At 41.6% G+C, this 144,179-nt stretch overlaps 1 protein-coding gene across 1 annotated transcript; it reads right to left on the reverse strand.

Moving 5' to 3' along the window:
- Positions 1-395: 395 nt before the first annotated feature.
- On the reverse strand, positions 396-109,234 carry Stat4 (signal transducer and activator of transcription 4). The gene is given in 24 exon segments (NM_001012226.1): positions 396-684; positions 1,790-1,898; positions 2,282-2,348; positions 4,896-5,087; positions 5,318-5,454; positions 5,733-5,827; positions 6,034-6,083; positions 7,486-7,621; positions 9,340-9,438; positions 10,943-11,026; positions 21,469-21,513; positions 22,580-22,673; positions 22,778-22,795; positions 23,190-23,249; positions 26,038-26,130; positions 27,019-27,177; positions 29,131-29,282; positions 31,095-31,180; positions 33,692-33,770; positions 36,849-36,941; positions 40,150-40,248; positions 104,266-104,410; positions 105,922-106,050; positions 108,763-109,234. Coding segments are annotated over 23 exon segments (2,247 nt in total). The 5' UTR covers position 106,050; positions 108,763-109,234; the 3' UTR covers positions 396-657.
- Between the last annotated feature and the right edge of the window lie 34,945 nt (positions 109,235-144,179).

Raw genomic sequence — 144,179 nt, forward strand, 5'->3', positions numbered from 1 at the left:
TTTCATTTCCTAAGATTTTTACCCATCTGTCCACTTGCAGTGTTTTTAATGTTAGTGCATTTTCCCAGCACACGGGGATGACTCTGAATCCTTTTCCTACCGAGAAGCCCATCCCAGGAGCTGTGAGCATCACAGATGTAATGAGATCGGCCTGGCGATCTGGAGGCTTCATGATTCATCCCTGTGGCCCTGTGAATCACCGATGATCGTGCCCCATCCTTCTCTCATCTTAGATCTACTTTCAAGATTCTTATCTGGGTTTTCCACTAAATCTTCCTGTGGCTTCAAGTAATGCAGGCATGATTATGAATTGTGGACCCACCCTGAAATGTTAACATAGCTTTCAGAGCCAAAGTCATAAATAACACCTGAGAAATAAAACCAGAAACAAATGCTTTAGAAGGAGTCCTCTGTTATATTGTTACCAACACTGGTTTCTTAAAGCTGTCTTTTCTTGCAAGTTTATCTGGAGCTTGTTTCCTTTAGCATTTTAATCACAGCACTCCAGGCTGGGAGTGGCACCAAGTGAGAAGAGAGCTTCGAACTTCCTATCATTTTCTAGAAACCGGTATTTACAAAGCTGAAGAAATAAATTGTGATCTATGGTAAAGAACAGTCTCTAGTTTCCTCTGCTTCCTTCTTTGAAGAGTTGATTTATCATTCAGCAGAATACGGGGAATTCATCTAAAAATGAAAACGGAAATGATTGTTAAGGAAACTGTTTTGCAGATAAATTACTGTTTTGATAGAGTCAACACTCCTTTGTCTACTAAACAATCTGTAATATTTCTACCAATTAATTAAGGGTTCATTAAAATAATTAGGGTTGATAGCCTGAAAAAAGGCATGATTTAAGTAGATTAAAAGCTATGTTAAGAAGTCCACTCACAGGGCAGAAAAAATGGCTCAGTAAGAAAAAGCACAAGACACAAACACATACACTAATAAAAAAAAAGCATTCATCACACTAAAAATAATAATATGAAATATGGACGCAAAATGTAGCAAAAGTCCAGTTACATATAAATGACTTGGTGAATTAAAGATAGCCAGCATGGGTTAAGCCATCCAAGACAAGCATGGATTTTTCCATCCCCTGGAACCTTGAAGAACTGAAGATCATGTGACCTATAGCCAGGTGCCAGTCTCCTGGGCATCCAGATCCCTCTAAAGGATTCTGATATATGTCTACCTTATGCAAATTGGGGATGTTGAACTCTTTGACAGCATTGGGGGATGGAAACAAAGAGAACACATCCAAAGTAACATATATATTATAATGTTATAATGTATTATAATGTATGTATGATATATACCTATATATTAGATTGTGACTTGAATCTTAAAAGAACAAAAAAACACTGTGCTGCTATTGTTCTTCATGTTCTCAACGGAAAAGCCACAACAACTGGCCATATAACAATCAAGAAAAGTTGGAACTTGTAGAGCCTGAACTTAAAGTAGGCTTGTAAGTCTTGGCTGTGTGTGTCCTTGGCTAAAACGGAAAGAGTTAGGGAGTGGTGTGGCTCATGGCTGCACCAGGGAGAGAAGTATAGGGACCTTTGGCCCTCTGGATTGGGTAAGCACCCTAAAGCAGGTCTAACAAGCTAAGGTGTTTTGTCTCGGCATCTGCACACTCTGCAGCATGCGCTGCACAGGGCAGCTTTTGAGTTGGTGCTGGTGACCATGCTCTCTCCTTGCCTGGGCCATGCTGCTGCCCCTGTGATTTGAATGTCACCTTTGTTTCATTGCAAATACCCTACATCACCATTGATGGGGGAGGACATACTGCAGTCTCAATTGTCGTTGGGCTCAGGTTTTCTCTCAGCACAGCATATGCACTTGGTGACATGGGGAGAAGGTCTGAAGGAGACTGTGGCTCCGTGGAATCACTTCGGCTTAAAGAGATAACAGGAAAATAGTACAAGGATTATAACATTGTAGCTCATGCTAACTTGCTGTGTCCAGGACCTGTCTAGTGCATCGTGACACTGAGCTGTCTAATTCATCACTTGGTATCACTGCATTCAATCCGCTGTAGATTATATTGCATATAAAAGGGCAGCTTTGTAATTCCAGCCTTAATAGACTGAAGAGTGTGCCCTGAAGACTAGCTTTATGTGTTCAAAGAAATGAGACATAAAATGCTTTATTGGGCTTTTAAAATGCTTTATCCTCCATTAGATATACTCTAATCTGCCCTTAAATCTCTTTTAGGAAAGCTTTTTGGAAAAAAGGCAATTCAATAATAAATATTTTACATGTGACTACAGATACTCACATTGTTGAAATGGGTATAAAAACAGAGGGGACATAACCCTTGTCGCCCCGTTCTGTCGGTCTTGAAACTGAAAAAGAAAGGCACAGTTGGTGGGGGGGAGATGTCAATTGATTGATAAAATTGGAAATAAAACATCTAGGAAATATCCATAATGCTCAGAAGAAAACAAATAGCATGGTTGTCTTGGTATTCACAAAACCTTTTAGTTGAATGGACGAAATGACCACACAGGCAAACATGAGCAAACAAACAACAAAATTCTTGGCAGGCTGAGCTCACTTTGCCCATCAATGACTCTAAAATGTCTGATAATTGAGACTGTATTTCTTCATCTGCCCTTTATGTTGCATTTAAGTTTGGCATTAGTATCTGATTCATTTGTGTATTGGGGGAATTTATAGTGCTGTAGTGTCCCTCCTTTGTCTTAAGGGTTTGGTTGGTCTGTGGGCTCCTGGGGAGTAGTAGAACCTTTAAAACAGAGGACCTGGGGGTTGGGGATTTAGCTCAGTGGTAAAGTGCTTGACTAGCAAGCGTAAAGTCCTGGGTTCAGTCCCCAGGTCTGAAAAAAAACAAAAACAAAAACAAAAAACATAGGACCTGGAGGAAGGAAAGTCATCGGGTGTGTGATTTATTAAGAATATTGAGACAATGGGCTCTTTTTTTCTCTGCTTCTGGGTCACATAATCCCACGATGTCTCAGATGTCTCATTGAAGGCATAAAAGTGATGGGAGCATCCTCCATAGACTGAAGCCTTCCAAATTGTTAGCCTAGCAAAGCTTTGCTCTTTGACTGACACGCATAGGAACACGGCTCTTTTCATTGAAACAGCAGCCATAACCTTATTACTACAAGAGGTTTTGAGGCCTTCCTTGAAGTAGCATTACACCATGATCACCACAGGAACCATAGTCATCGTAATGGGTGAACCTTGACCTTCCCAAGTACACCATGCTGGTCTAGTGCATATACAATTTTAACATTCATGTTCTGTTCTATTAGACACAGAGCATCATTGAGAGGCCAGGTCTTTGTATTGTGTTTGTTTTCTATTGTATGTTATTTGTTTTGAAGTTAGGTGGCAACAAGTCACACTGTGATAGCTGTAGGATTATCCCACAGTACAGTTCCAAGAGATTATTCACTACAGACGAAGATCCTTAGAGACTGCTCTCCCCTAGTAGCCATTGGGGACTGACTTCTAGGAACCCTGGCAGAGAGTGAATCCACAATGCTCAAACCTTTTGTGAACAATAGTACGGCATTTGTTTTGAATCTAAGCATACTTCTTTGTATCTCTTAAATCATTTCCAGGTTACCTACAATACTTGCTTCAATGTAAATATTGTTTAAGTAGTTGCTATGCTGTATTGTTTATGGAAGAAAGAAAAGGTTTACATGTTCAACGCAGTTGCAATTTTAAAAACTATTTTTGATCTTTGTCTGAATAAGATACAAAAACTGTGGCAAGAGAGGCCAACTGTGCTTTCACGAGAGACTGATAAGCCCCCTTAACTCAGACAGCTAATTTTACAAATTTTCTTTTTTGTATTCCATGTTTACTGAACGCCTATTTGTACAGTTACTCTTCCTGGCCCTTAGGATAAACCTAGCAAAAGCAATGTCAAGGAGAAAGAAACACAGATCCCTATGTCTGTTCTTTGGCAGAGAACACATACCCTTGAGTTAAGATTACAGTAAGGCCAGATGGGGCATATGACTCAGTGTTACAGTACTTGCCTAGGCTAGCATTTTTTTCATCTTTATTAACTTGAGTATTTCTTATTTACATTTCGATTGTTATTCCCCTTCCCAGTTTCCAGGTCAACATCCCCCTAACCCCTCCCCCTCCCTTTCTTTATGGGTGTTCCCCTCCCCATCCTCCCCCCATTACCGCCCTCCCTCCAACAATCACATTCAGTGGGGGTTCAGTCTTGACAGGACCAAGGGCTTCCCCTTCCACTGGTGCTCTTACTAGGCTATTCATTGTTACCTATGAGGTTAGAGTCCAGGGTCAGTCCATGGATAGTCTTTGGGTAGTTAGCCTAGCATTTTTATCAAAGTCTGAGTTCCATCTCCAGTCTCTCTCTCTCTCTCTCTCTCTCTCTCTCTCTCTCTCTCTCTCTCTTTCCTCTCTTTCTCCCTCCCTCCCCCTTTCTCTCTCCTACACACACATACACACACACACACACACACACACACAGAGACAGACAGACAGACACATATATAGAAGAGATAGACAGACTTAACAGCTTTCAGCTCTCAAGTTACTCTATTAAATGCAGGTTACAGACCTGCTGTGAAAGTTTGCACTCGTCAGCTCTGCCTTCCTTTCCCTTGGCCATAGAAGAGCAGTGATGACCATCACTCCTGTTTTAAGGAATATGGGCTCTAGGCGCTAAAGAGCACTGATCTGGCTGTGGTGAAGTCTAGTTGCCCTGTGAATGTTACTCTACTAAGCACTGGCATAGCACTTGATGTGCTAAGGCTCTAACCTCCATATGACCCTGGGATATCACAAGGGTCAAAGTAATCAGGGAGGAAAGTCACTCATTTCCTCTGATGTGATATCATGTCCCAAAATCTCAAGAGGAAAGTAAATACAACTGGCATCACCTTCGCACGGCTGGGAGCTGTAGTGTTTGCCAAAGGCTTTGTCTTTGGGAATGTCAGGGTAGAGGTACTTCAGAGGGTTTTCGGGGATGTTTTCAGCCATGATAACCTTGTAGTCTCGAAGAATGTCAGCGAATGGCAGAGCTGATAGCCGCGCTTTGTTGTAGGGTTCCACGGAGTGGAATCTCACTTCTCCTGAAAGCACACAAAGTGGAATATGTAGGCTCCCAAAGACATTCTATGTAATCATTCTTCCTACTCAAGTTATCGCCATGACTAAAAAGTCTGGCCTTCTGGGGTCTGCTCAGTACAGACTGTGAGTGAGACAGAGGGTGGCAACATGGGCTTTCAGAATTCACGGTATCTGGTGATGGGCCACCAGCACCAACTCACATTCGAACCATTGAGTGAGTTGGACTACGCACCATTTTCAGATTGGTCCACCCAGGTGAAGGTTATCCCTCCAAGATGGCTCTCACTGAATCTTAACAAAAATGTCCCAGGCATTTTATCTTTGAGCAGAAGCCGTTCCTTCTCTTTGCTAACAAAGCCCATGATGTACCTAAAATTAGAACAAGGGGCAAGACTCAGTCTAAATTCATCATTATTTCACCTACATTTATTTCATTCATAAGGACCTAACAAGCAACTGTACCTGAAATTTTCTATTATTACATAAATATAATATACAGTGTGTATATATAACATATCACTACAGAATATCTCTGAAGAAACCGTGAATGTATTTTCTCATAAATATGCTTAAAAGAAAAAAAGTTGAAAAAGATAATTTAAGCAGAAAAAAAAACACTCAAATGAAAGATAGAGTCCACAGCTCACCCATCAATCCAGAGGGGAAGAATGTGTTTTTTAATTAGGTCCAATATTGCTTCAAGCCAGGTCCAGAAGGTAAACGTTTTGCCAGGCAAATGTTCCTGTCAGAAAGAAGGAGCACACATGGACAAGGACAGTGACTTAGGCAGCATCCCTGACAGAACTTACTCCAACTTTTACAAATGTGCCCTTTGAGCAGGACAGGACTTTTTTTTTTAAGTTATCCTCATCCAGCAAATCTTCCAACCCACCGAGAGGAGCTTTCTGCAGAAATAACACCCTAAATGACATCCCCGTTTCCCTGTACCTTACAGAACTTGGCCCAGGTGAGGTGACCATCACTGTAGTTAGACTGAACTAAAACAAAAGAAAAAAAACAACTAAACAAAAAAAGAATTTTAATGCAACAATGAGACCTTTCATTCTGTTTTTGATTTAATCTCTCCTCTCTTCTCTTGCAAGCATTTCTTACAGACTGCCAGTGGCGGCATGGTGTGTGAGTGCTTCATAAGGTCGAATGTGTCATCCTGTGCCTAAGAAGCTCAGTCTCTAATGGCTTTTATGATGGAGGAGCCAACGATGAGCTCAGGAAGCTCCATGAATGGTCAGACACCAGGTAATCGGGCAGAGGGAAAACAGAAGCTCCCCCAGAGAGGAAGCACAGCGAGGACAAGGTGCTGTGAAGGAACACCATACTTACTGGAGATGGTACGAGCAGCCCAAGGGTGGTGTCTAGACATCACACCAAAAAATCATGTAATTAAGTGGAGCTAGATTTTCAGGACTCTTGCCCATTAAAGTGAAGAAGATGGACTAGAAATCATGTAGGCAATAAGAAGCCACCAACTACCTTGATCTAGAACACTGAAGAGACTACTACTACTTAAATCTTAAGGAAACTGCATTCCTGTGAATAATTTGCTAAGGGTCCTAAGGATACAGCTGCAATCTATGCTGATCTATACTATTGCTAGTAACATGCTAATATATTTTTGTGTTAGTTGTTCATTAACAAAGATTTTTACAAATGTCTACTACTGTGTTTATGAATTCAAGACAAAGACTATATTGAGTTTTAAATTGTCAGAAGGGGCAGTTGTGTTTGACCACCTCCTGATGAGTCAACAGGAGCATGTAGCAAGCCAACCAGTATCGCACACACGAGACTGCAGCCCCAGATTCTGTGCAGAATGAGCTCTGGTACCATAACTGCAGATGCATACAGACTCAGCATGAACTCTCCCTGGAGTCTGGTGTGCTAGCTTGTCAAAATTCAGCTACTTTTAAGAAATGTAGGTAAAGCTTATAAAATGCTGATGGTGTCTGCTGAAGCTTCCTTAATGTGCAGAATTAAGTCATTCCTCGTGTTTTTAAACTTCTGGTACATTTCCTGTGCTTAGCCCATCCTGTTCTGATTGGTTAACATCACCATAAAGGCCACACAGCATATTCGGAGGAAGTGGCTTAAGAACACCTAGAAACCAGAGTGTGAACAGAAGGGCCACAGAGAAGCACGGGTCTGGCCACAACACGGCTCTGCTGCCTCAGAGCCAATAACCTTTGTTGTCCTCAAATCAATAGAATACTGTTGGCCCCATGAACATTGTGAGAAATAAAAGTAAAACACTTGACCCTCTGTTGGCACTACAATGTAGACATTTCATAAAGTGGGACATCGTAATTATTAATAGTCGTGACATAACTGCTTTAAAACTCTCAAGTGCCAAAACCAGAGGAAATCCCGTCTCCCAGCTCTCACCTGTGAGCTTCTCTGCCAGCATGTTGAGCTGGTCTGAATTAAGGCCACGACCGACGTAGGATGAAAACTGCCAGCTCATCACTTCCAGGAGTTGGCCCAAGGTAACAGATGGAGGGTTGTTAAAGAAAACCAAGTTCTGAAATAGAGTTATGGTGATTGTACCTCATAATCTCACAGGGACCACGACATTTAATGTATCACATTCTTGATTTAGATTCTGGATCGAGTGATGTCAATAATAAATTGTTTGTAAGACTTAGCTCCCCTCTAAAACACTTTTGCTCCTTGACTGTAACACAACTTGGGGATCCAACTTTCCTGAGAGAATCGCTTGACATCTCCTAGCTTTCTCTAAACTACCAAGCAACAAGCATCTCATACAAGTAGTTAACACCACCCAACAATTGCTGGACAGGTAACCTCCCTTGAAATGGTATCAATTGTAAACATGTTAATTGTCTTACCATGAAAGGGGGCTCTGCATTCAGCAAGGATCACAAGACAGGAAGAAGAGAAGTAAAAATTTCTAGGGCCGCAATTGTCTCCATGAGAAAGGAGTCTGGAAAATGGCTTGTGAGGACAGAGTTTAGTTAAGGTGTAAGAGCTCAGAGTTTGAAGAAAGATAGAGTTAAAAAGTCAAGCTTAGTTGTTTAGCATGGTTTTGTAAGGAGACTACAAGTCCAGTCTCTAGATCTTCATGAGGGGACTGAGTTGCTCTCTGGGAGGGTGGACATGGTGGCGTGTGGTGGCCTTAGAGAGTTCCTAGCAGAATTTTGCTAAGAAGATACCAGTGTGGTATTGTGTTAGGACAGAAGACCCTACTAAAGTCTTTCCTGCCACACCTTAAAGTTTGATGTACAGACATGTAGCTCTTAAAGAGAAGTGACATTTAGTGGTAGGGACTACTTCTGACCTTAAAGTGCTGAGAATTATCTAATGGATTCTCCAGCATGAGGGGAATCTCACGACTAGGCAGCCCTCTCTTTTGCAGTTGATCTGTCTCTGATGCCAGGGCGTCTGGGGATAGCGATGAACAGGGCTGTGCCATTGTCTGTGTGGTCTCCTTTTAAGGAACATTGCATTAAAGGGGAAAGGCAGTGAAGGTTGACCTATTTAGTCATCAGTTCTTATGCAGTCACCTAATGGAAAGAATTCTGGCAGAAACGGATTTGAGTAAGGAAGAAAAGTTATTCACATTTGAGCTGTTTCTTCTGTTACTTTGCAACACAACATACAGTTTTGAGTCTTGTTTCCTCTCTCAAGAATGGAGCAAGAGGGAGCACAGGTTTTTTTGTTTTTCTTAAATCTAAGTTCTTTCTTCATTGGTTTTCATGTAAAACCATCTATTAACCATTAGTGTAGTGACTTGAAGTCCATTTTTGGTATAGTGCCTCAAAGAACCACCAGATGGCACCAACACCCAGCCTAAACCTAGACGGGCTCAAGTCTATCAATTCAATTGCAAAATTTGTGCTGTCAGAAACCAGGCAAGATTGATGGACATCCTGGTTGGAAGCAAATGCTGTGTCTTTGTAGAAGAGACTGAGGAAAAGTGTGCCCAGAAGAAGTGAAGGTCGTCAGACAGGAAGTTATGACAGTACTTAGGAAATTTTGGAACAAGGTATTTCTAGTCAGCAGAGCAGAGGACAGCTTTAGAACTCATGGTTAGGCAGTCTTGGAGCTGACCAGAACTCAGAAGTAACCTGTGCCAGTCACTGTCCTTGACTAGAACTCAGATTGCCTCATCACCATTGCACAACTAGACATACCCGGATCGCCACCTTGTGCACATCGCTTGTTGAAAGACAAAGTCAAGCGCCATGAGACATGGAGAGATAGGAACAGGAACTTTACCTGGGAGTCGTTGGTTGACACATTGTACCAAATGATGGACGCCCATGCATTAGGGAGTTGGCTGACATTAGAAATCATCACCACAGGTAATGAGCTGGTCTAGTTTAAAAAAGAAAAGTTACAGGTGGTTCGAACATGCACTAATGTTATCCTTCACCTTCTCATCTAAAGGCCATCAAGCCACTCCCCCTCCTTCCAATCCTGGAATCTGGGTGCCACTCAAAAACCTTTCTGTGTTCATCCAAGCCGGAGAACAGTAAGAAAAGAAAGAGGAACCCTTTTTAGGGCACCTGATGAGTCAGTCTCCTCCATATCTTCCTCGGCACTGAGAAATGTCTATTCTTCCTTATGTCACGCGTTGCTTCAGATACAACCAAAGTGGCTTTAGTGAGGATTTAGTAGTTATCCGCGTGTAAGTTATGCTAAAGAACTTAATCTAGAATCTGGAGAGATGGCTCAGTGGTTAAGAGCACTGACTGCTCTTCCAGAGGTCCTGAGTTCAATTCCCAGCAACCACATGGTGGCTCACAACCATCTGTAATGGAATCTGATGCCTGAAGACAGCTATAGTGTACTCATATGCATTAAATAAATAAATAAATAAATAAATAATAAATCTTGATCTAAATTTACTTTGAGAATTAACCACTATAACCAATTATAGCCTAGAGCCTGATTAAAGTCTGCACAGGAAGTAGGGTTTTACTGTAAAAGCTGGAGAGGTGAACTATTGGAGTTGGATGTGCCAGGTCTGTTTCTGCAGGACAGTTTAGTAATTACTGTTGCAGTTTTCTACCTTATGAAGTAAACAGACTTTCACAGTCTAGCCCTGGGAGCCTAAGCCCTATAGAGAAGTCCCTTCCTAATAGGCATAAGATTCCCAAGGACAGACCCAGAAACTGAGGGCCTGGGCAGCTTACGGAAGGAGAGGTTTTGGGGGAAGAAGTGGAGGTTTTTATACACTTTCGAATGCATTGCATAAAAAGGAAAAGGCAGAGTCTAACACGGTACACTCTCGAGTAGAATCTTACTCAAGTTGCCTGAAACGGAGCTTGTTAATGGATGCACTAATTTGACCATTGAACATATGCTGGGCCTTTAGTGTGTTCTAGGAATCGTGAAAGGGCTTGTCATTAATGTGTTCAATTTAATCCCCCCCCAGTTCAGTTTTTTATTCTTATTGTTCAATGGTGGTGTTAGATGATCAAAACCACATATTGCCAACATTCTGACCATGGTCCTTTGTTCATTACATCAGAGAAACCCTCCGGAAGATTTTTAGATATAACTTAAGTTTTAGAAAATGTATCGCTACATTATATAGTCCAATGATAGTTATTTCCCTTTATGTTTTCCGTTGAATATTCCTGACTCAGAAAATAATAAAAAAGCAGAAAACCAATCATTCAACATCTATCGAATTTACAAGAGTCACAAGGTCTTTATCCTTCTTATGTTAAACCAGAATGGCATCTAACATTCACTGTGCTGCTTTTCTAAATCGTGTGTAGAACAGACAGAAATCCATAGGAGGGCTTTCGCTCCCACTGTTGCCAGTGGCTGTAAGTATCACCAGCGAGTAGCTGCTTCTTGGGACGCTCACCTCTAGGTTAATGGTGAGGCCATAGAGGCAGATCTGGGTCTCAAAGGTTATGGAGTGCAGCTCTTCCGTCACCATGTGGCAGCCCTGTGAGGAGACAGGGGGATCAGTTTCTTACAAAGGCAACTTTTCTGACCAAGACCTGGAAGTTAACAAAGTCGGTATTCCCCAAAGGTTCCCAGGATTTAAAAATAAGGCGAATAATGACTTTCACTTTCCAAAACATGAGTTCTTGCTTTTAAAAATTCTGGTGTATTTCCGGTGTCTGAAATGCAATGGTATTCTTTATTCTAACTTTCTAAAACTAGTCCTTTGGATTTGACAAATAACTTATAAGCCACATGTTTATGAATCTATAGAAAGAACTTATAATCTTATAATGAATTGTTGAGAAAAGAAGTCAAGGCCCCTCTGGCTAAACATAGGCGAGATGCATACGTTTTCTTCTGTTTGCTCCAAAAACTTTAATAAGATTTTAGTCAAACAAAATTGTCATCTAGATTCCCAGTGTAAGACAGGAAGGTGTGGAAAAGTTGGAAGAGGAGAAGGTCTTAACTGCTCTGAGGCGGAAAAAAAAAAAGAGGCTCAAACAGGCCAGTCCCAGCACGTGCAATAACTTTTATAGGACTCCTGACCTAGCCAGGCAACAAGGTTTTCTTTTTAGAGCAGATAAGTCAGTGGAAATAGGAAGACGTTGCATTCTAGGTAATCAACAACTTGTGGCCATGGGTGCAGTGTCAAGCTGAAGGGAGGATGATTCTCTGAAAGTCTGTGGTGATATCCAGGTCCTGTATGCATTTGACATCTGGCCTACTCATGATCAGGCTTTAAACCTCAGGACATACATCTTGGATGTGGACCAGAGCAGAGGTAAATCCACCAGTATTACCTCCGGGGAGCTGCTTGCTAAGAAACAGCCAACTCCGAGTAACTCGTCCTTGATTCAACAGTCTCAACCACATAGAGGAGCGGCCTGTAAATGGCTTCTATGGCCTTAGTTATGAAGTGTCAAGCTAATGCCCATCAGACATTTCATAAAGTCTCTCACATGAACTACAGGTGTGAAATTAAAAAAACCTTCGAGGAAAATACAAAAACAAAAGATTTTTTAAAAAGTAAACAATGTATACCAAGCTTAGTTTGTTCAGTGTAAATAACAAATCAACCAATTGTAATGAGTGGTTATTGCTACTGAGTTGTGCCCAGCAAATGTCTAAGGGTTGGAGAGATGCCAAACACAATGAATAAATGAAAAGCCACAGCCTTCATCGCTGTAAACTTCCAGAAAACCAGAGACTTAATGGGAAGTCTGAGGTTTCAGGAGTACAAGAGTGGAGGACCATTTGCAAATGACTTAGAATCAGAATATAAAATAACCAGAAGACAATGAGTCCTTTTCTTTTTAAACTTCTGAAGAAAAATTATTTCTAACTCCGAATTCTATACCCATCCAAACTACCATTCTATACCCATCCAAACTACCATTCTATACCCATCCAAACTACCATTCTATACCCATCCAAACTACCAGTCAAGAGTGACCATAAAACATGTTTCAGACATGCAAAGCCACAGGAAGCTACTTCCTGAAAATCTTCTTTCTGAAAGCTGTTGAAAGAGGTTCTGTAAATAGTAGTAGCAATTAATAATAATAATAATAATAATAATAATAATAATAAAAAATCGGCTAAGATAGAGGAAGACACAGACCTAACCAGAAGAACTGGGGAGAGATAACATAGAAAATAAAACCAAACAACCAAACAAAAACAGACTACATAATAATTATACAACAGATTTAGAAGGTGAATGGGAAAGATTGAAGGGAGAAATTATAGTCCAAATCAGATCAAAGTTGTGTTTTTAAATAGAAAATTCCACTAGCTACAGGAACTGGGGATATAGCCACGAAAGAAAAGAAAAAAAAACGCTCAGATTAAGATGCTTAAACATGTATAAGGGAGCTTCTCTTCCTGACGAAGTTTAGGGCTACAAGAGGAACAGGTTCTTAAATTAATTACATAAAAACTCAAGGAACCACTCTATCCAGAGAAAACTGAAAGCAACACAAGAATGGGATCATAATCACAGTATGCTGCTTGACTCAGATGTTAAATTGTATATAATTGTAATTTGTTTAATTTATGAAAGTAGAGGGAAAATTGTATGTATGGGTGCAGCTCATAAAAAAAGGCCATAACTTAATCTTGTGTTCAGGAAAGAATTTAAGAATTTTATATGCAAAATTAAAAACTTAAAAGATACCAGAATTACATTTACCTCTCAAAAAGTTAATTCAAGGGAGGGGTTAAGGGGTTAAGAAGAGAAATTGCCATTTATCTCTGATGACACCCCATAGTACTTTGCTATGCCTACAACCAGCAGAACTGTCACCATCTAGAAGCTTAGTAGAAAAATGGGATGTTGAGCCCAGGCTTACAGAATCAGATTTTGCATTTTAACAAGAACTACAGGTAGGATTTGGGAAGCAATTGTTCTTGATGTGGTCCATTAACATTTCATTTAGTCTCAAAAAAGGACGTGGGACATTTTGTGATAGAAAGCTTAACCCATTTATAAAACAAGCCCAGGAACAAGTGAACAGAAGTGGACTTGTTTAAATTAGAACAATCGGGTGAGTTCTGAGAGAACAGGGTCACCCTGGGAGGAACGGGAAATAACACTGTGTATCAGTAAAAATTCTGAACCCACTGTGCTCATTTTGAAATAATAAAAATTAGTCAAATATGATATGAGTAAGAATTTCATGGGAAGTTTGATAACGCAGAGGGTGTTAAGCTTAGGATTCAGAAGAAAAGTACAGACTGAAAAAGCCTTTCCTCTTGGGCTAGAAGATCATCTTATTTCGATTGCCTAAAAGTAGTGAAAGCAGCAGACTGGAGTCACTTTGCATCAGATTAGCAGGAAGTTATATATAATATAATGCTACTTGCAAATCCCTAGACAACCACTAAAATTCCTCTTAGTACACGAACATACCAAGTAAACAATTTCCCTTCCCTACACAGCCTTGACGTCTGTTTTCCTTTCGGTTGAGTGAAAGACTAAGTAACTGAATTCTATTAGGATATGAAACTATTTCTAACTAAGAAAACCTCACCATCTCCGAGGAAAGGTGCTTACACTGTGCCCATTACTAAGATGACCGAGGGACCTACATTTTCATTTTATGTTTATCAAGGAGTGTTCTTTACTTTTTAAATCCATTTCATCAGTGGATAAGCATGTGCAAATTTCTGAGAGGCTTCCAGCAGGCATGCAAATGTAAACCCAATATTTTAATGACCAAAAACCAAGTTGACGAATTGTTACAATGTGGTCTAGCCCCCTGCTTTGACATAGAGCCTTCAACCCACTTGGTACCTCAGAGTTCCACTTGAGCATGGTGGTGTGGCTAAGGCATGGCCTTTCTGGCTCATTGCCCATGGCTTCTCTTCTACTTCTATGAAGGGCCTCAAATGATAATCATGACTCCTAGGTCCTTCCTTGTGCCTAGCGATGACCTTGGCTCTATAAATCTATTGTAGAGAAGGCTATAGCTGGAAAAGGCCTTCCCGAATATGAGCTCCTATAATCTGTGACATAACTAGATATACATGTTAGTCTCTGTCTCTAGCTTTCGGGGCAGGATTTCTGTGGCTTGTATAGACAGGGTGATGGAACCCTTTATTGTTTTTTTGATATAGGTTCCTACTTGTATAGCTGAGGCTGATCTGGAAATCTCTATGTAAACAAAGTTGGCTTCTCGCTCTCAGAGATCTGCATGCCTCTACTTCCTAAGTGCTGTGTTAAAGGTGTGGGTCACCATGTTCCTTTGTTCAAATATTTGGTCTTTGACTTTGCTTCCTGACACAGATTTTGTGACTTCTTGGCAAAAGAATTTTTTGTTTCAGATGAAGTGACTCTGGTGGCTCCTGGATATACTTGCAGGATGAGGGCTGGATGCCAGGGTCTCTAACCATACGATTACAAATTGGAAGGTTCACACCATCCCCAAACTCTTGAGAAGAAGAAAGGAGCTAGAAACTTCATTATCCCCAGTGGCCTATGATAAAGTCAATCATGTCCACTTAATCCTTCCCTAAAACCTCCAAAGGACAAGACTTAAGACAGTTCTGTCTGAATAATATAGAGGTTCATAGAAGGTGGCATGCCACTGTCCTTGACATATGTTTTCTACATGTCTTACATATTACTGTTTCCTTTATAATAGCCTCTATGATACCCTGGGAAATAGAAGCAAGTTCTGTGGGCCTCTCCAGTAAATTAACTGTACCCAAAAAGTGGCTTGTGGGAACCCTGATGTACTGTGGTCAGGAGCACAGACCACAGATGTGATTTGTATTTGATGGAGTAGAAAAGCCCAGTTTCAAGTGCCATCTCCACCATTCTAGTCTGTAGCTTAAATTACATGATCAAGTATGCATACAAGACTTCATTAAAGATGTCTTCCTCAGATTTTTTAAAAGTTGTGGTACATCTGTTTACCATCCAAATGTAGGGTCTTGGAACACATACGTTTGGGAAGGAGCAAGGTTAGGGACATGAAGGGTAGGAGGGAGAGGGGAACTTATGTTCTTGTATTTTAACTTAAAAGAGTATGAAAAATGAAGCTTCTCCAGAGCAATTATTACAGTCAGGATTATCCATTAACCCTGAGGAAAATTTCAGACACTAGAGTTTTGTTTTGTTTTAATCTGGATAACAAGAAGTCTTCTGGGTGATTCTAGCCAGTTTCTGTTGTTTACATAAAATTGCCCGATCCTTTATGATGGACATTTACAACAAAACATGGCAGGGTGGCCAATGTCCAATAAACATGACTGACTAAAAGTCTGGCAGAGGGTACGTCATTAATTCCCAACGCATCCATGGCCATTATTCAAAGACTCCATTATTTTGCCAGTGCAATCCAAGCCAGATGCCATTCAATTTCACAGTCCTGACTAAGATACCACCCAAGATGATTACAGATTTAAAATAAATGTATTTAATAATAAGAAATTTGGCAATTGGCTAAACAACATGACTAAGGCTCCGTATAGCAAAAAAGTATGCAAACTAACGAGAGGCATGTCTAGATGCTCCTGTATTAGTTTTTCTCCTGACTAGTAGCATATCTTGGAATCCTAGACAATGTATGAGTCAATAATTAATTCCTTCAGTAAGAAAAAATTCTTGTCTGTTCCTTCATGTTTGCTTGATTGCTTAAGATCAGTGTGCTGTAGCCAAGGCTGGCTTCAAACTTGCTGTGAGCTAAAGAATACCTTGAACTCTCCTGCTTTCCCTCCTCCTTCCCCCTGTACAGAGGTCACAGGTAATGCACCACAGTGCCAGCCCTCTGCTTGTTATCAATCCATAACCTACGTAATACAGGGAAAACTGCAGCACTTAGGAACCAATTCTTTCAGCAAATATTTATCTAGCATGTTAAAAACAACAAAAACAAAGCAAAGAACTAGCTTAGGTACTGGGAAATACCAAGAAGAGAGGCTAGTGGTACAATTGTACCAGAGCCCATAGTCACAGACTCATAAGAAATTCATGGAAATGACAAGTATTCTTAGCATGTACAACAGGGATTCTGGATGGATGCTCCACTCTCAGAAGGCTGGGTTTATAGGAAGAGACGTATGCCATTTTCTCTCCTAAAGAAAACTTACAACAACTCCATTCAGATCAAAGAAAATCAGCTTGCTGTGACCTGTTGGGGCTGGTTGGGTCATGAGCAGTGTGTCTGTGTTTGAGAAGACTGAACCGTGAAAGAACATTGGTTTGGCTGTTTAGTGAAGGGAAACTTGTCACTCAGGCTTCACTGATAGCTTCTTTGTACTTCACACCTTTCCGCTACCTAGAATAACCAACACTTGAGTCTGTGGCTAAAGTCACTAATCAGTCAAGCCTGCTGACACAGAGTGATCTGGAGAGACACAGTGCCAGCAATCCTGAAAGGGCCTGGGGATGCTTGTTTTACACTAGAGACTGCTAGCTTCAAATTCTTGTCACTTGAGAAATGACAGAATAACTTCATTTACTTATTTATTTTTTTATTTTTATTGTGACTCTCCCTGGGAAGGGACAAAGACGGGACAAGAAGGCAGTTACTATCCTTAAGGTATGCTGAAGTATTCCAAAACAAAAATTTAAAATTCATTTAAAACAATCTAAAGCTCCTTTCCTACTTCTGAGGAAAAATTGTAAAATTTCAGACAGAGAAGCATCAGAAACATGTGCAGAGAATGGAATTTGGGGTGTGTGCCAACTCGAGTAGGGAAGTCAGAGAAAAACTTGTGGGAGTTGCGTCTCTTCTCTCACCACACGGCTTACAGGAATTGAACGTGGGTCTCCTCATGGCTGATGGCAAGCTTCTTTACCCATGGAGCCCTCTCACTGACTGGAGCTTCCTTGTTTTGTTAAACATCAAAGCATATTTTTAAATTTTCCTATCCATGCTCTCAACTGTATAAAAGATTAAGCAATGGGGACCCAAAGTGACACGGTTTAATCTCCAGTCCAAGGCAGGGGTGGGGAGACTGGGGGACTTGGGGGTGGGGGTTGGGGGGAGGAGTTGTAGAGGGAATTATTTGTGCAATGTGAGGCAGTTTCACCTATCAATAAAAAAGTCTATGGCCAATAACCAGGGGCAGAATTAGAAGGTGGGCCATCCAGCAGAGATAGATAGATAGATAGATAGATTGATGGATAGAGACAGAGAGACACAGAGAAAGAGACAGAGAGACACAGAGAGACACAGAGAAAGATGGGGGGGGTGGATTTTGGAAGATAATCAGGCATGAGTGATTCGTCCCAGACACAGAAGACAGTCCCATGAAACTGAGGGTCAGGTAACCAGCCACATGGCATGACTTAGAATAATCAGTTAATTGAGTTATGAAGTAGTCAGGGAACAAGCAAATCTGTTGGCCTAGGTATTTATTCATATAGAGGAAGTCTTAGAGTCATAATTTTGTTAACCTGCCCGTGGGTGGAAAGGTCCAAAGTTAGAGATAGCTTTAACTACAGGAGGGAATTCCTGAAGCTCCTGTTTGGTTCCCTGGACCTTTGAGAAAAGAATAAGTGTCAGGCAACTTCCTCCCTTTGCCTAAGCTTAAAGCTAGTTACAAGTGCTTTAAATCTAGGGGAGAATGGAGACATCCCCATCACTTTGTCAGCTAACAGTCATCCAATGTGAGTCTCACAATCACAAAAGCACAACTTAAAAACCCAAGGGTGTGTGTGTGTGTGTGTGTGTGTGTGTGTGTGTGTGTGTGTGTAGCAGAGTCAGTGTAGGGGACTTTAGGGTGAAAATTAACAAACTCAAAGCAAGACGTTTCCCAAAGGGGGTGTTTAGAAATGTAGTCTGAGGTTTCAGAGTCAGGTTGCATGCAGATTGGGGTTGTGGCCTGAGTCCCGTGAAAGAGGCCATCTCTCCAGCCAAGCATGTGTATGGCACATATAAACAGAGAACTAGGAGGATAGTGTTTCCAGTCACTGAATGTGAGCTTCCATTAATGTAATACCTGGCCTCCATCAAGCAGGCAGCACAAATTCCTGATCTGTAAGAACCACAGCCAACCTATGCTCACACACCACCAATAATTCACACATCATTCTTCTTTGGTTCTGTCAACAACCCTGGAAATGTAGGGCTAACATTAACCATGTTCTATAGATAGGAATACTGAGAGGAGGACAGTGGCTTGAAAAGCAGAGTTCAATCACATGCTGTTTTCCTATTCCCCCAGAGGCATAGCAGGGAAGCAAAGGGGGAGAGGGTAGAGCCCAGGAGAGAAAAGGCATTCATGTTTCCTAAAGAAACGTTATGTTAATTTCCTTCTAGGCTTGGCAAGGAGTCTATGGTGAAATAGCTCCCACTTCTGAGCTGGTATAGCAGGCCTGGTGTGAGGTGAGTTGCTCCACCCTCCCAGAGATTGTAAAATCATAAAGGGTGTGTCCCAGAAGGATGAGCAGTACAGGCAGTCAAGGGTCATTCACTGCCTGGTGCAAGCTTGAGTGAGGTCAGCTCCCCCAATTTGAATATGTATGCTACCCACTTAGTGGTGTTCTCACCAGAACTATCTACCAGGAGCAACTGTTAAATGAATTCTCAGCAGGGTAGACCCACTTGCTGCAGGTGCTCCTAGAAAGCAATAGCAGCCTTTGAAGCTTGGAAATAAGGTCGTGGTATCCTTGTTTCCTACCTTCTTAAACTGTGTTACCACCATCATTGGCCCTGTGGGTTTATGAACACCACCACCTTATATACCAATATTCTTTTCCTCTCTTTCCTTTGGTCACTTCTACTGCCCAAACCCCTGATGACTGGATCATCTTCCTCCACATGTTTCATACCAGTCAACCGTGTCTTAAGCACACAAAACAGTGTTTGAGCCTGTGGCTTGTTCTAAATGTACCTTGACACCATACTAAGATTCTATCAATAGGGGGAGCTCAAAGAATGTCTTAAACACAATAGCCCTTGCTTTAACAAACTTGAAAAAATAAAAAAATAAACAAAGTCATTGTATGCTGTATGATTTTGTTATCAACTGGAAAATAAGAGGACATAAATTCAAAGCAATATAAGTAGACATTACTAATAAGACAGTGCTTGAGTTTTCTATAAGGAGGATGATTTACTTAGAGCTCCGTCTCTAAGGAAATCCCGGGACAGATTTTTATTTCATGTTGGTAAAGATGACAATGTTCTGCAAGAGTTGAGCTATTTGGATGTATTCCCATTGGATATGCTTTGCTTAAGAAAAGTTCAGGATTATTGTGCCTGTTTTTGTTCAGACTTGTAAATAACAACATTCAGGGATGTCAAGCTGAATGAAATATTACAACTGTGTTCAAAATTCCGCCGAGATGTGTGTAATGGGCTTTTGTTTATGACTTTTTTTTTATAAGAATGGTTCGGGAAACTTAGAGAAACCTTCACAGGAAAGAATTCCTCTTATTTATTTTGCTAGAACCCTCAAGCTCAAAAGCTCCACTCTGTGCGCAGTGGTTGGGAGGAAAGACTCTCTCGAGGCCTCTGCCTTCAGCAGCAACTCCAGTCAGGAAGAACCACAGCTCAACTTCCATAGATGGGAGGTGCAACTGAGACAATGAGGAGTTCACAGAAGGGAACAGGACTTGAAACCTTTGTGGTGAGTCATGTGGTCTGTGCAAGGGAGAGGGGCGAGACAGAGAGAAAGAGACAGAGACAGAGAGACAGGGACAGAAAGAGAGACAGAGACAGAGAGACAGAGACAGTGAGATAGAGACAGAGAGACACAGAGACAGAGACACAAAGACAGAGAGACAGGGACAGAGAGACAGAGACAGAGAGACAGAGCGACCACTGACATTAGAAGCTGGGTTTACAAAGTTCTTCCACATGATCTAACCATCTTAGATCTTTGTCTTAAGAGCTGTGATGATAAAGTCAGGGGACTGGCTCTGTAGAGACTGGATTGTAACACGCCTTTACTGCTGGCAACTGCCTTGAGTACTCAGGGTCACCTCAACAGGCTTCGAGCAAGGCATGCATGGTGTCACCTCTCATCACTTAGGACATAAAAAGTACAACATCTTTTTATCATGTGATTTTCCAAAGGTAACATTTTCAGTCACTGTTGGGAATTTAGACTTCCTATATTCAAACTTGAAGGACAAAACTATAATGACTAATTTTCTAGGCTAACTCAGAAAGATGGCTTTCATGGTCATGTCTAGCCCAGGATTCCACCAGGCTACTGACTGGGATGTGATTGCTCAGGAAGCTTCCGTTTGTCCAGTTCACTTGGTGAACTACCAACCTTAGAGATCAAAGTAACTGATGCCACACAATCAAATAATCATTTTCTCAGTATGAATTTTCTGTAATATGCCATAATTCTGTAAATTTACTTCCCATGTGTGGGAAAGGGGGTGGTTTTAAGATAGTTTGCAATAAAGGAGAGCTAATTAAAGAAACATAGCATCTCTATGAAATATAATATAATTAAACTTTTGGGGGGCTTTAAAGACAAGCTTTCTCTGTATAGCCCCAACTGTGCTGGAACTTGCTTTCAAAACCAGGCTGGCCTTGAACGCACAAAGATCCACCTGCCTCTGCCTCCCTACTGCTGTGATAAAGGCCTGGACCACCACTGCCTGGCTTTAATGAAACAGTTTGAATCACATTCTCCAATGGCACTGGACGAGATGGACAGCTGTTAGCCATGTGCAGTTATGTCCACCAAAAGTTAGGAAACAGAGCATGTGGCATATGTTTAAGGCTTAGATCTATAAACAGAAGATTCGGATGATAAACCAGAAGGTCAATGTTTTCTCTTCAGGGTAATATGGTGTATTATTTTCCTTTTCCTCTTTAAACATTTCCATACTATCTGCAACGAGCAAGCTTTAGGCTTATAATCAGGGAAATGTAGATTTGATTTTATGTACAATTAAGCGATTTAAGAGAAACTTCAATGTTAAGGACTGTTTCCTAGGATAACCCCAGAGTCAGCGTTTCCTACCTCGTTTCCTTTACTCCCAGTGCTGCACTTCATCTCCTTCGGTTGCTTTGAGAAAGAAAATAATAGTGTTTAGACGGAAGGTTATTATCAGTAACCCATTCACTTTCACAGTCGAAGGTGGAAAGTGACTTCTTTAACAACTCCTGTTGTCCCAGTCACTGAAACTTCGCTTACCTGCTGAGATCCAACACAAGTTACTACTGAAAACCAAACTAAACCCCAAATGATTATATATATTACAGGTATAAGTCTTTGTGCTAACCAGCTTGATGTTTCAGAAAGTGAACCCTTAAGGCTGATTCAGTGGTGTCAAACACCCAGGTAGGCACTGGGTAAGCGTTAATTAATAAACCAGAGAAATAGCATGTTTCTGGCAAGAATAGCAATAGGGCCTTTGGAAATCTAAGAACTCTCTCTCCTCTCTCTCTCTCTCTCTCTCTCTCTCTCTCTCTCTCTCTCTCTCTCTCTCTGGGGGGAGGCGGGTGCACAGAAAGAGAGCTCTAGTTCAAGAGGAAGTGGTAAACAGGAGAAGCCCAGGATGAAGCAGGGACCAGAGCTTTCTAGTCAACTCCAAGGTAGACTGTACAACATACAATGCTGTGTTGGGACATCCCAAGAACAGCCCAAGTTGTTATGAATTGAAAGTGCTTTCTGCTCCACGTTCTTGGGCGTCACTTCCTGGGGGACTTTAAAAATGAAACCAGAACGGCTCTGCATTTTAACACAGATTTCGGACGCTTTTCTGATGAACACTGGCCAGTCACCATGAACCATGCAGCTCTGCGGTGTTACCGGTGCTACCCTTAAGAACTCACTGAGTGGGCTGGGGATTTAGCTCAGTGGTAGAGCGCTTACCTAGGAAGTGCAAGGCCCTGGGTTCGGTCCCCAGCTCCGGGGGAAAAAAAAAGAACCAAAAAAAAAAAAAAAAAAAAAAAGAACTCACTGAGTTCTTGCTCCATGTCCTTTCTACTGTGTTAATTTTCTGATGGGGGCATGATTTGTTTCTCACTTTGGTACTTGATCTCATGAAGGAAACAACACAATACTCTGAATTTTACAGCCGGTTAACTGGGGGAGGAGCATCGGCAGCGTGGTCTCATTCGCTTCTTACCAAATGTCTAAACTCCACTGAGAGGCTCCCATTGGAAGATTCCTCACTGGACATAGCTTTGATGTGAGTTCCACAGAGCACAAATCTTCTATTGCTAGGGAGAAAAATCTTTGCTTTTAAAATGGTTTTGGGTCAACATATACTTAAGATAACAGCAAAAACAAAAAACAAAATAAAACCGCAAAGTAAATATTTTACCTTAGAGTTGAGACATTCCTGTAAAACCAAGGAGAGACATTAAAATGAGATACTAGATCGAGGGAGCCATTGTTAGACCACTTCAAATTGTACCCATTGGAGCACCATCCAAACTTCATAGTAAAAGCTTAAAAATGAAATCTTTAAGAGTTCAGTTAAGGGGTTGAGGATTTAGCTCAGTGGTAGAGTGCTTGCCTAGCGAGCACAAGGCCCTGAGTTCAGTCCCCAGCTCCGAAAAAAAAAAAAAAAAAAAGAGTCTGGAAGAGTTCAGTTAAATCTTTGAACTTGAAGTCAAATATTTAAAGTAGAGTAATATATATATAAAGTAAAAGAAATAAAATACAAAATTATTGAGTAAGAATTTTTAAAAAATCTTTCCTTGCCATGTTTGAAATTAAATTAGGAAGCTTACTTGTCAATGGATGCCTTCACTTTCACCTGATAGTTCAGTTCTGGCAATTTTATTAGTAATCTGGAAAGAAACAGGAATGAAAAGACAGAATCAAAGATAAAATATTGGAAGTGTTAAAAGTCTTTTCTACATTTAAAGAATTAAAATATATTTCTAGCATAGTACCTATAAATAAAACCACATTATCTCCACTACATGTCAATGTGCTTTAAAATGTGAAGAAAACCTCTCTAGTTTGCACTGTGACTTTAGAGGTTCCAGTCTCCATGTGTGTATTAACAAACACACTTGCTGTGTGCACATTGTCTCAGTTAATAGGTACTAGACAGTACATTGGCCCACTCTGAAAAACAGCCGTTTGGGTTGAGATCTGGATGGCGTATGTGTAAAAGAGTTTCCTTACAAGTCTATTAGCCTGGCTCCAGCTTCTCATTCCGTAGACACAAATACTGTGTAAACACAGCAAAATAAGTATTTTGAGAATTCTTATAGTGAAAATGTTGAGAGAGGCCAAACTTCTAAAACGAATATAGAAAATTCCAATTTTATTATATTTGTAGCTTCAAGCATAGTAATATATTTTCATAGGAGTAAATATGCTCATAAATAAAAAAAAAAGAAAAAGAAAAAGGCCTAACTTGAAAGGAACAATTCAAGTACAGTTAAGAATTCCTCAAACTCCTCCTTTTGATGTCAGCCTTTATATATTTTGGCCTTTCGCCTTCCCAATCCCCAAGGTAACCCACAATGTGCTTATGTCTGTAGGTTCCCTGCAGCTGCTGACATTCACTTACCTATTCGTCCATCCCAAGCCTTCTACACTCATTCAATACATAATGACCTCCTCGTGTACATTGCATATAAACTCAGATATCTGAAAATTCATGTCGCAAAGATTGGGAAAGGAAGAAAGCGGGGCACGGCTATGTGTAAACGGAAAGAATCCAGCCCAGCAGATGAGATGTATGTAGTGTGGAGGAAACCACAGATCATCAACGGCCCAGGCAAAGCTGTGCATGCAGTGAAGCCAAGGGTCCTTAAATGTCTTGCATGCAACACAGAGTTGGCTCCAGAGCAGTGTGTGTTAGGTGTAAGATTGGTCGTAGAAGATGCTGAAGAAGGTGGTCTCAGAATATGGACAGACTCTTTTTCTCATCTTCCTCCTAATTCAGCTCCAGAAAGGATTTGATCTATTATAAGGCACTCAGCCTAGAGCCAGGAGCTTGAGATCCCTTTGGGCGGTGGCTTATCAGATATTTACATTATAATTTATAACAGTAGCAAAGTTATGGTTATGGTAGCAACAAAATAATTTTATGGTTTGGGCTCATCGCAGCATGAGGAGCTGTATCAAAGGATCACCATGAGGAAGGCTGAGAACCTAGGACCTTCGTATCACCTTCCCTGTGAAACGGGAGAGCACAATACTGTGGCAGACAGAAGCTTCAGGGGGAAAACCTTGCACGATCTAGCAAAAAAGTGGGTCCAAAATTCAGGAAAGAAAGATGAGGACCCCACAGTCAAGTTGAAGAGGAAGACAGGATGCCCAGGCCAGGATAGGGATCTGTCTTCTGGCATCATTTCCAGCAAGTGCAAAGTACACCCAGCTCTGGCGCCTCTTCTGCTCAGAACGTTTTGCTAGGCGATCCTTATCACCTCCCCTTTTTCTCATAAAGTATTTTCAACATCCTCTCATCTACATGGATGGACACCCATTACCCCTCACCCTACTTTCTATGTACTGTCTCCTGGGTTCTACAGAGGCACTGAGGTGGGGAATGAACAAGTTTTGAGAATGAAATTTTTAAAAGGAACCTAGCTAAGCCCTCTGCTTCTGTCCTTGTATCTTGGTGCAAAATTCACATAAAGAAATTGACTGAGAGGTTTAATTCGGGTTTCGAAATGCAAATTGAAAAGCGCCACCCCTTTAACCACTGGGTTCCAATGCTGCTATGAGATGGAGAATCCTGCGGAGAGAACCTTTGGCTGCTCTCTCCCATGCAATCAATAAAGATTTGAATTTGCTCGCACTTCCAGAGGTGACCTAGTGGTTAGGAATGTTCAGCTTCGGGATGGATTTTAAGACACACTAAAAATCTTCGGAAGTGTAGAGCGCTTGCCTAGCAAGTGCAAGACCCTGGGTTCGGTCCCCAGTTCTGAAAAAAAAAAAAAAAGAAAAAAAGAAAAAAAAGAAAGAAAAAGGAAAAATCTTCAGAAGTAAGACTGACGTCTTAAGTTTACTAGAGAAAACCCGAGTTTTGGTGGCTCATCATGATCCAAGAGTACCAAACAGACAAGAAACCACTGAAAATCCTACAGACTCCACTTGTCTCTAAATAAGGTTTTCTGCAAGGATATGCTGAAAGCCGTGGTGATTGGAATCTTTGTGGGAACCCCAATAAGCCCTTTACCAGGTACTCCCAGGGAAAGAAAGCGCTACTGCATTGTCTGTATATTCAAAGCCTTTCACAGCCTGCCCCCGTCTAACTTTTTGATTCTATCTCTCCCTGCTCCACTCTGTTGAAAACAGACTGGGAGCCATTATTTCTCTCCTGCAATCCTCTCTCCCTTCTGTCTTTCCAGTCTCTCTTCACACTAACCTTTTCAGCAATTAATCCCAGAGTGCCTGGTATTATGATCGAATGCTTTCATGCTAATGTCCCTCACGTCTTCATTAATTTCCCACGTTGTCATGCTCTTGACAAGCAAGTTCACATCATACCATTTCTGCAGGGATTTGCCAAAGTTCAGCACTGGGCTCCCAGCAGGGGCTCTATGAGGAACAGCTGCACGTAAGGCGCCTTAATTAGCGGCGGCTATGCAAAACGACAGAGTGTGGTTTGCCTACCTCAATTTTACAGTGAACTGAATGAGGGTTTTAAGTACCATCGGCCTCTGAGGGTGTGTTGGCATGCATGGCTGTCGCTCGACCACAAATGAACTAGATAAAAAGGAAATATTAAAACATTAAAAAATATTGACAGAGAAATAACATACTATTTTCCCTTAGAGTCCAAACATTTTACACCTAGGAGATGCTGAAATCCCCATTCCACTCCAATCTTCCCAGCAACTTCTCAGTATAATATATAAAAAATGCTCAAAGATCATCCCTAATTAATAATTTTTTCTTTTTCTCTTTCCTTCCTTCCTTCTTTCCTTTCTTCCTTCCTTCTGTGTGTGAGTGTGTGTGTGTGTGTGTGTGTGTGTGTGTGTGTGTGTGTGTTACCCCGGCTGTCTCCTCCTCAGCCTCTCTGCCCATCTCTGCCCATCTCCCTGACCTTCTCCCCGCCCCTTTCCCCGCCCAGTCCCCGCCCCCGCCCCACCCCGCCCCGCCCCTGCCTCTGCCTCAAGTTTCAGGATTAAAGGCGAGCACCACCACCGCACAGCTAACAATAGTAATTCTTAATTGCTCTAATGGACTCAATACAGGCTCATGTTCATCCTATACAACAAAAGAGAGGTTTAATTTATGTCACTTTGGACTGAACACTGGGACTCCTGGTTTGTATTAGAATTTTTTCTTCAGTGCACTCACACAAAGAGCTTCCCACCCTCATTTTTTGGATACACACTCAAGAAGAAAGAAGTCTTCTTTAAAATGAGAAAAGTGCATGGGAGGTGGATAATATGGCTTATTACCATATGGAGAACTGAGTCAGCTGCTGGGGGAAGAGGTGGTGATTAAGAGTGGAAATGTGGATCTGGAACTCTCTGGGGTGCTAGCATGGCTTCCTGGGGGCAGTACTCTCCACTGTCCCTCCGCTTCAGGGCATCCATACAGCTCCATGCTGTAGAGGGAGGTCTACAATACTAGTGACTCACTTACTTCTTAAAAAGGTTGTAGATGAGGAAGGTCGCTCTCTCCAGCAGGTGAACTCTTTGAGCAGGGATGGGATCCCCTTCGTACGTCATTTTGGTAGATTGCTCCTGTAATTTCTCCAGTTGCTGTCTAAGTTGGAAAAGACTCTCTGCCAGTAGGGTAAAGCTATTGAACAGCAAATGAGAGGATTTTTCCTTCCCCACTTAGTGATCATATTTCATAAATAATAAATGATTAAGTGATTGTTACATTAATTAAAATTATGATTACTGACAATTCTTCATTTTTTCCCAACCCTTTTCTTCCTGAATGAAAATTCCTTTATGAATTATGTTCAACATTTTCTAATTTGTGCTTTCAATTTACAGGCATCCTTTATGAAATACTGTCAACATCTGGAACCAAATCCCTTTTAATTGGCCTTTAGATCCTGTTAAGTATGCATATTAAGAATATGACTCCCACTAGAAAGTCAGAGACAGACCAATTTAAAATACAGAGTACAGAACATGAAGAATGTTAATGTGTAAAACTCATCTCCCTCCCCTCTATATACATTTGCAACTCCTGAGTGTTAGTAGAAAATGATGACTCAGTCCTTTTTGCACAAGTTAGTGTTTGGGAAGCCTTGCTTTGATACTCAAGTGCAACTCTGGTCATTATGTGCTGATCTTGGCTTAGAAATGGAGGTGTGGATTAGGTCAGAACAGAGAAGGATTAGAAAGACTGAAAGAGAGGAAGAAAAAGGGGGAAGAGGAGGGCTTCTATGGCAGATCACCTCTCAGCAATCTCCCCAGGTACTCTTCTGTCAAGTACACAAAGGACCAGGGAGGGAGCCGTGCCCCGCCCCCCGCCGCCCGCCCCTATTCCCCGCCCCCGTCCCCCTGCCCCGGGCAGCTTTCACTGTAGGTCCCATTAATTTGTGGTTCTCATTACCCCCTGTGTTATCTCGATTTCATAGTAGAGTACTCTGGGTTTAGAGAATTGAGGAAAATCCGGTGTGTTTGAAAGCAAGCCCACACCTTTATTTCTGAGAAGGAAGCCCCGGAGGAACAGCAAATTTCCATTTTCTTGAATTATCTCTTAAAAAGCAACTTTGGAAATGGTAACTGAATGATTTTTGTTTCTCCTTATGTTTTTCAATGATCTTATTTTGCAGCTATGAGTCAGAAAACCTTATCAACATTTTTATCCTTTAATGTAAAAAGATAGTATCTACATTTAACAGCCTATCTGCATGTTTGGTAGCAATGCCTTGTTGTACTAACTCTTGGAAAATTTTATGTCTCTTGTTATTGTGTCAATAGTTTTGTATAGGGTCTTGCTCTGTAGACCAAGGTGGCTTGGAACTTGCACGACTCCCCTGAGATGGCGGGTGTGTGTTACCATACCTGGCTTGATTTATTTTTCAACTGGTCAATAAACATTGTGTGTATTTGTAGTTTTATACATGATGTTTTGATACATTTATATACTGAAGCGTGGACAAATCTAAACTAAAAAGATATGTACTGTGTCCCGCGACCTTCTTCTTGTAAGAACAGAAACTCTATGGGGTAATTTTCAAGTACATAACATATTGGTAACCACAGTCATCATGGTGTATGATAGATTCCCTAAGCTTATTCTTCTTTCCTACTGAAATTTTGAATTTTCGACCAACACCTTTCACAAAGTAAATGCATTTGAAAATATGAAACTAAAGGTTGAGCTTGAGGCTCACGCTTTAAGATGTTTTTCAGATTTCTGAAGCTAATGTTTGTTCCACCCTTAAAGACGTGCTTCAAAACAAAGTCATTTGAGTCTTTTAAGATACCATGTTTGCTTATTGAGCGCCACACCCCCCCCCCCCCCCAGCTGGTGACCGAACCCAGGGCTTTGCACTTGCTAGGCAAGCGCTCTACCACTGAGCTAAATCCCCAACCCCCATTGAGCGCTTCTTATGTATGAAAAAAACGCTTCTGTTTTCTTCCCAAAGGAGGCAAGCTAAGAACACGGAGCAGTGGCTCCTTCCTGCTCCGTAGTTCCCAGCTGTGGTATAGAACGGATTCTCACTGAGCAAGTGCAGCCTGTGTGCTTCCTGTGGTTTTCAATAGAAACTAAAGTCAGTCGCTTTACCAGTTCTGAAGCTGGTCCAACCCGTTGTGGAGCGGGCCACCGATGCAGGCGATCTGTTGCCGCTTCTTCCAGTCCTGCAGCTCTTCTAGCAGCATGCTGTTCATGAGCAGGTCTGTCTCATTCACTATCTGTGTCATCTTACTGAGTGCTTCCTAGAAACGGACAGCATGCAAAGAGGTCCACAAAACACCAGGTTACAGCTCTGCTTACAAAACACACTGGTCCGAGAGACAAAGAGTCGAGTAAAATGGGGTTGGGGATTTGGCTCAGTGGTAGAGCGCTTGCCTACGAAGCGCAAGGCCCTGGGTTCTGTCCCCAGCTCCGGAAAAAAAAAAGTGGAGTAAAATGAACCAAATATTTGATAGTGCCTTCTCGAACAAGAAAGTCATTACAACAGTATCACAAGAACCGTGGCCACAGCTTGTCGTTTTCATGCATCAGTCTCAAGTGTCTGATGGGAACTTCTGTGTCAATATGGAATAATGCTGTCCTAAACCTGCATTTGAAGGCCAGTTCAAACAAACAGTTGTTTGTTGTTTGTTTATTTGCATGTGTACTGGTGCTGTGCCTGCATGTTTGTCTAGCTGATGTGTGTGTGTGCAGTGCCTCCCGAAGGCAGAAGAGGTGTTGGATCCCCTAGGAGCAGAGTTTCAGTTGCTTGGGAGCCACCATGTGGGTCCTGGGAATGGAACCTGGGTCCTCTGGAAGATCAGCCTTTGTTGCTCTTAACCCCTAAGCCATTGCTCCAGTGTCTGCTTCTATTTTTTTTAAACGCATGTGGTTATCCATCTATTTGCAAAAATACTAATTAAAACTTGGGTCTTGAGTCTTTTCTTCAGACTTTATCTGTGCTTAGGGAGGCATAGTAAAATATGAAGCATAGAAAGTAGGAGATGGGAGTTTCTCTTCAGACTTTGTGAGTTTGGAGAAAACATTTAACCTTGTTATAATTTAGTTCTCTCATATATATGTGTGTGTGTGTGTGTGTGTGTGTGTGTGTGTGTGTGTGTGTGAGAGAGAGAGAGAGAGAGAGAGAGAGAGAGAGAGAGAGAGAATGGACTACATTATTTTCAGAGTTCCTTCTCTCTAATTTTGTTTCGCAAGCAAAATGAGAGGTGCATATGAAGCGGGAATGGATCATCCTGAAAGGCTATGTGTTAGCCTGGACTGTCTGCTCGGGCACACTGCTGGGGTGCTTGCAGTCTTACGTATGTCTGATTATATTTATAATCAATTTAAAGTGAAAATAAACTGAATGGATGCATATAAGTTTATTCACTAAAAATGATCTTTTAGAAATGAACTACTGATTTAACAGTCATTGGTTAAACACCAATTGCATTTACTTTTACAGACAGGGAGAAAATTGAAACAGAAATATTTACTGTCTTGAAAATATTTCACCGAGCCAAGAAAAGTTTGTTGCTCACAAGCCATTCTTAAGTCTTGAGAGATTTCACAAATAGGACACTGTTTAACAAGGCCATTCTCAGAATGGAATATAGAACACCAATTTTCCCAGTGGAGTTTTACGTCATCTGGTAATTTTTAACTAACTTCAAGTATAACCCACTTCAGAGTCTTAACAACCTATGTCTTGGGTTGGGGATTTAGCTCAGTGGTAGAGCGCTTGCCTAGCATGCGCAAGGTCCTGGGTTCGGTCCCCAGTTCCAAAAAAACAAAACAAACAAACAAACAAAAAAACAAAAAAAACCAACCTATGTCTGAAACAGTGAGCCGAGAAGCCTGGGTGCAGCTTCCAGTGAGTTAATAATCCCTGCAGCCATTGAATCACACAAGTAAGATTGGGAGGGCACGAGGCTGAGGTGGCCATACAAGTATGGGACATTCTGCCGTTTTCCATTCAGTGTAAATGAACTGATAAAATCTGAGGCCTTGGTTATGTAGGATGAGGTTTAGGAAAAGAAACTCAGACAAATGGCAAAGTAAAATTCTTCACCAACCTTTCTTTTAAAGTCCAGGTTATTAAGCATTTCTTGCAATGTCAAAACTTCCTGGTTCACCAGGATACTGTTCTTGTCACCCTGATCTGCAAAGCAAAGGAAATGCAATTTAGAATTATCTTTGGGGCAGAGCTTTTTAATTCCTGAAAGGCAAGTCCACTCAATCCATCTCCAGACCAGCCCTGGACAGAACCAGGGGCTTAGGTTGTAAGAGACAAAAAGATGTCTTGTGTTGAGGATGGTAGCCCAATCCAAGAATGTTTTTATTCTGCCAGAAAGAGGTCCAGACAGGCATGCACAAGAGACCTTTTATCTATCTACAGGTAGATGCGAGAGCAATGTCATGTGTAGTTTTATGCTCTACCTGCTTAACTCTGGGAGGGGGCTGTGGATAAAGGAAGCTTTTGTAATGGATTTATTTTACTGGTCCAGCCTGCACCAAGGATAACTTTGTTTGATATAAGGAATGGGGGACTTCTTTGTGCTCAAGATTAAATTGTTTGACTCATTCTCGTGTCTGTCTGTGTGTGCTAGGCACACAACTGGACTGACTTCATACTGGCTGCATAGCTGCCGATGCTCTTGAACCCCAGGTCTTCTCCCTGCCTCCGCCTCTGAAGTATACAGGTGTACAGGTGTAAGCCACCACAACTGGTTTTCAACTCTTTATAATGCATATAAAAGCTAAAAGTACTGAGAAAACTTAGATAATAAAATGCTATATTCAAAATAGTTTTATTGTTTACTATAGCTTGTTATATTGTTATCTTTAAACTTCATGGTTTACATGGAAATTGGAATAAATCTGTTTTCAAAGATGCTTGATGAAATAGTGTTTTTTCCCTAGGACCCTGCTTCCTTTAATAAGGGATTAAACCCAAGTTGTGTTATTTCTTCTAAAGAGAAAATTGTACATTTAATAATCATGAGCATTTTGAATATTCCATGGCGGTTATGACACCCTGAATACAACAGGAGACTGAAAGACACCTTCTTTGGAAAAATTAAACATTTAAACATTCTATAACAATCACCCATACTGTCTTCAAGGCATGTGCTAACATTTTACTAAAAGAAGTTCTGTAAAAGATGTTTATATTTGCCTTGTTCTTAAAAACATATTTCAAAATGAAAATTTGAAGTAAGTAAAATTGTGAAAATATTTCAGTGTTCCCATCTTTCCCTGTTGTGAAGATTTGAATAGGAATGGCCCCACAGGCTCGTATGTTTCAATGCCTGATCCTCAGTGGAACTGTTTGGAAAGGATTAGAGCGGGTGAGACCTTGTTAAAAGAAGGCGTGTCACTGGCGGGGGCTTTGAAGTTTCAAAAGTCTATGCCATCCCCAGTGTCTTTTTCTCTGCCTAAAAATCAGGATGTAGCTTTCAACTACTGGTCCAGCGCCTGCCTGCATTCCACCATCCTCCCCACCATGATGATAGTGCACTGAACCTCTGAAACTATAATCAAACCACCAATTATATGCTTTCTTCTAATAGTTGTCTTTCCAACAGTGGAAAAGTAAGTAAGGCACCTATCTAATGTTTTCTATTATCTAATACAAGAGGAGTGCCATGATCTAAACTAATAAGTCTGTACTGGCACAGTTCCGTCAACAATATAAATAGGACTAATTAGAGTCTTAATGATTATCCCAGTAATTGAAGTAAAGTTAGACTACCAATTCACTATTGCTTATACATCTAGGATCTTATAAACATTCTCATTTTCTCCATCCATTTATTAAAAGTCATCTAACTATAAACAGTGTTTAAGTACACAGAGTCAAACTAATTCAGAATCTTTTTATTTAGACATTTATTCAATTATTTAATTTAAGTTTTAGAATATTTACAAATAAAAATTTAATATAAAATTCTATACACAAGAACATACACAAAATGTCTAATTCTTTGGAATATAAATTTATAGATACATATGCTTATGACAAGGTAGAGAAAATACAAGAAATTTTAATCAGGCTTATCATGAGATATCATGTGATTTTTATTTTTAATGTTTTTGCCTGTTTTCCAAATTCTCTTCTATGAAGCTTATTTCTACTTTATTATTTTTTGAAAATTTTAAGACCTCATATCAGACTTCCTGACTGCATTAAGTGATTATTTTTATTCTCATTAGTTGTGTTTGGTTTTTCTTTTGAGGAAGCTTCTTGCTATGTCTCTCCACGTCACAAGTGTTGCACGCACGTGCCAGCATGCCCAGCCCTGAGATCTTAAAGTGTTACAATTACACGCATTGCCTCCACACCCAACACTGAGCTCTTAGCTCTTAGATTCTCTTACTGGTGGTGTTTGGGGGGGCAGGTTGCGTGTTGCAGTGGGCATTGTTTCTTATGTAACTTGTAACGTTCTTTGAATTGGTTGGTAAATATATGTGTTTAAACTTTACATGGAGAAATGGAAAATGCGAAACTGGAAATATTATTTGCCAATATTCCGCAGAAGCATGTCGGTGGGGGACTCACATATGCAAGAGGGTCAAATTTGCTCGCCATTTGACTCTTACCAGTGAAGAACCCTAATAATTAACACTGTTTTTATGTCTATTGAGAGTTACAGACAAAGCAATGACTTACCCATTGTCTGAATTGTTTTATACCTGTAGTCAAACTCATCTTGCAGATCTTCTAAGTATTTGGTGTCTTGTTCTGTCATCTTTATACAAGAGGAAAATATTAAACTATGTTGCGATGCTTAAGCATGCCATACAAACATCATATAAACAATACACTGGGGAAGCCAATCTCCAACAGCTTCCTTGACTAAGGAGCCTACACCTCTAAATGGCTAATCTACATGTATGCAGTGTCCAACGAGGCCGAGCTAGAGTGACAGTTGTGTGGGTGCTGCAAACCAACTGCTCCTAGGCATCTCTCCTAACTTTTTTCTTTCTGCTTAAGGAATCTTTCAGCATATTCATTCTCATTTCTGAACTAATTGCAAGAACTGCTATTATATCATTTCATTTACAGGGCCCTTCTGACCTTTCAGTCTGTTCTGCTGCCCTCTGCACTTAGTGAACAGGAACCAGAGATATACAGTGTATAACAATTCTGCCAAAATAGTTTTCTTTCTACTTTTTAAATTTGCCTGTAATTTTATTTAATTAATAATCGATTACTGACTTTTTGACTTTTCTTTCCCTCAAACCCCTTAGTGTTGTTCTCTGTTCAGCCTTAGAAATCAATAGGCGTTGAGATTTTGCACATTGTCTTTCCAGGTATTCTCTCGTCTAGTTGTGTCATTACTCATGAAGTAGATTCACTCTTGGTTTTTGAAGATAAGAAAACAGAAGTTTAAGAATGTGGAGTGGGTGATGTTTTGTGGGGAGGGGCTAAGCAGCACAGCTTTGACCACCCCTAAACCGGACTGCTGCATCCTGCATTTCAGACTGCATTCCGCATTCCGAGAGGTCTTCTCTAAGAAAGTGCATTCTTTGCTTTCTGCATAAATTCTCAATCTTACCATTTAAATTACTGACTGAAAAAATTATCAAATCTGGGGTCGGTATGTATGTATGCTTCAACCGTGTGGCTTTTAAAGTTGGTTGGACTTGAGCATGGATCTGTGTGCTTCACCCTCTGTTTTTGTTCGGCTTTGTCTGTTTTTGAGACAGAGACTAAGTAGCCCTGGCTAGCCTGGAGCTTGCTATGAAGACCATAATGGCCTCAATCTCATGGAGATCCTTCTGCCTCTGCCTCCTGAGTGCTGGATTAAAGGTGAGCACCATAAAATGTACACACCTCTGTTTATAAAATAGAAGGGGACCTGAACCTTACAAGCATTTCCTCTTAGTAATATGCCATGAAAGTGATTTCCATTTTTCATTTAAGAAAATCGAGAGTCCTAAACACGTGGCAGTAAGTGCTCTGGTAAGAACGCAAAGCCACCGAGATCTAATTTGGCTTTGAATTCCATCCCCCTTTACTCTACGTCAGTGCACTTGCAGTATTCACTTGAATGGTAATTTTCTCAAGAGCAAAGATTGATAAAAGGCTATGGGCTACTAAAAGACAGGGAGCTCACACACCTGGGAGAAATGTAAGAAAATTAGGTACAGTTTTAAAGCAGACATGTATTGTTTTGACCTCAGAATTAAAAGATGTTTTCAGAGCATTCTAACCAAAATTTCAGTAAAAATATTATATTAAATCATTTCTTAGAAAAATCAATGATAAATCAATTAAAGGCTCCAGACTGTCTGTCATCAGTTGTAGTAAATTTTTACAAACAATATTTTTGCAAAAGATTTGTGGTAATAATTTGCAAAAGTTCTCATGGTGGTCAGAAATCCTTTTGTGAATGCTATCTTCCAGTACATGCTAGAGAGATGGAGGTTATAGTCCAATTGTCAAAGTGCATTGATGAACAGCTACTGATCTGCTTACCGGTCAGGTCCAGCATTCTAGAATCAGAACCTCTACCCTAGACTGGGTACAGAGAGCTAGTAAGGGTGTGTTCTCACAAAGGACCTACTGAGTAGGGACTGGGTAGGAAAGGAGCTGAGGGAACATGTGATCTGTCTCGGGGTTTAGCTATGATCCCCTAAGGAACTCAGGAGCATGAGCTACAGATTTAACATCAGCTTGAGCGCAGGGTCTAGCGTCTCCTGACAGCCTATGTCATTCACACTGTGTCTGAAGACAGCCTAGTGTTCCCTGGACAGGCTATTTCAATGAAGCCCTTAGCAACCAACATTCACAGATGCTGGGATGATCTATGGGCTTGAGGGAAGGATGAGGGCAGAGCTACAAATGGTGAACTTTAGTTCACCAAGCTTCTCAGGCGTTAACAATCTGAGGACTATGGAGGAGCTCAGTGCTGGAGAACTGACTTAACATGTACCAGGTCATTGATAGAATTGTACCACTGTCAACCAAATATACTGCATACATACATCTGTGTACTTAATGTGCTTAAATACCCTTATTATAATCCAATATTATAGTGGAAAGTACACAACCACTGTCTACTTTCACATATTCGTGGGGTCAGTTTAACATGATAGTATGCTCCAGCCTTTGCTGTAGGTCCACCTTGAGAGTCTGATTCTTTTTTGTAACAATGGGAAAAGAAGCATGTCTGCTAATTTAGTTGTTATGGAAGATCATTAAACTCCAGGTCTAGAAGTAAAATCTTAAAAGCTCATTTTGCATACAACTCAGGCCGTGTATAGAAAGATTTGTCTTAGTGGTTGATTTAGCTTTAGGGAATCATTATTCCATAAAATAAAATAAGTAAATGGATGCTATATAGGTTCTGGAAAGGGAAATTTGTATTATCTTTATATATGACACAGTGGAAAGTCTGTCCAACTTAAAATTATCTTTTCTACATCAATGAAAGTAACAAATCTATAATAAGACCAATGGGAGGAGAAACTGAAGTGTACTAATAGCAAAGGAAATGAGTAACATAATGGGTTCTATGAATAAAGAATAATAAAAGGATATATTGAGTACAATTAGGGGAAATATATACACTTTTTAGAAACTGTAAGTTAACAAATTTATTCCAGAATATTCCAGATAATGTGACAGCTTTGATATCAGAAGCAAGTTGAGTTTAAAATTTTCCTCAAGGAAGTCTTTCCTGTATAACACAGCATGAGAGTAACACATGTCCTCTTGAGATCTGTCTGCACTGGCCTTCAGCACACATGCCAGGCTGGCCTTTCTAGACAACTATGTAAGACAGACCACTTACCCAGTGCATCTGTGTGAGGCCACTCACCTGCACACTGTTTTTAATGGCAGCCACTTTGTGTTCCACATTTCTCTGTCTTTCTGAAACTGAAGAGCTCTGTAAAGATTTCTCCAGAGGTCCCTGGAAAAAGAATATCTTGCAATTTCACCGTTGTTGACAACACATGTTTATGGTTATTGTAAAGAACACCGCACTTACATTGACCTGAGCTTTAGATCAATGTTATACATAGTATGATATGAGCATTAAAACTCATGCTGAGAGAGTTGGGCATATAACCCACCAGCAGAAAATGCACAAAGGCTCCAGGGTCCCACCCCAGAACTAAACCTTATGCTTGTAGAGTCCAGAGCCAACTAACTTAAGACTTTCTCAGAGGCCCCATGAAAGAGCCCCCAGAGTGGGCTTGACAAGACAGTCTAGATTTGGAGCCAGTGCTTCAGAGGAATCAAGGTTGAGGTTTCTGGGAGACAGATCCTTCCCCCTGGACTGTGGCAGCTGAGTCTGAGGTGTCCCACATTCTCTTTACCAACATTATCTGACTTAGCTCTGTGCTAACCTCGGCCATTTGCCTCCTGCAAATAATACATATATGACGCTGTACTTCTTAGTAAACTTGCGTGTCGTAAGTCATTAGCTTACACAAGACTGCCTGCTCTTAATTGTTGCTTTTGTCTTTTAATTCCCATCTTGTTTTAACATTTTTCATCCCCACTCCTTCCATTCAATTTCTTACTATTATGGACCTTTATTCCTGTTGATTCCGGACAAGCAGTACCCCATCTTGGGTGCCACTTGTCTCCAACAAGCAAAAGAAATAAAGAAGAAACAGCAATATCTGGGACCAGGAGGTCTGGCACAAACCAATCACTTACGCCAAGCAATGCACGTCTCTAAGAAGTACAACATCACATATGCTCTTGGGGAAGGGCAGCCCAGTCACAGAGATCTAAGTCAGATGATGTCAGCAAAGAGAACACAAGTCGCCTCACAGACAGCTGCCTAAAGACCACAGCTAACCACAGTTGAGAGGGAAGAGTTGGGTCCCAGGAGCCATAACCTTGGTTCCTATGAAGCATTGACTCCAACCCTAGCCATCCTTGCCAAGTCCTGGGCAAAGACAGAACTAAAGATCTCTTTGTCCTTTCATTGGGACCTCTGAGAGAGACTTGGGCCAGTCTGGCTCTGAACACTGTAAGAAGTGCTAAATGAGGAGATAGAGACAATGTTACAGTCTAAGCAACTAAGCAACTAAGCAGATTATAGGACGTCAGATAAAATTTTTACTTAGATATTGATGGAAGTATATTCTTGTATGAATATGAATACATGCAAAGATATTCAGAATTAAGTAGATATGTCCGAAACAACACATATACCAAAACGTAATGTTGCTGAATGTTACTATAGTAATTAAATAGTAAAATTATGGGTCGTTTATGATTTCTAAAAGATTTTATTTTTATTTGTGTGTGTGTGTATGTGTGTGTGTGTGTATGTGTGTGTGTGTGTGTGTGTGTGTGTACATATACGCATGCACCGGCCATATGTATACAGATGACATCAGAGGCTAGAAGTCTGATGCCCTGCAGCTGGAATTACAGGCAGCTGTGAACTATCCAATATGGGTACAAGGAACAGAACTGGGGTCCCCTGGAAGTACAGCAAGCACTCTTAACCATGAGTCATCTTTCCAGCTCCTAACTGCATGATTTGAGCAATGCTCACAGTTTCCTACAGTATACCTGCATTACTCCTGAACTGCATGCAATTTTAAATTAGTATTGTAGGAGCACATTAAGTTAGGCTTACACTGGTAATTGAGGGTATTGAACCTGCTGTGATGTGGTTTATTTCTAGTTTAAAGCAAAGGGAATGGAAAAATAATTTGGTTCCACAAAAAGGCCGAGTAGCTCCTCCAAGCACTGTATCTTGGCCACTCTAATAATCTGACACTGAGGATGGCCCTTAAACACAAAGTCCTACAGCTGTCTGGAGGTGAGAAAAAGATGACTAAGCACCACACAGTTAAGCAGCACCAAGGGTTAAAACAGTTGATAACTTGACAATCTGCATCAGAGCACCGGTGGGACCTCCACCATACCCTTTAAATTAGTGAAACCGTTTAAACACATCCCATTATCACATCCTTCTCCATTATTCCGTTATTTGTCTACCCACTTGAAATTTTTAAAAAAAATGCCCAGTCCTTTGTTTAGGGCAGTATGCAGTATCATTGCCAGAAATGTTTTGGTTTGAGTAATATTTGACATTTGGAGAGAGTAGAGGGCTCTCATGAGAGGGCACATATGAGATAGAGTGAGAGAATCAGAGAGAGATGGAGAGAGACCGGAGTGGGGAGGAGAGGAGAGTGTAATGACTCTCTATATGACAGGTACAAAACGGACAGCCTGCAATTTAGAAACCACAGTATTTAAGGAAAAACAATGCCATCTTATCATCCAAGAGCAATTGGAGTTGTCAAAAGTTCAAGTTCTCCCAAAAACATTCATAACCTGATAGTGACTAAGCCTCAGAAGTTCTAACAGTTTATACACACACACACACACACACACACACACACACACACACACAAACACACACACATAATAGTTTATACATATAGTTTATATATTTATATATATAAAGTATATATATATACACACTTTTGTAGATCTTCATAAGTTGTATTGTTTACTAGAGTGTGGAGAATGTCATTTAGAAAATACATTGTTTTATAAACTTTTCTCTTGATGTAGGATTAACAGAAAACCTCTACTTAGAGATGGATGGTTCTTCCACTTTCCTAGGTTCTTATTGCATTCAGAAGGATAAGATAAATTACAATGTAAACTACACTGGGGCCAAGAACAGCCAAACAAGTATTTAAGGAGCTTTTGTAAGTAAAATCTCCTTAGACTTGAGAGTCCAGAGGCCTTGAAGGGTTCGTAAGACCAGTCTGTGAAGATGATCACACTAGCGAAGCAGAGTCAAAGCCACAACTGGGAATCTAACTTAGATGCGCTCACTGCACTCCCAGATCAATGCTGTAAGATCTTACAGAACTTAGCCATGAAAACAAAAGGAGTCTAGAGTAGCCAGTCTGGTGCACAGACTTGGAAGAAGGATGGAAAGATCTCCAGTTTAAGGCCAGCCTGCTCTACATGAGACCCCATCCTTAAACGATGGGGCGCAGTGGTGGTGGGGGGAGTTGGAAATACTTGATAATTATCTCACTGTGAAATAAAGACATGGAACGCCTCAAAGATGAGCCTAAGAGCCAGCAATGTGATGGTTAGTGCATATGACTACAAATCAGAAAACGTACCTGGATAGGCATGTTGGCCGCAGCCAGTATTCTCCTCTCTTCCCTTAAGCAATTTGAAATGACCACAGCTACATGCATTGGATTTCCGTGAAACTTTCCCTGAAAGACAGTAAGCAAAAGCAGCATGAAAGCTTTGAAAAAGAAACGCATACAAGTCATAAGGAAATGTCATACTTGAAAACAACCATGATCTTCCTATAAACCTATAACTTGGGATGTTCTAATTGTCGATCCTTGCACAATACCGTGGAAACATAGACTCTTAATGAAAGAATGCTGCTTTCTTTGCTTTCAAAACTCTTGATAGTTGGTCTTTGAACACTTCTTTATGAACACATCAGAGGGTCAATTTTATGTTAGGCACCGGGTAGGTTTTAGATATAGTAGTTATTTTCTTGTCAGCCCTGAAGACTCAAGACAGCACTAGCTGTACTCATGGTAGCTCCAGATTCAGGTTCATAGTGTCTGCCATGATCCCCATTTGATGATATTCATGTCAACTACCTCAGAACTGCATTATATTCAAGCAAAACTATACTCACTTTTCAGCAATGATATTTTTGACATTGAAGCATAGATTTATTTTATTGACAGGGCTAATGATGTGCATTTGCTAACTGGCAGCCTGGGGTCCTATTTGAACCATCTGATATATTGTCGTAAGTGAAAATCCCAAATCTCTTCAGAGAAATCATCTATGGTTGCCATAGCACCCAGCAATGAGTGTGGACTTATTTTTCTTACAAGAACTGTGTTCTCTAGCCTTGATTTACAGTACTATCTGGAACACCGTAATTTTAGTCAGTCATATTAAAACTTCTTTACTATTCTGAGGCAAGAGTAGAAAGAAGCACTGAACACAAGCACACTAATTGAATCTCTGCCCCTTTTTCTTGAGGTAAATGGTACTGACATCTGTGAAATGGCCAAAAGGTCAATAGAAAAGATTAACAGTCCACAAAGTAGAAAATTAACACCAATCAAAAGTATATTATACAGACAGCTAAACCAAAAGATCTTTCTGGGGAGAAACAAAGAGGGTTGTTGGATGTAAACCTTATCATGGCTGTGACTTCTGAGAAGTATATGAGATTCTGTCAATTAACATTTCCCTGTGTGAAACTGGGGTAAAAAAAAAAAACTATTTGGATTCTTGTTCTCCCATATTCACTCCTTAAAATATTTTCCTCTTTTAGGCCAGAAATTTCCAGAAGAAAACAAGTGAATTGCCTGAAACTCAGAAAACAGAGCTCTGAAAGTGACCTCGCTCAGTATGAAGGAGTGCCATGTTTCTAACATATCTACATTTCAGTCTATGTAAATTTATTCCTGTTAATTTTGACATCTCTTGGTTCTTACCATATAACTTGCCTTTAAGTCCCCTACCACCTTCCCTCAACAAACCTATTTTCTCCCTTTTTTACCTTAATGGCACTAAACACGTTTCCTTGTTAAGAAGTGTTTCTTTTAGGGCTAATTTGCAAGCTCTGTTATTAATATGGACTGCAAATTTGTCTTTCTGGGATGAAGGGCTCCTCTAATGTCACAGACAAACTGGTGTCACCTGTGATCTGGTTGCTGCTTATAACACAGCTGTGTGGAGCTGACCTTCATCTTCCTGTCAACACTCAACTTTCTTCCCCTTGCTTTGCCTTGCTTTCCTCCATATCTGTAAAGAAAGTCACATACTCTTCTGCTTTAAGGGCCAGACATCAACACTTTTTCATTAAATAATTCATGTTCATTTTCTTCTTTAACATCCTCTAATGTAATGCCTCACTTTAATATTTGAGACAAAGTGTCTTATGAATTTAGCACTGTTTATTCAGTACCAAACTACTATTTCACTTTCCAAAGTATTAACGATGTGTTCAGGCTCACCTGTGAGTAGTGACTGTGTATATAGCTCACAGAACAGCAATAAAATGAATCCTGACTTGTATGGCATTCTGCTCCTTGCTATGCTAAGGCCTTACAAAGGTCCCACTCTCTGCAGTGGCTTGTCAAGGTCTTTCAAAGGTCCCCACTCTCTGCATGGGTCTTTCAGAGTCTTTTTTTTAATTGAATATTTTTTATTTTCATTTCAAATGTTATCCCCTTTCCCGGTTCCTGTCAATAAACCCCCATCCCATCCCCCCTCTTCCTTCTTCTGTGAGGGTGTTTCCCTTCCCCAACCACCTACCCCTTCCGGCCTCTCAGCCCTGGAATTCCCCTATACTGGGGGAGTCCAGTCTTGGCAGGACCAAGGGCTTCTTCTCCCATTGGTGCCCAACAAGGCCATACTCTGCTACATATGCATCTGGAGCCATGGGTCTGTCCATATATATAGTCTTTGGATGGTGGTTTAGTCCCTGGGAGCTCTGGTTGGATAGTACTGTTGTTCTTATGGGGTTGCAAGCTCCTTCAGCTCCTTCACTTCTTTCTCTAACTCCTCCAATGGGGACCCCGGTTTGCTGCAAGCATTTGCCTCTGTATTTATCATGCTCTAGCAGAGCCTCTCAGGAGACAGTTATATCAGGCTCCTGTCAGCATGCACTTCTTGGCATCAGTGATATTGTCTGGGTTTTGTGGCTGTATGTATATGGGCTGGATCTCCAGGTAGGGCAGTCTCTGAATGATCATTCCTCCAGTCTCTGCTCCAAACTTTGTCTCCATATCTCCTCCTATGAATATTTTTGTTCCCCTATTAAGAAGGACTGAAGCATACACACTTTGGTTGTCTTTCTTCTTGAGCTTCATGTGGTCTGTGAATTGTACCTTGGGTAATTCATACTTTTGGGCTAATGTCCACTTATCAGCGAGTTCATAGCCTACAAAAGTCCCCACTCTGCAGTGGCCTTTCAGAATCTTATGAAGGTCCCTGCTCTCTGAGGTGCCCTTTCACTGTCCTACTGTCAATCAACAGGTATTTTAAATTGCAGCAAAGTCAGATTTACTGGTCTTTCCCCCAGTGATTGGAATTTTTAATGATGCTTAATAAACCTTTCACTGTTTCTGTCATGGGGATTTTTTTTTCTCTATCTTTTTGAATTTAGAAATACATCAGGGTTGTGGGTTGTATTTTTTTTTATGGCTATGGCTGCTGCCTCAATTTTTTTGTGGTACACACTAGCCTGAACTTCTATTGGTAAAACGAGGGTAACTTTGTGATATTAAGAATAAGAACAAGGAGCCCTGCGGTCTAGACTGTGCCCAGATTTGAAGGAACCCAGTCAACAGCTCCCTGCACCCAAATCCCATGGGAGGGAGAGCTAGACATTCAGAGGGGCAGACATGCCTGGGAAGCTGGAGGAGACTACTCTCTGCCCACATTTCTGACTCGAGAGAAAACACCTAGCACTATCTGGGCCGCCTGTGCACAGGGACCCCGGAGGAGGAGTGGCAGGCCCTTCTGGTTGCTGCCCTCACGGAGAGCTGAAACCAGCCCCAAGGAGCAACTTCAGGCCGGAGACCAGAGGTAAGACCAACTTTTCTGTTCCAAGTGACCTGCCTGGTGGACTCAGGACACACGCCCACAGGAACAGCTGAAAGCCAGTAGACAGGAACGACTACACTCCTAAAAGCAGAACATTCTGTTCCCATAACTGGCTGAAAGAAAACAGGAAAACAGGTCTATAGCACTCCTGACACACAGGCCTATAGGACAGTCAAGCCACTGCCAGAAATAGCAGAACAAGGTAACACCAGAGACATCCTGATGGCGAGAGGCAAACACAGGAACCCAAGCAACAGAAACCAAGACTACATGGCATCATCGGAGCCCAATTCTCCCACCAGAGCAAACACTGAATGTCCAAACACACCAGAAAAGCAAGATCTAGATTTAAAATCACATTTGATCATGATGACGGAGGACTTTAAGAAAGACATAAAGAACTCCTTTGGGAAATGCAGGAAAACACAAGTAAACAAGTAGAAGCCCTTAGAGTGGAACCACAAAAGTCCCTGAAAGAATTACAGGAAAACACAATCAAACAAGTGAAGGAATTGAAAATGGAAATAGAAATAATAAAGAAAGCACAAAGGGAGACAACCCTGGTTAAAGAAAACCAAAGGAGACAAGGAGCCGTAGATGCAAGGATCACCAACAGAATACAAGAGATAGAAGAGAGAATCTCAGGAGCAGAAGGCTCCATAGAAATCATCGACTCAACTGTCAAAGATAATATAAAGCGGAAAAAGCTACTGGTCCAAAACATGCAGGAAATCCAGGACTCAATGAAAAGATCAAACCTAAGGATAATAGGTATAGAAGAGAGTGAAGACTCCCAGCTCAAAGGACCAGTAAATATCTTCAACAAAATCATAGAAGAAAACTTCCCTAACCCAAAGAAAGAGATACCCGTAAGCATACAAGAAGCACACAGAACTCCAAATAGATTGGACCAGAAAAGAAATTCCTCCCGTCACAAAATAGTCAAAACACCAAATGCACAAAATAAAGAAAGAATATTAAAAGCAGTAAGGGAAAAAGGTCAAGTAACATATAAAGGCAGACCTATCAGAATCACACCAGACTTTTCACCAGAGATTATGAAAGCCAGAAGATCCTGGACATATGTCATACAGACCCTAAGAGAACACAAATGCCAGCCCAGGTTACTGTATCCAGCAAAACTCTCAATTAACATAGATGGAGAAACCAAGATATTCCATGACAAAACCACATTTACACAATATCTTTCTATAAATCCAGCCCTACAAAGGATAATAAGTGGTAAAGCCCAACACAAGCTACACCCAAGAAAAAGCAAGAAACTAATCGTTTCACAACAAAACAAAGAGAAGACAAGCACACAAACATAATCTTACCTCTAAATACAAAGATAACAGGAAAGAACAATCACTATTCCTTAATGTCTTTCAACATCAATGGACTCACTTCCCCAATAAAAAGACACAGATTAGCAAACAGGATATGTAATGAGGACCCAGCATTTTGCTGCCCACAAGAAACACACATTAGAGACAAAGAGAGACAGTACCTCAGAGTAAAAGGCTGGAAATCAACTTTCCAAGCAAATGGTCTGAAGAAGCAAGCTGGAATAGCCATTCTAATATGGAATAAAATCTATTTTCAACCAAAAGTCATCAAAAAAGATAAGGAAGGACGCTTCATATTCATCAAAGGAAAAATCCCCCAAGATGAACTCTCAATCCTAAATATCTATGCTCCAATACAAGGGTACCTACATACGTAAAAGAAACCTTACTAAATAAAGCTCAAAGTACACAATGCACCTCACACAATAATAGTAGGAGATTTAAACACCCCACTCTCATCAATGGACAGATCATGGAAACAGAAATTAAGCAGAGACATAGACAGACTACAGAAGATATAAAACAAATGGACTTAACAGATATTGATAGAACATTTTATACTAAAACAAAAGGATATACCTCTTCTCACCACCTCATGGTACTTTCTCTAAAATTCACCATATAATCGGTCACAAAACAGGCCTCAACAGATAAAGAAAGATAGAAATAATCCCATGCGTCCTATCAGACAACCACGGGCTAAAGCTGGTCTTCAATAACAATAAGAAAAGAACGCCCACATATACATGGAAGTTGAGCAATGCTCTACTCAGTGATAACCTGGTCAAGGAAGAAATAAAGAAAGAAATTAAAGACTTCTTAGAATTTAATGAAAATGAAGGTACAACATACCCAAACTTATGGGACACAATGAAAGCTGTGCTAAGAGGAAAACTCATATCTCCGAGTGCCTGCAGAAAGAAACAGGAGAGAGCATACATCAGCAGCTTGACAGCACACCTAAAAGCTCTAGAACAAAAGGAAGAAAATACACCCAGGAGGAGTAGAAGGCAGGAAATAATCAAACTCAGAGCTGAAATCAAACAAGTAGAAACAAAAAAGGACCATAGAATCAACAGAACCAAAAGTTGGTTCTTTGAGAAAATCAACAAGATAGATAAACCCTTAGCCGGACTAACGAGAGGACACAGAGAGTATGTCCAAATTAACAAAATCAGAAATGAAAAGGGAGACTTAACTACAGAATCAGAAGAAATTCAAAAAATCATCAGATCCTACTACAAAAGCCTACATTCAGCAAAACTTGAAAATCTGGAGGAAATGGACAATTTCCTAGACATATACGAGGTACCGAAGTTAAATCAGGAACAGATAAACTATTTAAATAACCCCATAACTCCTAAAGAAGTAGAAGCAGTCATTAAAAGTCTCCCAACCAAAAAGAGTCCAGGTCCAGATGGGTTCAGTGCAGAATTCTATCAGACCTTCATAGAAGACCTCATAACAACACTGTCCAAACTATTCCACAAAATTGAAACAGACGGAGCGCTACAGAATTCCTTCTATGAAGACACAATTACTCTTATACCTAAACCACAAAAAGACCCAATAAAGAAAGAGAACTTCAGACCAATTTCCCTTATGAATATTGACCCAAAATACTCAATAAAATTCTTGCAAACCGAATACAAGAACACATCAAAACAATCATCTATCATGATCAAGAAGGCTACATCCCAGGCATGCAGGGATGGTTTAATATATGGAAAACCATCAATGTAATCCACTATATAAACAAACTGAAAGATAAAAACCACATGATCATTTCATTAGATGCTGAGAAAGCATTTGACAAAATTCAACACCCCTTCATGATAAAAGTCCTGGAAAGAACAGGAATTCAAGTCCCATTTCTAAACATAGTAAAAGCCATATACAGCAAACCAGTAGCTAACATTAAACTAAATGGAGAGAAACTTGAAGCAATCCCACTAAAATCAGGGACTAGCCAAGGCTGCTCACTCTCTCCTTACTTATTCAGTATAGTTCTTAAAGTTCTAGCCAGAGCAATCAGACAACAAAAGGAGATCAAAGGGATACAGATTGGAAAAGAAGAAGTCAAAATATCACTATTTGCAGATGATATGATAGTATATTTAAGTGATTCCCAAAAGTTCCACCGGAGAACTACTAAACCTGATAAACACCTTCAGCAAAGTGGCTGGATATAAAATTAACTCAAATAAATCAGTAGCCTTCCTCTACACAAAAGAGAAACAAGCCAAGAAAGAAATTAGGGTGAGAAAGAAATTAGGGAACCAACACCCTTTATAACAGTCCTAAATAATATAAAATACCTCGGTGTGACTTTAACCAAGCAAGTGAAAGATCTGTATAATAAGAACTTCAAGCCTCTAAAGAAAGAAATTGAAGATCTCAGAAAATGAAAAGATCTCCCATGCTCATGGATTGGCAGGATTAATATGGTAAACATGGCCATATTACCAAAAGCGATCTACAGATTCAATGCAATCCCCATTAAAATTCCAATCCAATTCTTCATAGAGCTAGACAGAAAAATTTGCAAATTCATCTGGAATAGCAAAAAACCCAGGATAGCTAAAACCATCCTCAACAATAAAAGGACTTCCGGGGGAATCTCTATCCCTGAACTCAAGCAGTATTATAGAGCAAAAGTGATAAAAAAAAACTGTATGGTATTGGTACAGAGACAGGCAGATAGACTAATGGAACAGAATTGAAGACCCAGAAATGAACCCACACACCTATGGTCACTTGATTTTTGACAAAGGAGCCAAAACCATCCAATGGAAAAAAGATAGCATTTTCAGCAAATGGTGCTGGTTCAACTGGAGGTCAGTGTGTAGAAGAATGCAAATTGATCCATGCTTATCACCCTGTACAAAGCTTAAGTCCAAATGGATCAAGGACCTCCCCATCAAACCAGATACACTCAAACTAATAAAAGAAAAAGTGGAGAAGAACCTTGAACACATGGCACTGGAGAAAATTTCCTGAACAAAACACCAATGGCTCATGCTCTAAGATCAAGAATCCACAAATGGGATCTCATAAAACTACAAAGCTTCTGTAAGGCAAAGGACACTGTCGTTAGGACAAAATGTCAACCAACAGATTGGGAAAAGATCTTTACCAATCCTACAACTGATAGAGGGCTTATATCCAAAATATACAAAGAACTCACGAAGTTAGACTGCAGGGAGACAAATAACCCTATTAAAAAATGGGATTCAGAGCTAAACAAAGAATTCACAGCCGAGGAATGACGAATGGCTGAGAAGCACCTAAAGAAATGTTCAACATCTTTAGTCATAAGGGAAATGCAAATCAAAACAACCCTGAGATTTCACCTCACACCAGTCAGAGTTGCTAAGATCAAAAACTTCAGGGACAGCAAATGCTGGCGAGGATGTGGAGAAAGAGGAACACTCCTCCATTGTCGGTGGGACTGCAGACTGGTACAGCCATTCTGGAAATCAGTCTGGAGGTTCCTCAGAAAATTGAACATTGCACTACCTGAGGACCCAGCTATACCTCTCTTGAGCATCTTGGGTATCCAAAAGATGCTCCACTATGTTCATAGCAGCCTTATTTTTAATAGCCAGAAGCTGGAAAGAACCCAGATGCCCTTCAACAGAGGAATGGATACAGAAAATGTGGTACATGTACACAATGGAATACTACTCAGCTATCAAAAACAAGGACTTTATGAAATTCATAGGCAAATGGATGGAACTGGAAAATATCATCCTGAGTGAGGTAACCCAATCCACAGAAAAAGACACATAGTATGCACTCATTGATAAGTAGATATTAGCCCAAATGCTCAAATTACCTTAGATATACAGAACACATGAAACTCAAGAAGAATGACCAAAATGCGGATGCTTCATTTCTTCTTTAAAAGGGGAACAAGAATACCCTTGGCAGGGGATAGGGGGGCAAAGTTTAGAACAGAGACTGAAGGAACACCCATTCAGAGCCTACCCCACATGTGGCCCATACATATATTACCACCAAACTAGATAAGATGGATGAAGCAAAGAAGTCTGACAGGCACCGGATGTAGATCTCTCCTGAGAGACACAGCCAGAATACAGCAAATTCATAGGCGAATGCCAGCAGCAAACCACTGAACTGAGAATAGGACCCCCGTTGAAGGAATCAGAGAAAGAACTGGAAGAGCTTGAAGGGGCTCGAGACCCCATATGAACAACAATGCCAAGCAACCAGAGCTTCCAGGGACTAAGCCACTACCTAAAGACTATACATGGACTGACCCTGGACTCTGACCTCATAGGTAGCAATGAATATCCTAGTAAGAGCACCAGTGGAAGGGGAAGCCCTGGGTCCTGCTAAGACTGAACCCCCAGTGAACTAGACTGTTGGGGGGAGGGCGGCAATGGGGGGGAGGATGGGGAGGGGAACACCCGTATATAGGGGGAGGGGGAGAGTTTAGGGGGATGTTGGCCTGGAAACTGGGAAAGGGAATAACATCTGAAATGTAATATAAAGATGGAAAACACAAAACAAACAATCAAAAATAACAAAAAAAAACCCCTCTCCAAACCAGAAAAAAAAGAATAAGAATAAGAACACTAGTAACCCTGATAAACTAGTATTGCTCTTAATTTCAGTTCTGTTGGAGCTTGCTAGTGAGGAGCATTTCTCCCTACCCCCTTGGATGCACAGTTCCAACATCATTCATTGAGAGCTCTGTTTTTGCCTTGCTGACCCAGTTCTGCTATAAAACCCATGTTCCCACCGACATGGGAGGTCTCTTTCTACACTCAGTTCTGTCTTAGAACTCTGTCTCATCTCTGTGTCATCAGTGGGATCATTGGAGCTTTTTGGGAAGCCCTGATCACAAGCAGAATGGTGTTCTTTGCACCTCCATGCAAATTTCACAATCAGCCTGTAATATTCCCCTACACTCTCTCTGTCTCTCTCCCTCTCTTTTTTCTCTTTTTTCCTCTGTCTCTGTCTTTTGTCTGTCTCTCTCTCTCTCCATTGAGTTTCAATATTACTAGATCTTTAGAAAAATTAAAGATTTGGCATGCATATAGTTTTGTTCTAATCCTGTCTTTCTCATGCTTGTCAAAACGCCTCTCTACTAAACATTTTTAATTTTCCATGAGAGATCCGTAACATCTTTTGTTAGGGTTATTTCTGGTTACTTGGTATTGTTTTGATACAAGGATTATTGATAAAGCTGATATATGGGAATATAGTTAAATTTGTTTATTGATTTTGAATCTAACAAAGTTGCTGACTCATATAGAGTCTAATGATATGTTTTTTTAAAATAATTCTAAATTTTCACTTGTAGATTCTTCTAGATTTTATATATCCATGAATCAGCCCCCTTCGGTCATTTCACTTCCATCTACGTTTGGAAGTGTAATGGTTAATTTCCAAACAGGTAATTTTCTTCTAATTTTCCTACAAAATGATTTCTAATATAGTTTAATTTTGATCACAAAGAGACTCCCTATGATGTGAGTCCCTAAGTTTGCTGATATTTGCTTTGTGGCCCTTCATATAGATAACTTGTATGACTTGTAATAATTTCATGCTAACTTGCAGGGAATGAGCTCTCTGTAGTTGTTGCTAGAAGTAACTTATTCTAATTTATTAAGTCAGGTCTTGCTTTGTATAAATTTCCGCCTTCTTGCAAGTTTGTTTTAACTATTGATTTTATAAGTAAATGGAAGAATTATGTCAAAAGCTACTTTGTAAGTTGCTCTGTTTCTGATAGAAATATTTAGATCCATATTTCTTGGGATGCCCCCCATGGCTATGAGCTGAACTCCAGTAACAATTTTCACTCTAAAGCAATATGATTAACTCTGGTATAATGCTTTTTAGTCACTTATAAATTTTATCTTACTTGAAGAACTCTGTTTCAAAGTCAATGTAGATAATTGAGTACCAGTATTAGACATATATAAGAGGGTAAATACACAATAAACATGGTTAACACAATCTTAAAACTTCTTTTCTTATTTAGAATTAACTTCTTATAAAGATGTAGACAACAACAAAAAAGAACTAACTTCTTTGAACCTCATACTCAGATTCATGGCCTGATGTGTTTCCATAAATTGTTGTCCTGTGGGCCATGGGGATGTCAGTGATGAATCTCTCAAGAGCACAGCTACTCTCTTCTTTCTGTAAGGCTTCATACTGGACCTTTTACCAGAAGTTCTCAGTAGCGGGTCTTCAGACATGAACCGGTCTTCATAATCTTTCTGGAACGGCCAGCTGGTTTGTTGGCGGACACACAAAGGGTGTGTCTGGTGGTCAAGTCACACTGTCATGACTAGCAACCACTACACAGTGAGGGCGATTCACTACTTAAGTGCTCAGACAAACGTCCTACCCGTCTACTACTGTGGTCTACCTTGGGTGATAACACCAGGGATGTTTTTACTTTTTGTGTATGAATGTTTCACCTAAATGTATATTTGTGTGCCTTGTGCATGCCTGGTGACAGCAGAAGTCACAAGAGAGCATCAGATCCTGAAACTGGAATTGCAAATTGCTGTGAGCCACCATGTGGCTGGATGCAAGGAATTCGACCTGGGTTCTTTGCAAGAGCAGCAAATGGTCTTAACCTTTTAGCCACCTCTCCATCTCTATTGTTCTTAGATATTGTACAGCTTTAAATTAAAACTAGGGCAACTGTATTAATCAACTGATACTGAGAGACTGTGATATGGTGCTTTTTATGATCTGAATCCTACAACCTTTAAAGATTTTCTTTTTCTATTTTTCAAATCCCCAAAAGTGCAAATGATGTTATGTCTTGCAAACCAGCCTCCCGCCTTCTAGAATGGCCTATTTGGTTGAACGCGGATTTCCACTTCTCTGCAGCAGCACTGTACCGGAAGTGCAGTGCAGTCTCCTCAGCCAGCAGGGCTTTTCTGATGCAGAGATTTTTATTTTTATGCCGATGCTGTGCAAGGCAGGATTCATTTGGCTCAACTTCTAACCGTGCTGCGAACTCTTTCATATCTTCTAAGGAATTTGGTCATGTCTCTTACTGCTGTTCCTCTGTGTGATAGGCAATATTTACACCACGAATTTAGCCACAGACTACAACAGATCTCCTTGGGGGTAAATTCCTTTCATACACCCTGTAAAACACATATTGTTGCTTTCTGAGAAAATATAAAGCTAGATCACTTAACCAATAACAAATGTGTATAAGACACATGTGTTCTTGATTCATTCTGTATACACAACTATTTGTTTGAACTATGAATTGTAGTGTTGAATTTTGATGACACTTTAAACAGCAATTAAACAACGTGTTATTGCAACAGAGTGTATAATTCAAGAGAAGTGACAACCACATGCATGGCTATGACCTGATTTCACATCATACATAATGACAATGACATAGGGACAGCCACATGGTAACAGCAATTAAGAAGTGTCAAAATAAGATGCATTCTGATTAAGAGGGAGGGTTTTCAGCCACTGCTGGTGGGAGTGCAAAACACCCAGGGATTTTTGGAACATGACTTCAGGTGGAGAATTGGTCAAGTAAACTATTGTACATATAGACAAGACAATATTATTTAGTGTTAAGAAGAAATGAGTCATCAAACTATGAAGACAATTAAATGTATACACTGCTAAGAAATACATCAGCCTGTAGGGGTATAATATATTCCAGTTTTATAATTTCAAGGAAACTTAAAACTAGGGGCAAGGACAGGCTGCTCAGTTTAGTGCTTGTCATGTGAGCTTGAGTCCGGTACCATTAGAAACGCTCGGCATGGTAGAATGCATTTGAAATGCCTTCACTGTAGGGCATATAGGTGGGTCCTGATGCTCACCAGCTTGACAACCTCACTGATTGGAAAGTTCCAAGTTCAGAAAAAGCCCTGTCTTAAAAAAAAAAAAGGCAGAGAGCAACTGAGGAAGACACCCAGTACTGACCTCTGACCTTTATGTGCACCCACATAAACACATATACACAAGTTCCCACACACATACCACACCCTACACACAGCAGGAAGATAGTAAGAGTCAGTGGTTGTCACAGGTTTGGAGGGGAGAAACACAGAGGATATGGGGGAGCCATGAAACTGTCTTGTGTAACATTACGTGTCGGATACGTGACATCATTCCATAGACCTCTAGAACTCTAATGTACATTAGAGACCTTAGTTAACAATACTTTATCAGTTCATCAGCTGTGGTAAATGTACCATATTAATACAATACTTAAGAGACTGTCTGGTAAGAGAGAAGGTGGGAGTCTGGAGATATATGTGAGAACTCTGTACTTTCCTCTCTATTTTTGAGGAAATGTAAGACTTTCTTAAAACTTGTTTTATTTATAAGACATTTCTTACCCAGATCTCCTAAAGCTATCCTTTTGCTAAAAATCAGTGAAGTAGAATGAAGTGGTCTGCTTGTCTGTCTGTCTGTCTGTCTGTCTGTCTGTCTGTCTGTTGTTCTACAAGACACAGTATCAACACAGCATAGGATGGTTTTGCATGCATTGTGCAGCTGTGAATGATCTGGAACACTAGTTCCGCTGGCTTCTGGGGTGCTAGGGTTTCAGGTGCACACTACCATGCCCAGCTGTGAAAACAGAAGGAGAAAGTGTAGGTTCTCAAAGGCTTTTGCTTTGTTTTGCTTTGTTTTGCTTTCAGATAATCTCATTATGTGCCTCGGTTGGCTTGAGACTCACTATTAGACCAGGCTAGCCTCAAACTCATAAAGAGCCCACCTGCCTCTGACTTCCATGTGTTGGAACTCAAAGCTTTTGCTATTACATGCAGCTTCCAAAATGTATACATTTTAATGCCTTGCATTCATGCCAATACTAACGTACTTTAACCAAACCTCAGCTGCGTGTGTGTGTGTCTGTGTGTGTATGTCTGTGTGTGTGTCTGTGTGTGTTTGTGTGTCTGTGTATGTGTCTGTGTGTGCCTGTGTGTCTGTGTGTGTGTCTGTGTCTGTGTGTATGTGTCTGTGTGTGTGTGTCTGTGTCTGTGTGTATGTGTCTGTGTGTGTCTGTGTCTGTGTGTGTGTCTGTGTGTATGTCTGTGTGTGTCTGTGTCTGTGTGTGTCTGTGTCTGTGTGTGTATGTCTGTGTGTGTATGTCTGTGTGTGTATGTCTGTGTGTGTATGTCTGTGTGTATGTCTGTGTGTGTCTGTGTTTGTGTGTATGTCTGTGTGTGTTTGTTGTGTATTTTTGAAGAGAATGCTTTTTAAAGGCACTAAATATGCCTTCTTTAAGTTCTGAGTACATTCTAGGCACAATGTTCTATACTTGTTTTGTTTACTGTTGATTGCCAACTTGACATACTTATAATAGAATCGCCAGGAGACATAACTCTGGGTGCATCTGTGACGGTGTTTCTAGGTTAGGTTGCCTGGGGAGGAATAAGCACTGTGAGTGTGAGTGTGGCTGCCCCATTTGCTGGGGTCCTGGGCTGTGTAATAGAGGGGAGGGAAGCCAAGCACCATTGTCTGTCTCTGCCTCCTTTCCAGCTGCAGATATCATAACCGGCTGCCCGCCACACCAAGCTGGGAAGTAAAATAACCTCTCTGCCTCAAGTGGCTTTGTCAGGGACTTAGTCTCAGGCATGAAACAAGGAACCAAGGCATCCTTGAAGACAATCCACTTGTGACAATTATTCTATCCAGATCTGCACAGCCACGGGACCTGATTTTGTGCCTCAGATGATAACTTTGTGACCTTAGGTGAATTGCTTGTTAATCTTCATTTCATCTATTGTCCCGTTAGTTGAGAGAATAATACTTGTGTAGTCACTGTGAGGAACATGCCAGACAACTGGGAGTGACCTTTGTAACTTGTAAAGCATTCTAAACAGCAGAGTTTCTATGTTGCTTCAAGGCTAGGTTAGGAGTTTTGGACCTCATACACATAAATCGTCAAAAAAAAAGCAAAAGCAAAAAAAAATTATACTTAATTTAACAGAAATGATCAAAACTGATTATGTAACCAATGAAATATGAATGATTTGTATTCTGGTAAGTATATAAAGGCTAAAATATAAAACTATCAACATAAAAGAAGCTTCAGAAAACTCGAGACTGTGCTTTTTAAATAACAACAGTGGAACTTTCCTGGCATCTTGAGGATTCACAAGAAAGGCACCAAAAGCCACTCTGAATAAAATAATTAGTGCTCAGCTTTATAGCCGTTAGCAAAGCCGTCATTAAGGGCTACATTTTCCTGGCATAGAAAGGCCAGAAAAACGAGTGCCAAGCCCTCATCTACGATGACCTTTGACAATAGAATCCAGATGGATATTTGCACTTTTACTTCAGCTCTTTGCTTTTAGAATGTCTTTTAAATATTTAAGCATATCTTAGTTTTATGATTGAAACTAAAGAAAAGTGATAAAGTATATACATTATACATATGCATAAGGTATACATATAATATATATGGCAGATCATTCACTTTGGTTTCTGTAGGTTTTTTTTGTAAAAAAAAGAAATGATTTTTTTAGAGAATACTTTATTAGTTTTTGTAATCAAACCCACGTATATAAAACCTTACATATTTAATACAGTGTATTACCCCTGTACAGATGGAAAAAACTTAAGTTCAACATTTCTAGACCAATATGGCTGTTAATAAGAAATGAATTTTGATCATGAAAATTGTCAGTCCAATCAAAAGAGAAGGTGAAAACCATTCTGCTGACTCAAATTCTGTGCCCACAGGGAATTCACAGCTTGCAGTGGAGGAACTGTTTAATTTTAATGGTAGGAAGAGAGGAAAGATGGATGTTAACCTTATCATTCATGTCTAGACTCACACAAATATAGTCCCTACATTTACTGAGTACCTACGTATAAAGGGTACTTCATAGGCAGCTTTAATCCCAGGTAGATCTGGCCAGGTATGCACCACAAGCACGGGTTTTATGTCCTCTGTGGACGTTCTATCATTTATGAAGAGTCATAGAACCAGAAAATGAAGGAAAAACAACATCCTAAACTTAGGTCTTTTCATTCTACTACTTTGGACTTTCCAAATCACTACTACCTTAAAACAACAACCTGATTCCTGTTTGGTTAATAGACCTGTGAACCATAAATCACATTTAATTTCACTTTGCCAGGTATTCTATTATTTTCTATATGGATTATGTTCAAGGTAGTCATTATTTATGAACCTGTAGATGGGTGTGGTGCTTAAACAAATAGTAGAAGGATGTCACATTTGATTTTGAAGTAGGTAGTTTTGGTCAAGTCACTTAGAGGTCTTAGAACTTCTGGTAGTTCCACTTGTTGGTAAAAGCAATTCACCACACTGAGTGGCCCTAGGTGCCCTTGTGTAGCAAAACCCTAATCTGTCCCAATCCTACTTCCTGTTAGAAGATTCCAAGTAGGCAGCCTGAATGACTGGTCTTCTAGCTAAAGACTTTGCTAACTTTTCCAGCCATAAAAACAGTGAGTTACTTAAGTTTAGCATTCCCCTCCCTGTAAAGCAGCCCACTGAGTTTGCAGACACCCAGAGTGAGCCCACAAGCGACCTCTATACTAGATGAAAGCAAAACTTAAAATCGTATTGTATCAAATTGGTTGTTGCAAATACGTCTGTATAAATCCTCCTGAATTAACATAAATAAACAAAACTGGTTTTGAGATTATTGTGAGAGGACAACAGCTAACGACCCTTTTGGAGATGGTGTTTTAGCTTCGGAAAGGCTAGATGGGATCCTCCAACAATGTCCTGAGCTTCCCAGAGAGAATTTCACCATGAGTTTTGCTCATTATACACAAAAATGGATTCCTTGGCCCATTGTAAAGGTATCTCTCTCTTATAGAATCATTCAATCACCCTTTCTCCTTCACTGTCAGGACAATAATGCAGATATTATTGTCATTATTAGAAAGTATTCAGATAAAGGGATAGACTGTTAAATGTAAATATTGGTAAAGAAAGGATATACTATATATCTGCCTTGTTGATTTATAACGGCGTATCTAGGAGATAAAAGGACTCACAATTACATAATGAACAAAGGAAACGACATGATGCTGTCTTCATTGGCAGTAATAGTCTACAAGTGGAAATAGGGGGAAGTTACATTTAAAATAGTAAGAAAATTGATGAAAAGAAAAGTGTTAGGAAAGCAAAGCTTGTTCAAATTGATGTAAATTATCATACAATGTATCCAAGTGTCGAAGTGTCACATGGTACTACAATAATTGCATAATTTTTATATACCTATAAATCATTTGAAAACATTGACAAGTATAAGACAATATAGGTCTTCTATGAATTAAGCTAGGGTTCTACTGAAAAATATTAAAGTTTGGGGTTGGGGGTTTAGCTCAGTGGTAGAGCGCTTGCCTAGGAAGCTCAAGGCCCTGGGTTCGGTCCCCAGCTCTGAAAAAAAAAGAACCAAAAAAAATATTAAAGTTTGAGAAGGAATAAATTATACAACATGAATTCCCAAATGTAAGACAGCGTCATCAAAGTGAGAGAGAGAGAGAGAGAGAGAGAGAGAGAGAGAGAGAGAGAGAGAGAGATTGATTTGTAATTGAGGCTATAGTCCCAAGAGTTGTTTTAGAGTATTTGAAGTTTTAATGAAGTGATCCTAAAATTTACCCAGAAGAAATGCATAATAATAGCCAAGACAACTATTAAAACTACTGAACTTTCAGTGCTCAAAACAGACCCCAAAATTTTCTTTGTTTTGTTTCTTTAACTCTTACAGCTGTCTGTTGCCATCCAGGTTCCTAGAGATGCAGGGCACCATTAGACCAGGATTCAGATGGATCCCAGTACTGCACCGCTCTAACAATATGGTCCTAAGTTCACTGTTTCCATGCTGAGGGGAAATGTCTGCTATGAGATACTAAAATGCACCATAAATACATTATACTATATTGACCAAAATCAGTTATACTGGTTAGCAGAACATAAAAAAAAAAGAGTCAGATGTGACAGCACACACAGTCCTGCAATCCCAGAATTAGGAGGGCTGAGGCAGGTCACAGCCAACCTGACTTACACAGGAAGACCTTGTTTCTAAACAAAACAGAGAGACAAAATTTGAAACTTGCTTGTTAAATGTATATCAGTCCAGAGGAAATGCTAGGCTTCTATATGTGCAGAGTTCCATATCAATTAAGAAGCTTTTTTAAAAGTATTATAATTCACAGGCATGTGTATAATCTAGAGATTGGAGAGGCCTTTGTAAACAAAGATGCTTCAGAGATGGTGTAAAAAGACTTTTCATTAGGTTGAAGAGGGGGTTGATGTGGAAAATAATGAAATCAAAAGACACTATGATAGACTAAGGGACTATTATCTCATATGATTTATTAATATGTGCAAAGATGTTTTTAAAACTTTTAAAAAATCCTTGAAAAATATATAAATCCACTGAAGCTGATGGAAAACCTGGTGGAAAAGAATAGGGAATTCCCCAGAGTACAGTCAAGTGCAGAAATGGATGCCCAGCTTTAAATTATCAGGAAAAAGAAAAAGAGAAAGTTCCCTCAAATTACATTAGCAAAAATGAAGGGTAATGATGTCAACTGTAGTTGGAGCCACATGACAGGTCAGTGAATAAAGGTGCTTGCTGCCAAGCCCGATGACCTGAGTTCAGTCCCCAGAACCTACATGGTAAGAGAGAACCAATTCCCACGAGTTGTCCTCTGAACTCCACAGAGGCTCTGGGATGCAAACACAGACACACACACACAGACACACACACACACACACACACACACACGCACACACACACATGCACACGCATGTATATATAACATAATATATAATAATATCATTAAATTATATATTGCATGTATATTTATATACACATTTAATGTAAAATGTATATAATATACAGCTATAGGTAATGAAAATACAGAGAATAACTTTCTCACTTTGCTGATGAATTGTGAATTTGTAACATCTTAGAAAAGACATCTCATATCTCTCAAGTTTTAAAATGCTTACGTTTTTAACTACTAAGTACATTTCTAGACTCCTATCCCATAAACATAAAGCAGGGGCACATAATAATTAATCTATGGGCAAGGTGCTTTGTAATGTTGTATGTGGTAAGCAGTTGGGAAGGTGGAGACAGCACACTGATCAGGAATCGCCTGTTAAATCACAGTGCACCCACACAGGGAACCACTTGTTACCACCGATGAGGGAGGATTTCTGCGAAGTGAAACTTGGAACATGGAAGAAATGAATACTGAAGTTTCATTTTTGTAAGTGGTAAGCTCTTGACATCATCACTTGGATTCCATAACCGCATGCCTACATTCACATGGGTATAATTCACGTATTTTCCACTTTTATTCAATCATGGAATCATGAACGTGGAAGCTCGCACTGTTAGCATTTAACCGTTAGGGTAGAAATGATGTGCACGGAGGTGAGGAATAAGTGAGAAAATAGAGTATATTTTAAAAAAGCCTTATCTGTGATTTAGTCTACTTTAGGGGAAGTGATATCTGGGTGTTTATGAGCAAAACTACAGAAAGATACTAACCAAAATGTAAAGAGTGGTTGTATTATTTTAATCAAAATTTAGGGTTTTTTTTACGCTTTTCATTTAAATTTTCATGAAGATATGTATAATGTAAGCAGCTAGACACATACAAAGCTGGTTTTTATTCTGATGAATCCTATTGGCATTTTTAAAAAATTGGTTCATATAATGGTCAAAATATAGGGTATTAGAACCTAAAACAAGAAGTGGCGAATCTTCCAATCAGAAGAAATACAACCGTTCTGTGGGCTGACATTTGAGAAGAAACTGTCAAAGTGCCCATACATTTTCCATTGAACAAGTGTTTGAAATTCATCTCAATTGTGGCAGAAGCACGAATACTAATTGAAGTACTGTGGGAGATTAAACTGGAAGCATTGCTAATGGCCAGTAAGGACAGGCCTCAGAACCTCTTCAGAGTCCTGACTGGTGTGCCATTACCTAGAGCAAAGACACTTCACAGTAGTCTTTGTGTTGCTCTACATGTCTACATGCAGAACACACTTTTTCCATCAGGACACGGTAGTGAAGATGCTGATAGATTTTCCATGTTTCTCTTGGGTGAACTGGCTCTGGCCTCCATGACTGTCCTTCATTTACATTGCAATCCAATGCATTTTCCTCCTTCCTCAGTCCTTTGCCCAGTCAGATAGCACTGATGAGCACATTCACCTTTCTCTTATCGTCTTTAGTGAACTCATACCAAGCTGTGCACTTGTGTCCTCTGGGCACTAATGATGCACTTGACAGCCTGACCCAGCCGCATTTGAACACAATCTTTGAGGTGACAGTTTACCTTAAAAAAAATGCACTGGTCCTCCAGATTTGAGGTCAAAGTCACAGGCTGTAGGTGCATTCATGCCATTATTAACAACATTGGACTGAGCACGGGGTCCCCAATCATGGAGTTAGAGGAAGGACTGAAGGAGTTGAAGGAGTCTGCAGCCTCATAGGAAAAGCAGCAATATCAACCAACCAGACCCCACCAGAGCTCCCAGGAACTAAACCACCACCCAGAGAGTACACACGGAGGGACTCATGGCTTCAGCCCCATATGTAACAGAGGATGACCTTATTGGGCATCAAAGGGAAGAGAGGTCGTTGGTCCTGTGAAGGCTCCATGCCCCAGTGTAGGAGAATGTCAGGGCAGGGAGGTGGGAGGGAGAGGATAGGAGGGGAGCACCCTCATAGAAGCAGGGGAAGAGGGCCTGGGATAGGGGGCTTCTGAAGGAAAACCGGGAAAGGGGATAACATTTGAAATGTAAATAAATAAAATATCTAATTAAAAAAAAAGAAAGAGGTGTGGTTGTAAGGTCTATCTTAATGTGTTATTTGGTCTTTTGGCTTGCAGTAGCTTAGAGTATTCTTTCTTTGTTTTGTATGTTTGGTGTTTGATTACTCAATGGCAATTTTATTTTTTTCCTGGTGCAATCTATTTGGTGTTCTGTATACTTCTTGTAACAGTATAGGCATCTCCTTTAGGCTGGGAACCTTTTCTTCTGTGATTTTGTTAATGTGTAGTAGTGAACATGTATGTGCAGGTATAGTGGTATAGACAAAGGGGTAAACAATATGGCATACTGTGATAGAATATAACTTCCACAATGAGATGTATTTGTTTCCTTTTGTTTTTTTCCTCTGTATTTGCTTTTGGATGGGAGATTTCAAGGGAAGATGGTATATTTGAATGAACAGGGAAATGAGTTGGATTGGAGTACTTGATGTAAATTTTACAAAAAAATCATTAAAAATTTTAAAAAATGTTAAAAAAAGAAAGAAAGAAAGAAAGAAAGGCCACTGTTCTTCCTCTGCCTTGATTTCCTCCCCTGTAAAATCTAAGCCTCACTTTTCTCTCCTGAGCAGTGAGAACTAAGTGGAGTATTCTTTAGTCACAATCAATTATTAAATGAAGGTCAAATATGTATATGTTTTCATTGCAGAAGTAAAACTATCCTTTGTAGGAAAATTTTAAAACACATATTAAGGAAATTACATGAGAAAATATAAAGCCATTTCAGTTTTTGCCTGCACCCGGACCTGACCCAGTCCCACACCTCTCTGTACCCAAATCTCCTGGGAGATGAATCTGAACTCCCAGAAGTGTGGACAATCGTGAGAGCTCAGGGGAGACTACCAACCACTTGTGCTCACATTCCTGGCCCAAGAGGAACCTGCCTAGAGACCTCTGGACACAGGAACCTAGAGATCAGTCAGGGAGAGAATCCTTCCAGTTTCTGCCTGCTACCAGAGCTGGAGCAGTTTGGGACAGGACCCTTCCGGTTTCTGCTTGTGCCTGGAGCTCAGTCCCACAGCTCTCTGTACCCAGATTCCTCTGAGAGAAAACAGGTCTACAGAAGTGCTGACATATAAGCTTACAGGAGGGACAAGCCACTGTCAGAGAGAGCAAGACCAGCTAATGCCAAAGACAACCTAATGGCAAGAGGCAACCTCAGGAACCTAAGAAACAGAAACCAAGACTTCTCGGCGTCATCAGAGCCCAATTCTCCCACTGGATACTGGATATCCAAATACACTGGAAAAGCAAGATTTGGATTTAAATTTACATCTCATGATGATGATAGAGGACTTTAAGAAGGACATAAATAAGTCCCTTTAAAAAATACACGACAAGAGAGGTAAACAAGTAGAAGCCCTTAAAGAGGAAACACAAAAATCCCTTAAAGAATTACAGGAAAACACAAACAGACAGGTGAAGAAATTGAACAAAAGCATCCAGGATCTAAAAATTGAAATAGAAACAGTAAAGAAATGACAAAGGGAGATAACCCTGGAGATAGAAAACCTAGGAGAGAGATCAGGAGTCATAGACACAAGCATCACCAACAGAATACAAGAGATAGAGGAGAGAATCTCAGGGGCAGAAGATACCATAAAAAACACCGACACAACTGTTAAAGAAAATGTAAAACACAAAAAGCCCCTAACTAAAAAAATCCAGGAAATCCAGGACATAATGAGAGATCAAAACTAAGGATAATAGATATAGAAGAGAGCAAAGATTCCCAACTTAAAAGGCCAGGAAATATCTTCAACAAAATTATAGAAGAAAACTTCCCTAACCTAAAGAAAGAAATGTTCATAAACATACGACGAGAAGCCTACAGAACTCCAAATAGTTTGGACCAGAAAAAAAATTTCTGCTGTCACATAATAGTCAAAACACCAAATGCACAAAACAGAGAAAGATTATTAAAAGCACTAAGGAAAAAAGGTCAAGTAACATATGAAGGCAGACCTATCAGAATTATACCAGACTTCTCACCAAAGACTATGAAAGCCAGAATATCCTGGGCAGATGTTATATAGACCATAAGAGACACAAATGCCAGCCCGGGCTACTATATCCAGGAAAACTCTCCATTAACATAGATCGAAAATCAAGATATTCCATGATACCAAATTTACACAATATCCTTCCACAAATCCAGATCTACAAAAGATAATGGATAGAAAACTCCTACACAAGGAGGGAAACTATACCTTAGAAAAAGTAAGAAAGTAATTTTCTTACAACAAACCAAAAGAAGAGAGCCACACAAACATAATTCCACCTCTAACAACAAAAGTAGCAGGAAACAACAATCACTATTCCTTAATTTAACATCAATGGACTCAATTCCCCAGTAAAAAGACACAGACTAACAGACTGGATATGGAAAGAGGACCCAGCATTTTGCTGCATACAGGAAACACACTTCAGTGACAAAGAAAAACACTATCTCAGAGTAAAAGGCTGGAAAACAATTTTCCAAGCAAATGATCCCAAGAAACAAGATGGAGTAGTATTCTAATATCCAAAAAAGTTGACTTTCAACCAAAAGTCATTAAAAAAGATAAGGAAGGACACTTCATGTTCATCAAAGGAAAAATCCACCAAGATGAACTCTCAATCCTAAATAACTATGCTCTAAATGCAAGGGCACCTAAATTCATAAAAGAAACCTTACTGAAGTTCAAAGCACACATTATACCTCACATAATAACAATGGGAGATTTCAAAACACCACTCTCATCAATGGACAGATCATGGAAACAGAAACTAAACAGAGACATAGAGTAACAGAAGTTATAACCAAATGGATTTAACAGATATTTATAGAACATTTCATCCTAAAACAAAAGGACATAACTTTTTCTCAACACCTCATGGTAACTTCTCCAAAATTGGCCATATAATCATTCACAAAATAGGCCTCAACAGATACAAGAAGATTGAAATAGTCCCATGCATACTATCAGATCTCCAAGTACTGTCTAGTCTTCAATAACAACAAAAATGACAGAAAGCCCACATACGCATGGAAGCTCAACAGCACTCTACTCAAAGGATAACTTGGCCAACAAAGAAATAAAATAAGAAATTAAAGACTTTTTAGAATTTAATGAAAATGAAGACAAAACACACTGAAACTTATGGAACTCATGAAAACCGTGCTAAGGGGAAAACTCATAGCTCTGAGTGCCTCCAAACAGAAACTGGAGAGAGCATATGTCAGCAGCTTGACAGCACACCTAAAAGCTCTAGAACAAAAACAAGCAAATACACCAAAGAGGAGTAGACAGTAGGAAATGATCAAACTCAGAGCTGAAATCAATCAAGTAGAAACAAAAAGGACTATACAAAGAACCAACAAAACCAGGAGCTGATTCTTTGAGAAAATCAACAAGATAAATAAACACTTAGCCAGACTAACCAGAGGGCACAGAGAGTGTATCCAAATTAACAAAATCAGAAATGAAAAGGGAGACATAACAAGAGAAACTGAGGAAATTCTAAAAGTCATCGTCCTACTATAAAAGCCTATATTCAACAAAACTGGAAAATCTGGATGAAATGGCCAATTTTCTAGACAGATACCAGGTACCAAAGTTAAATCAGGATCAGATAAACCATCTAAACAGCCCCATAACTCCTAAAAAAATAGAAGCAGTTATTAAAATTCTCCCAACCAAAAAGAGTCCAGGACCAGATGGATTTAGTGGAGAATTCTATCAGACCTCCATAGAAGACCTAATACCTAATAGTCCAAACTATTCCACAGAAGGAGCACTACCCAATATCTTCTATTAAGTCACAATTAACATTTATACCAAAAACCACACAAAGACCCAATAAAGAAAGACACTTCAGACAAATTTCCCTTATGAATATCAATGCAAATATACTCATAAAATTCTCATAAACCAAATCCAAGAACACATCAAAGTGATCATCTGTCATGATCAAGTAGGATTCATCACATGGATGCAGGGATGGTTCAATATACAGAAATCCATCAATGTAATGCACTGTATAAACAAATTCAAAGAAAAAAGCATACGATCATCACATCAGTCAGAATGCCTAAGATCAAAAACTCAGGTGACAGCAGATGCTGGTGAGGATGTGGAGAAAGAGGAACACTCCTCCATTGTTGGTGGGATTGCAAGCTGGTACAACCATTCTGAAAATCAGTCTGGAGGGTCCTCAGAAAATTGGACATTGCACTACTTGAGGACCCAGCTATTTTACTCCTGGGCATATACCCAAATGATGCTCCAACTTATAATAAGGACACATGCTCCACTCTGTCCATAGCAGCCTTATTTACAGTAGCCAGAAGTTGGAAAGAACCCAGATGTCTTTCAACAGAGGAATGGATACAGAAAATGTGATACATCTACACAATGGAGTACTACTCAGCTATCAAAGACAGTGACTTCATGAAATTCATAGGCAAGTGGATTGAACTAGAAAATATCATCCTGAGTGAGGTTCTAATTACCCAAGATGCAATCCTCAGACCACATGAAGCTCAAGAAGAAGGAAGACCAAAATGCAGATGCTTCAGTCCTTCTTAAAAGGGGGAACAAAAATAATCATAGGAGGAGATATGGAGGCAAAGTTTGGAGCAGAGACTGAAGAAATGGCCATTCAGAGCCTGTCCATATGGGGATCCAGCCCATATACATACAGCCACAAAACCCAGACAATATTGCTGATGCCAAGAAATGCATACTGAACAGGAGCCTGATATAGCTGTCTCCTGAGAGACTCTGCCAGAGCATGACAAATACAAAGACAAAGGTTAGCAGCAAACTATTGAACTGAGAATGGGGTCCCCATTGGAGGAGTTAGAGAAAGGATTGAAGGAGCTAAAGGCATTTGCAACCCCATAAGAACAACAATACCAACCAACCAGAGCTCCCAGTGACTAAACCACTACCAAAAGAGTATACATATACCCATGGCTCCAGCTAGATATGTAGCTGCATTGTTGAGCACCAATAGGAGGAGAAGCCCTTGGCCCTGCCAGGGCTGGACTCCCCAGTGTAGGAGAATGTTAGGATGGAGAGGTGGGAAGGGTTGGGTGGTTGGGGAGGAGAAACACCCTCACAGAAGGAGGAAGGAGGATGGGATAGGAGGATTATAGACAGGAAACAGGGAAAAGGGATAACATTTGAAATGCAACTAAAATAAGTAAATAAATATATATATATATAAAACACAAAAATATATATAACAAAAAACCAAAAACTAAACAGAAAAACATTCAAATCCGTGTATTTGATCTTAATATTCTAATACAGTCCAGTATATTTTCTCCATGTGTGTAGTATATAGGCATACATTAAAAATACATTGCAAATTGTACTATATATAATTTTGAATCTGCTGTTTCCCTTAATTGATAGCCCAATACATTAAAATTCTTCATTAACAGTATTTTAATAGTGATTGAATGGTTATTTTAACCCTGGTCTGAGTTGTTTAATAAAATTCCCATTTATATATTAATGTTTTTACCATTAAAATGCTATATTGTCAACCCAAACTTATTAAATTAGAACATTTAGATGTTGGTCATTTATATTTTTACCTTGTCCGAAAACTGAACAAGATGCACTAAAATCCTTTGTGTCTTTATAATTTTCAATTCATATGTAATTTAATATTACTTGATATGTCATAAATTCCATAAATTTGATTCATAAATGCTCATTTGAAATTGTTTCTTCTAGTATTAGAACATTCACCCTGATTATTGTTTTGGGGCTTAAATTTGACGTTTTAAAATAGCTTCATAAGCCTCATAAGAAGTAATTTAAGGGGAGGATGGGGAGGGGAACACCCATAGAGAAGGGGAGGGAGAGGGGCTAGGGGGATGTTGGCCTGGAAACTGGGAAGGGGAATAACAATTGAAATGTAAATAAGAAATGCTCAAGTTAATAAAGATAAAAAAGAAGTAATTTAAGTATTACAAGTCCTTAGCACCAAAATATCCAACCAAAAACATTATCTCATTTGCATCCTATGTTATAAGAACCACGATGACAAAGCTCTGTTTTATTACATTAGCCTAGTAGGTCTTTACTTGGCCCTTTCCTCTGAACTCATACTTCATCCATTAGGTAGTTGCTTATACTCAAGAAGAAGGAAGACCAAAATGTGGATGCTTCAGTCCTTCTTAGAAGGGGGAACAAAATAATCATGGAGGAAATGCAGGGACAAAGAGTGGAACCGAGACTGAAGCAAAGACCATTCAAAGACTGCGTCATCTGGGATCCATTCCATCTACAGTCGCCAAATCCAGTCACTATTGCTGATGCCGAGAAATGCTTGCAGACAGGAGCCTGATATGGATGTCTCCTGAGAGGCTCTGACAGAGCCTTACTGTTACTGACGAGGATGCTTGCAGCTAACTACCAGATTGCACCAGGACCCCAATGAAGGAGTCATAGAAAGAACTGTAGGAGCTGAAGGAGTTTGTAACTCCATAGAAAGAATGAAATATTAACCAACCAGACTTCCCAGAGCTCCCAGGGACTAAACCACCAAACAAAGAGTATGCATGGAGAGTACATACGTATGTAGCAGAGGATGGCATTGTCTGGCATCAACAGAAGGAGAGGCCCTTGGTCCTGTGAAGGGTCCTTTCCTCAGTGTAGTGGAATACCAGGGTGTTGAGGTGGAAATGGGTGGGTGGGAGAGAGAGCATCCTCATGGGAACAGGGGGAGGGGATATGGGAAAGGAGGAACCGGGAAAGGGGATACCATTTGAAGTGTAGGTACATAAAATATCAATAAAAACAAAAGATAGTTGCTTATAAAGATCATGGTTAAGTTTTATGTTGACTACAAATGCAAGCCATACTATTTCAGAACTTCATCAACTTATACTAATGGTCATTTTTATTATGTCTCCCCCTACTCTGTCAGTTTCCCATTTACTTTTGCTTGTCTGTTGTTTTTGCTACACATCTCTGTGGTTTGTTTTTTTTTTTTCTCTTCTCCAAATGTTTGGCACGTGTACATAGTCTATCGTGCTAGCAGCAATGACTATGATGAACTTACCAGATGTGATTTTGCACATGTCCTTGTTTATATTATCACCCCTAAGTGATAACTTCATGTTCACTCTGACTGCAGGTTGCAATGCTGAGAGAGTGGGCACTGTTCTGCACAGTTCCCACTTCCTCCATCCGCACTGTCACTGTCACCCGCGCCAATCACAGTGCTCCATGGATGAGGAGAACGCCACTGAGGCCTAACTCGTATTATATGGAACAAAAGCTAAGGTTTTAAATCTTCTATGACTGATATTACAGTTATCTATTTGTTGGAGATGGGAGTGGGGTGCATGCCACAGTCCTTGGGTGGAGGTCAGAGGACAACTTGAAGGAGTTGCTACCGTGGGTGTTGAGAGAGAGAGAGAGAGAGAGAGAGAGAGAGAGAGAGAGAGAGAGAGGAGGGGGAAGGGGAAGAGAGAGGGGTGGAGGGAGGGAAGGAGAGGGAGGGAGGGAGGGAGAGAGCAGTGACTAGTCTCTTGAAACCTCAAAGGCCACTTTCAATGACATACCTCCTCCAACAAGGCCCATACCTCTTAATCCTTCCCAAACAATTCCAAGTCCTGGGGACCAACCAAGTAGTCAAATATACAAGTCTAAGGGGGCCATTTCATTCACACCACCCCAGGACTGGCAGCAAGTACCTTGATAACACTGAACATCTCTGGCTCATTTCAAATCTGTGCCTACACAATCTCTTAACTGAGGAAAGTGTCCTGGAACTTATTCTCATTTGCCATTCTGCCTCTATTCCATTTTGTTTTGCTGGCTCTCTTGAATCTGATCTCCATGCACCACATTCTCTCATGTTCCCACATTGTGACTCCATGGTAGTTTGTACTCTCCATGGTGTCCACTGCTCCCAACATGACTTTAATTCCATTTTTTTCCCCACTGTGGAATCTTTTGTGTTGTCATTGTTCTCCTTTCATAGCGTTCTTTAAAATCTTTGGTCCCAAACTATTTGCTCTTTCTAGATTATTGCCGTATGTCACAGTTCTCTAGAAAGTTCTTCACACAGCAGAGTGTTAGGAGACCATTTTCAGAAGTCTACTTTCTGGCACTCCAAGGTAGGCTTGAAGCCTCTTACTGTGTACCACGCATTTATCATTAAGCAGTCTTTTACTATAGGAAGCCAAGGATGGGATTTTGTGCTTTAGTTTTTGTGATTTAGTTTTATCTGCCTGATCCCTGTATATAGTTCATTAACATTTTGGAATTTAAAATCCAGTCATCTCACATTTTAATGCATTCTTCCTTTCATACATTTTATCTGAAACCTCTGAAAGATTTTCGTGCTAATTATAAACTCAAAGTCCTCATCAGCAAAGTAGCTTCTCTTAATAGCAAATGGAGACTGTCACAGAGAAACACGACTGAACACAACAGAGAGAGCAGCTTATGATGGGGAGTACAGCCCCAACAGAGACATGTACTTCACAGCCCCTGCATCTATGGCTCAGGGAACCGTAGATGGAAGTAAGGCGGAGAGACTGTAGAAGACAGAACACCAGAAATGCGCTGTGCCTTTCCTAGGAATGACTGTGTAACCATAGAAACAGATGCAGATCTACAGCCAAGCACTAGATGGAACCTGGAGAGTCTTATGGAAGAGTTGGGGAAGGATTGAGGGACCCACAGGGGATAGGAACTCCACAAGAAGATCAACAGAGTTAACTAACCTGGACCCTTGGGGCTCTAGAGACAAAACCACCAACCAAAGAGCAAGCATGGGCTGGATCTAGCCCCCTACTCCACCTTTTGTAAATGTGTAGCAAACATGCAGCTTGGTTTTCATGAGGGTCCCCCAACAACTGAAGTGGGGGCTGTCCCTGACTCTGTTGCCTGCCTGTAGATTCAGTTCCTGTGACTGGGCTGCCTGGCCTGTCCTCAGTGGGAGAGGATGTGCATAGACCTGCAATTACTTGATGTGCCAGGGGTGCTTCCCCTTCTCAGAAAAGAAGAGGGGCAATGAGGGAATGATTTTTGAGGGGGAAACAGGAGAAGGGGGGGCTGTGATTGGGATGTAAAGTGAATAAATAATTAAATTAATGAGAAAAAAGAAATGGCTGCATAAACGAGACAAGAACAATGGCAGTATCAATGGACATATTAACACTGAAGGAGAAAGTTTCATTGGGTCCCACCCCTCGACAAAGAACTACTGGCAACTAATAATTGCCAGAAAAAGAAGAATTAGCTCCTTCTGTGGACACACCCCTTTTTGGTTGTCCCGTGCAGAGTGTTAACCCTGAAATCATTTACATACACACAATAAAAATGCACCATGCAGGCTGCATGTATATATGTATGTATGCAACAACAACATTCAAAGAAAAAGAGGCTATTGATGAGGGCCATGGGAGTGGTTTGGGGTGGGGGGCTGCAGGGTCAAAAGGAAACAGGGAAAGTGATGTAATTGTATTTCACATTTAAATTTCTTAAACTAACTCTTAAACTAAACTAAATAAAAATCATCCAACAGATGGTTTCCTTTACTTATCTCCCATTTTCATCTAAACCCTTAACTTTGAGAAAAATCTCACTTAGTACTAATGTGTCTTCAATATCTGTTATTCTTTTTTATCTTGAAGGAAACCTTTCAGACAGGGTGACTTGTATGGCTTCCCCCAGGCTCCTGTCCCACATCGCATGTAACCATTTACCCATCCCTGGGTAAACTGCAGCTTGAGACGATGAACAGTAAGTAGTGAAGGGTTCTAGGCATCAGGGTCTTTTTTATAACCTTATGTTAATACAACTCAAATAACCATATAACACAACTGTGAAAGATATACCTGTCCATCTACAGTTAAATTCCACAGCAGAAGAAACTCAGTCTCAGAGCCACAGCTTACCACTGTAAGACTATGGGTAACTGACAGCTCTTCTTTCTTTCTTTTCCAAATTTCCTGTGGTTAATATGTATTATTACCCATGTATAAGAAGAAAAACCCACTCTTCTAACTGGACAGAGAAGTCCCACTGGTAAGAGAATCGCCAAGGAGAGCATTTTCCATATGCTCAGCCCTATATTCCTGGGAGAAGATACGACTGTACGTAGATGCAGAATTCTGTAACTAATTGTCATTTTTTATTCATTTAGCAAAGAGGAAAATGAAAAAATGAGTTTGCAACGGGCAAATATAATGCAGGTTTTGGTTTACTTATTTGTCATAGTACTGGCTAACCCAGAACTTGCTTTATAGACCAAACTGTCCAGGAGCTGTCCAGAGCCTGCCTCTCCCTCTGCCTCTCTGCTTCTCTGTCTCCCTGCCTCTCTGCCTCTCTGCCCCTCTGCCCCTCTGCCCCTCTCCTCCTCTCTGCCCCTCTGCCCCTCTGCCCCTCTGCCCCTCTCCTCCCCTCTGCCCCTCTCCACCCCTCTGCCCCTCTCCACCCCTCTGCCCCTCTCCACCCCTCTGCCCCTCTCCACCCCTCTGCCCCTCTCCACCCCTCTGCCCCTCTCCACCCCTCTGCCCCTCTCCACCCCTCTGCCCCTCTGCCAGTCTGCCAGTCTGCCCCTCTGCCCCTCTCCACCCCTCTGCCCCTCTCCACCCCTCTGCCCCTCTCCACCCCTCTGCCCCTCTCCACCCCTCTGCCCCTCTCCACCCCTCTGCCCCTCTCCACCCCTCTGCCCCTCTCCACCCCTCTGCCCCTCTCCACCCCTCTGCCCCTCTCCACCCCTCTGCCCCTCTCCACCCCTCTGCCCCTCTGCCCCTCTGCCCCTCTGCCCCTCTGCCCCTCTGCCCCTCTGCCCCTCTGCCCCTCTGCCCCTCTGCCCCTCTGCCTCTCTGCTTCTCTGCCCCTTGCCCCTCTCTGCCTCTCTGCCCCTCTGCCTCTCTGCCCTCTGCCCCTCTGCCCCTCTGCCCCTCTGCCCCTCTCCACCCCTCTGCCCCTCTCCACCCCTCTGCCCCTCTGCCCCTCTCCACCCCTCTGCCCCTCTGCCCCTCTCCACCCCTCTGCCCCTCTGCCCCTCTGCCCCTCTGTCCCTCTCCACCCCTCTGCCCCTCTCCACCCCTCTGCCCCTCTCCACCCCTCTGCCCCTCTGCCCCTCTGCCCCTCTGCCCCTCTGCCCCTCTGCCCCTCTGCCAGTCTGCCCCTCTGCCCCTCTCCACCCCTCTGCCAGTCTGCCCCTCTGCCCCTCTGCCCCTCTGCCCCTCTGCCCCTCTGCCTCTCTGCCTATGTAGCGCCCTTCATCCAGCTATGAAAAATGAGTTTTGTATTCTAGACCTTGGATTTAATAGACCAGAAAAATTCAGTACAAGATTCTGTGGCTGAAATAAATATATTGAAGGAAACATGACAGCCACTACCATTTGTGTCATCATTTTTTCATAACACATGGAAGATTGGGCCAGCAGGATGGCCAAACAGGTAAAAAGCACTTGCCATGCAAACCTGACAACCTAAGTTCAGTTCTGATAACTCATGGCAAAACGAGAGGCTCCACTCCTGAAAGTTTTCCTTTTACCGCCTCATGTGCACTATTTACATCATGACATATATGTGTGTGCACACACATGCACACACACACACCACACACACACCACACGATGATAATAAATAATAAAATACAACTTTACAAACATGAAATTTCTTTTTCAAATGACTGTAAAGAGTGCATATTGTCAGAGCATAGAGCATTATCCTTTGGAAGAAATAATTATAACAATTAAAAACTTTAGTTTTCTCTTATCATACTGTCTGCTGGTAAAAGCATATTAAATATGAGTGCTGGCTGGCATTTGAGACCTTGTTAAATTGAGACTCAGCTCTCCTGGTGCTTCTGCTTCCAGATACAAAGTCCCATCTTATCTGGGTCCTACAAACAGGGTCTCCATAGGACCAGGAGCAGGTGTTTGAGAGGGTCTGGGAGCATCAGATTTGGCATTAACGTTTAGAGAGAAGCCCTTTTATATCCAGTGCTTTTGAGATTCAAAACATTTTATAGTCTTTGTAGCAGAGAATAGCCTTGTTGGGGCATCAGTGGAAGGGGAAGCCCTTGGTCTAGCCAAGGTTAGACCCCCAGTGCAGGGGAATATGGGGGGCAGTAAGGGGGATGTATAGGGGGAGTACCCATATGGGGGAGGGGGAGGGGAGGAAATGGGGGCTTACGGACAGGAAACCAGGAAGGGGAATAAAGTGTGAAATGTAAGTAAAGAAATAAATCTAATGAAAAATTAAAAAAAATTTATACTCATAAAATATAAAAGATCTGAATGTCCATGCATTAAAAATCAGGTTGTGGGAAAATGGTTTTCAAAATCTAATGTTGAGATGGACAATTAAACAGAATGCAGCCCTCCTCCCTGCTTTTATCCCAACCATTATTTTTTTTCTTTTCTTTTTTTCAGAGCTAGGAACCGAACCCAGGGCCTTGCACTTGCTAGGCAAGTGCTCTACCACTGAGCTAAATCCCCAACCCCTATCCCAACCATTCTTACCAGCCTACATTACCACTATCTTAGAGTTAGGTCCCCTGTCCTTGCCTTTGCTTCCCCACAAAGTTACTTCAACATGGCAGCCAGAGTGACCATATTAAAACATAGTTTGGACCACACCATTCCCCTGCCCTTAACCACCCTGCACCCCAGTATTTTTTTCCATTCAGAATAAAACCTGAGTGTACATTATCCCGCACAAACCCAAGTCAATTAAGGCAGTGCGTGGAGTCTGGTACCCGGCACGGGCTTACACAGCCTCTTTGAAAAGAGGAGACCTGGGACGGGAGAACACCCTAGAGATATAGCCCAGTGCTTGACAGCACTGCTTGCTCTTTCAGAGGACCCCGGCTTGGTTCCCACACCCATGCCTGAACAGCTCTCAATCGCCTGTCACTCCAGCTCCAAGGACTCTGAAGCTCTGGCCTCTGCCCGCAACTACACACAGGCACCTACACACAGACACCTACACACAGACAGACACACAGACACCTACACACAGACACCTACACACAGACAGACACACAGGCGCCACTCACACAGACAGACATGTATGAACATAAATAAAACCATGACCAGAATAAACGTAAATCCTTTTAAAATAAAGGCCCAGTTGTACAGTTCCCAATTTCCCTCTGCTGATTCTTTTAGTATAGTGGGTTATTTTAAACAAAATTTCTTTTTCAGACAATGAATAAAATTTATAACTGTTACTGAAAATGGAAAACAGGAAAAGTAAAATGGGGGAAATCTAAACCATTACTGCAATACACCAAAGAGAATGTGGCTGACATTTCGTTACTTTTCCTCACAATATAATTATTTTCCCTAAGATCTAGAGGTACAATATGCACTCCGGGTGCGTGTTTGTATTCCATAGTTTTCACTTAACACTTTTACATTAGTCCTCAGAAAGAGGATATTTAATAAATGTGTGCTGTCGGGTGGCCTGAATGGGCCGCAGTCTACCGGGTCATTTCACCCTAAACTCTGAGATTGTCCTGACTTCTGTCCATTCAACTTCAGTATTTTCATTCTAAATGGAAAAATAAGGAATGCAAGCGTCTACGGAGGGGAAAAGCTGGCAGCACCGTGGGGCCTCCTAGACAGTCTATGATGGTGAATCTGCCTTTGGGGCTTTCTGTGCAAACTGCAGGACAGAGAGCAGAAGCCAAAAAGCCACATCTGGGCAGCTCTGCTGATAACAGGGAACTCTGCTCAGGTTGCCCTAGATGGAGTGAGTAGCGGTGCATCACCACCTCTTGATTTTTCTGCTTTTCGTCAGTTTTCTTAAGCCAACAATGACTATCCACTACTAGAACACACATGCCACAGAAGAGCCTGGATTCTAGGGGCTCTTCATGCTTTTGAGGCTTTTTTTTTCCCTCAAATAAATTACTTGGCCTGGGAACTTTTCCAACTTGGCAGAGAAGCGGACAAATCAAAACAGAACACGTACCCAGTGCTGTTCAAGTTCTTTAGGAACACAGCCTGACAGCATCCAGAGCCCAAAGCCTCTTGTCCGGGTATCACAGGAAACTCCATTTTCATGACAGAATACCCCTGGAATCCTCCAGGAAAGAAAAGATACCACAATGCAGGCCAAGCTGGACGCTGCGTTCTGGGGAGAACTGTCAAGCACTTGGCAGTGCAGTGAGATCTTCAGCCAAGCAATTCTGTCTCTGTAGGTGCGTACACTAAATTCAATACACATTGGATGTCATCAGGAGGAACGAAAGGTTGCACGGGTAAAATATCTTTGTTGCACTAAGTCTAATGAATTCAGTAAGAAGAAAAAGGGTCAAAAGCCTCGGAAATTAGCATTTGTTTTTCAAAAGCTTTGGTGTGACAGTCACTTTAATGCCAAGGTAGAACCTAAGTGTTGATCTCAATGTGTAGCATATGTTTAGTCACTAAGACAATGACTTACCCTTCTTTCTTGTCAGTTTCCTGACTAATAATAATAATGATGAGGATCATAATAACAAACGTGCCTTCCACACTCACTTCTACATGTGACAATATTTATAAAATGACACATCTGGATGACTCTGAGTAGCAGGCACTGTGCAAACACTTCATGTACATATAGTCTCGATAACTTCCCGATACTGATGGGCACGGTTACACCGATATCCCTGTTTTTCAGAGAAGATCAGAGAACAAGGAGCAGAGAGCCACACAGGCAGCCAGGAGTCACCTCAGGAAGTCTGAAGCATGAACACACACCCTCCAGCAGTGCGGTGCCTCACTCTCTGCACAGCTGAGCTTCTGTAGTGTGAAGTTTAGTTGTTAGAGAAAGCCTCTGTGGCTTCAGTTTTCCCTAGCAGAGGGAAGATATTAACCTAATTCCTTTGTTTTCATCCTAATTATTATCATCCCCTTTTGATCTTCTGATACAAAGAGAATCTCAGTGAAAAATCTCCATCGTTTTCAGCAAGTCCTTTATTACGTCAAAAGGGTTCCCAAATTTCTGTAGGATAAAAGATCCCAAGTATCTATAGAATAAAGTTTTTTTAAAGATGGTATTTCATGTAGCCCATGTTGGCCAGCAGTTCCCTGTGTATCTGGGGATGACCTCGAACTTCTGATTCTTCAGCCTCCACCTCTGGAATGCTGGAATCACAGGGGTGAGCCACCACACCCAGCTTATGTGGTGCTGAGTATAACGCGACCCAAGGTTTCGTGCATGTTAGAGGGCACTCCACCCACCAAGCTACATTCATAGCACAGAACAATCCTCATGATTGGCACTCATATTTTATAAGGAGGCCCATTTCTATGATCCTGAAAAACTTGACGTCATCTCTGAAGTTCATCAAAGTTCATCCAAGGTGAAACAAGGATATTATCCATCATTAAAGCAGCAGAAACAACTTAGAGTGAAGCACCATTGCTATACTGTAAGAACAGTGATGGCACTGTCTTCCTCACATGAGTAACTTCTTAAACATATACACATGGACACACGCACAGAGATGGACAGACACACAGACCCATGAACACACATGCCCACACACACACAGACACACACACACATCATCATGGACACACATAAACTTTGAGAGACGGATTCATAAACTGACATTAGATGGCCTAGGATAAAGACAGCTAACATAAAATGAAATGTAAATATGTAAAATAAAAATATAAAAATAAATAAAAATGTACAAATATAAAAAAGATGTCTGAAGAGGTGCCATGGAGAAGGAAGGCAAGCAAGAGACAGATGAACAGCTCCCAGAGACTAAGCCACCAACCAAAAGAGCACACATGGACTGGTCTGAGCGTCCCCAGCACATGCATAGCAGAGGGCCCTGTAGAGACTTGATGCCCCTAATAAGGGGGATACCCAGGGGGGCACCCTCTCAGAGGTGAAGGGGTGGGGGGATGGGGTGAAGAACTCCGGGAGGGGGAACCGGGAAAGGGGGCAACATTTGGGATTAAATAAATAAAATGGTTTTTAAAAAGACAGATGAAGGGCTGCTGGTTTCACTCATTGTGCGTGCGAGTTATGCAGCAGTTAAAGGCAGATGAGTTTTTCTATTTAGAAAAGGAAATCTTTTTGGTTAGCATCAGCAAATTGGGCGGCGAGCAAGCTGAAAGGAGAAAATAAGTAAGTGTTGTACCCGGGACCTTGGCTATGTGGTCGGGCCTGACAGATTCAACCCAGCTGAAAGGTCACAGCCAAAGCAAGCTCTATTCACTGATGGAAACTCCCCTAAATTTCTAAAACACTGAGGACATACCATTCTGTTTTGATGAAGATTCACTTAAAAAAAAAACTGGTTTTACTCAATTAAATTTTCCATGCCTACAAATATATCTGAAAAATAAGTGTTTGTATGACAACTCTTTCCATCTGGCAAAACAGAAACCACTAGATTTTTACTGGAAAATTACCAAATATTTGCTTTATTTACTTTCCTATTTACAGAGGCACTTGCCAACGGCCAGAAAATGTTCACATGCTAGCAAGCAGTGAGGATATGCTGTTTCCTCCTGAGGACAGAAGTGTGTGAAATGTCTCATGAGCACACTCGCACTCTGTACATCTGGAAGCCAAACAGAATCGTTCCCACTGTATACAGGAGGCCAAAACGAAAATTGATGACCTTTGATTAAAAAAATTTTTTTCAGAACCCCCAGTACCTGCCAGATATAGCATTTATCTGTAATTCTGGTGGCCTTATAGTGAGAGATGACGAAGGAGAATCTCTAGGAGCACGAGGCAGCTAACCTTTGTGTACAATGCGGAACAGCGAGAGACCACTATCTCAAACAAGGTGGAGGGCAAAGGCTGCCACCTGAGGATGTCCTCTGTCCAACACTCATGTGGCCTGGCACATATGTTCCTGCACAGAATACATAGCTGCACCCAAAGATTTGAGAAATTTAGCTTTTCCTGGAAACTGACAGAATGGGGTAATGTTTTTTAAGAGAAGGGAGTGTTAGAATGGTCTTTTCCATTTCTGTAGCTCAGAAGAGGAGACTTTCCTCGGGCCTTTCACTTGGCGGATACCTCAGACCACTCACTGCCTGTCCTGCTCTTGTTAATCATTCAGTAAAGCATGCTCTGTGAGTCACCTGTTCCTCCCCGGGAGAACTGAGGACTCATGAAATGAATTACTCTCTGAGGTCATATACCTTCTAAGAGGCTGAGCTGGAGCGTAAACCAGGTTTCAGGGCCCACCCCTCCCCAACCCTGAAAGCCTTTCTGTTACAGTGCAGGGAGAGTTTTCAACATGCTAACCATTCTTCTTTAATGTTTACATTGTGCTGAAGTCTTCTTACTCCAGTAGTGTCAAAATGTTTCCACCTTGACATTTCTCATAGCTATCCGTCAGTAACAACTCCACTGTTAGCTTTATGTGGTCACATTGTAACTCAACGTGATGTTTCTGAGCATTTAAAGTCTTCTCCAGTTCTCCTGATAGGATGTCCTGGTGACTTCTTTGGTTTCCCGCAGCAGTGGTTTACTAATTAATACCTTTGAAGGTCATGTGAACACTTGAGCTAGTCCAAATAGCCAGTGGTGACCTGCTACATTTCCCAGGAGGGCACTCAAATAGAAAGAGCACAGACTCAAACCTCTGGTTTCCAGTATGAGCTGTTACCTCCCACCTGGGACCAACCACTGTATCTTCTCCCAAAAGCCCCAAAGCAGGTGTCAGCTACGAGAACCTCCATCCTTCAGTGAGTCACTCTTGAAATGTGATCACAGAACAAGGCTTCCCTTTCCTCAAGCTGCACAGCCACAGATCTGGCTTGGTGCCAACACTGGGAAGACAAAGTCCCCTGCAGACGGTTATTCAAAGATGTTGCCATGCCTCTGTGTTCTGACTCAGTGGTATATGCGTTAAGAAGCATATGGAAAGTAAAATCGCAGTGGACTGCAGCACAATTTAGGGAAATAATCTAACTATGCATCTAAGGATCTCTTCAGATAAAAAGGGGGCACAACAAAGAACAACATGTATTTATGAATGTTTCCTGTACAGTGGTGTGCTCATAAAAGCTATCTGACATAAAGCTCAGTGCAGTCTACCAAGACTGCTATTCTCATTTTACAGGTAGGGAGACTGAGGGCAAAGGAAGCTTAGCTTCAGCCTACCTGACTTCTTGAGTCTCCCCAGCACACTGCCTGAGTCTAGGAGTCATGGAATACCAATCTGAGGACTGGTGAAAACAGCCATCCATCTTCCTCTAAAGTGTCAGTCTTATTTTGTAGTATGAATATACACAAGAGGGAAGAATGTATTGCCTAGTTACAATTATATTGCCAAAGAAAAGGTGCATTAACTTAAAAAAACCTTAAACTTAACTTTAAAAAGAAGCCCTGCACACAATGTTTTCCGAATGTATAATACATCAAATTATTTGATATAAATATAAACTATCAAACGGAATCTTGTATATGCAATGCAACACTGTGTACTTAACTTGGATAAAGTAAAGCCTCAGATGAAAAGTGAATTCATAGGTTTTTGGGGGTCTGTGATTCTGAGGATTGAGCCCAATGCCTGTGCATTCTGGGCTCATCCCCTACAACTGAGCTACGTCCCTAGTTCTATATGGCTCTGGAAGACAGGAGTGATCCTCTTTCTATGGCAAATTCCTTCTCTTCTCTTCTGAAACCCTCTCCTCTCTCCCATCTGATTCCCTAACTGATTCTTTTTCAATTTAAATATCTATTTACATTTTAAGGATGAATGCATGATGAGGATTAAGTTTAAAGCATAGGATTTAAATTAAAAATATGATTTGCTTTTGCTCCTTGAATATCTCAAAGTTTAGATAATTATTAAATACAATAATTAAAAAAAACGAGTAACATGTCTAAATCATGGAGCACTACACCATGGAGACGGTACTTTAAAAGGAGTACACGAACTGGGGAGATGGTGTCATTGATGAGTACTTGCTGCCCTCTCAGACTATACAATTTTGGTTAATACCAATATTCAGAAGCTTAGAACCATTCATAAGTCCAGCTCCAGGGCATCCAAGGCCCTCATATGGCCTGCTTTGGCATGTTCACATACATGGCGTCTGGTCACACAGACACACAAACACATAAGCATAATACATAATGCATCCTTAAAAACAGAAAAATAAAACAAGCACACAGTGTGTGGCTCTATTTAAACACCAGGAACTCTGCAGTGAGCAAAGGCAGACAAGCGGCGGTTAGGGAGGGAATACATGCGAGAAGTGGGAACGAGGCTCTGGAAGGGATGCAGTGAGTTTAGAGCACAGGCTTGTATTCGCTCTTCACTGGGGGGATGGCTTCCTATGCACATCCTTACGTTAAAATCTGTCAAACTGGATGGTTTCAGTAGATATTTATGTCTATAGTTCAAAGCTTTATATAAATGGTTGTTGTTTAGTAAATAATCCTTACCAAGATACAGAGATCGAATCAGGCCACTTAAATGTACAGTTACAAGTGCAGGAAACACAAGCCTGTATTCGGGATTTACATGAACCATGATCAAACCAGGTCCAAATAGCACTGCGCATTCAGAAGCGCCAGGCATTTTCCTTCTGAGAAGGAAGCCCAGTGCACAAGGCTGCATTCTGTGACTCTCTGCATACAGCATGGAAAAGACAAAAGCTTAGGAGCAGAAAAACGAGCAGACAGTTATCTGTGTCTGGAACTTGAGCTAAGTGTCCCATTATCAGCAAGAAGAATTACAGAATGATCAAATACCGTACATTTTATTGTGGTGGTAAGCTTCCAATGAAGACCTTAAAATGTCATAAGATATTTAACATATCTTATATGTAATGTGTGTGTGTGTTAGAGAGAAAAAACAATTTGGGGAAATTCTCTATGTACACTTTGGGCACAGGCTCTGGGTTTGGAAAACACATTTATCTTAATGCTCTCACTTCTATGTGACCCTTGGCAGTTTTGTGACCTTTTCAAGCCTAGATCCCCTCATTTTTAGAATGGAGGAAATAACAAGGACCTGCCTGGGGTTGTTTTTTTTTTTTTTTTGAAGATTGGGGCAATAAAAGTAGTTAGCATTCCTCTGGACCAACTCCATAGACTAACTCCGTGTAGTGAGCATCCCCATTGTCTTAAGAGGGACACTTGCATATGGAGGAGCTTGGAAGTTTACGCTTGTAGGATTTTGCTTACATAACATGGCACGATCTATATATGGTATGAAGTTGTGAGCTCGGAAGCAGTAAGGAATCAATCTATAACAATGTAGCTTTCATCATTATTGTGAGTTTCACAAACACCTTATTTTTTTATGTCACCCATCATAGAGTGGTAGATTTTTATGTGGACCACAGATACTGTCTTCAGTCTAGCACTCTTCGGACAAACCATAAGGGGAAAAGTCACCATGTCTAGCTTTCTAGTTGGGCAAACACTGAAAAGCTTTAAAATGATCGCTCATCCTTGTTCTCTACCGTGCTCTCTTGCACAAAGGACAAGCTTATCCCTCACAGTTGCTCCCACCTGCTTTCGGCTACTCCTATGTGTACACCAAGTGTGTCCACCACTTGCCCTAATCCAAGCTCCCTAAGTCTCCTGCTGCCTTACCCATGCTGTGTCTTCAGGCATGGTCTGGTTCACCTGCAACTGTTACTCATAGCTTTCTTTTTTTTTTTTTTTTTTGGTTCTTTTTTTCGGAGCTGGGGACCAAACCCAGGGCCTTGCGCTTCCTAGGTAAGCGCTCTACCACTGAGCTAAATCCCCAGCCCCACTCATAGCTTTCTGATTAACCTTCTCATATACTCAAAACCAGGGCCAGCAGACACTACCAGTGCCAGGCACCATCCATGCCATCTGTTTCACACATTTATAATCAATAATTCTCCATGCTGTTCTATGGATTGGGAAAAAACTCACATCAAACAAGTATCACTTCTCTTTTCCTTCTCTTCTTGAATTTGACCTCTAGTTTAATATGCAGATTATGGTTACTTTAAAGAACAACAGGATCCCATAGTTTAGGGCTTATTGGGGACAAGCACTTAATTAAAACTTGATAAAGAGAAGAGAAAGCACTGTATTTGATTGAATAAAAAGCATTTCATTATTCGTAAGCAAATGGTTGGAACTGGAAAATATCATCCTGAGTGAGCTAACCCAATCACAGAAAGACATACATGGTATGCACTCATTGATAAGTGGCTATTAGCCCAAATGCTTGAATTACCCTAGATGCCTAGAACAAATGAAACTCAAGACGGATGATCAAAATGTGAATGCTTCACTCCTTCTTTAAAAGGGGAACAAGAATACCCTTGGCAGGGAATAGAGAGGCAAAGATTAAAACAGAGACAGAAGGAAGACCCATTCAGAGCCTGCCCCACATGTGGCCCATACATATACAGCCACCCAATTAGACAAGATGGATGAAGCAAAGAAGTGCAGACCGACAGGAGCCGGATGTAGATCGCTCCTGAGAGACACAGCCAGAATACAGCAAATACAGAGGCGAATGCCAGCAGCAAACCACTGAACTGAGAATAGGGCCCCCGTTGAAGGAATCAGAGAAAGAACTGGGAGAGCTTGAAGGGGCTCGAGACCCCATATGTACAACAATGCCAAGCAACCAGAGCTTCCAGGGACTAAGCCACTACCTAAAGACTATACATGGACTGACCCTGGACTCTGACCTCATAGGTAGCAATGAATATCCTAGTAAGAGCACCAGTGGAAGGGGAAGCCCTGGGTCCTGCTAAGACTGAACCCCCAGTGAACTAGACTGTTGGGGGGAGGGCGGCAATGGGGGGAGGGTGGGGAGGGGAATACCAATAAGGAAGGGGAGGGGGAGGGGGATTTTGGCCTGGAAACCGGGAAAGGGAATAACACTTGAAATGTATATAATAAATACTCAAGTTAATAAAAAAAAATCTTGGGCTTCTGGAATGATCTCAGAGGGCAGCTGGGTACCACTAGGGCAGTGTTGCTGTGCGGGACCATGGGAAAGAGGCATTTCAGCAAAAGGACCTGGGAGAACAGTAAAGATGCAAACCCACAGGCAGCCCGCACTGTGCCAGCTCTGAGGTTGGCTCTTCCTTTTGAACATCCTATTTTCTCCAAGGACCTTCCCTAAAAGTGGGAGAGAAAGCTAGGGTTACAAGTGTGATTTTGTAGCAAAAAAAGTCTTCAAATGCATCGTGTCTCCTAACCCTGCCTCTTCCTTCCAGCCAACACAACAGGAGTCTCCCCTAGAGTGAAGAGGTGTTAATACTCATTATTTCTGAAGAAAGCTGTGGTCTGAGCCCAGGTCTGAGATACAGGAAGCTGCTGTTATACTCAGCCTTGGCCACTATTTCACGAGTGAATCGCTATCATCAAGGAAATGATTATTAATGAAAGCCATGGAAAACACAAGCCTTTATGTGTTGTATTTAATGCTAAAAGTTAATATGATTTCAAAGTTAACAAAGTCAATGACATATCATATCCTGGTATCCTAGGAAAGTCATGGTAATAATACCATATATTACCAGAGTTCTCTCCCTCAATATGAGCTTTGCTGATAAGTTGTTACACACACATCAGTTATACTTAAGGTTCCCTCAATACCTAGAATGCTATTTTTGTACATTTCCTGCGCACACTGTAATAAGCAAACAATGTGGTATAGTGAAAGCCAGAGAAGGAAATGTGAAGAAGCAACTCTGAAGAGTTCTCTTGCTGTTCTCACCTCCTCCATAAAGTTGAACAGGAAGTCACAACTCTGAGCTATACAGCCTGACTTTGCCACTCCCTTCACGTTTTCAGCCGGTCACTTATTAGGAATATGTGCTCAGTCCAAGTGAGAACACTAACCTAACACCTCATTGGACGTGACCTCATTTTTGCCTACAAATTATTGGGGTTCACCTGCCAAAACATTTCCCTTGCCGCGGTGCTAATGCTGTGTGGTTCCCGACTGTTCTTGGCTACTGAGATTAGGGGTTTCCTGTAGAGTGGGGAGACAGCAAATTTGAGATCATCAGATGATGGGGTGTGCTTCTAATTCAGTGCGGCAGCCACACAGCGTTGGCATGGGGCAGTAAGAAAGTCATTCCTATCATGACCCAGATTTATGTTCTTTCTCGCTGTGTTCTTTGTGATTTATAACTGATGCGCTGCAGTTTCAGAGCTTGTGTGATCAAAAAGATAAATGTTTCTTCACATTTTCACTCCGCTTCACAAGCAAGAATATATATTATTGTATACCCGGAAAAATATGTTTTCCACAAACTCGCTGGAGCACCAGTCATGTGCTAGGTACATGGTGAGTATTGGGATCCCACAGTGGATACGATTTGGCCTCCAGGTCAATCCATTAGAAATCAGTTCACCAAGAGCCCACTTATAACCTGATTCTGGCTGTTCCCCCTCAGAAGCTCACACTAATAGAAGACAGACTAGTGGGCAGCGTGACGTGTTGCCGAGTTAGTAGCATGAGTGTTGCTCAGAGCGCAAAGAATACCATGCTCCTGAGGTTAGAGATGGATGCCATAAAGACTGATGCAACCTGGTCTGTCATGCAGGGCTTGGTATTTAGGATCTCTTTGTCCATGACTTTAGGCAAAAACGGCAGAAAAGCAACTGGCTTGTGTTTTGAGGGTCTTGTTTTGTAATCCAAGCTGTTTTGAGCGATATAATACAGGCTAATCTTGAACTCATGATCCTCTTGACTCAGCCTCCTTAGTGCTGAGATTACTGGTCTATGCCACTATGATTAGATAGAATGATTTTTTTTTGGTTTGAAATATGTCATGGGTGGAGGGCATTTCTTGTCGTCTAGGCTGGTCTGAAGTTTGCACATGACTGGGGAGCCCCAATCTCCTGGGCCTGAGACATTTCAGGCTAAAGATCAAACCCAGTACAACTGAGCCACACCTACACCCACTCATCCAGATGATGAATATTTTTACAAGCCAGACTGAGCTATAGATTTCATTCCCTAAGAACAGGGGACATTTTCTATTTTAAAAAGATTTGTTGTGTGTTTATGGCTGTTTGACCTTCAGGTATTTGTGCAAAACATATGTGCAGTTCTCAAGGAGACCAGAAAAGGGTGCTAGATCCCCAGAACTGAGTTAGAGATGGCTGTGGGCTGCTGTGTGGGTGCTGCAAATCACACCCAGGTCCCTGGGAGAGTAGCCAGTGTCCTTAAATGCAGAGACATCTCCCCAGCCTTGCCGGTTTTACTTTTGCTAATGTATTTACCCTGTGCTTATAGGATGTTTTCAAGTAACAGGGAAAAAGGAGGAAAGAAATGTTAAGTGTTCACACAACACCCCAACAATCTGTTTAGTTGAGGCAAGCAAGCATCCCAGGATACCCTTTGTTCTTGGGTTGTGCACACATGAACCCCTGTACTAATGCACTTGATGGCCTAATTCCCTCACCTGTACCTCTTATGCAGGCACACCCTTTTCCAAACACCAGCAATCTTGGAACTTCCTTCAAACCCCATCTATATCAGGCTACATGTACTTTCTTCTGTGTGCAACGGTAGTTTCTACTCAAATGTGTTCCCAACACACCAGAGTATGAAGAATACAAGGGCTTGTTCCAGTCTGAACTGCTTTTGGGTACATGTGTAGTAGGGCATGGACTCTAGTAACCTTTTAGGGTAAATCTCTATTTATCACTCAGTACCAATGCATAGTTAAACATACATAATTCATTCCCACAGCTCCACCTGCTCAGCTGTCAGGTGAGGGCCTCTAGCTGGATGGGCTCTCGAGCTCTGACTTCATTAGTCCGTGCTAATAGACTGTAGAGTTGTTGATGTCCTACGCTAGGCTGTGTGTTAGTTAGTGCCCCCGTAGCTAGCAACCATGTCTCGTCCTTATGCCAGATAGATTCATTGACAGCTCGGACCCACATATTCAGTGAAAGGCTGAGACTCATGGGCAGAAAGAGTACAGAGAACCAAAGTGACTGCTGGTCTCACAGTCACATGAAGCAGGTGTAACCACGACTCAGTTTTGTGTGGGGGCGTATAGGCTGGTCTTGCTGACTTTTGCCCCTCCACCTGGGTTATTGGTGCAAGATAGAAAATTCCAGTCATGCTTCTATGTCTTGCACAGCTCTGACACTAGGAATACAGTCTCTGGTCTTGATGCTGTCTTACCAGATTTCTTCAAAACATTGGAAGACATTTCTATGTGTCTCATTTGGTGGTTATTTGTTTGTGCAAACCTGGACTGTGTGCTGCCCCACTTCTGTCTCCCTGCTTGCAGTTGAGAATCTCCAGTGATGCTGATGTCTTGAGCTAAACTCTTATGATCTCAATCCTCAGAAACTGACTTCTGACCAGTTTACGGAGACTGAAGAAGCCCTTAGTAAATTATGTGCTCTCTTTTATATGTTATGCAAAGATTATATTCAGCACATATCAACTGAGGGCAGGGTTCAGCTTTCATTCTGATTATATCGCTTTGTTTTTGTTGCACTGCGGATTGAATCCAAGGCTTAACATATGCTGGATAAGCACTCTATCAGTAAGTTGTATCAAGAGCATCTGTATTCTGATTCTAAATGTTGTTATTTCCTGAATAATATCCTGCATGGCTGTCTTAAAAATTCAGACAAGGCATATCAGATAGATAGAACTGATGGGGCATTTGGTTGAATCACGGGGAAAAAAATGAGAAGACTGATGAGTTATCAGAGAAATTACAACTCTTATGAGAAAACTATTCTCATAACATGGAATATTTTCAGAAAGGTCATGAGTTTGCTATAGTACTGTAGAGGAATTTTAATCCAGTAGCATGGCTACTCTGGCAAGATGTCACATCCAACGACCTTCTAGGTCTGTGTGATCTGGCTGGAATACAGGCTTCCCTCACACCTTTAGTCCCTTTAGCTGGACTACTGACATGACACCAAACAATTGAGGAGCAGGCAAAGTGATGAATCAGAGAAAGATGTGGCAGAATGAGTCAGAGATAGGATACAACCCCCTACTCTCACTACAAGGGACAGAAAAAAGAATCGAGTAAAGACAGCAGTTGGGGTGGGGGGTAAGGAGGTGGCAGTTTTACTGGGACAGTTTTAGAAAGACAGGTTGCAGGTGAAGACAGAATGACACAGAATTAGAAGGAGCCCAAAGATTGGAAAAGATTTCCAGAGTTAGTTTGAGGCCAAGCACAACAATTCAGTCAAAAGCTAAGGGAAACCAATTTGAATCAGTCAGCTTGGAGAGGAGTTGGGCCAGATTGTAACCAGTCAGCCAGAATTCAAAAGAGCTAGAAAGGGTGAGCTTATTCAGTAGTAATAATGCTAATATTTTTATTGTTGTTTGGACAGGACAATTGCATCTGGTGAATAAACGTTGCCTTTACGTAGTATACTCACATTGGTGATATGAAGACTTTGATATGTGAGAGTGCCTGAGTTCAATTCCCAGAACTGAAGGAAAAATAATAAAACATGTGAGCCAGGTATAGTGGCTCATACCTGTAACCCAAGCATTCAGGTGTCTGAGTCTAGAAGATTGCTGAAATTTGAAGCCAGGCTGATTTACTCAGTACTTCTAGACCAGCTTAGGCTACAGCATTAAGACCTTTTCTCAGAAAAACAAAACAAAACAAAACCAAAACCAAAAAATCCCTAAGACCAAACAAAAACCCTGGGCACATTAACATTCCATCATGGAGAGGAGGGACTTGTCTCTTACAGGAGTTATATATAGGCAGTTCATGGCTGCTGGGTGGGGCGATCATATTTCTCAGTAGTAGCCACAGGGACATTGCTCATGCTTATGCAGGCAACCATAATTAAAAGCAATGTGCCATAGCAAAATTATGAGGGGGATTTGGTAGGGGAAAAAAAAGAGATTTTGTGGAAGTTGGAAGAGAATAAAAGGACAACCAGGGAGAACAAGAACAATAGTGTGTGTGTGTGTGTGTGTGTGTGTGTGTGTGTGTGTGTGTGTGTGTGATACTTTTGTTCACTGCATACATCTGGGCTGACAAGAGCCAGATGGGTTGGTAGTGGTGCATAGACCTACAATCTGAAGCACCTTGTCTACAATATCCTCCCATCTTCTACTTTATAGCCTGGCCTGGAATTTACCTACACTGTAGCTTGCAAAGTAGAGCTACCTAAGTTATAACACAACACTCACCAAAAGAAAGCCAACAAGTGTTACTCCAGGAAGCAAAGAAATACCAACTGACCTAGAAAAATCTCTCAATAGTATCAGTAAACTTGAAGGAATAGAGTTATAGACTTGGAAAAGTTTGGTTTTAACGACCTGGCATTTTATTTAGACAAAGGTGGCCTGTTTGGAAGTGGTCCGTGCTGGTGGTTTCCTTTGTGAAAGCAGGCAGAAGCCAAATTGAAGTTACTGACAGATACTGGGTCACTTTCTGCTCTCATCATTAGGTCACATGTGTCGCAGACACTGACAAGACACTCTCTGCTTGCGCCTGTTGTATTCGAAATCTCAACTGAGTCTCCTCGGTGCACATGTGTTAGATGAGTGAATGAGGAGAAGTAAATTCACTCAAACTTGTCAGAAATGACTAGAGGCACTAGATTTACATTTTTAGGAATCCATCACTTCCCCAAGGCAACTCAAGTGTTCCCCTCCTTCTGAGAGACAAGGAGTTAATAGCGTGTGTAAGAGAGATTCATATGACTGCTTTTCATTACTTATGGACAGCATGTCTCAGCCTTGGCTACACCTGTCATAAACACCTATGGAACTTAAAACAATTCTCCACCGAAACAGAATCTCTAGAGCGTTGCTGAAGGCCATACATGAGAAGTGAAAAGTTCCACGTCAACAGAGAACTTCTTGATCACTAATTCTTTTCTTTTTAAAGACTTGTTCTATTGTTAATAAAGTGCATGTGTTTCAGGGTATACACAACTGTGAGTGTATGTACCCAAAGAGTCCTGAAGAGAGCGTTGAATCCCCAAAGCTGTGGTTACAGGTAGCTATAAACCGCCCTGTATGGGTACTGGGAACACATCTAAGTCCTCTGAATAAGCAATGTGTGCTCCTAACTGCTGAGCTCTGTCCAACTCCAGCTTCTAACTCATTCAGTCTGTTCTGACTTCAGATTTCACCTTTCAGAGTGTCACATTGCCTTCCATTAAGTGTTATCACATGTGTAATTAATTACATGGTTATATTCTAAATTGACCTCCTACTCTAAAATGGCGCTTCAGCTGTCTTCATTAGACTATCTTTTCACACGCAGGCCATTACTCTTTGTCTTTCAGGAGAGGACGCTTGAGTTGCCTTGGGAAAGTGATGGATTCCCAAAAATGTAAATCTTTATTATCAGCCGATCGTTACCTATCTAAAGTGGTAGATGCAATTATCAAGTATCAGGATGAATTGCTCGAACGCCAAGGGCTATGAGAAAGCAGAGTGGGCAGAAACCATTGTAGACTTTACTGGCACACAGGACAGGCCACACGCTGGAACATGGGGAATGATGGAGAAAGGGGAACTGTGTCCCAGACAAGAAAACGACACAGATGAGCAGGAATTTGTTTTAGGGAGAGCACAAATGATTCATCTTGTGTAACTCCTATTGCTTGCGGCAACTGTAATCTTCCAGCCCAGGACACACACCTCTGCTCCCGGATTGCTATAACCAGCCTACCCTCATTTCTAAACTTACCTCTACCTTCGTAATCAGAATTACAAGTGGGATCACAAATCCACATTTCACCAAGCTTCTTGAGTGATTTTTATCATGAAACACTACCAGGAAGAGACTAATCGATCTACACAGTTCAAGAGGAAGACAGATGGGACAGAATGTCCCCCCAAAAGAACCAACTGCTTCAAACTACCGCCTCTGTTGAAATAAATCAGACATGCCATTCTTCATTTATCAAACTGGCAAAGATGAAAACACTGTGCCCCACTCCACACCAATGTTAAAATAAGCTTTTGAACACTGTGGGGGGAAGGTAGCTGGCACATTACCAGAGGACAATCTGGCAATTCTTATTATAAACCTTAACATTTTTCACTCCTTTGACATAGCAATTACACTCCTAGAAATGTATCCAAAGGCTGTGGTTTTAACCTTGGCAGTTCATTGATGAAGCTTTTATGAATCAGATTTCTGAGCCCCTTTCCCTGGAGTGTCTAAGAATAAGGTTTATAAATCCAGTGATTTTTGTTTTAGTACACATATAATTTAGGCTTATTTCTTTTAAAGTTCAACTAATAGAAGTGTTGGTGGTTGGTGAGAATGCCTTTGTCCCTTACCGCCTCTGCGTACTCACACCAGACAATACCTGATATGTTTTTACTGTCGGTGACACACATTGTAGCAATCCTTCCGTCTCAGTACATAGCCATGTGCCACAGCACAATGTTTCAGTCCACGGTGGTGATTCCCTAAGATTACTATGGATGTGAAAACGCTGTGGTATAGCCACATCATAGCTACCATGGGATCGTAGTACAATACCTTAATTGTGTTTGTGGTGACACCAGTGTAAGTAGATGCTGCCCTGCCAGTTGTATAAAATTATAGCACAGATACTGATCTCCACTTTTTCTATTGCAAAAAGCAAACTTGACAGTAAAACAGAATGCATGAAACACACGCTGCATCTTCCTATGTCTCATGACTGAGCCTCTTGTCTACACCAAAGCCATGATAAGTAACTGATGGATACTATGCAGACTACATAGGACCACTCGGTGATGGATGACGTCACTTCATGGTGCCCTTCTCAAAATGTGTCTACCACTAAGCCAGGAATCATTGTATCCAGGTCTAGTTCATTTTTGTTCTATTTTGGTGCTTGATAATGGTAGATATCTATTTCATCATCCATGAGCCTATTTTTAACTATTTTTACCTGGTGTAATTGTGTTCTTTAAAGAGAAAACTGCACTATACAATTTGCAACAGACTCATAAAGATTAACAGTTAAGATGACCATAAATGAGCCTTAGCAATTGAACTAATTTCTTCTATTCCACCACATTAAGGTGTTAGGTTTTAATATTTTGGTAGAATAATGGTATATGGGAAAATACTCCAATCTCTGTGGACATTCAAGCATAGACGTTTGGGATCATTTTCACATTTTTTTACGACTAGTAAGACAATGACCATTCTTGGACATCCATCCCTCCTTGACCTATATAAGATACACCCTCAGAAACGGAATCACTTAGTCATCAAACTTGGATATTGAAATTTATTTTATAAATTTTAAAGGTTTTCTTTTTTATGTCTTTGCCAAATGTGGCACACCTAACCACCCACATAAATCCCAGCACCTCTTGGGAAAGGAGAAGTAAAACCTAACGAGGCAGTGATGACAGCCTGGCGGCTGTATTTAAGACCCCTCTGTTTGGTTGAGGATATGATGTGGAGTTCCTGCCAACTGGATGCAGGTGTAAAGTATCTGGTGACTTAAAGATATAGCTTGGACTGACTTCTTTCGGGTCCCTTAGAAATAGCTGAGCCACATCAGGGAGGAGCTTAGATTTCCTAATCACCATGAGGGAATAAATTACCTGTTTATCTACAAGAATAATGAGTATGAGGTGGTGAATTGTGCAATAAACAAAATTTTGATGTTTGGTGGTAGTTAATGCTGTCCTTACTGATATATCAGCTAACATTATAACAGTGAGTATTAAAAGCTACAAGATAGGGGATGGAGAGATTGGATAGAAGTCAAGAGTGCACAGTGCTCTTGCAGAACACCCAAGCTCAGTTCGGCACCCATGCTAGACAGCTAACAAACTCCAGCTTCAGGAGATTAGACACCTCTAGCTTCACAAACACACACTCATATGTATATACCAACACACAGATGCACCACACACAGAATTAAAAATAATGTTTGAAATAGTTACAGTATCCTAAGTTATTTGTGATGGTTGGAGGGACAACACACTGTCCTAACACAATGAACAAAATCACACACATGAACAAAAAATAATAAGTACTATCGTGGTTTTGAATAAAAATGGCCCTCATAGACCCATAGGGAATGGCATTATTGGAAAGGATTAGGACATGTGGCCTTGTTAGAGTAGGTGTAGTCTTGGAGGAAGTGTATTAACAGAGATGGATGGACGTTGAGGTTTCACAAGCTCAAGCCAGGTCTGATGGCTCTCTTCCTTCTGCCTGCTGATCCAGATATAGACGTCGCAGCTCCTTCTCTAGCACTATGTCCGCCTGTATGCTGCCATACTTCTCACCCTGGCAATAATGGACTAAACCTTTGAACTATAAAGCAGCCCTAGCAAAATGTTTCCTTTTATGAGAGTTGCCTGGTGGGCAGAGCACCCTTGAGATCATGCACACCCGGGACAGGGTGTGGGTAGACATAGCATTCCTGAGACTGCCCCAGACACCCAGGGACCCTGGGTACCACTAGGATGAACAAGCAAACTAACCCAAATGCTTGAATTACCCTAGATGCCTAGAACAAACGAAACTCAAGACGGATGATCACAATGCGAATGCTTCACTCCTTCTTTAAAAGGGGAACAAGAATACCCTTGGCAGGGAATAGGGAGGCAAAGATTAGAACAGAGGCAGAAGGAACACCCATTCAGAGCCTGCCCCACATGTGGCCCATACATATACAGCCATCCAATTAGACAAGATGGATGAAGCAAAGGAGTGCAGGCAGACAGGAGCCGGATGTAGATCGCTCCTGAGAGACACAGCCAGAATACAGCAAATACAGAGGCGAATGCCAGCAGCAAACCACTGAACTGACAACGGGACCCCTGTTGAAGGAATCAGAGAAAGAACTGGAAGAGCTTGAAGGAGCTCGAGACACCATATGTACAACAATGCTAAGCAACCAGAGCTTCCAGGGACTAAACCACTACCTAAAGACTATACATGGACTGACCCTGGGCTCCAACCTCATAGGTAGCAATGAATAGCCTAGTATTGGCACATATGGAAGAGGAAGCCCTTGGTCCTGCCAAGACTGAACCCCCAGTGAACGTGATTGTTGGGGGGAGGGCGGTAATGGGGGGAGGATGGAGAGGGGAGCAAAAAAAAAGACGAACAAGCAAGTGGTAGAGAGATGGAAGAAAGATTAACAAAAGGAAGTATTTACAATAAAGAGAGGTGGAACTGGAGGCCCAGAGTAGTGAGGAACAGCCTGATATGAGTGGCCGGCAATGCCCCCTAAGGCCATGGTGAGGTCCTGGCCTGGGCTGCCATGTCTTGGTCCATGGCCCTGCAGCAATGGTGGTCTGTTACCACCAAAGGTCAGGCCGATGTTCCTGGGCTGGACTGATGTCTGGGGCCATGCTAGGGTCTGAGGTCTGTACAAAGTTGGGCCCAGCCCTTGGAGCATTGTGGGATAGCTGGGCCGGAAGACATGAGAGCAGGAGGGATGGCCCTGCCTCTAGTCAGCTATAACACTCAGGAGAGCAGCCCCCACTCCTTTCCCAGGAAGCAGAGTAGAGCTGGCTCTGTTTGCGGGGGTTGTGGGTGAGCGAGCCTCGAGGGTATGAGCATGGGAAAGCTGGCCCTGCCACTTATATGCCACACAGTGGCAAGGGAGAGGAGAGAGGTCATCCTCCACCCTTACCCCTCCCCACCTGCAGCAGGCAAGAGAGCTGGCCCAGAGGTTATGGGAGCAGAAAAGCTATCTCTACCTCTCACTGGCTGCAATACTTGGGAGAGCAGGCTCTGCACCTCACCTGGGTAGTACTGTAAAGCTCACTCTGGTTGGGGAAGAGGTTGGGTAAGCCAACTCCTAAGGCAGGAGCATGGGAGAGCTGGCCTGCTTTGTGGTCGTCTAGGCAATGGAGAGATGCCTTTTCCCATATTGCCCCTTGACACCTATAGCAGGTAGAACTGTTCCTGAGACCATGAAAGGGGGAAAAGCTGGCCCCACTCCTAACCACCTGCAACACTCAGAGAAGCAGGCTCTGCACCTCAAGTGGGCAGCACAATAGAGCCGGTCCTGCTGGTGTGGGTATAGATGACCATGTGGGCATGAGACCATGAGAGCTGGATCTAACCCCTTGCCAACTGTGGCATTGGGTGACTTAGCTGGAGCAGTGCTGGAGAGCTTGCCCTGGTGGTGTGGGTGCAGAACTGGTGGGCAGACCATCCAGCTTAGCTACCACCCAGGCCCAGATCCAGGGCTTTAAGTTTGCCCACCTCAACATGTGTCCTATGAACTGCAGGAGGATGTGAGAGGGCCCTCCTACAGCCCGTAGGCTCTGCGACACAGGGCAACAATGTTATCCCAGTGAGAAACCAGTATTGCTAGTGTAGCAGAAGCCAGAGGCTTCAAACCAAACCAATGATTCATTGCAATGAGCATTTATAAGTTTAAGAAGCATGGACAAGGGGCTGGGGATTTAGCTCAGTGGTAGAGCGCTTACCTAGGAAGCACAAGGCCCTGGGTTCGGTCCCCAGCTCCGAAAAAAAGAACCAAAAAAAAAAAAAAAAAAAAGAAGCATGGACAAAAGGGTATACTATGGGATACACTGTGACACACTACAGCTTCCACCAAGAGATTTTTTCTTTGTTGTGGGGCAGGTTGCAAGCCTGGAGGGCATGTACAAGGGGAGGGGTAGAAGAGTGGAACTGGGGTGCATGGTGTGAAATTCACAATGAATCAATAAAAACATTTACCATGGCCATGATGTTACTTCACAGCAGTAGAACTTTCACTAAGACAAGTGTGTAAAGCACCAATCATAGTAGTGAAAAATTAAGTTCCAACCAATAAGTAAATAAAAATGATACTAAGTCAGGCACAGTGGTACATGCCTCTATTCCCAACACAGGAGAGGCAGAGGGGGGAGTACTGACACAGTTCGATGCTAGCGGAGCCTGTACAATGAGACACTGTCTCAAAATAGGAACGGAGGAATTTTTTAAATGATATGAAAAGATATTGGTTAAGAGAGTGGCAAAATAATCACTCTTGACAAAGTTAACATTGCCAAGAAATACTCTGTAATGATCAGAGTGAGCTTTAGTTAAAGACAGGATTTCAGGTCATTTATATATGTATGTTTTCTGAATTTTCATAGACATATATCACCTGGGTAGTTAAAGGTTATTCAGGGGGCTAGAGCGATGGCACAGTGGTCAGAGCACGTACTGCTCTTACAGAGGACCTATGTTTGATTCCCAACACCTACACGCTTGCTTACAACCACCCAGAACTCCAATTGCAGAGGATCTGATGCCCTCTTCTGGCCTTTGTGGGCACAAGGTACACACACGCCAGGCACGCACCTGGTGCACAGACATTCAAGCAGGCAAACACTCATACACATGAAATAAAAACATACGCATTAAAAAATGGGGAACCCTAGATGAAAAGCCCTACAGCAGGTAGAGGGAACTTATCGAAACCACTTCCAGCAGAAAGACAGCATCAAGTGAGAGGTGGGGGTGCTATCCCACTGTCAAAGTTCTGACCCATAATTCCTCCTGTCTGAAAGAAATGCAGGGATGGAAATGGAGAAGAGCCTGAGGAAAAGAAGGTCCAGGGACAGCCCAAAGTGGGTTCCAGCTCAAGGGGAGGCCCCAAGACCTGTCACCATTAATGAGACTATGGGGTGTTCACAAAAAGGGACCTATCATGACTGCCCTCCAAAAGACCCAACAAGCAGCTGAAAGAGTCAGATGCAGATGTGTGCACCCAATCAATGAGCAGAAGCTGCTGACCCCTCTGGTTGAATTAGGGAAAAGCTGGAAGAAACTGAGAAGGAGGGTGGAGGACCAGCAGTCTCAATTAACCTGAACTCCCGAGATCTCTTAGACACTGGATCACCAATTAGGCAGCATACACCAGCTGAGATGAGGCCTCCAACACATGTACAGCAGAGGACTCCCGGGTCTGGGTTCAGTCAGAGAAGATGCACCTAACCCTCAAGAGACTAGAGGCCCCAGGAAGTTTAGAGGTCTGGTGGGGTGGGTGGGGTGGGAACATCCTGTGGAGACTGGGTGGAGGTGCGGGTAGGAGGTATGGGATATGGAACAGTCAGGGGGAGGGGGTGGATCAGGAAGGGAATAAAATCTGGAGTGTATAAATAAATAAATAAATAAATAAATAAATAAATAAATAAATAAATAAATACAGGTTATTCAAACTTCAGTTGGTATATATTAAACTGCGTTGTATAAAAAGATATAAAGGAACTCAAAAATGTCCCCCCACGGCTCTAGATTCTCATTCAGTATTCAGGATTTTCAATAACATCTGAGAATTGGCTACTTCTGATAGAAAAGACTTGAAACCAACAACACTTACATGCCTGTCAAAGTCTTTGTGTGAGATATTTTACCAAGTATGTGTTAACTCATCAGTAATGCTGGGATTAGGGTGTACGTTCGTCTAGATTCTCAGTAGGGCTCAAAAAGGTTACAACATCTACAGCCTAAGGTGACTGGATCCATAGGTGCATGAACTCATGGGGCTAGGTCTGCATACCTAAGACCTGCACAAGATCAAGCTGGCCAAAGTCCCAGTGTGCACGGGAGATTAGCTCACAAAGACCCACCCCAATCATAGGAGCAACTGACAATTGGTAAGCAGGGAGAGTGTTTTATTCAGACATGTGGCCCCTGAGGTTTCCCATGGTCCACTGGGTGACCCTACCACCTATTCATGTACACAATAGGACTGAGTGGGATCCTTGGGCTTTAAAAGAAGTTGTGGGGCTGGAGAGATGGCTCAGCGGTTAGGAGCACTGACTGCTCTTCCAGAGGTCCTGAGTTCAAATCCCAGCAACCACATGGTGGCTCACAACCATCTGTAATGAGATCTGATTCCCTCTCCTGGTGTGTCTGAAGACAGCTACAGTGTACTTATAAATAAATAAATCTTAAAAAAAACTTTAAAAAAAAAAAGAAGTTGTGGTTGGGGGGCTAGTGGTGAGAATAAGAGAGGGTTGAAGGAGAGGCTATGGGGGGGGGGTAGATTTGACCAAAAAAAACCCACTATATGCATGTTTTCAATTCTTAAATAATAAAAAGATTATAAAAATAAAGGCATTATAGATATGAGAAAGTAATAGCTTCCAAAATACTAGACATGTAATTATATGAAGAAAACTATAAAAGGCAATGCATTCTTGCCTTCACTAATAAGTCCTCCATGTACTATATGGAGAACATGGTTTAATTCATAGCAGAGGTGACAGAGGGAAACATTTCTGGTGGTCATGCTGAGCTGTGCACGGGGATCCGAGCACTCTATTATATGCATATCATACACTAGTACAGAGCTTTTTAAAGTGGCGCACTTGGCCCCCAGAGCATCGCATTAACATTTCTTTTGGTTGAGTGCACAGAGGTTCCATGAAAGCAAAGTGGAGAAGGGAAAGAGATAGACGTCTCATGCCCAGTTTCTAAGTGAGTCTCCATCTGTTGGTCGCTTTTTTTTCTGTTCTGGCACCTGAAGAACTTCAGACCCTATGATTCTTTATTACAAAGAGTCTGCGCTTCACTTAGCTCCTGGAGACTGGAAATTGGTTCCATTAGACTAGTAGTGCCTCTTCTGTGAAACTCTAGGGTGTTTGCCTGTGGCTCCCTCCCACTTCAGGACTTTTTTGTTTGGGATATTGTTTTTCTTTTTTTCTCTTAGCTTTCTTCCTGGGAAAGGTTTCCCCAACCTTTCCTGCTTCTGGCTACCACATCAAACTGTCTCTCTCACATCATTTGTTCTAAACGCTCCTTCCAAAACTAGTTCCCCCATCCTCAGAACCTGATGACATCAGGAGGCCAAAGTGCACAATCTGAACTGCTTTTGTGGACTCTGAACTGCATTTGAGATGACATGACATTTGATCTGCTAGTCAAAGGATATTTATTGCAGTAAGGCAACGGCCATGTTTTCAATGTCAGCTCCATTTCTCATTATTACATGAGCCACAGAGCCCCTTACACACTGGGCTGTGTGCTAAGAGCTGGAAATGGGAAGATCAATGTATGCTGGCAGCTGGGTCTTGTGCCATTAAGCATATAGACAATGTAGACACTGTAGTCCCAAGTCCTTTGTATGAGTTTCGGCATCTCAGGATGTATCTCACTCATCTTATCTCACCCCCTTCTCCAAACTAATTAAGATGTATTATTACATGTGAAATAACCCAAATTAAGTGACTAAATTGTCTTATTTTTAATTCGCTCACATTTTGCATCTACGTACTTATTCCTTTTACCAAATTATCTCACAATTCCAGTGAGCAGTCTACATCCCCACTGACTCGTCCCCATTTCCTTCTTGCTGACTTAGAATAATGTCCAAATAGGCTTCCCCCATCTATGCCTGCTTTGCTAAAATTAGGTTGTTGCCATGGAAATCCCTCTCATTACCTATATCTCCTGACAAGGAATGCGAGAACTAATGCAAGCAACCAGGCTAGTGACAATGTGCTCAGCTACAGAAAGCCAATGGGATGCAGAATTCCAACATACATCCTGACAGTAGAGAACAAGTTACAAAAGGCAGGTGGGTTGTTTTAGTTTCACCATGAATGCATAGTTTCCCTACCGTGTCTATTCACTCAGATATCCAGGTTAGATGGCAAGAAACAGGCAGTTTCATGGCACTAACAGCATATATAGGGGTCTCGTTCTTTAAATACCAACAGGAAAGCAACTTAAGGAAGCATTTGTTGTGGCTTACAGTTTGAGGATACGGTCCATCACAGTGGGGAAAGCATGACAGCAAGAGCATGAAGCCGCTGGTCACATCAGACGCACCATAGCGAAGCAGAGAAATCAGGGTGAGCACTCAGCTTTGATTTGCCCTCTGTGTTCAGTCTGTGATCCCAGACCAGGGATGGCTCTGACCACATTTTGAGAGAGTTCTCCTAATTAAATATTAACTCTGTAAACTCCATGAAAGATATTCCCTTAGGCGATTATAGATCCTAACAAGTTAATATTAGTCATTATAGCTACCTATGTAACTTATTTCTTTATTTTATGTGTATGAGTACTGTCTGCATATAGAGCTGCATGCCAGAAGAGGGCGTCAGATCCCATTACAGATGGTCATGAGCCACCATGTGGTTGCTAGAAATTGAACTCAGGACTGGAAGAGCAACCAGTGCTCTTAAATGCTGAGCCATCTCTCTATTCCCACCTATACCAATTTATAATTCACTATGACCTGTACTTGGAGGACCACATAGTGACTGGCAAGTACAGGATATTCAGGCAATCAGATGACTATGGAAAGAAATAACTGAAGAATATTCAAGACTCACAGGAGTTAAGGAGGTGGCACACTGTTTAGGCTATGGTCGGGTCATCAGGATCTGAGTTCAAATCCTCAGCACCGAAATAACAATGGGTATGGCTGTATGTGCCTGTGACTCCAACACTGGGGGTCACAGAGGTAAGCAGATCCCAGGAGCCAGTTAGTACAGGTGAAAAGGTAAGAGACCCCACATCAGAAGGAGGAGATAGAGAGCAAATAGAAGAGGACATCTACCATCTTACTCTTGCCTCTGTATTTGCATGTATGCACACACAACTATACACTACAACATACACACCACATAAAAGCAAAAAAAAATATCCAGGTTCTATACTATGCACAAAGTACCTATTCCAAAGAGAATCAAGCCCTAAACTCTGCCATGAATTGTTACATTCAGGATCTAGGAAAAGAAAAGATTGTTATGGTTCCAAGTATTAAATCATCAAGATTTGGCCATTTTTAGATGTATGCATTGAGTTTGTGTGTGTGTGTGTGTGTGTGTGTGTGTGTGTGTGTGTGTGTGTGTGTGTGTGTGTGTGTCCACAGAGGGGAAGGAAGAGGAGTGAACTGAGAAAGCAGTGGGTTAGAGGATAAGATCTGATGAGTTCAGAGGGCATGAGTATGCTAAGCAATATGTCTCGATTCATTTTGTTGTTTTCTTCCTGGCACTGCTTATGTCAACAGAACTAAGAGCACATTTTTATTTAAGCACACTCAGGTGCTCTCCAACACAGCACCATGGTGAGGCAGAATGTAGGCAAGTGTGCTAAAGGTTACACTTCTTCATGTCACCTCACCCACCGAGTTTCACCCTCCCACTGTAGACTATGGTCTACACTAACTATGGTCTGTGAAAAGTTCTCTGCAGGTGGTGGGATTACTAACCACAAAAGTAACACCAAAACTCACAACAGGGCTTTGTGATTGACAGGGGGAAAAAAAGATTCTATCACCACACCAGAAGCCAGTGCCTGCCAAACACCCTCACCCCAACCCCCGCCATCTCTCTCAGACCTGAGTACTCATAAAATTTCATCTAAACTAAAAACCAAAACACAGGAAGTTGAACTATTTAAGCTGCAAGATCATGACTTCCCCTTGTTGAATTGCTAGTATTTAAAATGTGGCCAGGTAAACGACCAGTATTCAAATAGTTGATGGCCAAATAAGCTTCTATGAAGCATTTTAATTCTGAAGGAGTTTAGGTAAAATTCTAAGTTTTATAAAGAAATTTGTAAGTTTTCACTTCTTATAGCTTTCTATTTAGCTTTCAACCTCGTTTCTTTTGGTTTTGTTTTTCATATATGTGTTCATATTGTTTGCTCTAGTGTCATGCATTTTATTTTATCCTGTGTTTGTTGTGACTCTTTTGTTTTATTATGCCTGGCAGCTCTTACTTGGAGTGTATGGAAATCATCTTGCCCATTGCCACTTAAAGTAGTTTTATAGCTTTTTCTTAAATATTATTCTATAATTCTCTTCTAATTTTGGGGTGTATTTATTTATGCTTTGTTTTACAGTATTTGTATGTAGCGGGGATATTTTTAAGTTTATCTAAGGAGAAATTTTCAAGGATAGAATTGTGGATTATTTACCTGCAGTGAAAGCATTACAAGTTGAAGTATGGGCTAGAGAAGTTGCTCAATGGTTGGAGGTGGTTCCGGCTCCTCTCGAGGACCCAAGCTTAATCCTCAGACCCTGCGTAGAAGCTCACAACTGTGTGTGACTTCAGTTCTAGGGGCTGACATTCACATGGCTTGGCACGCATGTGTATGCATGCAGGCAAAATACCCATACCCATAAAAAATTAGGTATACAAAAAGTATCTGTTAAAATGTGTGAATTTAAATGCACTTATGAGAAAGAAAAACACTGAAAAGGAAACACATGAATGAGCTAGGAAAAGGACACAAGGTAAGCTGGCATAAACCACCGATATTCAGTGTAGTTAAAGACCTACAAACTCCACAGTTCAGAAATTCTACCAGTAGATATGTATTATAGAGAATTTCTTACAATGTACCATGTTCTTACAAAGAACACATGAAGAGGTTCAGAGCAACAATATTCAAAGCAGAAAAGGAAAATGATAAATAACCCAGGTGTCCACCAACTATTGGATAGATTTTTATATATCCATACATAGAAATACAGTATAGCAATAAAAGTGAAAATATTGCAGTCAAGGTTGATGCTGATGAATCTTGAGAACTATGAAAATTGTTGAAATGTAAATATAGTGTATCACATTTATGTGACTTTCAGCAGTTCACAAACCTACTCTAAATTCTTTAAGGATGGAAATATACAAGTTTAAACTGCCACAAGATGGAAGAGATCAGTAAATACTCATTTTATATCATCCTCTGGGAGAGGAGACGAGAGATTGGAGGTACGGGGAAATATAGGAGTTTTCAGAGGAATTAAATGTCTACAAAGCTCTAGAGATCTCTCCATGGCATTTTGTATTAGGAAGAGCAGACAGATGCCAAATTGCATGGTATCATTTGAATATTCACACTGTACCTGTGCTCGCTTCGGCAGCACATATACTAAAATTGGAATGACACACTGTACCAATGAGCTTGGCACATTCAGCTTCATACCTTTTCCAGATAGTCTAGAAAAAATTGTAATGTAACCAACTCAGGAAACCATTACACATTAAAAGTCAGTTTATTATGCAGATTTGTTAAAGAACATTTTTTCTCTTTGAATTTTTGTCATAAGCAGTGCTGATGGCTCAGTGGGTATCATGTTGTCAGGTTTCTGTCAGGTTAAACTATTATTGTGCCCTGCATCTTTTTTGAAGGGTCGGTGACTACATAAGCCTAGTCATAAAGCAGCATCATAGTTACTCCTAACTATAACAAACATCTCCGATTCACCTAGCATTTCCTCAGCTTCTGTAGAGCAATGTCTCCAGAAAACAATCTGAGATTTTTATATCCAGCCACAGTGTCTCTTAAAGTGCCAGACTTGGGGCTGAAGAGATGGTTCAAAGAGTAAAGGCACTATAGCCAAGTTTGGCAATTTCACTATAATTCCTGAAACTTATGTGGTAGAAAGAGAGAATGAATCCACAAACATACACATATACACAATGAATAAATAAATATTTTTAAGAATTAAGCCGTCAGACATTCTTAGGCATAAAAGTTCTCAGATATTATATATAATGATTTAGTCCTCTTTGAAACAAAACTACTTGACAAAATCTAAGCAATTATGAAGAAATTAAAATGTAAAACTTTATGAATGAAGAACCAATAGTAAAAAGTTCTTGTTTGCACCAAATCCAATTAAATATAAAGTTAAAGAAATACAGATAACAGTGTGACAGCAAAATGAGAAAGTAACAAACACAAACAAAGTGAAGTGACAGGTTTTCTCACATTTAATATCTTAAGTCAACAGGTAATTTTGTCTGTCATTCAAGAGACAGTACACATAGTCCACCATTTTATGTTTTTCATAACTTCATTACCTTGAGTGATATTTCTTTAGAAAGAATCTTTCTAGAGGTGAGGGAGAATACTTATTTGATAAACAATTTTTAGTATTCCATCAATACAAATAAAAATTTTGTTTTCAGGAACACATATACCACTCTACCTTTACTCCAAGTAATTCTAGATTGATATTTCTTTATTATAATTAGCACCTGTCATGTGCCTACACACCATGTAGGCATTAGACTATAAGAGTAAAGGAACAGAGTCCTTCCCTTAATGGAGATTATATTTTTCAGACAAGAAATAATCAGATGTAGAAATTACAGGCTGGACTTGGCGTCACATGCCTGTAACCTCAGAACTTTGGAGGCACAGGCAGGAGGATCTCTGAGTTTGAGATCAATCTGGTGACAGTGTGAGCTGCACATAGAAGCCCTGTCTCAAGAAAAAAAAGGGAGGAGAGAAAATGAAGAGAAGGGAGATACAGTGGGTAGTTTGTGGTGTGTGTATGAGTGTGTGTGTGTGTGTGTGTGTGTGTGTGAGAGAGAGAGAGAGAGAGAGAGAGAGAAAGAGAGAGAGAGAGAGAAGTGGAGTCTCTCCTTCTGCATATGGCATATGGGAGTGAGAATTGTTACAGGTGGTAGTTGCAATTTACTCTATTGCACTATCTGCAGATATACATATATATCTATACACATACACACACACACATGCACACATATAGGTAAATGTTTAGATTGATGCTCATCAGATATAAGCATGGTTACGTGTAAGAACTAGGTTTTGAATTGTTTCTAGCTTTCTTTTATTTTTTGCATTGTTCCCATTTTTATTATGAACATACATCATTTTATCTGAGGGAGAAAGAGAGAAAGTGAAATAAGAAAAGACAAAGTCCCAGAATAGCAACATAGAAATCACGGTTTTGGGTAATGACTCAAATGAAGTGAAAACTGAGACCTCTGAAAAACCCATATGTATCCCCCAACAGTAGCTTTATTTAGAATGAATAAAAGAAATACATTGGAATATTATTTAGTGATTAACGATAAAGCTATCACACCATGAAAACAAAGAGTTTCAGTGCTTGGTGCTGAGTGGAAGACACCAGTTGCTTAAAAAGTCATAAACTGTCTGTTTCTAACTGTAAAACATCAGAAAGAAGACAAACTTCAGAGAGGCAATGGCCTCTACTTCCAAGTGCTCAGTGTGAAGAGCGGGAGGGGAAATAGCTGAAGCATAGGCAATTTCTCCACTGTGGGTGCCCTGTGTATAGTGCTGTGACGCTAGACGCCTGACACAATGCATTGCCTAAAATCTATAGGATTATACTTAGTTCATCTTCATCTTGCACTTTAAGTGAATAATAGTGTGTCAACGTTTTTTAATCAATTATAGCATACACCCATGATGTTTCTACTTAATGAATAAGAAGACAGAGACGTGGAAAGGTCTCAGAGGACAGACATGGACAGCTGGTCTTTTATATGTATTTCTATAATATTGAACTTGGTAATAATTGAGATATAAGCTAGATGAGTTACATACACATGCATGCACGTGCACACGCGCGCGCGCACACACACACACACACACACACACACACATACACCCACACCCCTTCTCACTTCCATAGACTCTTAGACTGAAAATTTTTTTGAATAAACATAGTAATAAAAACTGAGTAGAAAAAAATTAAATGAAGAAACAAAAATTTTACCTTTCAATCTGTTTCGAAAGTCATTTAAGGGCACATAATCAATTTTTCGCCCAAATTTAAGACTTGTACATCCATTTCTTTAAAAAGTAGAATGCATTCTTACCTGAAGAACTTTCCTAATTCTCTTTAGATTGTGAATCAATAGCAGGTTTTTCTCTTTGGAAACCCGACCTAACTGTTCATCCAATTGTATTAATAAGTTTTGAAGGAGAATTGTTGCCATAGTTTCATTGTTAGAAGCTACTTCCCTAAAATAAATAAAATGCCCAGGTGTTACTACTTAATAAGAAACAGTTAATACAACATTTACTTCTTTACCATATGCATTTTAAATGTCAGTTTTATTCCACAGTGATAAGCATTTAGATGTTATAATAAAAGTTAAATTAAATACATGAAAAGCTGTTCAACATCATTAGGGTTTTAGAAATTAAAACTACAATAAAATAGTATTTCATCCCCATTGGGATGGCTATTCTTTTAAAAAAAAATCAAAATAAAAATCAGAAACTAAACCTTGGCAAGAACAGTAAGAAACTGAGGCCTTTATGTATTTCTGATGAGTGACACGCCCGGTGAAAAGTGTAGCAGTGACTCATACTGCACGCAATTGTTAGCCAACAGCTCTGTAGTTGGCGGAAACATGGATTAGACCAGATATTGGCATCTGGTCCCTCATAGCAACTTTATTGGCAATGATCTAAAGGTAGAGGTAGAATAACTGAAATATGTCAGTAAGTAAATGATCCATACAATGTAATAATATTCAGCTTCAGATTTGAATAAAATGCTGGTATATGCTGTAACTAAGTCACAAAATAAAACATACATGATCCCTTCATATAAAAAACCTCCTTCACTCAATTCATTGAGAGAGAGAGAGAGAGAGAGAGAGAGAGAGATTGGAACTGAGTTTTGAGGGCCAGGGTTACTGTTTAATGGGCCAGAATTTCTGACTGAGAAGATCATGTTGTGCAGAGGGGTGGGATGATAACAGCAGAACATGCAAATCAGTCAGTTCCACTGAATTGTGCAGTTAAAAGTGATTAAAAACCCTGTGATCTATATCCTTACACAATAAGAAGGATGACTGAAGGAAAAGGGGGGATTTAATTATGTGGAATGAATAGAGCTTTGTAAAATGTTTATTAACTGGATGGTTTCACACTCATATAGAAGCTGTTTGGATTATTTCTCATGTCCAACAGCTTGGTATGGAGACACTGAGCACGCCTTTTGCCTCATTTTGCTCTAATTGTAAAAAGGTAGAGACAGCCAGCAACAGGGAAGGAGCTTGTTGAAAATAAATTGAGGGGTGGGGGGACATGGTGTGTTGAGTAAATATTTCCCACTGAAGGTGGAAAAGGATTCCTAAAAAGAATATTTACTTGCCTTGAGCCTATAATAAAGGAATTGTTTGTTTCTCTGGGACTTGCCTAAAACATTGGTTTGAATAAAAGTGCACCCCATAAGCTCATATATGTTTATTCACTGTGGAGTAGCAATATCTGAAAGGATTGGGAGGTGTGGCCTTGTCAGAGAAGGTGTCACCTTATTGAAGGAAGTGTGTCATTGGGGATGGGCTAGTCCTAAGCCAAGTCCAACTTCTGTGTGTGTGTGTGTGTGTGTGTGTGTGTGTGTGTGTTAGCCTAAAAAATGCATCTACTAGTTAAAAACAGACCATAGAGTACATGACTAGTACACAAAAAGGACACAAAGCATCTGTCCACTCTTTTCTAGGGAACATGTTTGAGCCTACCAGTCTTGAGTCTCAATCCACTGGGCCAGCAGATGCCGGATTTCCATAGGAAAGTTGTCATCATAGAACTGATCTACTTGCTCCAAAAACTTGATTTCTAATTGTTGGACTTGATTCCACTGAGACATGCTAGAAAAGAAGAGTAAAAGTAAGAGCTTTAAAATATTGCTCCCTGGGAGTCTTGCCTCAGGCCTCAATCAGTTGTTAGCTATTAATTGGAGGGGGAAAAAAATCAACTGTTATAGTTTCTCAAAGGAAGGAGAAAAATTCAACTTTTATTGTATGAAATGCATTTAAAACAGCTTCCAGTGATTCCTCTTGGTCTTTTCTTCAAAGTTATCCCTTGTGCAGGACAGCTTTCTTCCTCTGCCCCAACCACATCCTTCCTCGCCCTACCATGACCTTCTAGGCTACTGCTCCAGGAAGTCCCACCCTCCTCCCAAAACACCTACCCTACCCTACCCGGCTGTCCATATAGACTCTGGTTAGCACAGAACCGGTACTGTCAGCAAAACGCTTTCCTATTCCTCCCTCCTTGAGCAGACTGAAGATAAATAAGTACACACACACACACACACACACACACACACACACACACACACACACACGCTGACTGTACCTTCTGAGGCCTATTCATTCACACACACACCCCACCCCCGAGCTTCACGTTCATGAAAATGCTCAAACCTGTCTTGGATTTCATATTTGTTGGGACTCTACAGTCAGCTTTATGCACCTGACTAGATTTCAGTTCTGTGGCAGCTTCCTGAAGCACTGCACGCGTGCACTCCCACATTTGAGTCGGATCAGTGCAAAATATTTCTAAACCAACATACATTTTTATTTTTCTCTAGTGATCCATGGTTGGGTGAAGCTTTTATAGATACAAAGTCACCTTGTATCTGACAGTGATTGACAGTGATTGAGCCCTCAGGTTAACTAAAGTAGAATTAAACTATCCCATTTTTATAACAAACACACAGAGACCAGTGTGTCCCTCTAGTATAAAATATATTCTCCCACTCTGGCCAGCATAGATGCTGTAGGTGTACTTTCTAGCATAGAAAAATCTTATGGCTTAACTCCCCTGAAGTTACTAAGTTATTGTCTCTGCTCTTTTGGAATGCAGACTTCTTGGTTAGTAATACTAAGTCAAGGGAAAAACGTTCACCACAATGTTTCAATACGTCTTGGAGGTATGACATTTTCCTTTTCTTATAGAAGAAATTGAGTTTTCAGATTTCAGTGGGAACGTTTTAAAACACCTTTTCCTTGAGCTTCCACTAAATGTTATAAACTATACCAAATAAATAAATATAAATCAATCAATAAATAAAATAATAAGTTGTTTCACTTAGGAAAATGTAGCTAGGGAGAGAAGCTATCTTGAACTTGACTTTATGTCCAGGAGCCCTTCAGGCTCGCTCTTGCAGGTATGCTGTGAGTGCTCAGTAAATGTTTAAGGAAGCTTATTTGGGCCTCCTGGTGGGCCCCTGAATAGCCAGCCCCTCAGGCTTTACAAACAACCAAGCACCAAAGAGGGATTGTGACTCTTGCCCGCAATGTGGAGCTCTGACAAACTTCCCAGGTCTGGTGACAGAACGAGAGCATTCTCTTCTCCTACCAGCAGCAAAGATTGGCATCAGGGGGGCAGGAGCTGAAGACAGTGTGGCCACTTTCGCTGTTTCTATTGTTAAATCTTTTTCATTATTTGATGCGGGTCTATTTTGCTTATCTTACAGTTAAATCACTCAGATAAGTCACTCTCGAAAACCAAGGCTGAAGCAAGGTGCAGAAGGACCCTCTTCTCCCTTGGCAGGCCCTGAAGAGAAAAACTTTCAGACCTCACTGGGAGCTCAGGAAGTCCCACCCCTGGCTGAGGAGCTATTGACAATTGGTGGTTGGAGGGAGGGAGAGTGAGTTTTCTTCAGGGTCTGCATCCCTAAAGCTACCTATGCTCCAATCCTATGTCATCACCCAGGCACGTGCAGGCAGCACTAGGTGAACCCCGTGGCTTCGAAACAAACAAACCCGCACATAAAGTTTAGAGGGAATAAATACCCTAGGGAGAGAGGGGAAGATTCGGAGGGTAGCGGATGAGGGTAGATCTGATAAGTTTCTTTTAAAATTACTTTTCTAAAACCTTAAGAAATTAAGTTAAGTGGATTGGGGGGGTTGTTTTGTTTTGGTGTTGTCGTTGCTGTTGTTTGGTGTTCAGACCTCCAGTGGGGTGTCTCTCTTTTCACATTCTAGGGGCTCAGGACAAGAGCTTTCCATCTAAAACCTGGATACCTGCCTGCTCCCTCCAGGCATTGCGGTCCATCTACCGGGAGCCAGCAGTGCTGTTGACTCTTTGACCTCTTTGCAAAGGGACGACCTACCCTACGTACCATCACTCACACTTCTCAAAGCCACAATCACCAGCTACCCTAGCTGGGTGTTGTTTCTCTGAAACCCACATATGCCAATTTCGGACCAAACATCAAAGCTCTCCGCTGGCTAAAGAGAATTAGGGCGGTCTTCCAGCCCTTAGCTGACACACCTCCCGCAGCAGCACAGCCCCCAACCCATCCCTCAGCTTCAAGGTGATGCCTCGACTTCTCCCTCCTTCAGGGAAGATCCGGAGCCAGATCTCCATTTAAATCTTTGGAAGGCTGTTTTATTCTGAGTGCTTTGAGTGTAAGGAGTAGGACCCTTCTTTTTATAGGCAACCCTTCCTTCCCAGTCTATTAAAACGAAGCCACACATTACCAATTGTAGAAAGAAGCCCCAAGCTACCTGCCTGAGTGTTTCCTCCTGTGGAGAGGCCACACCCAGATGAGGGCTGTCTGGCTTGCTTACCTGGCTCTCTCTCCGTCCAGGCAGTGGCACTGCTCAAGTCCAAAGTCAGAATCGGCCTTCAGGGTCCACAGCTGCTGACGCCATGCCACTAGGGGATTTGCATTTCTCCACCCACTTGAGGCTTTCCTGTGCGTCAGTGTTTGAGTCCCTGGGACTTTAGTCAGTTCCTACCCACTCTATTCTAGAAACGCTTTACAAAGGCAGCTGGATCCCCCTTTGCAGAGCACCGCCCCCATCCCTAGTAACCACTCTTATAAATGCAGATGGCCCAAGAGTGCAGAGTAAAGCGTACACACTGAAGGACTAGAATCCCTGTTTTCCTCAGACACAACCCCACTTTTTCTGGAAAGAGAGACCAGGGAACCAGGATCAACACACCAACCTCCAGCAGGGTCTGCTCTCTTATGAGAGGACAGCCTTACTCAGGTTTGGGCCAACTCCTGTGAAGGTTCCCAGTGTCTGCCCTTTCCGGATAGCTTTCTCCTACTCTAAGTAGCCTTGTCCTGGTACCTGGAGTGTGTGTGCCTCCCTCTTTATGACATGGGCCTGTTCTAGAATCACAGAGCTGGGTGGAGCCTTGGCTCCTTTTGGTTCTAAATCTCACTTTCTGGAGACATTGAGGACAGGCAGGTGAGCAAAGTTACTTAGAGACATAGCCCTGGACAAAGCAGTCTTCACTCAGGGATCACCGGACTTTCAGTGGATTCCCTTAGATATTAATGCCTTGAGCAGGAAGAAAAAACTTCTACAAGAGTTTAACAAAATAAATCAGACTGGTGGAAAGCATCAGCAGTCTGGATACACATGTGTTTAGGGTGGTATACCTAGGCAAAGCCTGTATCATACTTACAATGACCAGCCATCACACAGGTGTGTCACCTAGACCTTCTCTTCCAGGTGACAACGATGTCATTCAGACCCCACCAAGAGTCAACCAGCATTGTGGTCAACTTTATCACTACGCATTCACAGCTCAGGAGGCCCTATCCTGACTGCTTGACCACAGGAAACCTTCTAAACGTGTCTGTTGCTAGGTTCCCACATGAAGGAAGTCCTACTTCGGGTGACCCATAAACTGCTGGAGAGCTCCAGCTTCTATAAGTCAGCTGCTTACATGCCTACATGGCCATAATCTACAAAGCATCCAAAGTTCAGATTAGTTCAGCCGAAACCTACCCAGGAAACTTTTCTCCCTCCCAGGAACTGGGGCTGTGACTCGATAAGTCTGGGCACTGTCATTACTCTCTCCTGACGTTTCCCTCACTGCATCTAAGGCGTTACTCACAGTGAAATCCTAGCCTTTGTGAAGATGGCAACAGGGCCCCAAACCCACAGTAGATTTTTTACTTTGAATTTCTTTTACTCTTCTTGACCAAACTGTCTTGGAGAAACAGAACACACTCCTTAGGTTTTCTGAGCCCCCTCATGTTTTTATTTTCATCTCTGCCTGTCTCTTCAGCCTCCCTGCCCCCTCTCTTTCAATATGTGTGTGGATATGGGTCTGCGAGCAGAGGATGTGTGAACGCTGGCATGCCAGAGATCGCAAGTGGAGATCAGAGAACAATGTCCAGTGTCAGCCCTTGCCCTCCTGTTGACACTGAGTTAGGCAGCCTGGGCTGTCGGAAAGCTTCCTGGGGATTCTCCTGTCTCCTATCTTACTATAACAGCCGACTTTCCATGAATCATCGAGATCCAAATTCAACTAAATCCATTTAAATGCTTTACCCACTGAACCATTTCCCTAGACCCAGCCACATTTAAAGTGGAAAAAAATGGGTGAAATTAGCATCAATAGCACAAATAACCTAATATCTACAAAATATTAATATTTCTAGATAATCAATGAAAAAATTTAAATTACTACCTAAGATACTTTGTATTCCTTCATATTGAACACCTAGATTCTCATGTATAAGTGGTGTTTACAGTTCTCAGTTGACACTGGGTTTCTTTCCGGTGTTTAAAGGTCCCTGGTGGCTAGTGTCTGCCATCCTGGACAGCAAAGGTGGAGGCCACTACTTGACACTTTTACTTCCTGCCTTAGAGTCTTAATTGCATTGGTTTTTGTGTCTTTATCACTATATTTAACTGTTGAGTGCCTGCTGTACAAAAACAGGGGTGTGCTGTCTTTCTCCTTAAGATACTTCTACTTCTCAAACAGATCCTGAGACACCTCAATGCTTTTTAAAAATTGTTGAGGACCTCCATGTTTGTGTATTACAATTTTGCAATTATTCGCTCTATTAAAATTCAAATCTGAGATAAGCTATTTGTGTTTCCAGTAATATGCCCATTATATGTTAAACTGAACATATTTTATGAATAACAAAAATATCTACTGGCATAAAAGTACTGTGAGAATGGCTTTGTTTTGAGACAGGGTTTGAAGGCCAGCCTCAAACTCTTTATATAATATGACCTCGAACTCCTGGTCCTCCAGCCTCCATCTCCAAAGGCTGGGATTACAGGCCTGCACCACCTCTCCAGACCTGAGTTACTTTAAGTCTCTTTAATATCTGTTGAGAGAATACAACTGGATCCTCATATCTGCTCCAGCTTTTCATATGTTGTAAAATACCATTTTGCTTGAGGTATTTGAAGAAAGTCCAGACTTACATCGCTACGCAGTGGAAATGGAAAGAGTTATCATGGGTAGCTTTTTGGCTAACCAAGTTATCGTTTGAAACCACACACTCAGTAAGTGGTAGGTCCTTAGGAATCAACTGCTTTGTAGAACCTGAGGCCATATCAGACCCTTTATAAATATGGGTTCAGCAAACCTATCGGTCTGACTTGCCTTTTGCTTTATGTGGCTTTTCCTTGAGGGGTTAGGGTTTAGGCAGGAACTCAGTCACTGGATTACTTCAGCCCTTTTTATCTTGCATTTTGAGTAGAACTCTTATCCATGTGTGCGTTAGTCATTTGGAAATCATTTATGCACCGAATTATGCAGACACTCTGAATGCTGGTTCCCATATAATGGAAGAAACTGGCATCTGGTAGCTTCTCTATGGACCTCTTACATGTTGGGGGCTGTGGAGCTCATGATGAGGAATAAGAGTTTCCCTATTTTTCTGGCTTCCCTGTAATGGCAGGCTCACTTTGGCCACTCAGACAACTGACCAAGTGCTTTCCCTTGAGAGGCCTTCAAATGTATGTCCTACTTTACCGTATAGACTACTTAAAAGGTGTACCTTGAAGGTCTGAGACTTAGTAAAACTTAGTATCATTTGGCACTGCCGCCTCTGCTACGTGTTAAGGGACCAACTGCTTTGCTCAGCATTTCTTTGGTAGCAAGGGCAAATATCAACCTACTGACAAGCAAAACATCATTATAAAAATAGTTTAACCTCTCAAAGCCCCTCAAGGTATATTGGGGACCGCATGTGGAGATCTGCAGATGACAGAGAGTGTCCACTCTATGGAGCATCCCCTCTCCATGGCAGTCATTTAACTCGAGGGGTATTCCTGATGGAGCCTCTGTTAAAAGAACACTGTCTTCTACGTTGATTGATTGAAAGAGGCGTCTGCCTTTGCCCTCTGGTCTGTTTTATGGAGGCATCTCAGAAAGTGCACCAATGACACTGTGCCTCTCTTTCTGAATCAAGTCTAACTTCATTGCCCTGGTCCACCTCAGAGCTAAACAAAGAAAAATATCCAAGGAAAACAAGCTAAATGTGGAGAATCTCAAACCCAAAAGCCCCCATAGACTCCTCTCTTCCCCAAAGTCATTCCCCAATGCCGGAATAAAGCTTATCTTGGATGCTCTATCAGCCTTTCAGGAAGGTGGATTCAGTCTCTGCTGTGCCTGGATCTGGTAATGAAACTTACTTGAACTGTCTGAGTGCCAAATCTTCTTTGTAGAAATGGGAATATAGATTTCATTTAAAAATCTATATAAAAATCTATAGCTGCGAAATCAGAGATATGACATAGGCAACTGGATAGGGGAGTAAATACTAGCTGTTAGGAACAGTAATTCGTCAAGTTCTAAGGAGCTTTGGAGGTGAAAGTTTGGCCTCCACCTTTCTCTTCTCTTTTATTTCATTGATGGTGGGTAGAAGTCAAGGAGGGCTCCATGGCAACAGGAAGCATCACTGTTGCAAGCAAGAGGCAGAGTGGACTCCACATCCATTCACCTGAATGTACTTTTCTATTCTACCAAGGACAACTGTTTATTTTGGATGCCAAAAACGGAGATGGGGGTGGTTGGGGTGCCAGAAAGAGAAGCAAGTCAGTGCCATCTCATGATATTTCTTGTATAAACTCTATAAGCATTTCTTGATTCTCATCTTCGGTAGAACATGATCTCCCTTCTCCAAGCTTCCTCTGTGATATTTCTTGAGTGCGACTTGGATGATGGACAAACAGAAATACACATACAGGAAATCATATCCATTCCTCGGTAGCGTGTGCCAGTACCAGGTAATGGTACTGTGAACATTTCTGGGACAAGGCAGTCTGGTGCTGGTCTTCCCAGGTCACTGTAGTCACTAAGGCTTCATCAGAATGAGGAAGTCTTGTAAAAGGGTTTGATAGCAAAGGTTTCTCAAGCCCAGTTCCTGGTGACTGTGTTCCCTCTACTGTCGTGTCTAGGCATTGCAATGTGCAAAACACCAGATTCTTTCCAAAGACAATAAATACCATTGGCTGGAACTCTATCAGGGGTGGTGCTGAGAACTTCATCTGTGTCTAATCATCATAACACTACACTGTTGTGTTCTCAAACACTCACAATGGTCTCTTAGTTGGAAATAAACTTTACCCATCTTAGTGAGAGTTTCTATTGCTGTGATAAAACACCACGAACAAAAGCAACTTGGGGAGGAAAGGCTTTATTTCAGCTCACAGTTCCACATCACAGCCCATCATGAAAGGAGCTCAGGGCAGGAATCTGGAGGCAAGAATGAATAAGAAACCATGGGGGAGTGTGGCTTTCTGGCTTTCTCAGCCTGCTTTCTTATACAACTCAGAACCCAGGGATGGCACCACCCACAGTGAGCTGGGTCTTCTCACATCAATCATTAATCAAGAAATTGTCCCATAGCTTCCCAAATGATTCTAGCTTGTCTCAAGTTAACAGTAATGACGACAACGATGACGACGATGACGAGGACGACAATGAGGACGACTGCTCAACCCACCAGCACTCTTACGCAAATGCATACATTTAAAAATGTCCAACATACTATGATGACAGACACATTGTAAAAAGAATTTCACAATATTCGTCTGGTGCCATAGCACATGTGTGCCGTCCACAGAGAGCTGTCAGCCTGTCAGTGCTGAAGCACAACCTGGAAGAGTAGACAAAACTTTTTCCCAAAACTTGTTTGTCTGGTCAGCTAAACACTCCTCAGTCTCCTTTTTTTTTCCCCTTTTTTTCATAGCTGGGGACCAAACCCAGGGCCTTCTGCTTGCTAGGCAAGCGCTCTACCACTGAGCTAAATCCCCAATTCCCCTCAGTCTCCTTATATGTCATGTGTGTATTCATATGTGAGTCTGATGTTGAGCTGGATGTTTAGAGAAAAATGTGGTTTTTCTTCCCGTCTCAGTGTCCTGTGCATGGAATACACCAGGTGTCTATTAACTGTCCAGTAAACAGAGGGAAGGGCTGACAGAGAGCAACAGTTCCACAGTCTGCCCTCCTTGAGGAAGGCTTTCTAGTGACATGCCTTGTCCAGGTTCTTCATACCGCAAGACTGCTACTGCCATTAAAATTTATGAGAATATCTTGCATTTTATAAATGTATAAAGAGCCATGCAAAGTCATTATGATCATTACATAATATTCTAAACTGAGGCAATTTTCTTCCTCCCTCTGAAATGCTTTAGCAAGGAAACTATCTTCATTTAAGAATATATCTTGGGCACTGGAGAGATGGCTCATTGGGTACAGCATCTCTGTGCAAGTGTCACACAGAGTCTCACGTGGGACACATGAATGCAGATCTGGAATTCCAATGGTTTTATGGAGAGGCAAAGGTGGAGGCAAGAGACTCTATAGAAGCTATAGGCCAGCTAGGCTGCTTTACATGGCAATGAACCAGGAAGGAAAGACCCTGCCTCAAAGTAACAAATTAACACACAAGATTGTCCTTTGACCTCCACATGCATGACCACATATGTATCAGATGGTATCTGTGAGCCTGCTCTCACACATACAAAATATACATTCATCATACACACTACACACATACACACGCACACACACACATGTGCGTGCACACATGCGGGAAAATATTCCAATTAACTAGCATAAGTAGGAGAAATGGCATTTACCAGACTCCACTCTAAACTTTACAATAGGAACAATAGAGGAAAGAGAAAAACAAAATAGTCTTGAGACTCATAAATGAAAAAGAGAGCATGGGAAAGGTTTCTAGTGGGGGGATTGAATGACCAATGACAAATGATCTCCATTGAGCTGTGTCCCTGCTGCTGATTCCTTTATCTACTGACCGTGGTTTAAAGAAAATGAAAGAGAAAACACTTTAAAGTGTGCTAGGTGAGATGGAAGGTGGAAACAGGGATCCCAGGAAGTTTGCTGGCCAGCTAGTCGGCACTATATTGCAAAGATCAGGCCAACAACAGAGACTGTCTCAAAGAAAAGGTTGGGTGCACCTGAGGAATGTCACCCAAGATTGTTCTCTGACTCCCAAACTCAAATGCGCAAATGTGCCTATGTGCCCATTCATAGGAACATAAATGTATACACATATGTACATGGTGTGTCTTTTAATATATTTAGATCTTCTTTTCTCAATGTAAAATCCTATACATATTTAAATAGATTTATGTCAAATTATTTCTCCTGTGATTAAAAAAATGGCAACATTAAAATTCCAAATTCCGACCTGGAGCTGATGCTGTGACTCAGTTCTCTGTGCCCAGATCCCACTGGGAGAAAACTGGTCTCAAAGGAGTGCTGACACACCTGAGAACACAGATAGGACTACCACATTTTCATTTTTCTTTCAGGACTCAGGAACCAAGGAGCAGTCTGGGACAGGATCTTTCTGGTTTCCTTGTGCACCTGGAGCTAACCCTGTGCCACAGCTCTTAGTACCCAAATCCCACCAGGAGAGAGCTTGACTTCCAGGAGTGCTGACACACAGACTTACAGGAGGGTCAAGCCACTGTCAGAGACAGCAAGACCTGCTAACATCAGAGATACCCAGATGGCCAGAGGCAAGTTCAAGAAACTAAGCAACAGAAACTAAGGCCACTTGGAATCTTCAGAACCCAGTTCCCCCACCACAGCAAGTCCTGGATATCCCCAACACACCAGAAAAGCAAGATTCTTATTTAAAACCACATCTTATGATGATGTTAGAGGACTTTAAGAAGAACATAAATAACTCACTTAAAGAAATAAAGGACAACACAGGTAAACAGGTAGAAGTCTTTAAAGTTGAATACAAAAATCGCTTAAAGAATTATAGAAAAACACAACCAAACAGGTGAAGGAACTGAACAAAACCATCTAGGACCTAAAAATGGAAATAGAAACAATAAAGAAATCATAAAGGGAGACAACCTTGGAGATAGAAAACCTAGGAAAGAGGTCAGGAGTCATAAATGCAAGCATCACCAAAAGAATACAAGAGATAGAAGAGAAAAATCTCAGGGCAGAAGATACCATAGAAAACATTGACAGAAAAGTCAAAGAAAATGCAAAACACAAAAAGCTCCTAACCCAAAACATCCAGGAAACCCAGGACACAATGAGAAGATCAAACCTAAGGATAATAGGTAAGAAGAGAGTGAAGACTCCCAACTTAAAGGGTCAGTAAATATCTTCAACAAAATTATAGAAGAAGACTTCTCTAACCTAAAGAAAGGGATGCTTATAGACATAGAAGAATCCTATAGAACTCCAAATAGATTGGACCAGAAAAGAAATTCCTGCCATCACATAATAGTCAAAACACCAAACACACAAAACAAAGAAAGAATATTAAAATCAGTAAAGGAAAAAGGTCAAGTAACATATAAAGGCAGACCTATCAGAATTACACCAGACTTCTCAACAGAGATTATGAAAGCCAGAAGATCCTGGACAGATGTCGTACAGACCCCAAGAGAACACAAATGCCAGCCCAGGTTACTATATCCAGGAAAACTCTCCATTACCATAGGAATTACCATAGGTGGAGAAACTAAGATGTTCCATGGCAAAACGAAATTTACGCAATATATTTCCACAAATCCATCCCTACAAAGGATAATACATGTAAAACAACAACACAAGGGGGGAAACTACACCCTAGAAAAAAACAAGAAAGTAATCTTCTTTCAATTAGCCCAAAGGAAGAGAGACACACAAACATAATTCCACCTCTAACATCAAAAATAATAGGAAACAACAGTCATTGGTCCCTAATATCTCTCAACATCAATGGACTCAATTCCCCAATAGAAAGACATAAACTAACAGACTTGATATGTAAACAAGACCCAACATTTTTTTTTTGGTTCTTTTTTTCGGAGCTGGGGACCGAACCCAGGGCCTTGCGCTTCCTAGGCAAGCGCTCTACCACTGAGCTAAATCCCCAACACCCCAACATTTTGATGTATATCGGAAATGCCCCTCAGTGACAAAGACAGACACTTCCTCAGAGTAAAAGGCTTGGAAAAAAATTTCCAAGCAAATGTTTCCAAGAAACAAGCTGGAGTAGTCATTCTAATATCGAACAAAATTGACTCTCAATGAAAAGTTATCAAAACAGATAAGACAGGACACGTCATACACACCAAAGGAAAAATCCACCAAGAAAAACTCTCAATTCTGAAGGTCTATGCTCCAAATGCAAGGGCACCCACATTCACAAAATAAACTTTACTAAAATTCAAAGCACACATTGTATCTCACACAATAATAGTGGGAGACTTCAACACCTAACTCTCATCAGTGGACAGATTTTATAAACAGAAACTAAACACAGTCACAGTGAAACTAACAGAAGTTATGAACCAAATGGATTTAATAGATATCTATAGAACATTTCATCCTAAAACCAAAGAATGTACCTTCTTCTCAGCACCTCATGGTACCTTCTCCAAAACTGACCATACAAAACTGGCCTCAATAGATACAAGATGATAGAAATAATCCCATGCATCCTCTCAGATCACCATGGACTAAGGCTGGTCTTGAATAACAACAAAAAAGACAGAAATCTACCTGCACGTGGAAGCTGAACAACGCTCTACTCAGTGATAACTCGGCCAAGGAAGAAAAAATTAAATACTTTTTAGAATTTAATGATAAAGAAAGCACAACATACCCAAACATATGGGACACAATGAAAGTTGTGCTAAGAGGAAAACTCATAGCTCTGAGTGCCTCCAAAAAGAAACTGGAGTGAGCATACACTGGCAGCTTGACAGCACACCTGAAAGCTCTAGAACAAAAATAAGCAAATACACCCAAGACACAGGAAATAATCATCTGAAATCAACCAAGTAGAAACAAAAAGAACTATACAAAGAATCAACAAAACCAGGAGCTGGTTCTTTAAGAAAATCAACAAGATAGATAAACCCTTAGCTAGATAAACCAGAGGACACAGAGATATTATCCAAATTAATAAAATCAGAAATGAAAAGGGAGATAACAACAGAAACTGAAGACATAAAAAAAAAATCACCAGATCCTACTACAAAAGCTTATACTCAGCAAAACTGGAAAATCTGGATGAAATTGACAATTTTCTTGACAGATATCAGTTACTAAAGTTAAAGCAGGGTCAGATAAACCATCTAAACAGTCCCATGACTCCTGAAAAAAAAATGTAGTTATTAAAATTCTCCCAACCAAAAAAAAAAAAAAAAAAAAAACCAGTACCAGATGGATTTACTGCTGAATTCTGTCAGGCCTTCATAGAAGATGTAATACTAACACTGTCCAAAACATTCCACAAAATAGAAACAGAAGGAAAACTACCCAATTCATTCTATGAAGCCACAGTTACACTTACACCTAAACCATACAAAGACCCAACAAAGAAAGAGAACTTAGACCAATTTCCCTTATGAATTATCGGTGTAAATATACTCAATAAAATTATCACAAACCAAATCCAAGAACACATCAAAATGATCATCCATCATGATCAAGTAGGCTTCATTCCAGGGATGTAGGGATGGTTCAATATACAGAAATCCATCAATGTAATCCACTATATAAACAAACTCAAAGGGGAAAAAAAACACATGATCTTCTCATTAGATGCTGAGAAAGCATGACAAAATTCAACACCCTTCATGTTAAAAGTCTTGGAAAGATCAGGAATTCAAGGCTTATACCTAAACATAGTAAAAGCAATATTCAGCAAACCAATAGCCAATATCAAATGGAGAGAAACTTGAAACAGTCCCACTAGATTCAGGGACTAGAGAAGCTAGCTCTCTCTCTCTCTCTCTCTCTCTCTCTCTCTCTCTCTCTCTCCCTACCTACCTACCTACCTACCTATTCAATATAGTACTTGAAGCCCTAGCCAGAGCAAATGGTGCTCAAAGGGATACAAATTAGAAAAGAAGTCAAAATATCACTATTTACAGATGATATGAGAGTATACTTAAGTGATCCTAAAAGTCCCACCAGAGAACTCCTACAGCCGATAAACAACTTCAGCAAAGTGGCTGGATATAAAAATTAAACAAATCAGTAGCCCTCCTCTACTCAAAGGGTAAACAGGTTGAGAAAGACAATAGTCACGAATAATATAAAATACTTTGGGGTGACTCTAACCAGGCAAGTGAAGTATCTGTACGACAAGAACTTCAGGTCTCTGAAGAAAGAAATCAAAGAAGATCTCAGAAGATGGAAAGATCTCACATGATCATGGATTGGCAGAGTTAATATAGTAAAAATGGCCATCTTGCCGAAAGCAATCTACATATTTGATACAATATGTACTTGATGTTTATAGTACTTGAAGTCCCAAGTCAATTCTTCACAAAGTTATGAAAAGCAAATTCATTTGGAATAACAAAAAAACCAGGATAGCTAAGACTATCCTCAACAATTAAAGAACTTCTGGAGGACTCACCATCCCTAACCTCCAGCTGTATTACAGAGCAATAGTGATAAAACTGTATTGACACAGAGACAGGCAGGTAGAAGAATGAAATAGATCCATTCTTATCGCCTTGTACAGAGATCAAGACCAAGTGGATCTTGGACCTCCAAATAAAAGCAGATATGCTCAAACTAATAGAAGAGAAAGTGGGCAAGATCCTCAAACATATGGGCATAAGGGGAACAGACCACCAATGGCTCATGCTCTAAGATCAAGAATCCACAAATGGGACCTTATAAAATTGCAAAGCTTCTGTAAGGCAAAGGACACTGTCAACAGGACAAAAGGGCAACCAAAACAGATGGAGAAAAGACCTGATAGAGGACTAATATCCAATATCTACAAAGAACTCAAGAAGTTAGACTCCAGAGAATCAAATAAACCTATTAAAAAATGAGCTACAAAGCTAAACAGAGAATTCTCAACTGAGGAATAGTGAATGGCCAAGAAGCACCTAAAGAAATATTCAACATCCTTAGTAATTAGGGAAATTCAAATCAAAACAAGTCTGAGATTCCACCTCACACTAGTCAGAATGGTTAAGATAAAAAACTCTGATGACAGCAGATGTTGGCGAGAATGTGGAGAAAGAGGAACACTCCTCCATTGTTGGTAGAATTGCAAGCTGTACAAACACTCTGGAAATCAGTCTGGAGGTTCCTTAGAAAATTGAACATAGTGGTACCTGAGGACCCTAACATGTATCAATGACACATGCTCCACTATGTTCATAGCAGCCTTATTTATAATAGCCAGAAGTTGGAAAGATCCCAGATATCTTTCAACAGAGGAATGGATACAGAAGATGTGGTATGTTTGCACAGTGGAATACTACTCAGCTATTAAAAACAATGACTTCATGAAATTCTTAAGCAAATGGATGGAACTTAAAAATATCATCCTGAGTGAAGTAACCCAATCACAAAAGAACACACATGGTATGCACTCATTGATAAGTGGATATTAGCCCCAAAGCTCAGAATACCCAAGATACAATTCACAAACCATATGAAGCTCAAGAAGAAGGAAGACCAAAGTGCAGATGCTTCAGACCTTAGAAGGGGCAACAAAAATACTCAAAGGAGGAAATATGGAGACAAAGTGTGGAGCAGAGACTGAAGGAAAGGCCATCCAGAGACTGCCTCACCTGGGGATCCATCCCATATACAGACAACAAACCCAGACAATATTGTGGATGCCAAGAAATGCATGCTGACAGGAGCCTGCTATTGCTGTCTCCAGAGAGGCTCTGCCAGAGCTTGACAAATACAGACGCGGATGCTCGCAGCCAACCATTGAACTGAGAATGGGTTTCACGATGGAGGGGTTAGAGAAAGGAATGAAGTAGTTGAAGGGGTTTGCAACCTCATAAAAAGAACAACAATATTAACCAACCAGACACCCCAGAGCTCCCAGGGACTAAACTACCATCCCAAGAGAACACAGGGATGGAACTATGGCTCCATCTGCATATGTTGCAGAGGACTGCTTTGACAGGCATCAATGGGAGAAGAGGACCTTAACCCTGTCAAGGCTCAATAGCCCAGTGTAGGGGAATGCTAGGGCAGGGAGGCAGGAGTGAGTGAGTGGGTGAGGGAGGACCCTCATAGAAGCAGGGGAGCGATGGGATAGCAGGTTTGTGGAGGGGAAACCAGGAAGGAGGATACCATTTAAAATGTAAACTAAAGGGGTTGGGGATTTAGCTCAGTGGTAGAGCCCTTGCCTAGGAAGCGCAAGGCCCTGGGTTCAGTCCCCAGCTCTGAAAAAAAGAACCAAAAAAAAAAAATGTAAACTAAAAAATATCGAATAAAAGAAAAAAATCTTCTGAAGCCTAATTCTTCAAAGTAATGAACTTTTGTGCACTGAGATTCTGTGATGTAGCTAAACTCACATTTCAGGAGTAATTTTAAAAATTCTTTAGGAGTGTCTGCGTGCACAGTCATATTTTCTGTTAAAGATAATTTTCTTCGTTCTAATGTGTTCCATTTATTAATTTTTCTTGTCTTATTGCAGTTGGTAAGATTTATCAATATTAATAAGATTGGTAAGAAAACAAGCCTTGCACTGTTCCCAAGACTGATGGCCCGAGTTCACTCCCCCAAATCCACATGATAGGAAGAGAAAACTGAGCTGAGTAATGGTAATGCAAGCCTTTAATCCCAGCAGTGAGGAGGCAGAGGCAGATGGATCTCTGAGTTTAAGGCCAGCCTGGACTACAGAGTGAATTCCAACACAGGCAAGGCTACACAGAGAAACTGTCTCAAAAAAAAAAGGGGGGGGAGGGGGAGGAGGAAGGACTAGAAAGCTGACTGATGTCTGTTGTCACAGGACATCTATAGTCTCAGGAACTAGCACATGCTCAGTGATGATGGTGTTAAGAATAAATGCCCAGCCCTGCATAGTGGCAGGAGGTGGCACAGGCTTTTAATCCCCACTTGGGAGATAGAGACAGGCAGAACTTTAAGTTGAAGACCAGCCTGGTCTACATAGTAAGTTCCAGGACAGACAGGACTATATAGAGAGAAACCCTACCACAAAAAGAAGACAGATAAGAGAGAATAAATGACCAACAGTTCAAAAGAATTGCTAAAAGGAACTGCAGAGGAAAAATGCCAGGCATGTACTGACAACAAAGAATATCAGAGCTCGTGGCACAGACAGCGTGTAGTGCTTAAGCACAGCTCTATTTGGGCAATGAGGAAGGTGCTAGCTTCAGTCTTTCTAAAGAAGGCACTGATGCAGGACTGAAACTGGCATCATTAGCCAGTTATGGAGTGGTGGTCCATGCCTGTAATCCCTACTCTTGGATGCAAGGTCTCAGGTCTTGGAGATCAAGGTGATCCTCAGCTAGTTGTCTGAGGCCAACTTGGGTTCCTTGAGACTTTGTCTAAAAAAATTTTATCAAATGGGAATCACTCTGCACCATGAGGAGAAGAAACTAAATACAAGATGTTATGACAGCATCACTGTCAATAAATTTAGCAAGTGCTGAGATTTCTAAGTTATTTGATTTGTTCCTTGAGCAAGAGAAACTTGTTGACATGAATGGGACTGTTATATAAACAGCTCCAAAACCCAAAATAGAAGCCGTGTTGTAGAGCCATATCTAATTGGATAAGGGTGAATTTCTAATGCTAAGGTACCCCTCATAGGACATAGGAGGTTTTGAAGGAAACCTGTGTCTTCCATCTAAGCAATCCCAAGTGATTACCCCCTTAATTGACTATATTCTTCGAGGCTATCAATACAGTGAGGGGCATGCTCACTGAGCATGAACATTTCTCTACTGGGTAATTGTGGAAAAGAAGGCAAGGAAGATGCAGAGAAACTTTGGTCTTACAGGTACAGAGAACAGAGGAAATGAAGCCTGAAGGATCTGAGTATTTTGATAAATCCTCATGTTCAGCACTAGCTCCCTGTGGTCTGGCCATTCAATGAAATCAATAGCTGGAAACTGAAAGGCCTGGAGGGAGAGCAAATGGTGGGGCCCATGGAGCACCACAGGCAGCAGCAATCTGGGCATTAGAGATACTGCCTGAACTATAATTTGTTAACATAAATTGAAATACCTAATCCCTGTCCTGCTGTTAATATACCTACAGTCCTTTATAACCTATATAACATATGATCCTAGCCGAGTAACATACATCTGCTGATGTGGATGCAGATTTCCCTTGCCTGTACTGTAGCAGCAACAACCACTTGCACGTTGTCTCTAGTGTCTATTGGGGATCTTCCAAGAGGTGAGAGGATGTGAAGAAGGAAAAAGGAAGAACTAAACAAACATTGCCTCTTCTAGGAAGATGGCTGTACAGTAAGCATTTGGGACGACGGGAAATGAAACATCTCTTTAGTCTAATCAGTTTGGTCATTTCATGAGGAACGAGACAACCCAACATAGACCCATCTGATGGGGTGACTGATTTTTTTCTCCATCTTTATTAACTTGAGTATTTCTTATTTACATTTCAAATGTTATTCCCTTTCCCAGTTTCCAGGCCAACATCCCCCTAACCCCTCTCCCTCCCCTTCTACATGGGTGCTCCCCTCCCCATCATCACCCCATTACCGTCCTCCCCCCCAACAATCCTGTTCACTGGGAGTCCAGCCTTGGCAGAGCCAAGGGCTTCCCCTTCCACTGGTGCTCTTACTAGGATATTCATTGCTACCTATGAGGTCAGAGTCCAGGGTCAGTCCATGTATAGTCTTTGGGTAGTGGCTTAGTCCCTGGAAGCTCTGGTTGCTTGGCATTGTTGTACATATGGGGTCTCGAGCTCCTTCAAGCTCTTCCAGTCCTTTCTAAGATTCCTTCAACGGGGGTCCCGTTCTCAGTTCAGTGGTTTGCTGCTGGCATTCTCCTGTGTATTTGCCACATTCTGGCTGTGTCTCTCAGGAGAGATAAACATCCGGTTCCTGTCAGCCTGCACTTCTTTGCTTCATCCATCTTATCTAGTTTGGTGGCTGTATATGTGTGGGCCACATGTGGGGCAGGCTCTGAATGGGTGTTCCTTCAATCTCTGTTTTAATCTTTGCCTCTCTATTCCCTGCCAAGGGTATTCTTGTTCCCCTTTTAAAGAAGGAGTGAAGCATCCACATTTTCAGGGGTGACTGACTTTAATACAAAACTTCACACTTGCATATTGCCACGTAGAGAGCAACAACTATACCTAACCTTTCCCCAAAATACTTTTTTCCTTCCATCTTTATTAACTTGGGTATTTATTTACATTTCAATTGTTATTCCCTTTCCCAATTTCCAAGCCAACACCCCCCTAACCCCTCTCCCTCCCCTTCTATATGGGTGTTCCCCTCCCCAAAATACTTAATATGAGCATCACCCACTCCAAATTCCTTGCCACACACCGAAATTATCCAAAGTAACTAACATCAGAATTGTGGAAAACACATTGGAAAGAAAGAAGTACAGTGTTCTGTCTCCTTTATGTTGAAATCGTCAATAATAGCTCTATAGTCTGAAACTAAGAGAAACCAAACTAAATTGAACACTTCCACAGAAGCACGGTTGGTGACTCCACAATGTGTAAAAATAACGGATTCAGTCTCAGCAATGAAGAAACTCGATAGCATGTCTTATTTTCCCAGAAGTATTTGACTGCATGACATCAGATCATTCATGATCAGCTGTCCTAGATTATGTCCTTCACCGAGCTTGTGGGGGCTGCAAAGTCGTGGTTTCATGTAATACCATAGCTGTGAAGTAGTCTTACACACAGTGAGAGAAGAATGTTTAATAGAAAAGCACAACTTTAAGGATGGGTGCTCTCTCATATCTGTGAGTATGTGGATGATGGTCAAGTTTTCAAAGTCCCCATTCCTTGGCCAGTTCTGAAGACAAAGACTCTGTCCGAGCACTAGAGGGTGCTATTTCCACATGGAAAGCAAACAGGGCTGGGGTTTGATAGTGATTTACCCCTAAGTTCTTTTACATTTGAACAGCATGGGTATTCTTTGGCTGCTTCTCACTTGTGATTGTGTATTTTTTTAATAGGAACTCCATGCTGGACCTTATCAACTTGCCGTATGTACAAACATACATACATACATACATACATACATACATACATACATCAGGGTGAATTAGGAGGGAAAAAAGTAGGAAAGGAACAATAGCCATGCCAAATGACTATGAGTATTTAATTAACTCTTGGCATGCTTGAGCCTGGACACCTGAAGAATGACTCACTTGGGACAGAGCTGAGATAGGAATTCCATTAATGTAGGTTAAAAGACAAAACTAACAAACAGAAGCAAAGCAAAACAAAACAAAACCCCTCTAAGTCTTAGATGCTCAAGGATCTCAAGTCTACAAAGGGTGGTAACGCCAAAGGGTGGCTCAGGCCTCCTATCTCTATCTTGTCACAGCATCCACTCTAGCAAATGTCTAACTTTTAAAACCATCTAAACAAAGATGCTAGAGTCACATAGCAAAGTCTCCTTCCTTAGACAAGTGGTCTCTGGCTTTATCTTACCAATAAGTCGCTGGTTTTTAAGTTCTTTGTTTCGGAAGCCGAGAGCCAGTGATGTTGGTTGGTTGGTTTGCTACATAGCCTTTTTAAAAGAAAGTTCTAACATAGCATAGAACTCCAACACTCCTATTCATTTATAATATAAACATGGCCCCCACACTCACTTTCTTATCAATGCATAGAATAGGAAATTCCAAGTATTATGTAAAAGAGAGATTACAAAAGAAGGGATTGTGGGATCCACAGTAAAATACAGAAGAGTTGTATGTTCAGGCTCTCTAAAAGATGGCTCTCAGCCTGCCAATCCCCTCAGGGTAAAGAAGCTTGTCCTGTCTAGCCCTGTCAGAAACATCCGTTTAATGAGCTGTAATGTGAGACTTTGACATAACCAGCTGCACAGTGGTAACTCTACTGTAAGTACATTGTCTTCTTGCCCAAATCCAATACTGCTCCATTGTAAACAAGAAGTCTGGCTTTACTTGGCTTTCCACTAAAAATATTTAAACTAAAACAGAAACTGACATCATAAGGGCAGGCTGAGTTCCCTGTGTTTAGATTTTGCACCATTTCTTTACCGTTTCCAGAAATTTCCACCGGATGCTGCTTAATAGCTACAACAATGGGTTACATACAGAGATTAACAGGGGAAACCCGATTAAATCATCCAGACAACTGATCTTTCTGCAAAGATCAGGCTCTCCAGATTGGGACTTTAACACTCTGCTTTGGGCCAAGAGCCAAGAGAGATGTACAGTGACTCTGTTGTCTTCCTGCTCAATTCTGACAGAGCACTGAACTGTTTTAGTTGGCTCCACTCATACCCCACTTAATGCCTTAAATGGGAACTTCCAGCGGCGCTGCTCTTTGCCTCGGAGATAGCCAATGGCAGCAATGCTGTCTTGTGGCAGGCAATTACCTCTCCTAAATGGTGCCTGGGCTAAAGTCAAGGTCAGGTTACCCCTGAGAACACCAGGAGACAAAGCCAACCTGGGAAAAAGAGCGGCCCAGTCTTGTCTGCTGTAGCTGTATTGTGTAAACCCTGGCTCAGAGTCCCTATTGTTTCAGGCTTATTTACTCAGCTGGCAGAATTTACTCAACAGCACAGCTGAAACCCTGAGTTTCTCACCTCTGGGCAGTGGGCTTTCTAGCAAGTGAACAGTGTGCTCTCCCAGATACGTGTCCATTCTGACTGTAGTTAACTCAAGTTTTTCAGGGTGGGCCTTGTGACTAGAAGTTTCCCGGGTGGTTGTCATAGACTCAAATTCATCTTACGTTTCTTTGTCAAGAACACCCAGGCCTCAGTCGAGCAACATACTTTTGAAAAATGACCTACGCTTTGTACTCATGCGTTTGGACGGCCAACCAGGGTACCCAGTCTTGACTCTGTCTTTGTGATTGAGAAGTAAGCCTAGAGAGAGCAAGAAAACTCCAGGAAGAAAGCAGATTGCTTCCAAAGCAGTCATAGTCAACCGTGGAGGGGTAGGACTTACTTTACAGAGCGCTTGCTGAAGTGGCTGACTTTTCTTCAGGGTAACAGCTGTTTAACATTTCCTGGAGAACTGGGGAAGTGCCAGGACACTGGGAAAAGAGCCAACATGACATAGTTGTTACAAACGGGGGAAAGGTTTAGTAGAAAAAAAAATTAAGACCTATAAGTTCAACTTTTATAGGTGGAGAGGAAGTCTTGACAGCGAATAAATAATAAATAAACAAGATACTGATTTTACATGAGCTACATGCCTCCCGAGCCAATCTAGTATTTTAATCTACCAACAAGAGATCTACAGATATCTGTGGACTAGAGGTAGGGCCGTAAGTGCACGGGAGAAAATGATGTTCATACGGACAAGCCCTAGGAATCATGATCACACTGGAGTAGCTGAAATGGAGAACAAAGTGAAGGTTGTACCTGGGACAAGGGGGCAAAACCTAAGAAAATTCAATTCACCTGAGATATTATGCTATCTCCTGCTGTTAACAGAATTTCTGGGTTGGAGGGGCAGATGATGGGTTAAAGAGGCCTGCAGCCAAGCCTGACAACCTGAGTTTTATCCCTACAGTCCGCGTGACAGAAGGAGAGAGCCTGCTCCTGCAAGCTGTGCTTTAACTTGCACATGTACACCACTGCACACATATGCCCTCCTACATAAATAAAAACATACAAAATAAAGGAAGCCATAACTTTGAAAACTTGAATTTCCAAGCCTGGGTCCATAGAGAGTGTTTAGTTCCTTTGAGACAAACAGCTGCCATTGACTACTTTGGATAATACTGTTTCTTCATTCTCCTTCCAGTAATTCATATTCAAGTGTGTATGAGCGTATGCATGTATGCATGCATGGGTATGTATACATGTGTATGTAAGCATGTATGTATGTGTACATGTGTATATGCATTGTACACATGTATGCATGTATGTATTTATTTGTTTTTCAAGACAGGGTTTCTCTGTGCTGCTCTGGCTGTCCCGAGACTTGTTCTGTAGACCAGACTGGCCTTGAACTCACAGATTTACCCACCTTTGCCTCCCAAGTATTGGAATTAAAGGCACAAGTCACTTCTGCCCAGCTCAGCCATTCATTTGTTCACTAATACCTACCAAATGTCTTGTTTATTTTTATTGATTTCATGTGTGTACATAGTCAAGTGAGTTTGGAGGCCAGAGGTCAGGGACAATACTACCTTCATTGCTCTCCATTGTTTTGTGAGACAGAGTCTCTCTCTGAACCTATGGCTTCTGGGTTCACCAAGGCTGCTTAGCTGGGAGGCTCCAGGGGTAGTCATATTTCTGCTTCCCCGGGGCAGGGATTACAGGTGTGCACTGCCACACCCATTCAGGGAGTACTTTACTAATTAAACCTTCTTTCCAACCTGAAATTACCTCACTCTGCCTGGTTTAAGGGGATTATCTAACTAGGGTGGCTATGGATGAAGGACGGACACAGGGACACAGGGACACATAAAAGCTGGGATGGGTTGGTCCGGGATCTCTGATGAAGCAACCACAGCACCCCGGACATAGACATGTTCACTCTGTACAGCTTAAGCAGGGGGTGGGGAGCTTGTTCCGTACAGCACTCTTACCTACAAATAAGGAGGCAGGGTTTAGGGCACACAGCCGAACAAGGTGATAGGCTTAGCTAATCTCAGCAGGAGTGGTCTCTGTCAGGGAGCACTCTTCAGGCCATAATATCCATGGAGAAAGCCAGGGTGGACATTTTCTGCACACGCATTTCACTCAAACCAGAGAAAGGCTTTGCCATCCTTTGACCCTCTTTGCCACACATGTGGGTCTGAGGATTTGGTTTTTGAAATGGCTGTGTCCATTTCAACAATGCACAGCCACTCAGGACGTCATTTCTTCCCAATATTGAATGCATTACTTACATATTTAACTGCAATTATACCCAGGGATAAAGAAAGTAAAGATGTTAGCTGGTTGATTAGCCCCAATGGCGACAGTGGTATGTGAAAGCATTTTGATCATGACGTCAGCACTACTGTTACCTAAAAAGTGTCTAAGAACAGCAGTTACGTAACTAAGTCCTGATGGCCTTGTTCTACTACTCTGAAGATTTAGACTAAGCTATGGTTTTTTAAAAATTAGTAAAAATGTATGTCTGTTAGAACTTGGACTCTTTTGCGCTGTCTTGGACTTTGAGTTTTGACTGTTGGAATATCAGATTTCCTAAGTACTAGTTAGTCGCCCCTCTGTACAGGTTCTGTGTGTTGTTGCTAACCCAGTGCCCTGCTCTTCAGCGACCGACAACAATGTCACACGTTATCAGCATCTTTACTTTTGTCACAGTCAGAAATAAGCAGAACAAAGCACATGGAGAGAAAATTATTTCCCCCTTCCCAATGTTCACTTTTATTTTTACTTTCCTTATAAGCCTGGAAACTTGTTCTGGATTGCACGTTTCTGTATCGTTTCCTGTGGCTCGCTGTTGTTACACGCTGTTGTTACACGCGATATTTTGCAAAATAGTTCACTAAGGAAACTTCACTGGGACATCTCCAGCAAGACTCTGCATTCCAACGGAATTCTTGTTTTTCACTTACGAATTTGATGGAAACCATCTAAACTAAGCAGTTGCTAGACATTTTCCTTACAGATCTGGACAGTTGCCTACGAGCTGAAACAGTGTATGGTTCAGTGACTCAGCTCTTCATGTAGCTCATTTTATACCACTCAGCAATGGCCAAGGTAGGGGGAAAGCAAGCAAGGCACTAATTTGTGTTAAGACATGCACCTTTCTTCAATTTTTATTCCAATTGCTAGAACACACAAACCTGGCTTGTGCATGCACACCTCAGGGTGCATTTTTCCCAGGAGACTGGTTGGTGCTTGAGCCGGAAGACTGGAGAGTGTCTACTGGGAGTGAAGAGAAAGGCGGGGTCGGCAGGGGAGCAGTGTGATCTCAGCGAGGAGCTGGGAAACAGGCAGCATCCGAGGCTTCATCACGGTGAGCAGAGGGGAGCGATCTGGTGATATTTCATCTTAATACAATCCTCACAAGATACTTATTGTTATCCATTTAAAGATGGAGATGGGGGTGTTCAAGTAAGTCACTCAAGGTTGGACAGCAGTAAAAGGACAAAAATTGGGATTTTAATGTAGGTCAGTTTGACGCGTTGGCGCACACACTTAGAAGTAGTCAGAAGTATGAATTTGTACATGACAGTTCTATGACACCGAAGCACAGAAGTCCAAGGAACTAGGCTCATCCCTAGTCCTTATTTCTGACTGCATCGCTGCAGGTGACAACGCTAGATATGGTCTTACTAAGTCAAGTTTGATTCTATGACTTTTCAAATCTTCTCATGCTCTCTATTTAAGATCTGTACAGTCCCTTTGCATCCTTCTACAGATCTGAATCATTTCACAACTCCTTAGCGAGGCTGAAACACTTCCTTTCCATATGGCGGAGATGTGTTTCTTCAGGACAGGGCTCTCCTCCCCTAAAATACCCTATTGGCTGTTCTTCCCACACCTCTTTCAGAAATGGGTAATGGGGCTGGGAGGACAGCTCAGTTTGTAAGATGCCTGCCTCATAGGCATGAGGACCTACGTAAAAGCAAGGCATGTGGTGTGTGTGCATAATCTCAGCAGTAGAAAGCCAAAGACAATGCTATGCCTTGCTAGATAATCAGCCTAGTCCAAGGGGAGACCTGTCTCAAAACAAACAAAAAAACAAAACAGATGGATGGCTCCTGAGGAACAGCATCAGGGGTACGCGCATGCGTGTGCACACAGACACACATATACACAGAGAGAGAGAGAGAGAGAGAGAGAGAGAGAGAGAGAGAGAGAGACAGAGAGAGAGAGAGAGAGAGAGAGAGAGAGAGAGAGACTCTTTAAAAAAGTAATCGTAGCACAAGAATAAAAAATTGACTCTGGCCTGTTTGAAGCGTCAACAAGATATGTGCTTCATTTTTCAGCCAGAGAGAGGGAAGAAGTGACCTGGTCCAAGACTTTCAGTGTGAAAGAAAATGGTATGGAAAACACTGAAATTGTAGCCACAGGTTCGGTAGGAAATGGCTTTGAGGATGTCTGGTGGCTCTGAAGTTCTGTGTCCAGTGACATTGGAGCCATGCAAGCTAGCTGGCAGAAGGCTGGCCTGAAGCAAGAAGGTCCATGGCTTTAGGTCGCTGGAATTCTAGACACCATCAAAGCAAAAGACTCTGAAGGAGTTCGCCATCAAAGCAGAAGACTGAGGGAGTTCTCGGTGTTCTGGATGCACAGGGAGCCTTCTCTTTCTCTGGACTCTTCTTAAGAGGGAGAGGCTTTAGACAGAGTGGCTGTCACCATAGTCCCAGCTAGAATGACCTTCTATTCTTATCAAGCGAAGCTGACCTCCCTTCCCAGAATGCTCTCCGTGTTTATTTCAGGAATGAACTTCAAGTGCACAGTTACACAGTTTCTAGATGACATGCACAGTCCACTCCAGATGACAAACAGTACATGCACCTCTCAAATCTCGCCTTCAGAGAGACCAAGTGCTGGCTTAAAAGAATGGGGACTTGAAAAGTTTGGCTTGCAGTCGATTTTGAAGCCTACATAATGCTATGACCAGTCTAGCCTTTCTCCTTTGGACTGACAGCAATCCACCCTATTCACTTCTATGTGATACCATCAAGTGGAAACCACCACCAAAATGAAAATACTTACCATGTAATTCAAGACTTTAAATCATTTTTCAGCCAGCAGAAGCACCAAGGTCCCTGAGTCCTTGAGGTAACATTTAACATCCTGCTCAGCCATAAGAGGTTTCCAAGCTTGATACCTCCATCCAGGTTACCGAGATTCCTCTCTTGAACAAAAATGTTTCTATCTCCATCACTTTGCAGAGAGTGAACAATGCGAATGGTCAGCTCTTTGTGTGTGCTTTTTGTGCATCAAAGTGGGTTTCAACATCCATATGATACTAATTTTTCCCCAGAACATTCTTGGAGGCTGACAAGTTCTGGTCAGGGAAAATGATCATTTTATACTACTCTTTTCCCTCATTTTAAACTTAAGATTTTTGTCTTTAATTTTTGTGAAACTGTGTTGTTCAGCTTACAGAACGCTAAGGTTCAGCCTGCACATGGAGCGTGGAGTCATGTGGCTCTTGTTATGTGGTTCAGGTCTCCTTGAAGGGCAGGTTTCCTTACCCTGAGCCATCTTGCCAGCCTAGTGCTGATTTAATTGAGTTTTGTTTTGGAATCAATATGGAAAGAAAAGGAATTGTTCTTTTGTTTGGCTCCCCATTGGCTCTCCTTCACAGCACAGACTGTCCCCTACAAGATCCTCTGTGAACCACTGGGAAGCGACGGAAAAGACAGCACTGAGACGGGTATTACTATTATCATTGTTGTTATTATTGTTATTATTAAATTGTCATCAGTGATGGTGGCTCTATAGGTGTGTGTGATGTGTTGGGAGACTATCTGCCACAGAACACAAATAGATGCTAGAGGACAACTTTGTGGAGTTGATTCTCTCCTTTCCCCTTTATGTGGTTCTGGGCATTAAATCCAGATGACCAGGCTTGGACCATAGCACTTTAATCCACGGAGCCATCTCAGCTGCCATGAGATAGTTTTTGAGTGGGGTTTTGTAGGCTTTAGTGGGAGTCTGCCAAACAGAAGAAAAGACTAGGAATTCCCAGGAACAAAGGCCAGATATACTGTGGCGAGAACAATCAGATCTGCTGGAGGCTGGCCAGAAACGCCAAATAAAAGCAGGTTTGCAGATAGAAAAGACCCATCCTTTGCAATCCAAAGGATGGAGGAGTTCGATGACCACCTGGCTTGGGGACAGGCTGAAGGTGGCCTTGCAGGAGACAGCAGCCGTGAGCCACATTTTCATCATTTCAGTCCAGTTTTGCAGATGCCTGGATCAAGGCACCCATTGCAGAAGCAGAGAAGGAAATCACATCTCAGACATCTCGAGGGTAGAACTGACAAAGGTGTGTGGGTGAGGAGTCCCAGAGATTTCTAGTTTGGGGACATAGCAGGCAGTGTTCATTGGTGGAGATCTCTTACTATCTCTCCTATCTTCCTGTGTACCTGATTCCCACCTCCTCCCCACCTCTCTTTTCTTCTTTTTCCCCCTGTGAGGCTCCGTCTCTCTGTATTCTCTCTGCCTCGTGGTGTGAGCTTCTCTCAATATGTGACTTTTATTCTTTTTTCAAATGACCCCCTCCGTCATGAAGCACATTCCTTCTGCTTCCGGTAGATCCAGAAGGTGCTTCTGACTTTGTGTATCCTTTACTAGGTCTCATAAAATTCTCCTATGCTCCACTCCACTATTGATTACAAATTTTGTTTCATATTTTCCAGTAAAGAGAATCTAATGAAACCAGTTCTTCTTCCCATGCTATTTTAGAGACACTCGTCCTGCCTGTTTTCAGAATCATCTCAGGGACTTAAAACAAACTTTGAACTCATAGCTACTCCTTGAATCAGACCTTTCAGGATGGAAATCCTGGCACCTGCCTTGCAGTGTCCCAGGGTAACACTGGTGCACGAGCGGGATTGAGCTACAGGTAAGGTGACAGGACAGGGTTCTAGTCAGGTTCTCAGGCAGTTCCAGTTACTCTCAGCTGATGAGAGAGTGGGTGGAGTGGGGAGCAGGGTTGCAGCGTATAAAACATGGCCACCAACCCTGTCTCTGGTAGCAGGATACTCTTAGAACTCACTGAAGCATGTTTGCTACAGAAGCATGTTGTCCTGCAGAAAATAAAATATTTAAGCACATACTCATGGTCTTCAGGTGCATTCTGTGTAGAGCACTGAGAGGGATTGTAAATCCAGATGGGAAGAGAAAGGGGAAGCTGCCCTGAGGAGCTGGCATCTGAGCCAAACCTTAGTGTTGATTGGTCAGATGACAAAGAAGAGCGTCTGCGGCATAAATAGAAAGAACCTACTAAAGGTAGGAGAGCACGGGACATATCCGAAGAGGAGGGTGCAGGCAGGGGGACTTTAAAAACGCAGATTATACATGAAAACGCTAAGATAGGACCAAGAATTTTGTACACTAATTTAAAAATAAATACAAATGGTAACAAGACCACAATTGGGAGCAGATGCAAGGCTGGGGCAATGGCCAACAGATAGTGTTTTCTGTATAACCACAAGGACCTGAGTTCAGATTCCTCTCATCCATGTAGAAGTTGGGTATTATGGTGAATGCTGCAACCCCAGCACTGGGGATAAGTGGACACAGGCAGATTCCAGGGTTTGCTGGCCACACTGCTGAGCATCAGGTTCAGCGAGAGACCCTTGTCTCAAAAAATTAGATGGAAGGTAACATAGAAGCCATCTGAGGCTGACCTCTGGCTTTCACACACACATACACACACACAAGAGAGTGTGCAAGTTGGGTTTTGTCTACTTGACACAAACCTAGTTATGCCTTAGAATCTCAGTTGAGGAGTTGCCAGCATCACATTGGCCTTTTGGCAACTCTGGGTCTTTGTCTTGACTACTGATTGATGTAGGAGAGGCCAGCTCACTTCAGGCAATGCCACTCCTTGGCAGGTGGTCCTGGGTGTTGTAATAAAGCAGACTGAGCAAACCTCCAAGAGCAAGCCAGTAAGCAGCACTCCTCTGTTTTCTGTGCTTCAGTTCCTGACTTCCCTCCATGATGGACTATATAAAACGCAAGCTGAAATAAAGCCTTTATTTTCCAAGTTGCTTTTGCTCATGAGGCTTCATCACAGCCATAGAAAGTAAAGCAAAGATAGAGCTGGCAGGAGGCATAAAAGAAAATGGAACTTCAGATCCAAAGCAGGGAAGGATCATGGGGGCAGAATGGCAATGCAAGTTGTCATGTCCTGCGTCCTCCGTCATTCTTCCTTAAGCCCATAGGAACCTTCAGAAGTTCCTCAGTGTCTTTATTCTGGAAGAGATATTAGCCTCTGGCAAAACATGAGAGGCTCCCAAAACCAGAGAAAAGTAGACATAGGATGGTGGCAGGAAAGGAGAGCGCAGAGTGGACGGTGACACAGAAGGGGCTGTACTGTCAGCCATCCTCCTGACAGGAGTGTACGTTCTCCAGGAAGTGTCTCATGTGCTCCTCATGGAGCGCAGAACAGAGCAGAGGCTCCTACAGGTTCTGCTGACTTGTCACGATCACACAGCTGGAAAATGACAGCCCTTGAATTCACCTATGAAAGCTCTCATTCCTTAAATTGAAAGGAGGTGGGAAGCTAGAGGAGTTCTATGTTTGAAAATGACAGTGAAAGGCAAAGATGTTTATATAGATCATTTCAACACTCAAAGTCTAAAGTGTCTATAGTCATGGCTACAGAGATGCGCATTCTACATATTCTTTACCCTACATTTTATTTAACACATTTTCAGTCGAACAATTACTCTCTTTGAACACTTTGGTGTGGGTGCCCAATGTGAAAACAAATGAAAGGAACTGCATGGGTCAGCAGGAAGGGGAGGGTCCTCAAGACATCAGCTCCAGCCCATCTTCCCCTCAGACATTTTCCCAAGGCACCTCGGCTTGGAAATTATGTATGCCCACAAATTAAGTTTAGAATACTCCAAGTACTTCTACATACCACTTGAATGAATAGTTCCAGGAAGCAAATAAAGGCCATTTGAGGGGGACAGCTCTGTGTCAGGTGGAATATTATGGCTGGGCAGGACTCCTCTGAACCACCAGAGGACCCTTGCCCGTTGTCATGGGTGCTCCTATGACCTACAGAAGGCCAGAGCCAATCACAGACCTGGTGACTTATGTGACTAGGGCAAGAGCATCAACCCCTTAGAGAGGCCCTTGCTTCTGCCAGAGGCTACAGAAACAAATTAGAGGTTGGATGGGAGATCACCAGAAGAGTTCTTGGTGAAGCCTCTGACTAGCTCTCAAAAATAATGAAGTCATTCGGGATGACACTGTGTTTCTGGTCTTCTGCTTATTTTAGTGTTCCTGCCAGACAGGGTAAACAAATTTGGAAGGCGATTTCTGTCTGCTCAAATATAATCTTATTCTCAGCTTCCTGGGGAAAGCAGGCAGAAGTTTAGCATGGAGATTATAGTAATCTTTACCCTGGTTTTCCTGAGACAGGAGGGGTCCTGTGAGCATGGGAGTTTTAGCATCATTGTCCCAAAAGTCCTAAGAAAGCCAGGAAAACAGTTCCGTTCTAACACAAGAGTGCAGACTAGGGGTCTTACATGTTAGCTGATCTGACATGTAAGACCAAGTGCTGGGTAGGGACTGCACAGAGAGCAAATCCATTTACACACACTCTCTAAATGTGCTCTCACTAACCTAGTCAAAGCTTTCGTGTTTTACCTCGCAGAGTCCGAAAATGCACTCAGTGTCTCAGCGCAGAAAACCAAATGGAAATCCAGGTAAACACTCGCAAACTGTTTACAATATTTAGCCAAACACCATTCTAAGTGTTTCTGCTGGGGCATTTTTTTAACATGTAACATTCAAATCAGATTCTGAAAAAAAGATTGTTTCCATTATGTAGGTGGACTTCTTTCAACTAGATGAAAGTCTAAACAACAACAAAAAAACCAATGCTGAATTCCTTCAGCTCCCACAAAGGCAGCAAGTGTCCTGCCAACAGGGAACTTCCACTTTCACGTACTAACTGCACCCCTGTTCTAGGGCCCACTGACTCTCTCTCTCTCTCTCTCTCTCTCTCTCTCTCTCTCTCCCTCCCTCCCTCCCTCCCTCCCACCCTCCCTCTCTTTCTCTGTCTCTCTGTCTCTCTCCCCCTCCCTCTCCCTCTTTCTCCCTCCCCTTCTCTCCTCACTCTCCCTCCCCCTCTCCTCTCTCTCTCCTATCCGCTCTCTCCTCCCTCCCTCCCTTTCCCTCTCTCCTCACTCCCTCCCTTCTCTTGTCTCCTGTCTCCCCCCAATCTCTATTTATGCATATGTACTTTTACATGTATGCATGGAATTAATGGATAAAAGATTTTTACTAGAAACTAGCCTGCTAAAGCTGGCCTCTGAATGCTTAGAGCAATTTCTCCACAATTTTTCAAAATAACTGGTCACTCAAATATTTGTTGAGTCACAAATGTGTGTGCTTATAAAACAAAAATACAGGGCTATAAACCAGGCGAATCCATGCCCTCATAGGAACCCAGGTTAGTTTATTGAATCCTAGCTTGCCACAGACTGAATGCTGCTCTGGTCCTGGGTCATTATTTTTACTTTCTTACTCCACAGAAGGGCCATCCTATGCCATCTGAGTCTCGATCTGGTGGCTTAGGAAATTAGAGAGTTCCACAAGGAGCAGAGTTTGAGCCCCTTTCCTCTTCTTTCAGTCACATCTCAGCAAGCTCATGTGAATCTATACTCTTTCTGGAGCCTTCCCACTTGGCTGCCCTTGGTTCTCTTAAGAGGAAAAATAACATTCTTCCATTTACTCTGGACCACCATTACATGTGTACAAACATGCTCACACACACACACACACACACACACACACACACACACACACACACAGTGCATGCCAGTTTTTGTTTAGCATGAGCAAAGTGTAAAAGTAAAGTTTTTTTCCCCTCCTCTCTTTAGTCAGCACTGTAGTTCCAAGAAGCAGGAGGTCTGTTCTTTTCTTGGTGACGCTGCAGTTTTTGGTGCAGATTTGGGGGGAACTTGATGAGCAGCCTCAGCACTTAGGATTCTTGGCCAATTTACACCCTGGGGCAGCACTCGTAGGCTCCTATTCCTAGACCTGAATCAGGACAGGGCTACAGCTGGTCCAGCTCCAGGGCCAGCATTTAACCACAGACAGCTCTTGAATCAGATAGAAGGATTCCCAGGAACATGTCTGCTGTCTTCTTGGGGACAGAGTCCCCAGGACAGAACCTGAGGGTGGGCATGGTGCTGGCACCGTGACTCACCTTTCTGCTAATGGTGCTCTCCTTTCATGGGCAACATGAAGAAAGAGGGAGGTTATATCCATGAAGTCTCATCAACAAGACTGCCTAAAGATGAGCTGAGCAAAACACTGCATACTAACATGCACTGGAGTAGGAGGACTGACCAATCCTACACAAAGGACCACAGGTAACTAAGGAATGCAGAGAGCGCAAGAAACAGTATTCCCAGGGAGGAATCACATTAGTTAATTATCCAATACCAAAAGATCAGCCCTGACCAAGCCAGCTCAGTTAGTCAACAGGGTCTCGAGAGAGGGAGTGAGGATTGAAAAAAGACAATTAGACAAACTCTAACATGACTCCAGCCAGTGCTGAGGCTGACGGGGGGGGGGGGGGGGGGGGGGGGGGGGTGTTTTGTTTTGTTTTTCTTAGTCTGCTTTTATATCAATCTAGTTACATTCAAAGTTCTCAGATCAAAGACAAAGTGATCAAGCAAGGTAAAGATCAAAGAGATCACACCAGATAGCAATCAAACAAAGCAATAGGTCCCGGAGTCACTGGATCTGAGGGCTTAATAAGATTATCAAGACAAAAAGGAAGTCACACATTCCTTGGCTGTGTTTACCTTGATCCTTGCATTAGCCCAAATGTGAATGCCCTTATCTGATCCTACTTCCTTGAGCCCAGTGACAGGTACTTGCCAAAATTTCTATGAGTGGCACCAAAATCTCTCCGCACAGTCCTGAAAGCATAGAAACAAGTAACATTGTACAGACTGGGCATATTACATCAGTAATAAATATATATGTACAAACACACACACACATACACACATACACACACACACACACACACACACACACACACACGCAGGTAACAACCATCTTTTAAAAAGCCATAAATCTAAAAGAAAATAAGAAACACTATATGGGAGGGTTTAGAGGGAGGAAAGAAGGAATGATGTAATTATGATCTCAAAAAAGGAGGGGGGGAGTTGGGGATTTAGCTCAGTCGTAGAGCACTTGCCTAGCAAGCGCAAGTCCCTGGGTTCGGTCCCCAGCTCTGAAAAAAAAAGGGGGGCAGGGGGCGGGAAGCAAGACATGTTCAAACCTTCCTCTTGCCACTTAGACCCGGTATCCAGAACTTGTAGGTCTTCCTCCCAAAAGAGGGGAGTGAGTCCAGCCTGTTGTGGCTATCCAGGGTAACCACCTAAAACTCTTGGAGACATCAGGTCCAGTTACTGTGTCTGCCCATCGCAGCTACCCTAATGTAGCAATCATCTCATCATTCTACTTGGTTTTTCTCATTCTCGTTCAACTTTGTTCAGTTTTATTGCTTACCTGGGGCAGTTGCCTTAGCCGTATCAAGTCGCTTTTATGCAGTTACCTGTGGACAGATAGCGAAGAGCACATAAGCTCCTGGATTCTAGACATACACCTCTGTGCATCCCTCAAGGGATTTACCACCAATTACACATGGAACACAGAGCTATTTATAAATCGTATATGATATATAAGATATAATATATATTCATATTATCTTAGCAATTTACTGCTGTGGAGGACATTTAATTGGGGCTGGCTCACAATTTCCAAGGTTCAGTCCATTGTCATCAAGGCAAACATGGTGCTAGAGGAACTGAGAGTTCTACATCTTCATCCAAATGTACACAGAATACTGGCTTCCAAGCAGCTAGGATGAGGGTCTTAAAGCCCACACCCTCAGTGACACATCTACTCCAACAAGAACACACCTCCTAATAGTGCCACTTCCTGGGCCAAGCATAAGCAAACCATCACAAATATATATGTTATATATGAATTTCATATCAGGATATCGGGTTTTATTGATATTCATATATATCAATATATATGATATATATAAATATCAATGAAACCTAAAGTTGTAGAGGTTTTTGTCTTTTCCTGTCTATTGTTAAGCTAAGTGCAGGCCTCCAAGACCTGGTGTTGGCACATAGACTCTGCCCCCAGGTTAATTCTGATTGATGAATAAAGATGCTGACAGCCAGTGGCAGGGGAGAAGAGACATAGGTCGGGTTGAAGTTTTGCAGGCTTGCAGGAGAGATGACCAGGAGGAGGGAGGAATAGAAGCTACCTTGGGCCAGGATCCAAGAGTATATGGCCCAGAGGGCTGCCTGGTTGGAGCTGACAGCAATCCAGGTGGGACACAGTAAATAGTAAGGGATAACTTGGGGTTATCATTGGGAAGGTAGACTCTAACAGCATGGACGGTAGACCCAGCTATTGTGCTGCATAAGGCATATTTAAAAAATAAAGGCTGTAAGTGTGTGTCTCTCATCCAGGAGCATGAATGATCTAAGGTGAAGAAACCCCTTACCTTTAGTATTTTAACTACACAAAGTAGAATATTTTTTCTCTTTACCACTGTTACATGTGTACACTATACCATATCACACCATATGCACAGATACACACACACACACACACACACACACACACACACACACACACACACGCGTGTGCCAGTTTTGCTTAGCACTCTGGAAACTAGTACCAGAGACTAAATTTGTGGGATTGGACAGCTCAAATTCTCAAGCTTTCTTAATAGAAATAGCTTTCTTCTATCTATCATCTAATTGCCTGTCATTTATTATTCATTTATTATTTTGTTTTCTATTATTTTCTATTTGTGATAACTTTACTTGTCATTGACACACTCTAGAATCACCTGAGGAGAAAATCTCACTGAGGAATATTGTATTGGGTTGGCCTCTGGACATGTCTATGGGGGGTTTGTCTTAACTAAGTTATTGGATATAAGAAAACCCAGTCCTGTGTGGGCAGCACCATTTCCTATACAAGCACCATTTCCTGCACTGTGCACTAGTGAAGAAATCAAGTTAGGCACAAGCCAGCAAACAGGCAAGCAGTGCACTCATCTTTCTCTGCTCCTGACTACTGTGTGATATGACTAGCTGTTTTAAGTTTCTGCTTCCTTGATGTTCCTAATAGGAAGGATCACAACTTAAAATTTTGAGATAAAATAAACCCTTCCTCACCTAAACATTTGTTCTTGTCACAGTATTTTATTGCAGCAACGGAAATGCAGCTATGTCATATCAACTTATCTATCTTTCTTATTTATTTGACTATCATCTATCGTCTATATATTATCTATTTATCATCTGTCCATCATCTATTGTCTGTCCATCTAGTATCTCACCATTTCATGCCATCGCGGCCATGAAGGACAGTACCTCACTCACCTGATAGGCCTCTTAGCTCATTCCAGATGGTCACTTGAGTATTGATAGAAATTTGTGGCTGTTTTAGTAGACTATCTTTTGACTATCTTGTATATAAACCATTTGTTTAAAATGTGATGTAAAGTTTTAGTTTTATGGTTCTTATAATTATTTCTATTATGTATAGATTGTTGATGTTAGAGAAAAGGACATTTCTTAAACAGAAAGGGGAATGTGAAGTGCAAATTTCTGGGGGGTGGTTCTTTTGGGTTTTGTTTGTTTGTCTGTTTTTTGAGACTAAGGTCATAATGATGTTTTACTAGGGTACACAGGTGAAAGGATATTTTGCTAAGGTCTTAAGCTGACACATGAAAGGATATGTGATATTTAGAAAGAATGTAAGTATGACCAGACATAGTGGGACAAGGCTTGTGCCTTGGTTTGCCTTGCACTGATTTGCTAGTCTCTGCTGCAGGTGCTCTACCACTGGTTGGCCTTTTACCATGTTGCTGATCTTGTACCATGTTGTAACTTTGTAGAGAGCAATCCACCAAAGAAATCCTCACTGTATTCCAGTGGCTTCTTGCTGCTTCCAAGGACTCAAGCCAATCTGGTAGAGCCTTTCTATTTATTCTGGATCAAGCTGCCACTGCTGGTTTGTGTGTGGTGTCTGCTGAGTGGACTGGGCTGCAGCTGCTGATTCATGTGTGGTGTTTGCTATTGGACTCAACTGCTAGTATCTTGACAATGAAGATTGGAATAGCCCCAAAGAACTACTTCTAAATAGGCCCACTTCTCCCATCTCCTAATGACCTTTCTTTTTCACTACCTCTGGTGGATGGTGGAATAGAAGGGAGGTTAAAGACTTTATTAAAGTAGGTTTTGAAAAATCTAAGCCTGCACTTTATAGTGTCAGAAATATATTTTAAATTTAGGCAACTCTATATCCTACATATTCTTGCATTTTACCACTATAAAATGAGTCCTTTCTGCTGAGGAAGCGTCATGCATACAACAGTCCACCAGGCATTCTGTGGGTCTCGAGCTGGTGGCAATGGCAGAAAGGCACGTCTTCATGTCACTGCAGGTCTCTATGTGATGACTTGTCAGCCAGTGACTAGAAAGTCTTTCCCAAACTGGCCGTTTTAGAGGCCCAGCATCCGTCTCTGGTCCAGGAAGGGTGAGAATTCATAGTAGCAGCAACCGGGGTTATCCTTGAAAGTCGGAGCCCACCCATGCAGTTTGATTCCCACTTGCTTCCCATCTTTGACACCATGTCTTCTTAGTCCCCTTGCTTATTAGGTTGTCGTAGTGAGGAGCCAACATCCAAAGGACGGATTGAGCTGTTTCCTTGCCTTTTAAAAGGTTACTTCCCTCTCTCTGTCTCTCTGTGTCTGTCTCTTTCCATGTCTGTGTGTGTGTGTGTGTGTGTGTGTGTGTGTGTGTGTGTGTGTGTGTGTGTGCATACCATGACATCATGGCTCTGAGGATCAAAGTCAGGTCACCAAGCTTGTGTGGCATGCACTTTTACCCACAAAGCCATCTTGTTGGTCAATTGTCTCCTACCTTTGATGTATTTAAGTGACATTATTACTATTATCTTCTTCTTTGTGTTAATATGAGACAAAGGTCTGTGTGCATTATGTGTGCATTCCATGGAAATGTGTATACAATTATACTAATCCCCGTGTCATACCATAATATCGCCTGATGTGTCGATTGTTTCTGTAAATGTATGTTTATACAAAAATAACAATTTGAATTGTTCTGAATATTGACTAACATCAGGTTATTCTTCTGAGGCACAGTGACATGATGCATACTAGTCTGGTTAAAAATAGACAAAATATATTCAAAAAGTTATATCTCCTAGCTATGTTGTATCCACTTAGTCTTTGTAAGTACACTCTATGTTTGTGTAATAGCAATATCATGTACCATCCTTATATTCTGAGTGATAAGTATCTACCCTTCCCTCTGGCCACTTCTTCAATGTGAAATGGTAACCAAATGAATTCTGATCAACAGACTTCCTCAGCTGCTGCCCCAGGCAGTCTTCAGTAGACTTTCAACACAGTCCAAGTCCATTTCTGGCTAGCAGCAATACATCATACCTGTGTTTGTGCCAAGCAGGCCCTAATTCTTTCTCCTTCTGTCAGATGGTTTTGGTGAATTCTTGATTCATTGGAATGGACTGAAAGAAAGATGCTACTACAATAGAGGCATAGAACCTAGGGTACCTGCCTCTGAAGTTTGCTCAGGTATCGATTTATTGCCAGTCTGACCTCGAATGTATTTCATCCATCATGTAGAGAATTGCTGTCATATTCAAGTAGCCCTGTTACTTGGCAGATCTGATAGTACTTATAATAAACAGCTCTAGTTTTAGTCACTTGTGTTCCCTAGTGGAATGCAACATCCCTAACCAGTATCATGCTGTTTTGCCAAATGGGGACTTGGTTTCTGCCACAAAAGATATGGCTTTGCTCCAGAATCCTGTAATCTTACAGATTCTATGCAGTACTCTGATCCAGAGATAACTCTAAAAGCATCAAAGCATGAGACAGAGTAGCTCTCCCTGCAGATCCCTTTTTTTTGCATCTGAAACTGGATGGTGTGTGTGTGTGTGTGTGTGTGTGTGTGTGTGTCTGTATGTCTGTGTGTCTGTGTGTGTGTGTCTGTGTGTGTATTTTAACATTCTCCTTGGTTGTCCATGGATCTCCCAGCAATGTCATCATGCATTTGCTATCATCATAAATCATATCCTTCTGAGATT

The sequence above is a fragment of the Rattus norvegicus genome, chromosome 9 (assembly GCF_021556685.1).
Source record: "Rattus norvegicus strain SHRSP/BbbUtx chromosome 9, alternate assembly SHRSP_T2T, whole genome shotgun sequence".
Taxonomy (NCBI): Eukaryota; Metazoa; Chordata; class Mammalia; order Rodentia; family Muridae; genus Rattus; species Rattus norvegicus.